This window comes from Budorcas taxicolor, chromosome 18, assembly GCF_023091745.1.
Source record: "Budorcas taxicolor isolate Tak-1 chromosome 18, Takin1.1, whole genome shotgun sequence".
Classification (NCBI taxonomy): domain Eukaryota; kingdom Metazoa; phylum Chordata; class Mammalia; order Artiodactyla; family Bovidae; genus Budorcas; species Budorcas taxicolor.
This window is the reverse complement of record NC_068927.1, coordinates 37042457-37150412: the sequence shown is the minus strand read 5'-3', so window position 1 is coordinate 37150412 and position 107956 is coordinate 37042457. Positions and strand designations below refer to the sequence as shown.

The 107956-nt window shown below is 40.5% G+C and overlaps 2 protein-coding genes and 1 non-coding gene across 5 annotated transcripts; 2 read left to right on the top strand and 1 right to left on the bottom strand.

Annotated features, from left to right (window-relative positions):
- Nucleotides 1–3115: 3115 nt before the first annotated feature.
- ESRP2 (epithelial splicing regulatory protein 2) lies at nt 3116–8639 on the top strand. The gene is made up of 15 exons (XM_052656330.1): nt 3116–3313; nt 3402–3530; nt 5008–5121; nt 5249–5363; nt 5704–5802; nt 6026–6080; nt 6149–6259; nt 6334–6466; nt 6545–6587; nt 6744–7045; nt 7156–7368; nt 7464–7662; nt 7813–7999; nt 8309–8474; nt 8550–8639. The coding sequence occupies exons 1-15, from the start codon at nt 3116–3118 to the stop codon at nt 8637–8639; spliced, it is 2154 nt and encodes a 717-aa protein (XP_052512290.1).
- A 948-nt stretch (nt 8640–9587) lies between these two features.
- NFATC3 (nuclear factor of activated T cells 3) lies at nt 9588–102485 on the bottom strand. 3 transcript variants are annotated; one of them, XM_052657007.1, is made up of 11 exons: nt 102182–102485; nt 70859–71993; nt 68930–69092; nt 52016–52215; nt 45489–45661; nt 42799–42939; nt 40204–40259; nt 38968–39094; nt 33181–33350; nt 22861–22964; nt 9588–12449 (listed from the first exon to the last, which is right to left on the bottom strand). In XM_052657007.1, exons 1-11 carry the CDS (start codon nt 102282–102284, stop codon nt 12131–12133), a joined length of 2691 nt encoding a protein of 896 aa, XP_052512967.1. In that variant the 5' UTR covers nt 102285–102485; the 3' UTR covers nt 9588–12130. The 3 variants fall into 3 exon arrangements, with proteins under 3 accessions (XP_052512967.1, XP_052512965.1, XP_052512966.1); XM_052657006.1 differs by having other exon boundaries at nt 12321–12449; nt 32349–33350; XM_052657005.1 differs by lacking the exon at nt 22861–22964 and having other exon boundaries at nt 12204–12449; nt 32349–33350.
- On the top strand, nt 24990–25097 carry LOC128064261 (U6 spliceosomal RNA). Its single transcript, XR_008200977.1, has one exon. It is a non-coding gene; the product is annotated as a U6 spliceosomal RNA (small nuclear RNA).
- Nucleotides 102486–107956: the final 5471 nt, after the last annotated feature.

The window sequence follows — 107956 nt, the reverse complement described above, 5'->3', positions numbered from 1 at the left end:
GGGGGAGCCGTCCCACGCTTGGGTTTACTACTCGGCAAGGACCTGTACACTCATGAACGCGTCTCCAATGGAAATGCGCTCAGGACGGCTAGGGTACCAAGGGGTTACCTCGAGCTGGAGGATTCCCTGGGAACCTGATGTTGAGACCTACCTGTGCTGAATGATGAATAAAAAAGGACCTAGCGCGAAGGGAATACCAGACCACCTAACCTGCCTCTTGAGAAACCTATATGCAGGTCAGGAAGCAACAGTTAGAACTGGACATGGAACAACAGACTGGTTCCAAATAGGAAAAGGAGGACGTCAAGGCTGTATATTGTCACCCTGCTTATTTAACTTATATGCAGAATACATCATGAGAAACTCTGGGCTGGAAGAAGCACAAGCTGGAATCAAGATTGCCAGGAGAAATATCAATAAGCTCAGATATGCAGATGACACCACCCTTATGGCAGAAAGTGAGGAGGAACTAAAAAGTCTCTTGATGAACGTGAAAGAGGAGAGTGAAAAAGTTGGCTTAAAGCTCAACATTCAGAAAATGAAGATCATGGCATCTGGTCCCATCACTTCATGGCAAATAGATAGGGAATCAGTGGAAACAGTGTCAGACTTTATTTTGGGGGGGGCTCCAAAATCACTGCAGATGGTGATTGCAGCCATGAAATTAAAAGACGCTTACTCATTGGAAGGAAAGTTATGACCAACCTAGACAGCATATTCAAAAGCAGAGTCATTACTTTGCCAACAAAGGTCCGTCTAGTCAAGGCTATGGTTTTTCCAGTAGTCACGTATGGATGTGAGAGTTGGACTGTGAAGAAAGCTGAGCGCTGAAGAATTGATGCTTTTGAACTGTGGTGTTGGAGAAGACTCTTGAGAGTCCCTTGGACTGCAAGGAGATCCAACCAGTCCATTCTAAAGATCAGTCCTGGGTGTTTGGAAGGAATGATGCTAAAGCTAAAACTCCAGTACTTTGGCCACCTCATGCGAAGAGCTGACTCATTGGAAAAGACTCTGATGCTGGGAGGGATTGGGGGCAGGAGGAAAAGGGGGCGACAGAGGATGAGATGGCTGGATGACATCACCGACTCGATGGACGTGAGTCTGAGTGAACTCCGGGAGTTGGTGATGGACAGGGAGGCCTGGCGTGCTGCGATTCATGGGGTCGCAAAGAGTCGGACACGACTGAGCGACTGAACTGAACTGAGCGTGAAGGTCTAGTGGTTGAATGGATGGGGATGCCAGGAAGGGTGAGACTTAGATCAGGTAGCCGCCCGGATGGCCCGGGGCTCTGTTGTCTAGGAGTAGAGCCCAGACTGGAGCCTGGCGAGGGGCGATACACGCCAGCGAAGTTTTAGCAGAGGATGGAGTGCTGTTGGGGTGAACTGCAATCAGCTGCAAGGGCGTGGCCGGGAGGAAGACTGGACTCCGCCTGCGCATGCGCTCTCCTTGTCGGGCGAGGGAGGGCCTTTACCTCCCTGTTGCGTCCCGCCCACCGGACAAATATTTGACATTCCAGGCTTATCTAGAGGAGGGTGGTGCCCGAAGAGCGCTTTTCCTCCTCCCCCGGGGCCTAACTGGCTCAGTGAGTCCAGGGGTGGGGTCAGCGGGCTGGCAGTTGGGTGACGGTCTAACCTAGGACAGCGAAGCGCGGACACTCGCCTGCAATCAAAGAGAAAGCGCGGGTCGCCAGCAGCCGCTGGAAGGCCAGTGTGCTTTCCCTTTGCTTCCCAGCCGCCGTGTCCCGGGCGCCTCAGTCTCTTCATCCGCCTAGTGGGGACGCAGTGCAGCGTATATTAGAGGGTAAGGCCTGGGAGGCGCCTCCTCTACGCCGGGCTCTTTAGCTCTCATTCGTCCGAAAGTCAGAACGCAGCGCCCAGCTTCTCTGAAAGCGTGAAATGCGGCTCGCGCCCCAGTTCCAGATCGGGCTTCGCAACCCGGTGTGTCTGCTCTCTCTGGGCTGGAGTCCCTTCTCACCGGATTCTTCTTCAGTTTCTCAGTCACATAAACGGGAGAATTTGGGGGAAGTCCGGGACGGCCTGGAAACTCACCATAAAGGATCTTCACCAAGCCCGACGGGACGAAAGGGTGCTGGGAGCCCTCCACGAGAGACTGTCCAAAGAGAAGAGATGGAGGATCTGCGGCCCCCTTGAGCACCTTGCACTTTCGCCGCTAGCCCTCATCGGGTAGCGCGCTCTCAACTCAGCAACAGGCCTGTTATCCAGGCGGAAGGACGAAAGCATACCGCAGCTCTAACATCGGGTTGGGGCGAGGCTCCTTGCTGGGGCAGTCCGGCTCAGCGCCGTCTAGAGGCCCGATCTCGGGAGCTGGGGCGGGGGATGTGGGAGACGCGCTTCTTCCTTCCCTAGAAACGAGGCCTGCGCACGTCCGACCGCGCTTTGGCATCGCAGGCACTTCCAGGAGACCGGCTAAGGCCCAGCCTTCGCACCTGTGTTCACAAACCCTGCCCACTGACCTCTGGTGAATCCCCCAGTGGTTCTAATGCTCTCTTGTGCTTCCGGCCACTCTCCTCCCACCCCAGTAGACCTCTGGCAATCACCCTACAAGCCTTGGGGTGATACCTGGTAACTCTTACCGCCCCTTTGACTTTACCCTTCCAGACCGGCCGTCGTGACCCCCCACAGCCTCTGGGCTGCCGCTTACGGACTGAAGAAGACCCCCAGTTTTGCACTTTCCTTGGTAGAGCGCTGGTGGGAGAGGGGAGTGGGAGGGGATGGGGGGTCGCCCCAGAAGTCAGGCAGGGTCGGCTGCGGGAGTGGAGTCTGGGTCTTGAGCGCGACCCCAGGCCGGGAGAGCGAGTGTGAGCGTCCAGGGCTGGATTCTAGCGGCCCTCCCCCAGCGTTCCCGGGCCCTCGATCACGTGGCCGGCGGGGCCGACAGGTAACTCGCCCGGAGAGGGCGGGGGCCGGTAGCCGCCCCGCCCCGCGGGGCGCCGCGGGCGGGTCTCAGCAGCGCCCACTGCGCCAGCCGGGCCGCAGGTGCCGCCCCCAACACACGGTGTCCCGCCCCAGCCGGGCCGCGTCTGCCATCGGTCGGTGCGTGCGTGCGCTTCGTCGATCCGCGTGTGTCTGGCCGAGCGCCCCTCTCCTCTGCGGCCATGACTCCACCGCCACCCCAGCCGCCGCCCCCAGGCCCGAACCCCACTGCAGACTCCGCTGCCGACCCCCGACCGGGGCCTGGACCCCTGGTCGTACTGTTCGGGGCCACGGCCGGTGCGTTGGGGCCGGACCTGGGTTCCGACGAGACCGACTTAATCCTCCTAGTCTGGCAAGTGGTGGAGCCGCGGAGCCGCCAGGTAGGGTGGGAAGGGGGCGCTGAGATCTCTTGAGAGCTTCGGGATCCCAGGAGCGCAGTGGCTGATCGGTTTTCCCCGCCGTTCGCAGGTGGGGACATTGCATAAGTCACTGGTTCGCGCCGAGGCGGCCGCGCTGAGCCCGCAGTGCCGCGAGGCAAGCGGCCTGAGCTCCGACAGCCTGGCGCGGGCCGAGCCGCTGGACAAAGTGCTGCAGCAGGTAAGCGCTGGGGCCGGGGTGAATGGAGGCACGGCCGGGCTGCAGGGACATTTCTCGGCGGGAGAGGCGGCAGGAGGCGAGGCCTGGCGCACCACAGCCAAGTGGCCAGGGTGGTAGGACGGGTTCCTGTTGTTTGAAACTTTCAGCGACTCCCTAATGTGCGTGTGTCCGCGTGTGTCGGCCCTTCCATGGGGGGCGTCTTTTCAGACTTTACAGTGATCCACTCCTGCTGAGGGGGTGGAGATGGAGGCTGCGAGACCCCTCCCAGAGTCCCAGGCCTGCGGGGGGAGGTAGGTGAGACGCCTTTGGGAACCTGCCTGGCCAGGTCGTCCGAAACAGCAGCCGGAAGCTGAAAGGGCCCAGGGGCCCAGACTTGGCCACAGGTCACGGTCCGTGCCACTTGTGTCCTCGGCCCACCCACCCGCCTGGGAGACGCTGCAGCGGGGCGTAGGGCGGTGTCTGCCCCGGAGGTAGACGCCGCCAGGTGTAAGCTGCTCGTCCAGGCCTGTCTCGGTCGCCTGGCCAGGCATGGGCGCTGTCCGGACCCCGCCTGGGGGGCTACCTGGCTCCTGAGTGCAAAGGCCTGGCTGAAGTGGAAGGCGGTTCCCTTTGCTGTTTTTCTTGTCTTCTTCACTGCGCTCACCCCTGTGCCTGACTCTTGGGTGAAATGACTGAAAATGCTTTACTAGCACAAATTCTTTTATCTTCCGACAACTTTGGTGGTTCCTGATGAGGAAACAGGCACAATGATGTGAAACATGAGTCTGTTCCAGGACTGCCAAACTAGCCCCCACTTGGGATGCGTGGGCTGGGTCGCCTTGCTCTGCTAGCCTCAGATGGGAAAGCTCGGGCTAGGGAAGGCTCTTGGGCCTGTGGTTTGTGCTCATACGTGTTCGCCGGCGGGGATGAGAATGGGGGAGGGGCTGGGCCGCTTCCCGCCCCCTCTATGAGCAAACACCTCAGTGCCAGCTGGTCGATCGGGTCTGGGTCAAAGCTCATGCTGCCCCTGGCGTTCAGGTGTGGAGCTCTGTCCTTGAAGTTTTTCAGCCCCCGGGTTGGTCAGACCTAGGGGCGGGGCTGCCATTGACCATGAGCAGGCTGGGCCTCCCACAGGACTGGGCCTCCCTCACCTGTCTGAGGGTGGTGCCTGGTCTGGGACAGGTTTAACCTGCTTTGTCCCGCCCCTCCCCACCTGCTTGTCCCACTCCACCAGGTGTTTGCTCTGGCCCCATTCCAGACTCCTGGAGTGTGTGTGATGGGGGCTCGGGTGATCTGTGACTACTCCCATTTGGCCTGGAGGTGACAGTGGAGGGAGCGGGTGGGACACAGAGCCAGGCCCAGCAGGCGTGGCAGCCTCCTCCCCAGGCAGGGAAGGGCTGAACATCTGGCTGAACCAGCTTTGCAAGCCTGCACCCTCCCTCCCCCTGCCCACCTGGCTGTTAGTCCCTCTGTCTCTCTCTTCACTCCCTATTCCCAGTTCTCACAGCTGGTGAGCGGGGATGTGGCTCTGCTGGGCGGGGGCCCCTACATGCTCTGCACTGATGGGCAGCAACTGCTGCGACAGGTCCTGCACCCTGAGGCCTCCAGGAAGGTATGCCACCACTGAGGGTGCAACAGGGGGCACAGTTCCCAGAATGCCCACTCTCACAGGGCGGGCGGCGGCGGGAGGCCAGGGCAGCTCAGTTCCCTCATTCATCCCCATTCCCATGTGTCCCCAGAACCTGGTGCTCCCCGACACCTTCTTCTCCTTCTACGACCTCCGCAGAGAGTTCCACGTGCAGCACCCGAGTGCCCGCTCTGCCAGGGACCTCACCGTGGCCACCATGGCACAGGGTATCTGTGGCCCAGCAGAGTGAGGGTGGAAGGGTGGCTGCAGGCTGGATGTGTCTTGAGTATGCGCATGCTGGCAGGTTGGATGGACACATGTAGGTTTACATGAACTGCTCAGCCCCCGACTGCAAGTCTGTGTGTCTGTGCTGGGGCACATTTGGAATGTGGGCATATGTCTCCATTTATCTAGGCTGCGGGTCTGTCATGGCACAGATGAGCCAAGCCAAAACAAACGTGTTTGCTGGGATTCTGCATGTGTTTATGTAGGGGCTGTGAGCTTCAGTGGGACATGTCAGTTGCCCTCTTGTGCTGGGATTTCCTCATTGTTATTCTCTGCTCATAGACTTGGGGCTGGAGACAGATGCCACAGAGGATGATTTTGGGGTGTGGGAAGTGAAGACAATGGTAGCCATCATCCTCCACCTGCTTGAAAGTCCCAGCGGTAAGGTTCCCCTCACCACCTTTCACCTGTTCTCACGGCTGGGTGAATGCCTGCCTCTTACTTCCTCCAAGTTCCCCTCCCCACGTGTCACCTTTTCTGAGAGGCCACAGGTGAAAGCCCCTTTGTTGCCTCCTCATCCCACTCAAAACTGTCCTTTTTGCAGAGCTTGGTGGGGACACCCCTCCCACCAGACCCTGCTGACCCACATGCCATCTCCTCTCAGGTCAGCTGTTTTTGAAGCCTGAAGTGGTGAAGCAGAAATATGAGACAGGGCCTTGGTGAGTGAGGGGGGCAGGGTTGGGGGTGACAGCAGCTGGACAGCTCTGATTGTGCCTTGCCCCCACAGCAGCAAGGCCGACGTGGTGGACAGCGAGACTGTGGTTCGGGCTCGTGGGCTGCCATGGCAGTCATCAGACCAGGACGTGGCTCGATTCTTCAAAGGGCTCAACATTGCCAGGTGGATACAGCAGGGTGGGTGGCACCGGAGGGCAGGCCCACCCAGGAGGGACTAATGCAGTGCTGGCTCTGCAGGGGTGGTGTAGCACTGTGCCTCAACGCCCAGGGCCGCAGAAATGGTGAGGCCCTCATCCGTTTTGTGGACAGCGAACAGCGGGACCTAGCGCTGCAGAGACACAAGCACCACATGGGCGTCCGCTATATCGAGGTGGGGCTCTAGGGCTGGGAGCAGAGCAGGGCAGAGCTGAGGCTGGGCAGGCATGAGACCCATGAGCTGTCCCCACAGGTGTATAAAGCAACAGGAGAGGAGTTTGTGAAGATCGCAGGGGGTGAGTGTGCTCCCAACGGTGCCTAGTGCCCCCGGCTCTTGACACGTCCTGTTTTCTCAGGCCTCTTGCCTTCCTGTTCCCCTGGGTGCCGGTGTGGGTGGGTATTGGGAAGGGCACAGATGAAGTCAGTAGGTGACTCCCACGGCCTCCCCCAAGGCACATCACTAGAGGTGGCACGTTTCCTGTCACGGGAAGACCAAGTGATCCTGCGGCTGCGGGGACTGCCCTTCTCGGCTGGGCCAGCAGATGTGCTAGGCTTCCTGGGGCCAGAGTGCCCCGTAACAGGGGGCGCTGATGGGCTGCTCTTTGTGCGCCATCCTGATGGCCGGCCCACGGGTGATGCCTTTGCCCTCTTCGCCTGTGAGGAGCTGGCACAGGCTGCGTTACGCAGGCATAAAGGCATGCTGGGTAAGCGATACATTGAACTCTTCCGGAGCACTGCAGCTGAGGTGCAGCAGGTGAGCCCCCCAGGCCCCACCCCCCACGCCCATGTACCTCTCCAGGGTGCCCCTTCTCTCTGGCCTTGCCCTCCTTGGCATAATCAGCCTGCTGCTTCCTTTCCTTCTAGGTCCTGAACCGCTATGCCTCCAGCCCACTCCTTCCCACCCTGACTGCTCCACTGCTGCCCATCCCCTTCCCACTGGCAGCTGGGAGTGGGAGAGACTGTGTACGCCTGCGAGGCCTGCCCTACACAGCCACCATTGAAGACATCCTTAGCTTTCTGGGGGAGGCAGCGGCTGACATTCGGCCTCATGGTGTGCACATGGTACTCAACCAGCAGGTAAAGCTGCTGCCCAGGGGGACCAGGGGAGCCAGCATGGTTAGGAGTAAGGGATTCTCGCACATGACGCACAGCTCACAAGGTGGTGTGCACAGGGCCGGCCGTCAGGTGATGCCTTCATCCAGATGACATCAGCAGAGCGGGCCCTAGCTGCTGCTCAGCGCTGCCATAAGAAAGCAATGAAGGAACGCTATGTGGAGGTGGTCCCCTGCTCCACAGAGGAGATGAGCCGTGTCCTGATGGGGGGCACCTTGGGCCGCAGTGGCATGTCCCCTCCACCCTGCAAGCTGCCCTGTGAGTGTCCCAGGGGCTGGGGAAGGAAGTGGCATGTGGGAGCCAGGCTGTTATCACCCTCACTTTCTATGTGGGGGGACTCCTCTCTGGCTGCCCCACCCAGGGCAGTGCTGGGCTCCCTGCAGATACACTCTCTGCTTCTGCCTCTAGGCCTCTCACCACCCGCCTACGCCACCTTCCAGGCCACCCCGACCCTCATTCCCACTGAGACAGCAGCTCTGTATCCCTCTTCAGCACTGCTCCCAGCTGCCAGGGTGCCTGCTGCTCCTACCCCAGTCACCTACTACCCAGGGCCAGCCACTCAACTCTACATGAACTACACAGCGTACTACCCCAGGTACGCTCAAAGAACTTCAGTCTTGCCGTCTTGTCTTGGTTTGTGGGAGGCTCATGATCCATGATCCCCTTCCTGGGCCACATCACTAAAGGTCTCTTGGAGCTCCCTTATTCTGAGACAGTGTGGGAGTGACAACTGTGGGCTGATTGATGCCACCTACATACTGGAATAGAGAGGACTCTGGAGGCAGGGGTTTCAGGGAGGAAGAAATGAACCAAGCACAAGGCAGAGGCAAGGGAGGAGGTGGGTAGGGCTCGGTCTAGGCCATAACGGGGACTACGCTACTAAATCCCTGCCTTTTCCCCCCAGCCCCCCCGTTTCCCCCACCACTGTGGGCTACCTCACCACACCCCCTGCAGCCCTGGCCTCTGCTCCCACCTCTGTGTTGTCCCAGCCAGGAGCCCTGGTCCGTATGCAGGGTGTCCCATACACAGCTGGTATGAAGGATCTGCTCAGTGTCTTCCAGGCCTACCAGGTGAGGTGTGACTGGAGTGCTGGGGAAGCTGGCTGAGCCTGGGGCTCCCTGCCTAAACCTCTGTCCCTCCTACAGCTAGCCCCTGATGACTACACCAGCCTGATGCCTGTTGGTGACCCAGCTCGCACTGTGCTACAGGCCCCCAAAGAATGGGTGTGTTTGTAGGTGAGGGAGCTAGGAGGTAAGAGCTGACTGATGTCCTCAGCTAATGGGACTCTCCTGTCTCCAGAGAACCAGCGCCCTCAACCTGGTGGCTTCTTTCTGGCTTTTCAAAATCCTCAGAAGGCCCCCAGAGGAGATCAAGCTCCAGCTCCATCCCCCAACTTATTGCTCTGCCTGTCCACCTCAGAGATGATGGCTGGACCCTGCATGCAGGGCTGGGGGTGGAATGGCACTACCCTGCTCCCAGTGGTCGGATCTGGGCTGCTTAAGTAGCACCCAGAGAGCCTTTGTTCTGTTCTGGCTATGGCCTGTGCCTACAGATTCTGGGGGGCTGATGTCCACAGCAGGCTTGGTTTCTTTTTAAAAAATGTAAGCCCTGGTGCTTTCAGCGTATGACTCCAGGGAGCTTCTTTCTGAGTAAAGATACCAGTGTCCTACCTTCCCGTCCCTTCTGACGGGGTGCAGGGGCAGCAGAGTGTGCTGGTCCCACTCCCCAGGATACTTGGACCTCTGTGACTACACTGTGCAGGGGTGGTCCCACCTAAGGATGCTGGCCTCCCTGGAGCTTGGCACAAGAATAGCAGATGGCAAAAATCACAAGCGGTTTTGATGGACTCTACTGCAGTATCCCCAGAGGACACTAGGGGGCAGGAGGCCCCCACAGAAAAACTCAGGCTTGACTTACAAAGGGACTTCTGCCTACTTTTCATGCACATCTTGGGCAGGTCAGTTTTCCTGAACTCAACAGACACCTTGGAATGTCCTTTGCACCCACTGCAGGGTGCCCAACTGAAGCTTCAGAAGGAATTTGGAATTCTACCCTCTCCTCTGTAAAATAAAGGTTCCTAGCCAAATGGACTTTTTAAAAGCCCAAGTGCCTTTCCCTTTGGCACACAGTGAGGGGCTCCACACCAGCCCCATGCAGAGGAACACTCAGGCAGATTTCAAGGAGACCGTTGACCTGTCACCGTTTTATTATTTCAGCACTGTAACTGAGGAGCCTGAATTGCTGGCTTCTTCCCTTTGTATTTGTGTAAGGAGCACTGTACTCCTATAAAAGGTTTTAAAATACAAAATGTACAAGAAAACACAATCTCAAGCGCTGTAAACATAACTGAGAACCAGTTCCTTAACTGAACATCATCCATTTTATAAAATACAAGGTTTAACTTGAACCCACCTGAGCCATACAGATGACCGACCATCTGTTCTGAGTATCAACAACAGGGCTTTACAGCCGGACTCAGCAGAGCTCTGTTGATAGGGGCTAGCCCTGGGGAGGGGTGGGATGCACCCTGGGCAGCAGCACCACATTCGAACTCGAAGACATCTGTTCCTCTAAAAGCTGTTTTCAGCCAAGCTTCTTAGTGCATCTCCAGTAAGCAGAAGGCTGCTCATCCCCTTCCTCAACCCAAGGCCTAGCAGGGCTGGAGAGGAAAGGGGTGGGCGCTAGCGCATGCCCAGCTGCTCAGTGCTGTTACTGGAATTCAATTTGCATAGGCCAGTGGATCACCCCTAGGTTGCACAAAAAGTAAGGTCTCTGTCTACAAAGCCAAAAAATACTGTCTTTTACACCAAAGCTTTTACAAAGCTGATACAAAACTGCTTATGTAGTATACAAAGCTCTATTTTAAAATTTAACTTTTATTTTACATAGGAAAGCATTTCTAGTGCTACAGGCATCAAGGTATTTAAAAGGCATCAAATTCTGGTGCATAGCAACTCTGGATCATAGAGGCTTTTATTCTTGAGGGCAACAGAGCAACCCCCAAAGGGTCTTCCAAGGGAAGCTCTTGTAAGGACCCCACGTGAGGTGGCTACACCAGGGGCATGAGGGCGGAGGAAAGTCTGGCCATCTCAAGAGGGTCAGCCCCCAAAACCCTCCAGAGGAAGCTCTGGGCTTCCAACCACAGGCCCCGAAGCAAATCTTACTATCTACACTCCGTGACACAAAACTCACTTTCAAAGAAAATGTGAAAACACTGGGCTCCAAGAAGGACTAGAGTGATTTGCTGAAAGATAGACATTCTTTTCTAACTAACTTTAGGGAGAAACTGAAAACATTGTGGCTTAAAGGGAAAAAAAAAAAGACCATACTTCCTCATTGTAGGTCAACAGTTCCCATCTGGCTAAGAGATGGTGGACATTGAGCTGGCTCCCTCCACCCAGGCCTCACTTGGCCTCACTACAGAGTCCTGGCATCTGGGACCTACAATCCCCTGGAGTAACAGCAATGGAGCCTGTGACCAGCCCACCACACTGTCTCTCCTATGCAGGCACTCAGAAAATTTGCTTCCTGAATAGAAGTACAACATTTCATTTGAAAACGTACTGCAAGCTTCACGGGCCTTGAAATAGGCCCAAGCCTTGGAACAGGAAACTAACCCCACTAAGGGGATGGGTAAGGGCAGGGTTTGAAGAGAACCCAGGTTGGGCACCTCCTTTGGTAGACAGCAGGCTGGAGTTTCTTGCTGGCCCTTACCAGCAGCAGCACCAGGGCATCTTTGGTGTGGAGGGTCAGGTTTACAGTGGTATCTCATTTTTGGATCTGCCTCAAAGCCTTTTAGGGAAAGGTTGCTTTGTAGGCCATGTGGATGGGGCAGGATAGGCCAGGATCATTTTAGGCTGTAAACAATGAGGGAAAAGCCTCCCATGCCAGTGCAGATCTTAAGAGCTTCCCATCTGGAATCCTGCAGGTCCTCTGCCCTGGTGTTGAAGCATAGCTCATTTGTGCTTGGCTTCTGACACAGCCTGGCCTCTAGAGATGAGCTAGAAGCAATAAAGTTGCCTAAACAAACCATCAAGAGACTGTGGCAGCCAAATGCTAATGCTTCCATGTGGAAAAGGTCTGGGACCAGAGGACACAAAAAGGAAAAATACTCCACAGCCTACCTGTTAGTAGGATGGCAGGAATTAAAGATAGCAAGCTAAAAACCCATCATTCAAAGCTCCCTTACATGTAGTTAATTTACCCAAGGCCCTGAGGGGAAAAAAAGCAATTTCAACATGGAGATGGTATGGAGAGACAGCAGGAAGATTACCTAAAAAGTTGCAAAAATGCTATGCTCTGGAATGTCATTTTGTATTCCAACACTTCAGTGATTGGAATGGTCTCTTCTCATTTTACCTAAGAGTTTACTTTTATAAAGAAGTATGAGCTACATTTGGCTTTACTTCCTATGAATCTATGAAAGGCTTCCAGGACACATGCTGAGTTTCTGAGGCATAGGTGTGGGCTTGGGGTAATTTTTTTTTTTTTTCTTTTACCTCTGGAAAGTTTTATCAAAAGTTTTCTACTTTAAAAATATCATCAAAGCTAAAGAGTCCTTCAATTGACCTAAAGCAGTACAAATCACCAATCCTAGCTAAGCAATCAGGTCACCTGCAGAAGCAGCACCTCTGAAATGGACAGACTGCTGCATTCACACTCAAAGCACCCATCATATAAAAGTATCCTATTTAAATATAAAAAGCAAAGCTCATTTCTCCAAAGATCAAACAGCCTGTACTGCTCCTGTTCTCTTACAAAATCTTCCCAAGGCCTGAGTTGGAGGAATGCTGCTTTCCCCACATTCGGTGATCCCAACTCCTGGCTCCATCCTGAAGGTTGCAGAGTTGGAAACCCAAGGTCCAAGGAGAGAAACATGCTGAGAAGTACATGATGGTGGACACAAGGCTGTAGTGAGCAATGTCAGAGCCCGTCGGATCTTCCTAAATCCAGGGAACTGGGACCCGGGAGGGGAGTCTGCCTGCTCGCCCCTGTCCCTTGGGAAACGGAAATCTGGGACATGTCTCTCCCAATTACCTCGTTCACTGAAAAACAAGAAAGGGAAGAGTAATTAGTGACCTCTGTGTGACTAACCATATGATGCTCGAAGCCGAGCTCTATTTCAAAGATGTTTTTTCCCTTTCTGTGGCTTTCTAAAAAAGTGAAGGCAGTGCTTGAAGCCTACTCTTGAACTGGATGGAAACATCGTTCCCAAAGTTCTTCCAGGCCCCTCTTTATCTTTCAGGTCAGTTTTATTGGGAAGGGAAATGGATCAGAGAAAAGGGAAATGTTCATACCCTCACTGTGAAGGCTCAGGCTGCAGAGCAGAAGACAGGATTCTTATTCACCTTAACCTAACTTTTCCTTAATCTGCATCCCTTTAGGAGAGTTTTCCTTTTCTGATTCCTGCAGTGCACCTTGGATATAAAGTGAATGAAAATAAATACTTTGATAAGAGTTGAGATCTGGGGATTACTTTGTTACCCTATGCTAATAGAAACATCCTTTATTATATAGGGGCATTTATATTATTGCTGATCCTTTCAGAAAAGGCTCTTGATTTTGTTGATTTATAGTCTTCTGTGAGGTTCAGTGCAAAGAATTTTAATCTTAGGAATCAATACAGAAGGAAACATCCCAAATAAGAACTTTTAGTTCTCTCACCATTAGAATTCTTTGCTTTGAAATGAAAATTCTTTTGCTTCATCAACTAAAAATTCTATACTAAGACCACTACTAAGCATATACTCAAGGGATCTGAAAACTACTTCCACATAAAAACCTGTACTCAAATGTTCATACCAGCATTATTCTTAATAGCCCCAAAGTGGAAACAACTCAGTTGTCTACCACTGATGAGTGGATAAACAAAATGTGGTCTGTTCCATACAATGAAATATTATTCAGCCTTAGAAAAGAATGAGGTTCTAAATACATGTTGCAACATGGATTGAACTTTGGGAACATTATACTAAGTGAAAGAAGTCAAACACAAAAGGTCCTATCTTGTCTGATTCTATTTATATAAAATGGTCAGAACTAACAGAAAATAAACAGGTGGTTGCCAGGTGTTACAGGGACGAAGAAACGGAGCGACTGCAAAGTGGTATGGGGTTTCTTTCTGGAGTAATGAAAATGTTTTAAAATTAGATACTGATGATGGTTGTACAACTTTATGAATATGCTAAAAACCACTGAACTGTATTATTTTCAAAGATGAATTTTAAAGTAATGAATGAATAATGAATCTCAGTACAGCTTTTATAAATAAAAACAGACCAAGAGAAAAAAAACTTTCCATAATTAGCATCTGAAGTGATCATAGAGCAAAGGAGACACTATTGATCATTAAAAAAAACTTCAAGTATTAGTATCTAATCTATTGTTTAGGTAGTTAAGAAAAAAATTTTTCAAACTCATATACTCATTATGGCTATAAGGAAAAGGGAAGTAACATTCACTTCACAAATATTTATTAAGCATCTACGGGTTAAACTTTATAACTGAAAATTTGTATCTTGTTTCAGCTAATCTTGACTAACAATTTAGGATCAGTATTATCCCACTTTACATATAGATAACAGAGGTTGTGTCACACAGTTTGCTTAGTAAATGGTAGAATCAGTTTCAAAACACCCTTTCAACTTTTTGAAAGCCAAAAGAATAAGAGAAGGTGGAAATCATTTAGACAAAGAAAATGCAAAGGTCTTGGACAAAAATAATTCTAGGAGTGAGTGTGGTGACTGTAAGAAGAGGAAAGGATTGATTCGTTACCACCACCAAGGCTCTAAGTCTAGGAAGAATAGTGCTGTCACTACTGGAGATAAGCTGAGGAGGCATTTAGAGGAGGAAGGTGGTAGGTCAGCTCTGGAACTGAATTTGGAAATTAGAACATCCAAAAGGAAAAGTCCTATGGGTAAGAAACTATAGTGAACAATCGAGGAGATTTATGCACCTTCTTACTAGAGACTTGAAGTATGGGAGCAGTTTCACAGTCCCACTGAAGAGCAAAAGACTGAGAAAAAAATGAGTGGGAGTAGCCTTGTGACCTGAGGAGAAAATAAGACCTGGGAAAGCAAAATATGTAACCAAAGGAATGGCCTGGAAATTCGGTTTGGTTTGAATGAAGGCTTTGCCACTAATTCCAGTGTATCCTTGACAAATTATTTCACATATCCAAGATTCCCATTTCCTTGGCTAATGGTGTTATAAACTAATAAGGTCTCTTTAACCATAGAAGTCTGTGATTCTCAACAAATAAATTTTCAAATAGCATTCAGAAAGGTAAAGAAGAGAAGGATGAAAATTTGGCTTGACTGGCATTAGTAATCACACTGACTGTAATTAGTTCAACAGTACGTGAACCGTGAATTTCCAGATGTTCAAGCTGGATTTAGAAAAGGCACAGGAACCAGAGATCAAATTGCCAGCATTCGTTGCATCTTTGAAAAAGCAACAGAGTTACAGAAAAACATCTACTTCTGCCTTATCACTAAGCCAAAGCCTTTGACTGTGTGGATCACAACAAACTGTGGAACATTCTTAAAGAGATACAAATACCAGACCACCTTACCTGCCTCCTGAGAAATCTGTATGTTGGTCAAGAAGCAACAGTTAGAACCGGACATGAAACAACAGATTGGTTCCAAATTGGGAATGGAGTACATCAAGGCTGTATATTCTCACCCTGCTTATTTAACTTATATGCAGAGTATATCATGCGAAATAATGGAATGGATGAAGCACAACCTGGAATCAAGACTGCAAGGAGAAATATCGATAACCTCAGATACGCAGATGATACCACCCTTACGGCACAAAGTGAAGAGGAACTAAAAGCCTCTTGATGAAAGTGAAAGAGGAGAGTGAAAAAGTTGGCTTAAAACTCAAAAAACTAAGATCACGGCATCTGCTCCCATCACTCCATGGCAAAGAGATGCAAAAACAATGGAAACAGTAACAGACTTTCTTTTCTTGGGCTCCAGTATCACTGCAGATGGTGACTGCAGCCATGAACTTGAAAAATGCTTGCTCCCTGGAAGAAAAGCTATGACCAACCTAGACAGCATATTAAAAATCAGAGACATTACTTTGCCAACAAAGGTCCATTTAGTCAAAGCTATGGTTTTTCCAGTAGTCATGTATGGATGTGAGAGCTGGACCATAAAGAAAGCTGAGAGCTGAAGAATTGAAGCTTTTGAACGGTGCTGTTGGAGAAGACTCTTTAGTCTCTTGGACTGCGAGGAGACCCAACCAGTCTATCCTAAAGGAAATCAGTCCTGAATGTTCATTGGAAGGACTGATGCTGAAGCTGAAACTCGTAATACTTTGCCCACCTGATGGGAAGAACTGACTCATTGGAAAAGACCCTGATGCTGGGAAAGACTGAAGCCAAGAGAAGGGGATGACAGAGGATGAGATGGTTGGATGGCATCACCGACTTGATGGACATGGGTTTGAACAAGCTCCAGGAGTTGGTGATGGACAGGGAGGCCTGGCATGCTGCAGTTCATGGGGTCACAAAGAGTCAGAAATGACTAAGCAACTGAACTAAACTGTGATTAGTATTTAATGCAGAATAGTAAAGAAATAGAACTGTAAGCTAAAGGAATTAAGTACAAAAGGGTGAAGATTAAGTAGTGCTGGCTAGCTCCAATAATCATTAATTGAGATCAATTTTTGAAGGTCATTGATATACAGACTTATGAAGGCCTGTGCCAAATAGATGGTGCTTTTTAAATAAATTTTCCAGGCTAGGACTTATTGACCATTCTTGATGGTCTGCATAGAACGATGGAATTAATCTAAACTGACTTTTGACTGCTAGAAATAACTCATTGAAAGAGTATGTAAACGAAGTTATGGGGATGTATGTCAGTACATTTTCTCTTCAGTTTCCTCGTAAGTATAATGATTTTTAAAAAATCTTATATAGTATATATATGTATGTATATGTATATATATATATATATATATGGGATTCCCTGGTGGCTCAGCTGGTAAAGAAATCGCCTGCAATGGGAGAGACCTGGGTTCGATCCCTGGGTTGGGAAGTTCCCCTGGAGAAGGGAACGGCTACCCACTCCAGTATTCTGGCCTGGAGAATTCCATGGACTGTATATTGTCCATATATATAGTAAATAAAGGGATATAAATAGACAAGGCAGCCTTTGGCACCTCTGTCATAACAACAGAGAACAGTGTTTTCGGTGTGGATTCTACACGTGGTTCTATGGGTTAGTTTTGTGCCAAGAGAGAGCCCAAGGATGGCTGTGATCTCTGTGCATGGCCTCTAATGTTATTCACCTCATTAGACTATCAGTAGGTATCAGTATTATCTGTCACTCAAATAGCTTATGAGCTCCCAAAGGACAAGGACCTTACTACCAAGGAAACATCAATTTCTGATAACTGAATAAATGGATCCTAATCGACTATGCCAGGACTTCCCTGGTGGCTCAGATGGTAAAGCGTCTGTCTACAATGCGGGAGACCTGGGTTCGATCCCTGGGTCGGGAAGATTCCCTGGAGAAGGAAATGGCAACCCACTCCAGTACTCTTGCCTGAAAAATCCCATGGACGGTGGAGCTTGGTGCAGGCCACTGTCCATGGGGTCGCAAAGAGTCGGGCACGACTGAGCGACTTCACTTTCATTGACTATGCCAAAGCTTTTGACTGTGTGGATCACAATAAACTGTGGAAAATTCTGAAAGAGATGGGAATACCAGACCACCTGACCTGCCTCTTGAGAAACCTGTATGCAGGTCAGGAAGCAACAGTTAGAACTGGACATGGAACAACAGACTGGTTCCAAATAGGAAAAGGAGGACGTCAAGGCTGTGTATTATCACCCTGCTTATTTAACTTCTATGCAGAGTACATCATGAGAAACGCTGGGATGGAAGAAGCACAAGCTGGAATCAAGATTGCCAGGAGAAATATCAATAACCTCAGATATGCAGATGACACCACCCTTATGGCAGAAAGTGAAGAGGAGCTAAAAAGTCTCTTGATGAGAGTGAAAGAGGAGAGTGAAAAGGTTGGCTTAAAGCTCAACATTCAGAAAACTAAGATCATGGCATCTGGTCCCATCACTTCATGGCAAATAGATGGGGAAACAGTGGAAACAGTATCAGACTTTATTTTTGGGGGGCTCCAAAATCACTACAGATGGTGATTGCAGCCATGAAATTAAAAAACGCTTACTCCTTGGAAGGAAAGTTATGACCAACCTAGATAGCATATTCAAAAGCAGAGACATTTACTTTGCCAACAAAGGTCCGTCTAGTCAAGGCTATGGTTTTTCCTGTGGTCATGTATGGATGTGAGAGTTGGACTGTGAAGAAGGCTGAGTACTGAAGAATTGATGCTTTTGAACTGTGGTGTTGGAGAAGACTCTTGAGAGTTCCCTGGACTGCAAGGAGCTCCAACCAGTCCATTCTAAAGGAGATCAGTCCTGGGTGTTCATTGGAAGGACTGATGCTAAAGCTGAAACTCCAATACTTTGGCCACCTCATGTGAAGAGTTGACTCATTGGAAAAGACTCTGATGCTGGGAGGGATTGGGGGCAGGAGGAGAAGGGGACGACAGAGGATAAGATGTCTGGATGGTATCACCGACTCAATGGACATGAGTGGGTGAACTCCGGGAGTTGGTGATGGACAGGGAGGCCTGGCGTCCTGCAATTCATGGGGTCGCAAAGAGTTGGACACAACTGAGCGACTGAACTGAATTCAATACAATTACTTGGAAGCTATTTGGACTTGTACCCTGAAAGTTCATTAGGTGGTATGGTAGGAAAGGGACCAGAGAATGTTATTGAAATTCACACACGGCATCTGATTTTGACTTTGACAGTGTCTATTTTAAACAGGTCTCACAGCAGTGGCGAAAAGCCAAATATAGAATCAAGTACTCAGCTCACAGTCATCTTTTCTGTTGCTTATTCCTTCCAAAGATGATAACTTCAGAGATATTATAGGCTGCCATAAAACCACAGCTTTTTCAACTCTTATCTCTCTGTTCAAGTTTTAAAACAAGATGATTAAAAATGGTGCTCTATCATCATAAAAAACCACATAATACAGTTTTCGTGTGTCTTTATGAGGAAGTCAATGCTTACATCTTGAGGATGACAGTCTATAACCAGCACTATCCACCCACTCACCAAGTACATTTTAATGATAAACCCATGATTTCCTGAAAAAGTCAGGTGATAACCTTTATAGCAAAAGCCTGATCCAAGCTGTGTTATTTCTGCTCCCCTTCACCAAAGTTCTGCTCTCCTTTTGCCTAGTGTGCTCAACTTCATTTTGCTAAAACAACCTGGAAGGTTCTTGACAGTTCAGGATTTTAAGACTAGGATAAATCCAAGATTTTTCACAAAGAAGCATTCAACCTGACTATACACAAAAATACTTTGATATATAATATTAATACATAATAATTAGCTAGTAGATTTAATTTCCAGTGGAGCAAAGAACTTGTCTATTTTGGTCTCCACTGACTCCTTTAGTTCATTTCAGTTCTGTCGCTCAGTCGTGTCCAACTCTTTTGTGACCCCATGAATCGCAGGACGCCAGGCCTCCCTGTCCATCACCAACTCCTGGAGTTCACTCAGACTCACGTCCATTGAGTCCGTGATGCCATCCAGCCATCTCATCCTCTGTCGTCCCCTTCTCCTCCTGCCCCCAATCCCTCCCAGCATCAGAGTCTTTTCCAATGAGTCAACTCTTCGCATGAGGTGGCCAAAGTACTGGAGTTTCAGCTTCAGCATCATTCCTTCCAAAGAAATCCCACGGCTGATCTCCTTTAGAATGGACTGGTTGGATCTCCTTGCAGTCCAAGGGACTCTCAAGAGTCTTCTCCAACACCACAGTTCAAAAGCATCAATTCTTTGGCGCTCAGCCTTCTTCACAGTCCAACTCTCACATCCATACATGACCACTGGAAAAACCATAGCCTTGACTCCTCAGTGCTTGGTAAATACTGAGTGCCGGAGAAAACTACATCCCACTGAATCTTTAATGGCATGCTGGCAAAACAACAACAAAAATTATGCTCAAATAATAGCTACTGAATGTAAATTTTAGGCCAGGGAGTCAGTACTCCAACAAAGCAGTCTTTTCACCATTCTTCAGCAAGAACTTGAGAGCAGTGTGGTATACAAGTCCACTGCTGTCCCTTGCCCCTCACTTCTCCCTCAGATTGGGAGCTCTAGGCTCTGGCTCCCTGAGATAGCCTTCTAATGTGGCCAAAATTTGTCAACTTAAGCAAATCAAAATTATTACTGATAAACAAATCTATAATGTAAGTTATAGGTAAATCATTAGCAATCTTGATAAATACAGTACTTCTTAAAAACATTAATGCTTACAATTTCATTTTTACTTCCTTTTGAATGTACATATGCATGTGTTTACTGATTTAAATCCTACTCCATAAAGCATGTGAGTTGGCTTTATATTTTTCACCAATTTAAGGTAAAAACAAAGAGCTATTTATACCCCTCCTATACAACATTCTCACTTTCTCTCTATAAAGAGTAAAGTGCATTAAAAGCCTAGAACAACAGTCAACAGCCCTCAACACCCGTGCTAACAGGTTATGTAGGTCACAGCATTTGGCCCACTTGTGGCATCCACCGTCCTTGACTCCCATTACCACAACACCTGGATTGCCTGTGTCACCACAACAGAAGTAGTCAGAGCCATCAGCAATATTTGCTATAAGAAAAAACGTTTTTTTTAAATCCAGGAAATGTTCAAATTGTAGTCCACTGAAATGCTATCTACACACAAGAATGAGGTGTCTGAGTAACAACAGGTCTCTTCTTTAGAGCTATTTCCAATGCTTACGAATTCAGAGTTAGAGCTGGCAAGCATGGTATGGTATGAAATCTCACCACCAGGTGGAGGGGCAGGGTAACCTAGAGCCCTGCCTCTGAAGTAGGCACACACACATTGTCAAACACACAACAGTTTAAAGGGTCTTCATAACCAGCATTTGAGCATCTTGATCATTTTTGTAAACTATTTTTAGGTCTAATTAGTCTCCATTTATGTATACTATTTCATTTTATGCTCCAATCAATGAACATTCATAAAAGTTTGGCAAGTTCATCTTTTCGTTCTTTCCTTACACCCCAAGATTAAAGGTACAGTTCATTCTCTGGCTGAACAATTTTATGGAGATATTATTTTTTATAAAATGAAGGTACAATCATTTTCTAGATTTCCGTTGAAGAACCAAGAGATATTTGGAAGTAAAAGAATAGAAATTATTTTAAATGGATGAGAAACTAGTACTACTTTATGGTTTATTACTCTAAAGCAGAGTTTTCCTAAGATTTACTTTCAGGTTATTAGGTAAGTTATAAGAATAATCTCTAAATGAAATACATAAAATACTGAACTCAACTATTAATTATTTTGCATTTATCAAAATCAGACTAATTTGCCTTTTCAAGCTAAAGACAGAAAAACATTCCTGAAAATTTAGAAGTCAACCTATGGTAGACTGCTACTGTCCTAATTCATTCTTCTCTAGTAACTGAGCTCACACTGAACTCTAGATAGTTTCCAGCTCTAGGACAGATTCAATTTATAGGCACAATGATCAGAGATATCCTTCACTTTTAACATTAGGTTAACACTATTAGTAAAGGGAAATTATGACACTTTTTGTTTTCAGACTGACTGAGGGGGAGGTCAGTCCTGCTATTACAGGTCCCAAGAAACCTTTTATATATGTGATACTATACTGTCATACAGACCTTTCCTGTAGAAGAAGTTGTGACTCAAAACATTCTACAAAGACAAACACGGAGTCTCCAGCTAAGTAAGTACTTTCAAGTACAGAGTTACTTGAAAGTATATTCAAGTAACAGCACGTATGTTTTTGTATCAGCAAAAAAATGAAATGTAGGGGGAGGATCCAAAGACAAAAAACTTCTTTTCAATTTGGGTTAAGATGTGGGATTCTGAATTCTAGGCTTATCAGAAGATTGTCCTTTTCCTTTTTTAAAATTTGAACATTTTCTCTGAGTAATCTTGTTCATTTCTATATACTGTTGACTCCTAAATCTACTGTCTCCAGATCCCAAACCTGAGCTCCAGAGTTGTAAACCCACACAACTTATTCCACACCTATGCTATGAATCTCACACGCTTGCCTCTTCAAGACCTTGCTCCATCAAATTTCCTCACTCTTCCATCTCTTTAATCAAGCTACCCACCCACCCTCTAAGATTCTTCTCATCATTACTTAAATATGGGTAAGTCTCCATCTCAAGCCAGCTAGCAAATAAAAACCCTAGACCCACATGGCCCTCTATCTCTAATTTTTTTTTTCATTGTTTAATATCTTAAAGGAGTTATCTACCCTGCCTGCTATTTCTCTGTTCTTACCTCCTGCTCATTCCTTAGCCATCCCTTCACTCCACAGAAACACTTCTTAAGATCACAAGTGACCAACCTGTTGGCTTCATACATGGGAAGGACAATGGGGTAAACACTGGAAGAAAAAAGCTTTAATTTTGGTTCAGCTGTGATGTGACTAGGGCAACCTAAACTTTCTTCAACTGATTTTTCTCCACTATAATACTAGGAAATTCATTTAAATCCTAGTTATAACTCTCCTGAGAGTTTTAATTGTTCTTTTTTACTATTTTTTAAATATTTATTTATTTTTTGACCATGCTGTGTGCTGTATGGGATCTTAAGTTTCCCAACCAGAGGTCAAACCCTCCGCCCTTTTATTGGGAGCAGAGTCTTAACCACTGGACCACGAGGGAAGTCCCTATAATTTCTATCACAGACTTTCTCAGACGGCTTTGAGAGTCTTTGAAGAAAGGAGCTGTATGAGGGAAAGGGAGGGTTATGACTGCTTGCTGAGGTAGAAAAGGCTTGAGGCCCAGCCGGCTCCCTCAAAAGCACAGACTCCTCCCAACTAGAGTCCCAAAAGAAACTACCAGAAATGGAAAGATGGGCCTAAAGGGCAGGTTCGAGGGTAAATGATCCAAGTTGCCTCTGGCAAATGGCTAACATTTCCTGCTTCATTTCCATTCCATGCTGCCTTACGTCAAAACTTAAAACGGTACTTGATCAGAAATGAGTAGGCTTATACGCCTGATCAGCAACTACATTTATTCAGCACGCAAGCCAAAGAATTCATATAGATAGGCCTCCCTCTGCTTTGGTTTAATAAATCCAATCAAACACTCATTTTCCTTTTATTCAAATCTAGACTAAAATTGTTAAGTACAAGTGTGAGAGCCTGAGTATGGTTAAATTTACAAAGCGGAGTATTAAAGTTTAGCTCCAAAGATGACGAGTGGGCCCCTACCAGAAGATGCCCATGGATACCCCCTCCTCTGTAGCACATGCAAATCCTGCCACTGCATGCAAAAATCAGACTCGGGCACAAAAACAATCGAACATTTCAATCAACACTCACCCTCTAGATTCTCCAGAAAGGAGGTGGACATGAGAGCTCACTGTGGTTAGGCCATTTCTCTGCTGAACCTGATGGCTGGTGTTCCAAGTCAGACATAAACTGGTCTGTGTCAAAGAAGACAACATCACTACTGAATGGAACAAACCAGAGGGTAACAATCTACTACATGCCCAGCTTGTTTTTTTCTATAATCAAGAGGAATTTAGTTTCCCTTTACCTGCCAGTCATGGCATAAAATAGCTCCCCACATTTTACTGGATAATTTAAATACTGGAGTCCAGAGAGTTTAGGTAATGTTGATTTATTTTCTAAATTTAAAAGGGCAGTAATTTTTAACAGTTACAGTGATGGTTTTCAGTGATTGTCAAGGATAGATTTAATTTTCAATAAACTAGTTTCCAAATACTTGTCTGTTGCTATATCTTTTTTTTGGCCGAGATGCATGTCATGCAGAACCTTAGTTCCCCGACCAGGGATCGAACCTGTGGCTCCTGCAGCAGAAGCACTGGAAGCATGAAGTCTTAACCACTGAACCACCAGGGATGTCCCTCTGTGGCCACATCAGAGTTATTTGGGCACTTAATAAAAAATAAACTTCTGGACTCTAGAGCACAGAATCAAAATGTCTAAGGGTAGGGGCCCAGAACACTATAGGGCCCCTATAGACAAATTTGCAGGTCATGAAGGAATGTTTTTTAAACTAAAGTTCACATCTATTAGCACGTTATGAAATCAAGAGTAAGCTGAAATCAATATTAAAAAAATAGAACAAAATAGAAGATGGGCTACATTTTCTTTAATAAAGGTTAAGAATTAATTGGCTTGTCAGACTTTCACATTAGTTGTATGTTTTTTGTTATGTAATGGATCCATGCTATAAAACTTACTTATTGTTAGAAGTAGTCAAAATGTTTGAAAGTCACTGTACTCAAGAAGAGTCACTATTGTCAGTTTTGTGCTAATGGATAACACACTCAGATGCCCAGCTAAAGAGTCCACTATACAATGAGGCAGCCTCCTCCTTTGGCCTATAAAAAATTATTTTTGGCCTTTGCTGTATGAATTCAAATAAACGGACATAACCTTCTATTAGATTCTAGGAGAATGCTTATTTTATCACGGAAGAGAAGAAACTGTACATCATCTCTGTGAACTAGCTGATACCATACCCTCCTCTTAGGCAGATAAAAGAGGGAAAACCAAGGAGCAACCAATCTCCTTGCATTGTAGTGAGTGCAAAATGCAGCCTCACTAAATGGGTCAAAACAAAACACAAAAGCCAGGAACTCTTCATGCTTAGGCAAAATTTTTCTGCCTGAAGCTTTTTTATTACTAAATTTGAGATCACTCACCTAGCTTCAGGGGTGACTTAAGCATTATAGTACCTTCAAAGGTCTCCTTTATGAGGCTGCCCAATCTTCACAACTGAATCCTTCAAAACAGACTCTATGGTACAGAACATGGGATTCCAGGTAAATCAGCACATAAGTTAGAAGAAAGAAAAGTCCAGGCCAAGATACACTGGGGGCTTTTGTGAGTTGGCTGATGCAGTGGCAATTTCAGATTGCACTTATGGAAACTTGCAGCCCTCAAGACACTCTTCTAGTTCCCTGAAACTCTGCTGCCAGCTCCAAAGAACAACTGATTTATCTCTTTCACAAAAACTTTGGCCAGACATTTAAAGAATTAATACGAATCCTTAAATTCTTCCAGAAGACTGAAGAGAAGGGGACACTTCCTCTCATTCTAAGGCCAGTATTACCCTGATTATCAAGGCCAGAGAGACACTACAAGAAAAGAAAACTACAGAATATAAATGGGAAAACATCCCATGTTCAAGAGCTGCAAGACTTATATTGTGAAAATGATACTACTACTTAGAGCAATGTATAGATGCAATGCAATCAAAATCCCAACAGTGTTTTTGCAGAAACAGGAAAACCCATTCTGAAATTCATATGGAGTCTCCAAGGACCCTCAAGAGCCAGAACAGTCTTGAGAAAGAATAAAGATGGAAGACCAACACTTCCTGATTTCAAAAGTTACTACAAAGCTACAGTAATCAAAACAGTATTACACTGGCCTCAGGACAGACATACAGACCAAAGGAATAAAACAGCCCAGAAACAGTGCTCACTTCAGCAGCACGTATACTAAAACTGGAATGATTACAGAGGAGATTAACATGGCCCCTGTGCAAGTATGACACACAAATTTGTGAAGCATTCTGTATTTCTAAATAATTTTAAAAGAGTGGATTATATATACACGTATAACTGGTTCACTGTGTTGTACAGCAGAAACTGACACAACACTGTAAACCAACTACACCCCAATTAAAAAAACAGCCCAGAAACAAACCCTCACAATACATGGTCAATTAATTTTCACTTTCAAACAAGGGTTCTGTTGGATATACACAGGCAAAAGAATGAAAGCTGGACTCATCCCTCACGCAAAATTAATACAAAATTAACTCAAAACAGATCAAAGGCCTAAAAATAAGAGCTAAAATTGTAAAACTCTTAGAAGAAGAAAACATAGGGCAAATCTTTATGATCATGGATTGGGCAATGATTCCTTAGGTATGACACTAAAAACACAGGCAATAAAAGAAAAAAATAGATAAACTGTACTTCATCAAAATTAAAAACATCAAAGAATCATATCAAGAAAGTAAAAAGACAATCCACAGAATGGGAGAAAATATACGCAAATAATTTATCTGATAAGAATTTTTTAAACTAATTTGTTTTTAACTGAAGGATAACTGCTTTACAATACTGCATCGGCTTCTGCCATACATCAACATGATGGTATGGATTTAATATGTGAAATACATAAAGAACTCCCATAACTTAACAACAACAACAAAAATCTAAACAACTCAACCAAAAAAAATAGGTGAAAGATCTGACTAGCCAGGTCTCCAGAAAAGATAAACAAATAACCAATTAGCTCATGAAAATGATATGCAACATCATTAGTCACTACGGAAATGCAAATTAAAACTGCCATGATACCACTTCACACCCATTTAGGATGCCTACTTTTTTTTTTTTTTAATAACTGTTGGCAAGAATGTGGAGATACTGGAGCCCTCATGCACTATAAATGTAAAATGTTACAGGCACTGTGAGAAAAATACTAGTTTGGCAGTTCCTCAAAAAGTTGAACAAACAATTCTACATAATCTAACAATTCTACTCCTAGAAAACCCAATGGAATTGAAAATAAAGACTCAGCTACCTATACTCCAATATTTATAGCATCATTATTCACAACAGCCAAAAGGTGAAAACAAACCAAGTATCTTTCAACAGATATATGGACCAAAAAAATACGGCATACACATACAATGTAATATTATTCAACCATAAAAAGGAATGAAGTTCTGATATATGCTTTTAACATGCTGAACCTTGGAACCATTACACTATGTGAAATAAGCCAGACACAAGAGGATAACTGTCATATTCTACTTGCATGAGGTATCTTGAGTAAGGAAAGTTATAGAAATAGAAAGCTGAACAGAGGTGACCACAGGCTGGACTAGGATGAGATAATGAGGAATTATTGCTTAATGCCTATAGAGCTGTTGCTTAGGGTGATGAAAAAGTTCTCTAAATAGACAGCAGTGATGACTATACCCTACTGTGAATGTACTTAATGTCACTGGACTGTACGCTTAAAATAGTTAAGCTTTATGTTATACATGTTTTACTGAATTCTTAAAATTTCAAAAACAAACTGGGTTTTCTCATGGGAAAACACTGTATGAAGTGACTGAATGAGTTTTTCACAGCTCTATCATTAACTCAAAAGCAACACCCAGAGGATTTTTAGTGTCAAGTTGTTCAAACAGTAGCTACATGGTGGGTATTATTTATGGGAACTTTCTGCCTCTGGAATTATTCATCATAAATGTTTAAGGCTGGATGGCACATACACACCTCCCAGCAGAGTATTCATGAGAATCGTTGAATCCTAGTTAAAAAAGAACATTCAGTATTATCTACCTTCCTCCACTTCTGAGTCCCTAAGTGACTAAACACTTCATTTGTGACCCATCCTCATCATTGGCGATGCGTTTATTTATTTAAATACAACAAACACCAGTAAAATGAGCATCCAACAGGTGGACTAGAATACTGACAATATTAGCTGTGCTGCTCCTCCATACCAGCATCCTGATTCTCCCATCCAAGTTAATCACCTGAATCTTGCACTTATCTTTCCCTACGAACTTGAAAGCAGGTTCATCTGCTTGTCACCTATACCGAACCACAACAGCTGAGGTCACATTAGAGTCCCTGTTTACAGTCAACTTAGCAATTGCCCTACATTCAAGATCAGCATGTTACTGCAGAGCCTGCAAGTGGCGGTGTCAGTTTTCACCACAACAGCAGGTCAGGCTATATTTAAAGTCTACCCTCTTCTCTGCTGAAGAGCTGCAGCTGCGATTCTGTTAGTTTGTGAACAGAGGAGGACAAGAGGGAACTGAGGGATTCTAATGGAAAGTTCTCACTGGTTTCAGCTCAATCACAAATTAGAAGAACCTGCATTTAAAGGTCTAAGACTAGTTTAACAATATTATAATCTTAATTAAAAATGCTTAAAACACAGCTGTGACAATTTCTACATTTTTGTACTGTTTTAATGTATATCACTTGGTCCAAATCTGGGACATACACATGATAAAGCACAGAAATGTTTAGGAAAAATCACAGTTCCAGGCACACAAACACTGGAGTAAAAACTCAAATGTAACTCATGCTTGTCAAGCAGGGACAATAGTATTAATACATCTAGGTAGCAAGGAAAAAAGAAAGTAGCAAAGGAGTTTTGAACAATAGTCTAACTGGCTGAATAAGTATATATTACAAGGCTTCCAAGGAGACTGCTTGAAAGAGAACATCAATTAGTAAAGGTTGGTATTCTGCTGTTGCTATTATCACAAGGAATAAACCCCTCTGAGGAGGGAGCCACATTACTCTGAAAATGTTTCTGAGACTCACCTGAGCCTGGAAGATCGATGTGAGGAGCCCAAACTCACCTCAATGAAACCAAACAAGGATAACTGCAAAGTTTAGTCTTGGATTCCAAAAACAATACATGTAAAAATCCACGGAGGTGGGGCAGGGGGTGGGGATACAAAATGGACATGATTCAGTTATGACTATCAGTTATGACTAATGACTAGTACTTATGATTCACTAAATTAACAGCAAGATGGAACTAAGAAAATCCCCTGACCTAACACCAAACTGATAAAAGTTTTCTGAACAAGGAAGGTGACAGCCCCAACCCACTTCTGAGCTGGCCAGAGTGTTGCCTTCTGGATACAGCACTATGAAAAGGAACTAAACCCCAGGGTTCAAACAGAAGGGAATAAGCATGTTAGCGAGGCTGAGGGAAGGATGAAATTGCTCGAGTGTTTTTAACACTTAGGAAAGAGATAAAGATTTCACACACATGAAGGATTATTACAGAAGAATGATTAGATTTGTTCTGCATGATTTCAGACACATCAGAGTCCACACAAAACAAGGGCAGCTGGAACTTAAAAGGCCCTGAGATGTTCCAAAGAGCTGGAGAGAAGAGACTAACAGGAATATAATATTACTAGGGACACCAGATAGTGAATTCCAGTGTGAAAAAGGAGGATGGAATAGAGAGGCTTTAAGACTTCATCTCTAATGAGAATCTAAAATTTTAAGATTGCCCTGGTCCCTCTCACAAACCAAAGCTCTGCTGAGAAAACAGCATTTTCTCTCATCTATTCTGCTGAACAGATGCTACTCTGCGGATGCTCTACATCCACAGTTTCAGACTACAGACTGATGAGAAACATGACTGCAAATACTGAAAAAACTCCTAGAGTCCTGAATCAGGTGCTCGGATTTGTTTTTCCTTTATTTATTTTTCTGACTTGGGTTTTACTCTGCTATTAAATCAGTGTTAACCTGGATGAATACCTTAAGCTCTGTAAAACTCAGATCCTCTACCTATAAAACAAAGGAGCTGTTTTCAGTTCTGTAAGTCTTGAATTTCCAAGCTGAGGTGCACTGATATCTTCTCTATTAAATGTCACTGAATTTATAATAAAAAATTAATGTGTTAATGGCTGCATATCTAAAGGTAACAGACAAGTATGAAGGAGTCTTGACAAATTCTATTTTAATTAGAAATCTCAAAAATATAAAGGACATTTTATTTGCTTTTATCTTTGATTAAAAGTTCAATCCCTGGGTCGGGAAGATTCCTTGGAGAAGGAAATGGCAACCCACTCCAGTATTCTTACCTGGAGAATCCCATAGACGGAGGAGCCTGGTAGGCTACAGTCCACGGGGTCGCAAAGAGTCGGACACGACTGAGCAACTTCATTTATTTCACTATTTAACTAGTATAACACAAATTTTTAAAAAATTACTCATGTTCTCTAGTTGTAGAGTGGAAAATTACTTTGTACTTAATGCTTAGCACAATATAGAAAAGTTCACTTTAAGTAGTATACTTCCAATCATTTTTGGTATGTTTCATGGCTTACTTTTTTAAAATTACTCTATTTTATTAACAGTTATTGTTAATCTCCTACTGTACCTAATTTATAAATTAAATTTTATCATATGTATGTATACGTGTATAGGATGCTCAGGAGCTCAGTCATGTCTGTTTACAACTCCATGGATTGTAGCACACCAGGCTCCTCTGTCCATGGGATTTCCCAGGCAAGAATACTGGGTGGGTTTTTATGACTTACTTTTAAAGCTTATCAGAAACTGGACATTCAAGTACTACAGAGTTCAAAGACTATGAAATACATAACTGTCATTTTTTAATGAATTTATATTAAAACTGCAGAACCGTAGGATTTTCTAAGCATCTAGAAGTTTACCTTCAATGGCAAATCTAAATAACGTAATCCATGAGTCAGCTGGCAAATATCAAAAATTCATTTTAGAGCTCATGTTAAGCACCAAAATGCAAAAATTATACATCTAAGATGTATAATCCAAGATATACAACCCATCCAAGATATACAATCCAAGATGCGCAGGAGTGTATTTTAATCCCCCAAATCCCTTTGATTATGGCTAGCGCCACTGAGCTCCTGTCAAGTCTCCTGACGGGTGGGAATGAGGGAATTCTGCAGCCAGTCCTTGTCCTCTGTGGGGCTGCAATCTGGGAACTTTGCTTGATTGTGAATGGGACAAAATGGAAACTGCTTTTTTACTTGCCCTCATTTTTCCAGATTCTCTGTTTCTGCAATACATTTTCACATATTCAAAAGATGAAATAAAATCTTCATAAAACCTTTCTAAAAGTTCCAATTTGCTGTGCCCCCAAATCACTCAGTCTGTAGTAAATTATAGAGAGTAAACTCCAGTTTTGGTGTGTTTTTAGAAGAAAAAAAGTCTTCACTTGGAAAGAAAATGAGCTGGAATATCCCATGAGACCTGCTTAATAAATCTTCTATCTTCAGTGCCATTACTGAAGAGGTAGGTCATCATACTCCAGGTCTCACCCTATGTTTCAGGGACTAAAATTTTAAACACGAACCCTGAAAACAATACTAGTGTGACGAGTCAGATGCAGTTGTGTACACACGTTCATGCAGTGAAATTCTATACATGCATTCTGGATAATGTTCCACTATTCTCGAGGAATGAAAAAAAGCATGAGGGATCCCATTAAGCACTCAGTTAGTTCTAACCATCATGGCCTGCTACTGGACGGGGCAGCTGCAGTGCTGCAAAAGAAAAAAAAAAAAGACTAGACTGAAAAGATCTGATTCCAGTCTCAGCTCTACAACTTACCAGCTATGTGACCTTCAGAAAGCCTAATTCTCTAAATGAAGCTATCTAGAGGATTCAGACAGAGCATGAGGTGACGGAATGGCATCACCAGCTCAATGGACATGAGTTTGAGCAAGCTCCGGAGTTGGTGATGGGCAGGGAAGCCTGGCATGCTGCAGTCCATAGCGCTGCAAAGAGTTGGACATGCCTGAGCAACTGAACTGAACTGAGAGGATTTAGTAAGAGTTTAATTAGAAAACAATGCTATGAAATTGTAGGTTTTGCTTTAGTTTATTATACCTTTTGTTTACACACAAATGACCTGGCCAATCCCCCTGGCTCTTTGAAAGCCATCCTCTACTTGCCATCTGCCCTCCAGCCACAGATAATCATGCTTTCCTAGACACAGCTTTATGTTTCTGCTTCGGTTGTCTGATTTTCCCTCTGATTCTCATTTACTGATACTACACTTGATCTTAGCCAAAAGGTTAAGAAGTGATCGATCCTCATTTACTGAAAAATATACTCATCCTCCAAGACTGGCTTAAATGTCATCTCCTCAAGGAAGCCTCTCTGAATCCTTCCTGTAGAATCTTTCACATCTTTTTGCTGATCTCCTAATGTGCTTCTTTTATATCTTGGTTGTAAGTGACTAAGACCTACTGTATCATTGTATCCTCATGTACTAATATGACAGTAAAGCCATGGTGTCAAGTTGAGGATGGGGGTAGGGGCTCCCACATTTTATCATTTTATTTATCTTCCTTTTCTCTTTTGCTTAGAATTTGGAATTTAACACCAGCTTTGCAAACAAGGAGTAAATAGCCTCTCCAGATGTATAAAGGAGAAGACTGACCTAGAGTTAACTTTTCAATAGATTACAGAATGAGAAATAAAATTCTATTTCCGTATTTCATACTGAAAAAATGTTATAGCTAGCTTTCACTGCACTCCTATTTAGACAGTTTTTCACTACCATATAAATGACAAAGCCAAGAATAAACTCTAAAATTATTACCTGAAAATTCTATCTTGGGGGAATTTTCAACTATTAATACCACAGAATCTGCTGTCCAATTTATGATTTCATAAAAACAGAGGTCTACATACCAACTTGTTACATTTATATAAATAGCTTCTTTTTATCATGGTGCCAACAGTTGTACCAGCAGCAGCAAACCAGTCTGGACTTGCACCATCATCACTATCTGACTCAGCAAGCTGGCAGGGCCACAGAGAAACAGGTTCTTTACTTGTGAAGAATCTCAAGGACAGGAACTCTACCCTGATACATTTCTAGTATTTCTAGCATCTAACTCTGTGTCTTGCAAAGGGATGGGATTCTGCAATGTTTGCTGAATTAACATTTCTGAATTCCATTCTCTAGATGCTGCGACCTCACTACATGTTCTGGAAGAAAAACTGCCCAATAAAGCTCACATCTTCAGTTCCATCACAAATAGGTGGTAGGTTATTACTCAAGGTCTTAGCCTTCACAACAGATATAAGTGGTAAAATAGACTTTAAAGCATGTATGTTCATGCTTATCTCTCCAGAGTCATATATTAACATATTTCTAGTAACAGCCCAACCATATGCAAAAAACAATCGATGGTAACTTTCTCAAGACTCTTAAGAGAACGAAGTTCCTGAATCATCACTGCTTCAAGAACATAAAGATGAACTTACCATCATCTAAAGTGATGTCCTGCAGACCAATTGTAGAAAAATTAGGTTCCTGCTCTTCAGGTTCAGGTTTAATGTTCACAGTTGCCTCATCAGGTGGAAATGAAGCTGGATCACACAAACTGTGACATAATAAGGATGAAGGTGCAGAAATACCTCCCTGGCCTGTACTTTGTGCTTGAGCTGAGTGCTGTCCAGAATGCATTCTGGTGGCTAGAGACGGTGACGAGGCAGTTCCTGAGCTAGGAGACTGGTAAGGCATAGGCTGCAGCTGAGGAGATGGTGGCCCAGAAAGTGGCGAACTGGCCAGGGGATGAGAGGCTGCTGGGGAAGCGGTTATAGCAGTCCCTGAATGTGAAGGACCATACGTAATGGTTTGTAACTGAGAGGAAGGCTGACCTGTGACCTGATCGGCCACTGGAGAAGAAAGAGATCTTTGTCCTGTGTTTGAACAATGGTATCCCATTGTCTGCAGATGAGGCAGGGTCTGCACAGAATGAGGTGTGTGGGCTAAGAGATGTCCTGTTGAGCCTGAATTTGAAGAATTAAAAGGTATGGATGATGGTGTTTGACAGCCAAGATTTATTAAATTAGGAAGAGCTGCATCCTGTTGAAACAAAACTGGATCAAATTCTTGACTAGAGGCAGCATTAATAGGAAGACACGTTGGTCCATTGAATACAACATTAGTTTGCATAGGCTGATAGGAAGACCCCATAGGAGGTGTTGGTGTGACTTGAAAAGGCTGGTGCACGACTGAAGAAGATATCATATGCTGTTCTTTACCAGCACTCTCATCCCTACACTGCAGCTGTGGCAGATGGGATGCGGTTACCATGGATGCATATGTTTGCTGGATGGGACAAACCAAGCTTCTCTGTGCAGACAGTACGCTGTCATGCAGGTGTCCTGTATCTGAAGAAGTCCTCTGAGTCTGGGCAGGATGAGGCAACGATGGAACTGAAGACAAGTCAATCTCTTCTCTGTGTTCTTGCTTCATCAAAACTGAAAAGAGAGTAAAGCAAATGTTATTACATAATACATAAAATAATTATGAATAGCCTTCATTCTAGGCTATACAACTATATCATACATTCAAGTCAGGGGTTAAAAACTCAAAAGGCTTCAGGGAAGCCAGATAATTGAACCATATGTTTTTGCTTATACATATATGGATGTCTCTGGAAAGATGCACAAGAAACTGATAACTGTTGGGTTTACTACTGGGAAGGGAAATTAGGTGAACAGGAGAAGACTTACTTTTTACTGTAAAAAGTTTTGGGGCCTTTTGAATGTTTCTCACCATGTGTATATATATATTATCTATTTAAAAATAAATAATTTTTTAAAAACCTGAAGATCTTTATAAGGTAGAGATTATTATTACCCTGCCTCACAGATGGCTATACTGAAGAGGAGATTAAAGACACTAAGATCTCACAGCAGCTAAGTGATATCATAAGGTCTTGAACACAGGTTTTTCTGCCTTCTGCTTCTTGTTCAGGTATTTCAAGTTTGGTTCACTGTGTCTACTGGCTCCTGACCTCTTTAATGTCTTTTTTCTTCTCCCCTTAATGTCTTGATATACTTACTTTTCTTCTGACTTTGGCAGTACTAGAACTCTGTCCCTGGACTACTGGATTTTTTTCATCTTTTACTTTGCCTCCAACTCTGGTCTCAGGAAAGCCACAGTGAATCCTACACCCATATTTCTACATAAGGAGGGAGAATATCCAAGAAAGCCTATTCTCATCCTTTAATCCTGAATGGAACAGCTGGCATCCTTGGTTACATAAATGGTTGGTTATCATGTACTAAAAAGGACACAGAGGGACTGAAAACTACAGCATAACATCCACCTTTTTTGTGTGTGATCTTAATCCTTATTTCTACATTCCTGACCAATATCTGGGTATCCAGTCTGAGAACTCTGCTTCACTAAATCAAGTGCATGTTCACTCTGCCACATCAAGAATTATTCTTTTGGTCTATAAGGAATTCAGACTCCGACATGACGTCCTCAACACTGGTCTATGGTAATTTATTCTTGTTTGGAGAGATATACAGTTAAAGATATCTTACAATATCTACAATGAGATGAGTTTTGGAAACAGATTAATTCTACCTTTTGTATTATACAATCTATTTCTCAAATTTAGGATGCTGAAGAACAGAGGAATCCAGGGGAAAAAAAAAGATCAACTGGTCTAGTGGTTTTCAAACTATGAGAAATCTCACACTCTTCAAGTGATAGATATAGAATAAGATCCAAACAGTAAAAGCTCTGGACTTCCCTTTCCAGTGCTAAAAGAGCAACCAAGCCAGCTTTATTCTCATAAAATTGCTTTTTGCATAAGATTTTATTTGAAGAATGTGTGCTGTGCTCAGTCGCACCTGACTCTTTGTGACCCCCATGGTCTGTAGCCTGCCAGGCTTCTCTGTCCATGGGATTTCCCAGGCAAGAATACTGGAGTGGGTTGCCATTTCCTCCTCTAGGGTATCTTCCCAACAATCAAGGCATCAAACCCGAGTCTCCTACATTGGCAGACAGATTCTTTACCACTGAGCCTCCTGGGAAGCCCTTATTTGAAGAATAAAACAATCTAAACAATTTGAAAATCACTATTTAGTATTATACTGTCTTTTACAGAGGTTAGCCAGTAGATACAGTCTGTGGCAGAACTGAGATTTGATCTTCTGACTGTAAGGCATGCTTTTCCTCCTAATCAAAACCACCACAATATAAAAGTCAGTTTACCCAGTCAACTATTTAGAATACAGACTATACCCTCCCATGAGCAAAATATTATATATCAGAGTTTGGCTCTAACGCTGTCTGAAAAATCCCCATGATTCCAAAAACCAGAGCTCAGATGGTATCCCCATGTACAAATAACTTCTGCTGGACTTCAGAGGGAGATACACTTTCTCTGGGGTGGGGGTAGGGTCCCCCACTTTGGAAGTTCTGAAGCTATTGACTACAACCTGGGCAGAAGTTCAAGTAGCTGAACCCCAGGGAAGGGCTGTGTGCTCTATTACTGCCTGTGATAAGGTTAATGTGTAAATCATACACATATGCTGCGAACTGTCTTCATTCTAGAAAGCAAATGAATTGTGGGACAAATAATACTAAAAATAATCCCTAATTAAAAACAATTTGTTTTTAAATTAGCCACTTGTAGTTAATGGTTATTCCCCCACTGGATACTGATACTGGTCAGATCCCTACTGTGAGCAAGTTGCCAAAAAGGAAGCAAATGAACAAATCCTTTAATTAAAAATAAGCAACTTACAAATATATAAAGTTTTTATAAGTAAAAATTTTAAAGGAATTATTGTTACACATAAAATGGCTAAAATCTCTACTATAAATTAATAAGACAAACATAATAACTCTACCATAACAAAGGGTCATACAGTAGAATACTAGAAACTATTAAGATTCTGTAAAATTATCTGCTGTTAAGAAAAAATAAAAATGTTCAGGTTATAAAATTAGTATATATAAGATAGTATGGTCTCATTTCTATTTTTAAAATTATATAGTTATATATGGAATTAAAGGATCTAAAGAAGACAATGATAGAGTGAAAGAGAATATGGATGCTTTAAAAAATTTTTTCAACTTGTCCTTTAAAAACGTTCACAGTAACATATTCGCCTTTATAAAAACTTTATTCAAAACTTCATTTTAGGAAAAAAGTGAAAAAAGTCAAATGTGACAGACAAAAGGTAATAATCAAGCAGAATAAGGACTGTCCAAACACTTGTGTGTCCACTCTTCCTTCACTAGTGTGTGCCACCTGATTTGTATTCTGTCAACCACAAGGCCAGTGATGACAGCTCCAGTCCAATCCAATGTTCTCTCTGCACTCCAGGGCCCCACTGATTTCCATTCTCATACGTAATGCCCTCTAGGACTCTGCTTTTATACTGTCCTCTCAATTCAAGAGTTGATAATGTAGAGGCATGATATTTGCTCCTTTCTGTCTGCCTGCCACCACCACTGTGACGGTAGTAATCAACACCTCTAACATGCTGACACTATTGCCTTTTTCTCCCAACCCCAGAAGCTCTCTTCCTTCTTATCAGGTTAGATTCTATAGTTCCTCATCTCAAAAGAATTTAGTAACATTCTTGGACCCCGGATGAGCCCTATTATTCATATTTCACCACCTGCCCTGAAGAATCTGAGTGCTGCTTAAGAAATTTACACAGGAGAGCTAATTCGTATCCATAAATTCACCAATAACAACATCAAAGGTGTCCTTTGATTATCCTATTAGGTTTTGGTGGTAACTTACTCTCCCCTCTCTTTACAATAACTTTTTCATATTTTTCCACACCATTAAACTGCCAAATCATCCCATTCTCCCCTCTCTGATCACAGAAGGAGGCCGTATGTCATTCGTTATAGAAACAAAACTGAAGCTATCATTTGGAAACACCCTAAACTCTCCACTACTAAGTCTGTAAACGTTCCTAATGTGCATCCATCTTGTTTATCTCCTTTACCTTCCCTCCTTTTCTTTTCCCGTTTAATGTCCATGCCAATTGGGATATTTTAAATCCTATCCTTTCCCACTCTTCTTAGAAACCTGATATTCTTTATCATCACTGATGCTCTCACCTTTGTATACTCAAAATACGCTAGCCATTTGAATCATGTTTTATTCTTCCTGGGTCTCTCCTATATAAATTTCACACTCTACTTTGTTAGTTAATTTGAAGAAAGACTAAACTGGTCATTGACATCTTATAAACTGACAGAACCACCATGGGAAAAAGTCACAGATCTGATCATGTCACCTACCTGTTAAAGTTCACTTCTTACAACTCTTTTAATACTCTCTGATCCAATCAACCGTAAGGCCTTTGCATATGCTACAGCCTTTATGTGGAATGTTCTCCCACTCTTATCTAATAGTAATTAACAGTATAGACTATTCAGCCATACTGCAAAGAGTCATATCTCACGTTTGCCTTTATTAGCTATAGGATCTCAGTTCACTCACTTGCCAAATGGGGAGGGCAACACTATCTACCTTATAGCGTTATGGGAGAATAAATGAGTTTGTATGTATAAACTGCTTAAAATAGCACCTGGCACAGAAAAAATGCTCTGTCTGCTAAATAAATGAACAAATGGATGTAGTCTAGGTTAAGTTAGGAGCCCAGACTCTGGAACCTGACTATATATGATGTTTGGCTCTAGAATATATGCTGTGGGACCTTGGGCACATTACTTAGCCACTCAGCGTCCTCATTTGTAACAGAAGGCAACAATCTACCAAACTGGTTTATTAAGAGGATTAAATGAATACAGAAAGGGCTGAGAACAGTACTAAAACATAGTAAATGTTACATAATTATAAACTACTACTGTTATTTTTCAGTTATTAACTCAAGCATCACTTCACAACCAGTTAGCCTAGCAAGAGTCCCTCTGTTATTTCCACCCACAACATTGCTTCCCTTTCCTTAACAGTTCTTATATGTTTCTAACTACAAATTTATAAATTATTTATTTAGAGATTTATTAGCTTCTGTTTGTTCCACTAGATTATAAGCTCCATGAGAGAGAAGCTAAGAAAGGTTTTGCTCACTTAGTGTGCACCCTTAAATACTCACTGAATTAATGAATAAATGAAATGGCTAACCAAAATCCTTAGTTTTCAAAGGTTTGAAAATTATCAGAAATATTTTATTTCCAAGTAATGCATTAACATGATCATATAATAATAATTTTCAGATTCTGGAATATAAGCAGTCTTCAGAGGCTATAAATGAAATACAGCCAGGCTTTAAAAAGAATATGGTGACAAATGAATGACTAATAACCAGAACCCTCTCAAACTCAGTGTTTGTTCTTTTCATTTACAATAAACCCTTTAAAAGTTTTTACAAGAGTAAGTTTTGGAGAATAAGCTTCATTATAATTTTTTATCATATGTTCTGATGACTAATAGCATCTAGCACAGAGAAGACCTCTATAAATGTTTGTTCTCTAAGAATGTAAACATCAGTATGAATTACTGCATATAGTATTTATGTGTCACAATCCAGACCTGGAAAATTATAGTGCTTAAGCTGCTGCAGAAAGAGGTGTGGAAGTCTTCTCTGTTACGGTGTCTCTATAAAATCAGGAATTCTGCCATCAATGTTATATCCCCCCAAAGCCAACACATGCTATAGTTGCTGCTTGCCAAATGAAAAAATTAAGGAGAAATTTTCCATTTTGATTGGAAATGGTTGAGATGAATACACTACAAAACAGGCACACTGCTTTTTTGCAGTGTGAAGGGCAGAAGGAAAGTTCACACGTATTCAGACATTTATCCTTCCAACAGTGCTGGTGACCTTTGGTAACTCCTGAAAAATGGACTTCAAATCTACATTCAACCTTCTAATTTCCTTATGACAAATGACAACAAAAAATAATTGTTATCGGATCTAACATTTTAAGTAAATACAAACTTTACAGATAAGGCGTATGTTGGGATTTTTATTCATTATAAGCACCCTATCTTAAACATACTAACTAATACAGGATTCACTGAATAACTTTTTATGCATTATGAAAGAAAGCTCTATAGCAAAGCATCACAGTAACTCCTCGTACCTGGTGTGTAAGTAAAACGTTGAGACTGGCTTTTTTTCCTCTTGCCATTGCAAAGATAAAAGTGCACCTGCACTGCAGCTGTAACTGCTGGGTTATGATATGGAGGGACTTCAAGGACAATGTGAGCCTAAGGAGCATGGAAAGCACGGAAAGCAAGATTGCGTTACACTCAGAACTAAAAATGAAATGCACCTGCTAAACTCAACACATCTCATGCGCCTTAACTACTCGGGCTCATTATGCGCATTAACTGGTCATATACGTCATCTGGAGATTTACTCTAAGGATACTTCAGTCTTAACAGAAAAGCTCTTTCAAGTAAACCATTAAAGGAGAAATTGCTTTTCACTCGCCTACTTGGGTTTCTAGTTGTAGCAGAAATCAAGTCTTATTATTTACTATGTAGTCAGATATTTTGCTCTAATAAATATTATATGTTACTACACATCTTAAGTGAAAGTTTGTTCTAATTTTTAATCAACGTTTAATAGCTCCCACACTGTGTTATAGATTTCTTATCATTTTTTTTTTCCGGCCTCACTGCTTGGCCTGAGGGATCTCAGTTCCCTCACCAGGGATTGAACCTGGGCTACAGCAGGAAAAGCGTCAAATCCTAACCACTAGGGAACTCCTTTATCTTAAATTTTACATTGAAAATGTTCTAAATGGCAAAACACAAAATCTGTGTCTATATCAAGAATAATCTTACATATGCATAGAGAAAATTTTTAGTCCCGTCAACCACAATCTTTAATCTAACTTCTCTAGGTCTTTGGAGAGCACTGTGGGAAGTGGTATTGTCTACCCCAGAGAAAATTCTGTCTCCATTCCAACCAGGATGAAGGGATCACAGCTTTCAGTGTTGAATCCTGGAAGGCTTAATGTGGTGGAGTTGGAAAGAGTGTGCTAAATACAAAACCCCTGAGGGGTTGTCCTCCTATTTTTTTGCCCATTGTTTAAAGTTCTTCACTGAATTTGATCTCTTCACTGAATTCAGAGAAGTAAATCAATGATAACTTCAGTAAGAACTTCTAATAATCTTTCATTTCTAATTTCTCCTTCCCTATACATAAAAAAGGGGACACCAACAGTTTATCTTTCCTAAACTTTAATACCAGGAAAGCAGTCTATCTCATGTCCAAACTTGTAAAAGACTCCTCATCTATACCACAAAGCAACATTATCTAATTTTCACATTAAGCATCTCAAATATTTCCAAAGAAATAAACTTCTTACCCCTTGACATTTTTCCTTGATTATTTTCCCTTCTACTTCCCACTGAGGTCGTCCATCTATTGAAAGAAACAATTTACAGTTAAAAAGAAGTCAAAAAGCATGCAAACAAAATCTAACTTATTTAGTATCACAAGTTTATTAGCAAAAGGAATCTTTATCTCACTGACTTCTGTTATGAAAATGTCTACCCATGGGGAAAAAAATGTGAAGAAAGATCTTAGGCTACCTGAATTTTCAGGGCCTGCAGACTTTATTCTACTAAGTGATGTATGAAAATCTTCTAGAACACCTGTACAAGGTGGCGGCCAACTTCTTTCTGCTTGTGTGCATAAAGTAATGAGAAACTCATTTCCTAACCAAGTAACCTATTTCATCTTTGGATAATAACTGCTGCTAGAAAACTGCTCTGTCTTCATGATAGATAACATGTCTCCTTCGAGTACCCAACCTCTGGCCTAAGCACTACTCCTTGTAGCCACCCCCTAAAAATCTTGAGTGTCTCTGTGAGACAGTATTTCATATGTTTAAAAGCATCTGTGTTTTCCTGTGTCTCCTTTTCTGCTGCCCAGCACCTCTAGTTCCGCATCTATTCCCTAAACGATATTTTAGCCCTCCTGGTCACTCTCCTTTGAGCAGTCTTCCAGTGTGACCATCTCCCTCCAAATGCATCAGGCTGAGGACTGAATAGACCAGGTGAGAAATGATTCGACATGACAGAGAGTGACTGAGGCTCTTGTCGTCTTACATGGAGATGCTATGTCTCTGTGAATAAAAGTTATCCGAGGCAGCTACACTATAAAGTGTCTGACACACATAAAGAAAGTGTCTGACACTTCGCATGTGGCCAGCAAGTGTCTCTTAGTCTGCCCCATTTCCTACTGCCAAGCTCAAGCTCCCACACTGTGTACTCATGCAGCTGGTTTTTTGTTTTTTTTCTTTTAACCTCCAGCCCTTGCTATGTTAGTTTCCCCCTACCAGACTTCATTTTCTAGGATTGCCTGGCTTGTCAAGATCTTCTTAGAAACAGACGGTCTTGTGAATAATTTGCTAGGCTTTCCAGATCTGGGTCACCAGAGATCTTTATTATCTGGCCAGCACATTTTGTGTCTCTTCATCACAAGTGACTTTTTTACCTGGGAAGCGCCCCATCTGCTACTAGTGCTCGCATTCCAGTCTAATGTGCAGCTATTCTAAAGCATTCTTTCTATGTCATGGGCATTCACCCAGTGACAAAACCAAAGAAGTATCTTCACTGCTAGCATGACTTCATCTGGTCTGTGAAGACTCAGTGAAATGCCTTCCAGACTGTGACTATCACTTTCTACTCCAACAACTAAGTATGAGCTACCCTTGTGCACAAATGCTATGCCTACTCAGAATTACAGCTCAGTTCAGCCATCATCTGCTGGGTCTCAACTTGCCAGGCACTTTGGGTCGCTGAAGAAAGAGACAGGATACCCTACCTTCTGTCTGTGGATGAAAGGCAAATATAAACAGTTTACTATAATGAGATGTGGTGGTTACAATAATTAATAAAGATGCATTCTGGATATACTAAGAGCACAGATGTCAGGGTCCTTATAACCAAGTCTTGGCTACTGTAAACACTGTGCAATGAACATGGGAGTGTGTATGTCTTTTTGAGATAGTATGTCTATTTTCTTCAGATAAATACCCAAAAGTGGAACTGCTGGATCATATGGTAATTCTACTTTAAATTTTTTGAGGAACCTCCGAAATATTTTCTGTAGTGACTGCATCAGTTCACATTCCCACAAACAGTATACAATTCCCTTTTGTTCACAAACTTGCCAGCACTTGTTTTTTCTAGCTTTTTTTTTTTTAATAGCCATTCTAAGAGGTGTGAGGTGGTATCTATGGTTTTGTGTTTTTCTTTTTTTGGGGGGCTTTGCCGGTCTTCACTGCGGCATGTGGGATCTAGTTCCCTGACCAGGGAAAGAACCCGAGACTCCTGCAATGAGAGAATGGAATCTTAGCCACTGGACTACCAGGGAAGTCCCTCTCTATGGTTTTGACTTGCATTTCACTGATGATTAACAATGTAGAGAAAGAATCTTCGTATCTGTTGGCTCTCTATGTTCTTCTTTGGAAAAATGTCTACTGGGATCTTCTGCTTATTTCTTAATTGGGATTGTCTAATTTTTTACTATTGAGCAGTATGAGCTCTTTATGTGCTTTGAGGATGTTTTCTCTCATTCAGTAGGCTGCTTTCTCACTTTGTGGATAGTTTGTTTTGTTGTGCGGCTTTTTAAGTTTGATGTAGTCCGTTTTATTTCTGCTGTTGCTGCTTTTGGTGTCAGATTCAAAAATTCACTGTCAAGACCTATGCCATGGCTTACTACCTAAGTTTTCTTCCAGTTTTACTGTTTCAGGTTTTACATTTAAGTCTTTAATCTATTTTGAGTTCATTTTTGTGTATGGTTTAAGAGAGTGGCCCAGTTCATCTATTTTATATAGAGTAGTTTGTATCTTCTTATCCCAAACTCCTAATTTATCCCTTCTCTCTCCTATCCCCTTTGGTAACCAAAAGTTTGTTTTTTATGTCTGTGTCAACTCAAATCTTTTATTATTTACCTTGTCCTTTTTCAAGAAAGATGATTTTGGATTCTGGAAGAAAATTAGATCCCGTAACAATCATTTCATGACCTCCATTTACAGAACAACTGTTGATACTGTACTTCTCAATATGAGGAAGTTCTTGGGCAGACCTCTGAGCTGTTTTTTAAGAGTGGAGAAAAATAAATACTAGTTTAGTCTTTCACATGTAAATGACAAATTCTAGCTATAAAAGAAGAAAATTCTGAGCTTTCATAAAAGGCAGGACAATAGTAACCATATCTACTAAATAACTATGCTATTTAGAAAACAAAATACTTATTAGTCATGTGATTTCTACATTATCATTAGACTGTGACTATAGAGAAACTAATAAAGAGAAATTAATCAATGCCCACAACTTATGTTGACTTCAACACATTTACCTCATCCACTTTTCTCTTTTTAGTTTAATACATATCTTCCCTACAATTTGCCTTTTAAAGTTGGCAAATTTAATATAAGAAGAAAACTAAGTCCAAAGATGCATAATTATATTACATACAATTAAAAGAAGACAAGTTTCTAAAGGACAAACACCAAGTAAACCTTTCATCAAGAAAATAGCCAGATCATCAAGACATCAGGATTACATTTTGGACGATCTTCTGAATAACTAAACAAAGTATACATGTACACATTTCAACACAGAATTTTTAAAAATGAACATCAATATTTCTTAGTGTACTCTACCCTTCCTTCCCAGGATATGTGAACACAATTTATCTTAAAGCCTATAAGTCCTTGGTGAAATCGTTTTCTGATATCAACTGATTTCAATTGTTGTATTTTCTGGAGATCCTATTTTTAGCCTTTCTTTTCTTTTTTTAAAAAATGCTTGAGTTTCAAGCTATACTTCTTTTGACTGCTTAGGTTCTCTAAGGGTTTATTCCCGTCAAAGGACTCAATAACTACGTTTCTTTCTGGATTAAAATAAAGTGTGGACTATACTTTCTTCTTCATGTTTTGGAAACAGGTCTACTTTTAGTCCTACTACTTGGGTGGAAAATTGGTGGCTTTGAGGGTCAGCTGTGTTTTGTTTGGCCAAAACATTTTACAGAAATTTAAACAATTTGACTGCCTTTATGATGCATGCAGTCCCAGTTCACTATGTCTCTTCCAAGTATTTCATAGCAAGCCACAAAAGGTCTATGAACTGGGATCCTGGTCCCATTCAAAGAGAATGTGTCATAAGGGATGGGTCTGGTTAGGATGAGCTACAACTTGGAAAGTACCAAGTACAAACCTAGATCTCAGAAAACATTTATGTCCCTATTTATGTTCTAAATGGCCCAACAGAGAAAGAGCATAAAAACAAGCACCCTCCACCCTAGGGAGTAAGACTAATTATTTATAGTGGAAACTAACCATCACAAGTACATCTGCTGAACACATCAAACTGTATTCAGCAAATGGTATAGCCATAATAAAACTTTATGCATGTGCCAAAAGTATTTTTGAATAATATTTAACAATATGAAAAAATGCCCATTATAAGTGAAAATACCAAATACTCTGTGTGTGCATGCGCGCACACACACGCACACCCCCCCAAAAAAACCCAAAAAATGGTTAATAGTGACTATCTCAGAGAAGTGACATTACAAAAGATTTTAATGCTACTCTTTATACCATTCTGTCAACAGTCACACATTAAGTTAATAAACTAAAAGAGAAAACAAAATAATTTTAGCATAAATTCATCTCAAAAACTCAAGCTACTCTATGAACTTAAAATTATTTAAATTATGTTGCTAAAAATTAGAGAAATATATACTTATATGGGCACTTGTCCGGCAGAGTAACAAAAACTGTGGCAACAAAAGCTGTTTCCAAGAAGAGGAATTAGCTGACTTCAAAATTTACTTTTCACTCTATACTTTTTTTTTAGGTAAGTAGTGGATTTATTCAGATTCAGAGAGACGCACACTCCACAGATAGCATGGGCCACCACAGAGGGCAAATGCAGGGGCCTCACTCTATACTTTCATTCATTTTAAATTCTGTACCATATATCTGTATTATCTACTAAAAGTTAATACAAAAATTATGCCCTAAAGGATCTAAACCACAATCTCAGTATTTCAGTACTAACAGCTAACCTGCCTAAGGTCCACAGTTCTCAATCCACAGCTTGAGTAGATATTGGGTTCTAGGGCCTTTTTCAATTTCTTGGCCTTGAAAATCTGGGTAAATGATACTCACTTTCTCAAGCTGGTGTAAATAAATTTACGATTAAAAGCCAAAAGCCTGTGAGTCCATAGTTAGGTGAAGTGTCAGCTCGTAAAGATAGGCATCTTCCAACATTTTAATAAAACAAAGGTGACCAAGTAATAGTGACACTTAGCGTCAGACTCATAGCTTCATGATTTGGTCCTCAGGTGTCATCAAGCCCCCTTCCTCATTTACAGGTAAGAAAACTGTAGTCAAGGGAATAATGTCTATAGCCACCCAGGCTACCTAGAGTCAGATTATAATGCAAAGCCATTTCCTAACTCCAAGATCAGTACTTACTCCCACTACACATGTAGTTTATTTCTATATAATAAAATCACACCAGCTATCCAGACCCTGGGTTTCAGTTTACTTTTGATCTCAACATAATAAATAAAACAGAAAATGACCTTTTATAAACAAAATTTAAAAAACAGCATCACAAGCTGACTTACAGCATTCAACAGGTATAGAAGCTGTTTGCAGAGAAAGGACTTTTCCATTGGGCTGTGGGATGTGTACACGAAATACAAGTCGAACTCTAGTATTCTTTCTGCCAATATCAGTTTCTCCTTTTCGAAGTTCTATATCTGAATTTCGGAGTTTCAAAATACCGGCACAGTCAATACTAGCGGAAAAAAATATACAAGTATTATTGGCTTACTGAAATTAGTGGTTCCAAAAAACTCAGCTAAACAGTTATTGTTAACTTGCCAGGCACAACCTAAAATCAGGTCAGAAAAGAAAGATATGACTGCTATTTTCTGCTATTTAAATTAGAATAGGATTAAAAATATTTTGGATGACAAATAATACTAAGTGTAGCAACTGACTGTCAAGAGGGCTGTCAATAATTCCTCCCCATGCTTGTATTCCCCACTCTTCCCATTAAGAGGTAGAGTAACTATGTCCCCTCTCCTTGATAGTGGGCCTTATGACACTTTCCTTTGACAAACAGAATGTGGCCAAGTGATGCTTTGTAAGTTACAAGTCTAGCCCTGAAGAAGCTCTGGAGCTTCCACTTTTGTTCTTTTGGAGCCCTGAGCCACAATGAAGAAGTCCAACTAGTATGCTGGAGAGAAAGGCCCAGATAATCCTCAACTACTCTGCACTACTCCAGCTGAAATCAGGTACACGAGTGATTCCAGCTAACACCACATGAATGGACCAGCTGAGTCCAGCCAACGAAAAGAATCATGAAAAATAATAAACAGTTACTACTTTAAGCCACTAAATTTTGAGGTGGTTTGTTATAGAACTAGATAAGTGAAATATAAAGTGAAAGGCTCTAATTCTATACATATAACTTAGCCCAGAAAAGATTAATTTATAGGACCACAAGTAAGTCATTAATAATATATTAAAACTTTTATATATGTTTATTAATAAAAACAACTCATCAGGCTTGAACCAGTAAAGCTCAAGAAGAATCTGAAAAATATATTTTCACCTTCAGAAAGGCAAAGAAATTTCTAAAAAAGTAATATTTTAAAAAATAAACATTTTTATTTATAAATAAACTGTATTTAGCTAATATTGAAAAACTGTACCTTAGCTCAAAACAGTACTGATCAAATTTTATCAAGGTAGTATTCATGCTAATATGCCAAATGAGTATTTGGTGGGAAATACCAGAGATAATCCATTTTTACTGAGTTTCAAGGGAAGGTATTTTAGCAGAGAGTTAAGTTTCTAGCAGATGATGTGGAGTATCAGAAATGACCATCTTAAACTCTGACTAAGCAATGCGAAAAAAGAAAAAAGCAATCAAACCAACAAAACCTAAATTTATAGGAATGAAAGTGACTATTAATTTCTGCTTACAACACAATTATATTCTAGATCAGAATATAACACTGCCACATCCATATTCATCAAGTTCTAAATCAAGGAGGAGTTATGAGTGGGGTAAGGCAATGAATAATAGCATACTATATTTAAAGCATCTTGTTGAGTGGTTCTATGGTTTATGGGTTGAATATCAGTCTTAATTAAAGGATATTACCCATACAAGACAGATTAGGTTTGAAATGACCAAATTTATGGGAAAGCAGGCAGAACAAAGGGGCTATTTCCCAATCTTCCCCCACGCTACTGCTCTGAGAGAACAGTAGAGCTTTTTCTTTCTTTTGGCCGCATCACACAGGATACTAGATCCGTGACTAGGGATAAAACCGGCACACCCTGCAGTGGAAGTTGCTGTTCAGTCGCACAGTCGTATCAAACTGCGACACCATGGACTGCAGCACGCTAGGCTTCCCTGTCCTTCACCATTTCCCAGAGCTTGCTCAAACTCATGTCCACTGAGTTGGTGATGCCATCCAACCATCTCATCCTCCGTCGTCCCCTTCTCTTGCCTTCAATCTTTCCCAGAATTAAGGTCTTTCCTAATAAGTTGGCTCTTCACATCGGATGGCCAAAGTATTGGAACTTCAGCATTAGTCCTTCTAATGAATATTCAAGATTGATCTCCTTTAGAATGGACTGGTTTGATCTCCTTGCTGTCCAAGAGACTCTCAAGAGTCTTCTCCAACACCACAGCTCAAAAGCATCAATTCTTTGGCACTCAGCCTTCTTTATGGTCCAACTCTCACATCCACACATGACTAATGGAAAAACCACAGCTTTGACTAGATGGACCTTTGTTGGCAATAACGTCTCTGCTTTTTAATATGCTGTCTAGGTTTGTCACAGCTTTTCTTCCAAGGAGCAAGGGTCTTTTAACTTCATGGCTGCAGTCACCATCTGCAGTGATACTGGAGCCCAAGAAAACAAAGTCTGTCACTGTTTCCGTTATTTCCCCATCTATTTGCCATGAAGTGATGGGACTGGACGCCATGAGCTCCATTTTTTAATGCTGAGTTTTAAGCTAACTTTTTCACTCTCCTCTTTCACTTTCATCAAGAGGTTCCTCAGTTTCTCTTTGCTTTCTGCCATAAGGGTGGTGTGTCATCTGTGTATCTGAGGTTATTGATATTTCTCCCAGCAATCTTGATTCCAGCCTGTGCTTCATCCAGCCCTGCATTTCACATGATACACTCTGCATATAACTTAAATAAGCAGAGTGACAATATACAGCCTTGACACACTCCTTTCCCAATTTGGAACCAGTCTGTTGTTCCATGTCCTGTTCTAATTGTTGCTTCTTGACCTACATACAGGTTTCCCAGGAGGCAGGTAAGGTAGTCTGGTATTCCCATCTCTTTAAGAATGTTTCACAGTTTGTTGTGACCCACACAGTCAAAGGCTTTGATTCCACTAGCTTTGTTCATAATAATGCTTCCTAAGGCCCACTTGACTTCACAATGCAGGATATCTGGCTCTAGATACGTTATCACACCATGGGTCATTAAGATCTTTCATGTATAGTTCTTCTGTGTATTCTTGCCATTTCTTCTTAATATCCTCTGCTTCTGTTAGGTCCATACTGTTTCTGTCCTTTACTGTTCCCATCTTTGCATGAAATGGTCCCTTGGTATCGCTAATTTTCTTGAAGAGATCTCTAGCCTTTCCCATTCTACTGTTTTCCTCTATTTCTTGCATTGTTCACTTAGGAGAGCTTTCTTATTTTTCCTTGCTATTCTTTGGAACTCTGGATTCAGATGGGTATACCTTTCCTTTTCACCTTTGCCTTTCACTTCTCTTCTTTTCTCAACTATTTGTAAGGCCTCCTCAGACAACCATTTTGCCTTTGTGCTTTTCTTTTTCTTGGGGATGGTTTTGATCACTGCTCCTATACAATGACATGAACCTCTGTCCACAGTTCTTCAGGCACTCTCTACCAGATCTAATCCATTGAATCTATTTGTCACTTCCACTGTATAATCATGAGGGATCTGATTTAGGTCATACTTGAATGGCTTAGTGGTTTTCCCTACTTTCTTCAATTTAAGTCTGAATTTGTTCCTTCTGATCTATTCCAGGCAGGTAGAGTCTGTCACCTATGGTTGGGGAAGGGAACAAGAATCTTGACTACCACCTCTATTTCATGTTTGGATCCTACAGTTCTGATAATTTCACATTACTTGGTACATAAGGCTTTCTTAAATTCCTGAAAATCTGTCTTAGAAACTCATGTACTCTGTTTTATTTATACATTATTTAAAAAAATGATTTGAGGCATTTTACAACATACAAATAACGTCAAGAAGAAAGAAATAGAAAATTTAAATAGAAGAAACAGGAAATAAATATATCCCAAATCTAATGTTACATGAATTACTATAATTACTATAATTGAGCTTGATCATGAACTTCCAGGAAGCTGAGGCAAAAAATAATGATGATAAAGTTTTTGTAGGTCTCTCCTTGTCTGGTAAAGTCTACTGCTTAAAATACCCAGAGGAATGAATGGAAACATGGCCTGCAAACTGTCACCTAAGAAGCAATTTTATGAATTCTTAGAAAAAGATAGTTCAAAGTTGATTTTCAAATTCCCCTCTGCATCTGAATAATAGTATTTTCATGTGTTTTTGATGCTAAATGAGAAAGATCCTAGGGAATTCCCTGGTCATCCTGTGGTTAGAATTCTGTGCTTCCACTGCCAAGGACCTGGGTTTTATCCCTGGTTGGGGAACTAAGATCCCGTAAGTCTCATGGTGCAGCTAAGAAAAATTTTTAAAGTAAGATCCAAGAGTAAAAGGGAGGAAGGGAGGAAGCCTTCTTGCATTCTCATTAGAGACTGGCCACCTCACCTTACTTGAAAATGGGTCAAATAGGATGCCTGGAAACAGAGTCAACAAAGAGTTTTGCTCATGTACCTGAATAAGGATCAGCTGAGAATACGAAGTTCTTTTTATATACCGCAGAACACAAAAACATAAGAGTAGAGACTATCATCTAACAGTGCCCCAGCCATGAAAAAACTCCTATTTTACCCATGAAGTGACTTAGTAGGACTGAGTTCTCAAGTACTATTGACTTGAACAAAGCAGGCAAAGATAAGGTTTTATTTAAATCTATATTGTCTTTTCCGCTAGTAAGTAGATAAAAAGCAATTCTTATTTTATAATTGTACAGTTATATCATAAATTACCATGTCTTCAGGGGTATATTCAATTAAATAAAAATATAAATTTAAAAGAGGAGAGCCTGAGACTGAAATCTGATTTAAATAGGACTATTCTTCCAATAGCCTGGGACAGATATCAATGCCATCTTAAGAAAGACCTATATTATAGTTTGAAACAATTTCTCTAAAAAAGTCACTGTAAGTTTCACATACCTGGTTGTGGCAAAGTAATAGTTGCCTACTAAATATCCTTTTTCTGTTTTTCTTAGTAACAGACCCCTATCTTTTTAGGGGTGGCAATGTACTCAGGTTAAAACAAAAGAAAACATATCCAGGTCTTCCCTATATACAAGCATGATCAATGAGATGCAATAAAAGTGTTGGGTAACTTTCTGGGAAAAGCTCTTTAAAGAGGCCTGACTCAGATGAAAATTCTCTCCCACCCTTCCTCCTACCCCTTCTTCCTATTCCTTCTAGGATTACAGTTATGATGGTAAGAGCTCCAGCCGCCACTGTGGATCATGAGATAATCTTGAGGATGAAAACTACACCCTAAAAATAGCAAAGAAAAAACAGAAGGAGCTTGGGGCCCCAATGACTTATGGAGCCACTATGCCAGCCCTAAAATGCCTGTCTGTATATTTCTTTTCCAGAAAGAAAAATTAAACCTCTCGCTGTTTAAGCCACTGCACTTCAGGTTTCTATTACAGGTACTATACATTCCTAACTAATCCACTTGAACAAAACTCTATTGCATTCTCATTCAGAATTTGGCAAAACCTCATTTTATTTGGATATGGATAAAATGGGACATCTGAAAGCAGTCAAAAGTTTTTTTTAAGGAAACTTATCAATCACAATTGTACTGTAATTATTTACTGCCGGCACCCCACTCCAGTACTCTTGCCTGGAAAATCCCATGGACGGAGGAGCCTGGTAGGCTGCAGTCCATGGGGTCGCGAAGAGTTGGACACGACTGAGCGACTTCACTTTGACTTTTCACTTTCATGCATTGGAGAAGGAAATGGCAACCCTTTCCAGTGTTCTTGCCTAGAGAATCCCAGGGATGGGGGAGCCTGGTGGGCTGCCATCTATGGGGTCGCACAGGGTTGGACACGATTGAAGCGACTTAGCAGCAGCAGCTATGAAATTTAAAGACACTTACTCCTTGGAAGGAAAGTTATGACCAACCTAGATAGCATATTCAAAAGCAGAGACATTACTTTGTTAACTAAGGTCCATCTAGTCAAGGCTATGGTTTTTCTGTTAGTCAGGTATGGATGTGAAAGTTGGACTATAAAGAAAGCTGAGCGCCAAAGAATTGATGTTTTTGAACTGTGGTGTTGAGAAGACTCTTGAAAGTCCTTTGGACTGCAAGGAGATCCAACCAGTCCATCCTTAAGGAGATCAGTCCTGGGTGTTCATTGGAAGGACTGATGTTGAAGCTGAAACTCCAATACTTTGGCCACCTGATGTGAAGAGCTGACATTTGAAAAGACCCTGATGCTGGGAGGGATTGAGGGCAGGAGAAGGGGACGACAGAGGATGAGATGGTTGGATGGCATCACCAACTCAATGGACATGGGTTTGGGTAGACTCCTACAGTTGGTGATGGACAGGGAGGCCTGGTGTGCTGTGGCTCATGGGGTTGCAAAGAGTTGGACATGACTGAGCGACTGAAATGACTAGACTGTGGGCTACTGAAAAAAGTTCACATATTTGCGTCTCTATCAACTAGCATGATGCTTGGCTGGTAAATACATGGTCATAAACTTTTGCTGAATTGAATTTTCTTTATGGAAATATGATACCAACCTTAGCAAATATACTCTATTTATAAAATGTTATTCAGTTAATTCAGAATAGTGACTATTTTATTTTTGTGCCATAAATATAAAAATAAATATATTTTCTTCTGAAAGTTATTTCAGGAAAAGAAAAAACAGTCCATTTCAGGATGTTTCAAGATACCTGGCTGACATATTGTTTTCAGGAAGAAGTGGAATTTCCAGAACCTTTGTGCTGGCAATTATTATCTCTTGGCTTGCAGTAGCAACTGTCTTCCCAGTGATTCGATGCACCTGGTAAAATGCATGAGGCCGTAAATATCGGTCGTCTGCTGTTCCAATAAACATCTGTAGATTTACTGGCTTTTCACTGTAGCCCAGGAGCTAATTTGGAAGAGCAAACACAGAAAAATAACAACTTATTATCCATGCATTTTACAGTAAGTTTACAACAATAAGTCTTGTATCATATACTATTGATACATAAAATGTTATCTCAACAGTCAAAACAATAGGTGAACAACCCTCTAAACTACAGAAATATTTTAAGAGTTATAAAATGCTGGGATATATTACAAAGGGATGAGGGGGTTTCAGGGGATTAAAAGTTACATCAACCTAAATTCTGAAAAGCCTTAATAAAGTGCTATGTAGAATATAAAAGAAATGTTGATTCTGTGCTCTAGGCAACATTAACCATTCAGATCGGACTTAAACATCAGCGTATGCGGGAAGGTCCCCTATCAGGCTATTAAAATCAGAGACACTTTTAGTAGAAATGACCTAAAAAGTCCTTTTCCATGTTTCCAACTTAAGAATTTCAACTGACTTTAAAAGCTAGGCTACTTGACTTTCTTTGGTACTCTTTGGCTATTGCCTGGGTTAAAACAGCTACACAGGACGAAGAAGGGTGATGGCCAGGAGGTACTGGAGGTAAAAATCGTGACCACAGGAAAAGAGGCAGTTAAAAGAAATAGCCTAAAGCACTCAGGGTGACTCCTGTGTTCAGTCTGATGGCTGAGTAGCACCCATTGGACCTGCCGTCGTGCAGACAGCAACTATGGTGCTATGCTGTGCTGAGTCACTCAGTCGTGTCCGACTCTTTGCAACCCCACGGACTGTAGCCCACCAGGCACCTCTGTCCATGAGGATTCTCCAGGCAAGAATACTGGAGAGGATTGCCATGCCCTCCTCCAGGGGATCTTCGCAACCCAGGGGTCGAACCCAGGTCTCCCACATTGCAGGCAGATTCTTTACCTTCTGAGCCACCAGAGAAGCCCAACAGCAACTATACACTGCAACAAATATAAAGAATGACTTTGAAAGGAAGGAAAGTTCAAAGTAAAGATACTAGAAACAAATTGGCACATGTAAAAAGAAAATAAGGGAAGGTGTGTTTCCTGTTTTTAAGGCTTTAATCTGAGGGAAAGCCACAGTCCATGCTTCAGTATGGCTGAAACTACCAAAGAAATCTACAGTCTGAAGGGCTTGAAGAAACAAGGACAGAGCCTGTCATAACCTCTAGAAAGTAGAGGCAAATCCCAGAAAAGAGAGCCAGAGAGGGGGTGCTCCAAGTTTTATATATATATATAAATATATATTTATAAATATATATACACACACACACACACACACTCCGCCCAGTTCTTTGACTGACCTGTAAACCATCCATAACAGGACAGACTCAAGCAGCCTAAGGCTAAAATAACTGAAATGAGATAATGAGCTACCACCAAGCACAGGGAGACAGGTTTTACAGGTTGACTCCAACCAAGTTAAGTGCCTGCTTCAACAAAAATATCCAACATTTGTTGGGAGTACATATGGGTGTGCATTTATATTTGATTTGCTGTTTTTCATCAAAGTTGTATGAGTTCTTCACATAATCTGAATATTAATCCCTTGCAGATAAGTGATCTACAAATACTATCTCCCATTCTGCAGGGCATTTTTTTCACTTTCTTGGTTGTGTCCTTTGACACACAGAAGTTTTTTAAATTTTGCCTTTTGCCTTTGTGCATGCTCAGTCATGTCCAACTCTGCATACCTGGACTGTAGCCCACCAGGCTCCTCTGCCCCTGATTTTCCCAGGCAAGAATACTAGACAGGGTTACCATTTCCTACTCCAGGGGATCTTCCCGATCAACGGATTGAACCCACGTCTCTTGTGTCTCCTGCATTGGCAGGTGGATTTTTAACCAACTGCACTACCTGGAAAGACCCTTTTTAATTTGGATGGAGTCTAATTTGTTTCTTTTGTTGCTTGTGCTTTAGCTATCATACTTAAGAAACCACTACCAAGTCCAATGTTGAGAAGATTTTCCTCAAGTTTTCTTCCAAGATTTTATAGTTTTAGGTCTTACATTAGGTCTCTGATCCACTGAGTTAATTTTTGTATATCATAAAAGGCAAGGATTCAACTACATTGTCTTGCTTGTGGATATCTAATTTTTCCAGCGCCATCTGTTGAAAAGACTCATTTCTCCCACTGAATGGTCTTGGAACCCCACCAAAAATTAATTCATCATATATGTTAGAACTTATTTCTGGGCTTTCTATTCTACTTCATTGGTCTTTATGCCAGCACCATACTGCTTAAAATACTGTAGTTTTGTAGTATGTTACAAGTCAGGGAGAGGAAACCCTCCAACTTTATTCTTCTTTTTCAGGATTGTTTCAGCTACTTGAGGCCCCTTGCAATTCGACATGAATTTGAGAATATACTTTTCCATTCTGCAGAAAGGACTGCTGGAATCTGGCTAAGTACTGCATTAAATCTGTAGATTTCTTTGGGGAGCACTGGTATCTTAATTAAGTCTCCTTCCCATGAAAATGGGATATCTATTTTTGTTCCAAGTATACTTAGATTTTATTTTTACTTTATATTTTGTAAACAATATTGTTTAAGTAGACCATTTTTTAAAGTCTTTATTGAATGTGTTGTAATATTGCTTTCTATCTTATGTTTTGTTTTTTTTTGCCTGGAGACACATGGGATCTTAGCTCCTCAACCAGGGACTGAACTTGCACCCTCTGCACTGGAAAACAAAGTCTTAACCACTCAATTGCCAGGCAAGTCCCTATTTTTACTTTATATATGTATTTTAAATTACTTCATATATTTCCATTTAGTTTTCTTTCAGCAATATTTTATAATTTTCAGCATACAAGTCTTATATATTTCTCCTTGGTTAAATTAATTCCTAACTATTTCTTTTAGATGCTATTGTAAGTGAAACCGCTTTCTTAATGTCCTCTTTGGGTTGTCTATCACCTATATGTGCTTCCCTGGTGGTTTATATAGTAAAGAATCTGCCTGCAATGTGGGGACCTGGGTTCGATCCCTGAGTTGGGAAGATCCCCTGGAGAAGGGAACTAGCTACCCACCCCAGTATTCTGGCCTGAAGAATTCCATGGACTGAAAACAGTCCATGGGGTCGCCAAGAGTCAGATACGACTGAGCAACTTTCACATAGAAATACACAGAAACACAGCTGCTTAAGTATGCGTTGATCTCCTGCCCAGAAACTTCCCTGAACTAATTTATTAGCTCTAGCAGCTTTCCTGGGGATTATTCAGGATTTTTAAAGTAGAAGAGCATGTCATCTGTTAATAGAGACAATTTTACCTTTTCCTCTCCAATCTGGATGTCTTTTATTTTTCTTGCCTAATAACTCTGGCTAGAACTTCCAGCACAAATACTGCATTAGCAGTGACAAAAGCAAGCAACCTTGTCTTGTTCCTGATCTTCGGGGAAAAGCTGGCAGTCTTTTACCAGGATGATGTCAGCTGTGGGCTTTTCATAAATGACCCTGATCATGTTAAGGACTTCCCCACTTTTCCTAGTTTGCTTGGGTGTTTTTGTTTTTTTATTGAAAGCTGTTGAATTTTATCAAATGCCTTTTCTGTGTCAACTGAGATGATCATGTGGTTTTTATGCCTTCATTCTATTAATATAACAACTGATTTTCATATGTTGAATCACCTTCTGCATTCTTGAGGTAAATCCCACTTGGTCATGCTGTATAATCCTTTATAAAAAAAAATTTATTCATTTGGCTGCATTGGGTCTTAGTGGTGGCTTGCAGGTGTACTTCCCCTGTAGTATGTGGGATCTCTGTTCTCTGGCCAGAGATCAAAAACACTCCCCTACATTACAAGGATTCTTAACCACTGCACCACCAGGGAAGTCCCTGTATAATCCTTTTAACGTGTTGTTGGATTCGGTTTGCTAGTTTTTTTGTTGAGAATTTTTGTCTTATATTTTAGGGATATTGTTCTTGTAGTTTTCTTGTATCTTTGTCCTTACTATCCTTTCAATTAAAAGATTTTTTCCACATCTCTACTGGAATTCCTTCATCCCTTCACATATTTAGCCCACCTTTTCTACTAGCTAATTTAGCATTTTTATCACTGTTATGTCAAAGTCTCTTTCTGATAAGTCCAACCCAGATGTAGGGCCAGATTTGGGCCACCTCTGGGTCTGCTTCTACTGACTGTTTTCTCTTCACTGTAGTTCAGTTTTTTTTTTTTTAATATATAATTATGTATTTATTGAGTTTTGGCTTTGCTGGGTCTCTGTTGCTACACTGGCTGTTCTCTGGATGCAGTGAGTGGGGGCTACTTTCTAGTTGCAGCGCGCAGGCTTCTTACTACAGTGGCTTCTCGCGGCAGAGCACAGCTCTAGGGAGTGCAGGCTTCAGTAACTGTGGCACACGGGCTCAGGAGCTGCAGCTCCCGGGCTCCAGAGCACAGGCTCAACAGCTGTGGCACACAGGCCTAGTTGCTCTGCAGCATGTGGGATCATCCCAGATCAGGTGCTGAACCCGTGTCTTCTGCATTGGCAGGCAGATTCTTTTTTTTTTTTTTTGGCAGGCAGATTCTTTACCACTAAACCACCAGGGAAGCCCTGGTTCACACTTTCTCATGTGTGTATGCATTGTTTAACATATACTAGACATTTTGTATAAAAGAACTCTAGGAATTGAAGTAGAAAATATTTATCTCCAGAAAGAGGCATGCTATTTTAAAAATTTTTTTTATTTGATCAGGTCACAGTTCTTAAGCTGTCTCAGCTCTACTACCACAGCTTTAGTCAGATTCCTTTGCTTTGGAGTGGTGGTTTACATGGCACCTGGTGGGGAGGTCCATGCAATCTTCACTTCTACTTCTGGACCTAAGTGCCCCGGGAAGAAAATTTGCCAAGGGCACAGTATGATAACATGGACTCCATAAAGTTTATTTTTCAATAAGCACAGTGGAGAAGCTCTTCAAGGCAGTGGAGTTTCTGATGCCCTGACCCCAAGCACTGTCTCTACAAGCTGTGAATGCTGAGTCAGAGTCAGTCATGTTTTCACTAGAGCAAAACTGAGAAGGGTGGCTGGACACTGTTTCAGGCCACATAGCTTTCAAACCTGAGATTTTACGAGCTACTTAATAACATTAAAAGAAATTCTCTTCTATTTGTATATTATGGTTTCGTAAAGTATCCTGACATATGATATCAACAGAGTGCCCAGTACAGTGCTTGGCATGTAGCCAACAAATGTTAGCTATCAGTGTGCATCTGGAGTTTAAGTATGGAATCTAGTCAGAGTTTCAAATTTATTTGATTACTATGTTGTCCTTCAGGTGAGTGTTTTACTCCCTCAGGCTTGCCTATCCCTGGCTTTACACTAGAGTCTGTAACCAAGCAACATGATAATTTATTGATTATCCTCCTCTACCCAGGAAAGGACATGAACTTTTTTGCCTTTTATCAGAAAAAAAAGGATTTGCTCAAGATGGTTTTCAGTCCTGTAACATTTAGAGAAGCAAATAAAGCCTGGACCATTGCAACAGCCTTATAACTGCTCTCCCTGTTCTTACTCTTGCTTGATAGCCTGTTTTCTGTCAAGGAGCCAGAATAAACTTGTAACATTAACCGGATAACTTTACCTCCCTGCTCAGAACTCTCTAGTGGCTTCCTTCCACACTGAGAACTAAATTCAAATGCCCTACAAATATTTACAAGTCCTATGTGATCTGGGCCCTAGATAATCTGCTGCCTTACCTTCTCCTACTCTCTCCCTTCCACAGTCTGTTCTGATCATCCTGGCCTTATTGCATGAACCACTTAAGCTCATTCGGACCCTCAGGAGCTTCACACTTAATATTTATCCCTTTGGAATATTCTTCCCTCTGATCGTCACATTACCTCATTGCTTCAGCTTGCACTCAAAGGTCAGCTCCTCAGAGAAAACCACCCTATCTGAAACATCGTGTTTCACCCCTTTATCCTGTTTTATTATTTTTCATAGTATTTATTACGATTAAAAGTATTTTATATATTTGTTTATATCTGTTTGCCTCAGTACCACATAAGTTTCAAAAAGGCAAAAACTCTGTCTTGTTTACCACTCTATCTTTTCCTCTTTTTATTGAGGATGTGTTATGAAAATATCTATATCAAATGTCACTGCTTCAGCCAGTATTATATAGCTAACACTAAAATAAAGAACAAAGTGGCATGCATTAAATTTTAAGGAATTAGTGAAGACATTTAAAGGCAGAAATTTATTAATCATAATAATATAGGAAATAGGGAACTACATGATAACAAGCAATTAAGGCTCTGTTTAGGAAAGAAAAGACAAAATCATGGAAACCAGCTAAGAGGCTAAAGCACTAAAATCATGTGTACTCAAAATTTAAACAAGGATAGAAGGGAGAACATGAATAGAAAATAGGAATGAAGATGGATTAATGCAATAAATCTTTCTTATGAGACCCTGAAGAGATTTTTATAACTGACTACATATAGAACAATAAAGAGAAGGGAACAAAGAAATTAGAAGTTCTGAGCTTCAGTACGCAGGAGAATGATGGTATCCCTAGCAAATAAAGAAATAAAGAAGTCACTTATTTAGAATAGGTTTGGAGAAAGATAAGGTCATGTCTTCAGTGTTAGTCATGTTGCAGTCAAGGTAATGGTGAGATATCTAGATGGAAATATGAGGCTATGTAACACATACATTCTTTTAGCCTAGCCATAGCGCTACTGCACAGTCACAAAATTATATACTCTACTGTGCTTTAAAAGGATGACTGAAATGCTTTCTGTTTCTTATTCTGACATGATGAGTAGAACGATGACATCATGACAACATGAGTATACACTGTGCAAGTTTCAGTACTCGCAGATCCTGAAACACTACTCAGTTTTAACTCTATCACTGATTTGTACCTCCCTGAGCAGCAGTATCAAATGATCAGAGTGCCAGTATACTCTCTATCTTAACTACTCTGCCACTGTTGCACAAAAAATAGCCACAGACGACTGAGGTGCACTACAGGTATTTAATGCAAAGGGGCCAGAAATCCAAATTCCTATCACTTCATGAGATACTCACTGTTCTTCAAATACCTATCAATGCATGAGATAATCATTGTTTTTCAAAGAGCAGAACTAGCCTGTTCTGTTGCACAGAACTTCAGAATGTCCCATCATGTATATATATTTATACAGAAAAGTTTGTGAACTTGGAACTCAACTCCTTAGAATATATAAATATCACCCAAATCACAGGTTTAACACATAAGAATTTCTCATGAATATAACTGCTATGTAAATTGAAGAAACTTAAGCAAGAGTTGATCATTTCAGAAAATCATGTCATTGTCAGTAATGCCACTCACTTGTGGCATTCAGGCTGCTGATCAACACATCTGCCTTTGTGCCTGCAACACTGTAGTGATGCTGTAGGTACAAATATCTAGCTACTTTATTATGTTTTATACAGTTGTTACCGCTTCCTTTATGGCTCAGCTGGCAAAGAATCTGCCTGCAATGTGGGAATCCAGGGTTCGATCCCTGGTTTGGGAAGATACCCTAGAGAAGGGAAAGGCTACCCACTCCAGTATTCTGGCCTGGAGAAGTCCATGGACTGTATAGTCCACGGGGGTGCAAGCTGACCACTGAAGAATTGATGCTTTTGAACTGCAGTGTTGGAGAAGACTCTTGAGAGTCCCTTGAACTGCAAGGAGATCAAACCAGTCAATCCTACAGGAAATCAGTCCTGAATATTCACTGGAAGGACTGATGCTGAAGCTTCAATACTTTGGCCACCTGATGTGAAGAAATGACTCTTTGGTAAAGACCCTGATACTGGGAAAGATTGAAGGCAGGAGAAAAAGGGGACAACAGAGGATGAGATGGTTGGATGGCATCACCAACTCAATGGACATGAGTTTGAGTAGACTCCGGGAGTTGGTGATGGACAGGGAGGCCTGGCATGCTGCAGTCCATGGGGTTGCAGAGTCGGACACAACTGAGAGATTGAACAGTTGTTACCAAGCCTTTTCATTTTGAAACATAACTTTCTGCTATAATTTAGTTTTCTAAATTTATTTCTTCAATATTAAAGCATTATATTGATATTTCTAAAATTATATTATGTAGGCTGATTATATTATCTTTGCATTTCCATTTCAGATAAATAAAGTAGCATTATAAAATATTTGTTTAAAATTTTGAGAGTGAGGTTGGGTCTGATAAGAGTTGAGAACCACTGGTCTAGAATATTTGCAAGTCAAGAGGCACAAAGGTATTTTATCTTGGACCAGTTTGCCTAAAAGCAAATCCTCCAGTCTCCTGTCTAGGGAACATAAACCTTTAGAAGTCAAGAGGAGTTAGAAGTCTCTCTATTCAAGACACAGACTTTCATCGTGCCTCCTCTTTCAGCCCCATACCACTTTCTGTATAAAACCCCAAACCCTGCCTTCAGTTATTCTACAACCTAGAACTTCTATTTCACGCTCTCTAAAGAATAAATTTCCAAAATTCTCCCAAGGTAAGCCAGTGGTTATTGCTTGGTTATATACCACATAAGAAAGGAAAAACTGTGACGTTTGCTTGTTTTGTAAATCTTCAACTAATTCTTCTGTTTTCAGCCTCACCTCACACTCCACTTTCAGAGATATCAGTGCTTCAACCCCTTGAGCCTTCCCAAAGTTCTTTAGTGTAAAATGATTTCTGGTTCTTATGTAAAATGATTTCTCCAACCAACAAGCTTAAGCTTTAACTGCTTAATGTCTCATGAAGGTAAATACATGTGTTTAATCCAGTATATTGAACTAAAAATTGCAGTTTCCTGTAAATACTTAAATATTGTATATTTAAGAAATCTATTAATAGTAGCTGTGGTATCTTTTTACATCTTGGTATAAACAAGTTAATAAATTTTAAAGCTTTAAATGAATGGAAAATATTCCATAAAATGATAAAATGTCAGTATGATTACAGTAGGAAAAAAAGCCTAAATAAATCACTAACTAAAGAAGAAATAGTAAAAATGAGGGCATAGATGTACGTATGCACACAAATAAAGTTCGATCATTTTTCCCTTTCGGTTTGTACGGAGGCAGATGGGTTAAGTGACGATGCAGAAACAGATTCTTTCACATTTTGACCCAGAGGTGGAAAAATAAAGATAGAGTGTGCAGATACACTTTAACTAAATTAGTTCATTTAATTCTAAACCTCCCATGGAATTTTTGCCATTTTCTTTATAGATGAAGAATCTGAAGCTAAGAAAGGTTAAGGAACTTCCCCCAAATTCATGGTTAACCATCCTCTCTGCTATACTTACTGCTTTTTCATGTTTAATCCTACATTGAACAAATTACTCTATGGAACCAAGTGTTCACATAGTGGAAGAAAAAGTAACAACTTTACCACTTGCCCCAAAGTACTGTGAAGAGGACAGCATCCATTTTGTCATCTCCAGAGCCTAGTATAGCACCTAGCATGTTACAGGCATCTAATCATTGCTGAATGAATGTATTTTGGAATGAGAGAGTACAATTTGGTGGAACAAAATGACACCAGGTTAGTCAACAGAATTATTTAAATAAGAATTACAGCCACTAAAGTGATTACTTTAAATGAAGTAGTAAAATCTAAAATAGAAAATATAAATTAAAAATTTTATTACTAACTATAAAGTTACCCAAATATCACATAACATACCAGTAAGTACTATTCAACATATTCCAAAGTATGCCAGTCGTATTAGATGACTCATATTAATACCAGTTTGGCAAAGACATAAGCCACCTGTCCTTTATATTTGATAGTAAAATGAGCCAGTGATGGAGGAAGGTAATCAGGCATATAAAATTTCAAAGGGAACATATTTCATAATACATAGTTCAGCCAACATCTGCTCCAAGCATATATACTACAGCATAGGAAAAACAGGGCATCTTGTTTGCATTTTAAGGATTTTAAAAGAACATCAAATTAATTAGACTATTATCTGATCCCATCCCATTTGTTACAGGAAACAAATTATTGTTACTGTTAACACTACTCTAAAATCTTTCTTTTAGTATCAGGACACTTCTCTTCAGATCACCTTCTGGGCTGTAGAAGAAAGTAAGCTGTCTGTTATGATTCTGTACGTTTCCATAGCAAAGGTCTGTGTGTGCTTAATTTAACTAAAGCTGGAGGGTTAAAGCCTGAAGGTCACTACAGGACAGACTAGAGCAGCTTCAAAAAGAGGAGTTCTATTATCAGTTCTGCTACATTACTTGGAGGGAGGGGATCTGAATATATTAATATTAGAAACATGATATACAATGTAGAGATGCTAAAAATTCAAAACTTCCATAATATCAACTGCTTAAAACTGTAAATGTGCATATACCAATATCATATAAAAAGTCATTACCTGGAAACGAATCTTAGTATCTAAGATGAGTACAAAGTCTAGTTATGGAAAAAAATACTATAATCTCCATCTTAAATTTCAGTAACATTTAGGGTAAGACTCAAAATATTTACTCCTTTATAAAATTTATCACTGTATAACAAAGTATGTGTCTAGTTTTAAGCAATTTTATCCCATATGTAGATTCAAGTAACCACTGTAACAGTCAGGATCCAGAACTCCTCATTACCACAAAGGAATGCTCTTGTGCTACCCCTTTATATTCATAATCTTCAACCAGTTCCTGTTCCCTGGCAACCACTAATCTAGTCTCCATTTCTACTAACAGTGTCACATATACAAATGGAATCACAATATTGTAACCATTTGAGACTGCAGCCTGGCTTGCTGCAGTCCATGGAGTTGCAGAAAGTCAGACACAAATAAGTGACTAAACAACAACAAATACTTACTGAGCATTTATTATGTTCTTTACATGCAACATTTCATTTGATCCCCCTTAACTCTTAACTAGGTGTATTATTATCCTCATTTTAAGAAAAAGGAACCAGAGGTAAGGTTCCATCCATAATTAACCTCTATCACATCACAGATTAATCTTATCTACAGAAAGTGTCAGGCGCTCAGTCATGTCCGATTCTTTGTAACCCTATAGAGTGTAGCCTGCCAGGCTTCTCTGTCCATGGGATTCTCCAGGCAAGAATACTGGAGTGGAAAGCCATTCCCTTCTCCAGGGGATCTTCCCGACCCAGGGATTGAACCCAGGTCTCCCACACTGCAGGCAGATTCTTTACCATCTGAACCACTAGGGAAGCCCCTTCTCTACAGAAAACTAACAATTCTACCAAAAGAAAACAAAAACTGCTGTAGATAATAAATGAATTCAACAAAGTAGCAGCACATAAAGTCAACACATAAAAATCAGCTGCATTTCTATACACAATGAACAACCTGAAAAGGAAATTACAAAAACAATTCCACTTACAATAGCACCAAAAAGAATAAAATACCCAGGAATTAACACAATGAAAACTATAAAACATTGCTGAAAAAAATTAAAGACATGAATAAATAGAAAAAAAATCCTATGCTCAAGAACTGGAACAATACTACCTAAAGCAATCGACAGATTCAATGCAAGCTGCATAAAAATCTCAAAGTTATTTTTACAGAAATAGAAAAATCCATCCCAGAAGTCATACGGAACTTCAAGGGACCCTGAATAGCCAAAACAATTTTCAAAAACAAAGAACAAAGGTGAATACACCCATTCTTAGATTTCAAAACTTACTATAAAGCTACTGTAATCAAAACACTGTGGGACTAGCAGAAAGACAGACATCAAGACCAATGGGATAGAATAGTGAGCCTAGAAATAATCTCTTGCACATATGGTCAAATGATTTTTTTTCAGTTTTGTTTTTGGCCATGCCACACAGCTTGCAGGATCTTATTTTCTCCAAACAAGGACTGAACCTGGGCCCCAGCAGTGAAAGAGCTGAGCCTTAACCACTGGATCACTAGGTTTTAACATTCAATGAGGAACGAACTCTTTTTCAACAAATAATGCTGAGAAAACTAGGTACCTACATGCAAAACAATATAGATGGATCCACACCTAACACCATATACAACAATTAACTCAAGTTGAGAAAAGACCTAAATATTGTATGAATTAAACTATAAAATTCTTAGGGAATCTTTTTTCTTTCTTGGCTGCTGTCACATGGATTCTGGGATCTTAGCTCCCTGGCCAGGAATTGAACCTGGGGCCCTGGCAATGGAAATACTAAGTCCTAGCCACTAGACTGCCAGGGAATCGCCCCTTCCCTTATTTGGGGGTAGGAAATTCATATAAACACGTGTAAATAATTTTTCTTCTGGTAAGAGAAGTCAATTTCTTGACTTTCTATGATGACCTACAAAGTTCTATGATGACCTATAAGACCTTCTAGAACTAACACCAAAAAGAGATGTCATTTTCATCACAGGAGACCGGGTGGCAAAAGTAGGAAGTCAAGAGATACCTGGAGTAACGGGCAAGTTTGGCCTTGGAGTACAAAATGAAACAGGGCAAAGGCTAACAGAGTTTTGCCAAGAAAACACACTAGTCATAGCAAACATCCTCTTGCAACAACACAAGAGATGACTCTACACATGGACATCACCAGATGGTCAACACCGAAATCAGAGTGAGTATATTCTTTGCAGCGGAAGATGGAGAAGCTCTACACAGACATGAAAAACAAGACCGGGAACTGACAGTGGCTCACATCATCAACTCTTTATTGTAAAATTCAGACTTAACCTGAAGAAAGTAGGGAAAACCATCAGACCATTCAGGTATGACCTAAATCAAATCCCTTACAATTATACAGCAGAAGTGACAAATAGACTCAACGGATTAAATCTGATAAACAGAGTGCTTGAAGAACTATGGATGGAGGTTCATGACACTGTACAGGAGGCTGTGATCAAAACCATCCCCAAGAAAAATAAATGCAAAAAGGCAAAATGGTTGTCTGCAGAGAATTTTCAAACAGCTGAGAAGTGAAAGGCAAAGGCGAAAAGGAAAGATATACCCATCTGAATGCAGAGTTCTAAAGAAGAGCAAGAAGAAATAAGAAAGCCTTCCTAAGTGAACAAGGCAAAAAAAAAAAAGAGGAAAACAATAGAATGGGCAAGACTAGAGATCTCTTTGAGAAAATTAGAAATACCAAGGGAATATTTCATGCAAAGATGGGCACAATAAAAGACAGAAATGGGATGGATCTAACAGAAGCAGAAGATATTAAGAAGAGGTGGTAAGAATATACATTAAGAACTATGCAAAAAAGATCTTAATGACCTAGATATCCATGATGTGATCATTCACATAGAGCCAGACATTCTGAAATGAGAACTCAAGTGGGCCTTAGGAAGCATCACTACGAACAAAGCTAGTGGAGGCGATGAAATTCCAGTTCAGCTATTTCAAATCCTAATAGATGATGCTGTTAATGATGCATTCAGTATGCCAGCAAATATGGAAAACGCAGCAGTGGCCACAGGACTGGAAAAGGTCAGTTTTCATTCCAATCCCAAAGAAAGGCAATGCCAAGGAATGTTCAAGCTACCACACAATTGCACTCATCTCACATGCTAGCGAAGTAATGCTCAAAATTCTCCAAGCCAGACTTCAACAGTATGTGAACCGAGAACTTCCAGATGTTCAAGCTGGATTTAGAAAAGGCAGAGGAACCAGAGATCAAATTGCCAACATCCGCTGGGTCATAGAAAAAGCAAGAGAGTTCCAGAAAAACATCTACTTCTGCTTTACTGACCATGCCAAAGCCTCTGACTGTGTGAATCACAACAAATTGTGGAAAATTCTTCAAGAGATGGGAATACCAGACCACCTGACCTGCCACCTGAGAAATCTGTATGCAGGTCAAGAAGCAACAGTTAGACCTGGACATGGAATAACAGACTGGTTCCAAATTGGGAAAGGAGTACGTCAAAGCTGTATACTGTCACCTTGCTTTTTAACTCATATGCCGAGTACATTGTGCGAAATGTGGGGCAGGATGAAGCACAAGGTGGAATCAAGATTGCTGGGAGAAATGTCAATAACCTCAGATACTCAGATGACACCACCCTTATGGCACAAAACAAAGAGGAACTAAAGGGTCCTTTGATGAAGGTAGAAAAGGAGAGTGAAAAAGCTGGCTTAAAATTCAACATTCAAAGAACAAAGATCATAGTGTCCAGTCCCATCACTTCATGGCAAATAGATAAGGAAATAATGGAGACAGTGACAGACTTTCTTTTCGTGGGCTCTAAAATCACTGCAGATGGTGACTGCAGCCATGAAATTAAAAGATGCTTGCTCCTTGGAAGGAAAGCTATGACCATCCTAGACAGCATATTAAAAAGCAAAGGCATTACTCTGCCAACAAAGGTCCACCTAGTCAAAGCTATGGTTTTTCCAGTAGTCATGTATGGATATGAGAGTTGGACTATAAAGAAAGCTGAGAGCCGAAGAACTGATGCTTTTGAACTGTGGTGTTGGAGAAGACTCTTGAGAGTCCCTTGGACTGCAAGGAGATCCAACCAGTCCATCCTAAAGGAGATCAGTCCTGGGTGTTCATTGGAAGGACTGATGCTAAAGCTGAAACTCCAATACTTTGGCCACCTGATGAGAACTGATTTACTGGAAAAGACCTTGATACTGGGAAAAATTGAAGGTAGGAGAAGGGGACAACAGAGGATGAGATGTTGGATATCATCACCGACTTGATGGATTTGAGTTTGAGCAAGCTCTGGGAGTTGGTGATGGACAGGGAAGCCTGGCGTGCTGCAGTCCATGGGGTCGCAAAGAGTGGGACACAACTGAGTGACTGAACTGAAGAAAAGTCAAAGACACAGAAATGGGGAATTTCCTGGTGGTCTAGTGGCTAAGACTTAGTGTTTTCACTGCCGGGGCCCTGGTTCAATCCCTAGTCAGCGAACTAAGACTCCGAAAGCTGTGTGGTGTGGCTTAAAAAAAAAAAAAAAAAGATAAAAGAATGAACCAAAGACTCCTTCTCCTAAAGTAAGCTCTCATTTAAGAGTAAACTAAAGTTCTAATAACAAATGGTAAAATTCCTATGTTGAGTTTTCCTGAGCTTTCTTTTTCTTTCAGTTTTATTGAGCTATAATTGGCATACAGTACTGAAATTTTAAGGTACACAGCATAATTGCTTGATTTACATGTATTTTTATATATATTGCAAACTTGCTATTATGATAAATTTCATTAATATCCATGACTTCTTATAGTTATATGGGGGTAGGGTGTTTCTCATGATGAGAACCTTAGGATCTACTCCTCTAGCAACTCTCAAACACAGCATACAACAGTGTTAACTACATTCACCATATTGTACATTACATCCCCACTACTAATGTTTTAACTGGCAGTTTGTATCTTTTGACTACCCTCATCCATTCCCCCTCTTCCAACCCCCTGCCTCTGGTAACCATAAATCTGATCTCTTTTTCTAGAACTGACATTTCTTCTTACAAGTCATTTAAAAACCCACCTAAAATGTAAAGGTTTGTTTGTCAAGAACTATAAATCATGTTTAGATAATGAAAATAAATCATAAAATATGGCTAGTATAGGAAAGGATCAGCTATAAACTGTATTTGTTCAATTAATTTCTCCACTACAATACACAATGCCATAAGACAAGCACTAAGGGGAAAAAAATAAGTGACAACATATTACAACTTAGCCGTTCTGATGTTTGAGTATATAAAAGCAGCAAATAATTTCAAATATGAAAGAATCCAGGAAATAAAGAATCCAAAGCCCTCCTTAAACATTTAAACAAAAAAAAGCACTTTAAAAAGAAATAAGAAAGAATTAGTACTAAACCTGGAATCCAACTATATATAGAACTAAGCTAAGCAATAGGAGTGGTGGGACATGAGGCAGAGAGATGACTACAGATCTGAAAAGAAGATTAATTAATATAAGCAACAAAATTCAGGAGGTAGATGGCAATGCCGGGGGAAGAAGTTTAACAGAGACAATTACTTCATTTTTCAGAGTAGGGAGCAATTTGTAACATTTAAATCTAAGACAAAAATTTAATTTCTCAATAATTTATTTAATTTCTTTCGCCTTAGAAAGACTGTTCAGGATCGCTTAAAGTGAAGATCAATATCCAGAATTTAGCAGTTCATATAGTTTTGGTTCATTTTTTTAAATGTTTCATTCAAGTAAAATTAAAGTTAATATTCAACTCTTGAAACTTACATATGTATTGTATTTTATACACTCAGATATTATATAATTTCAATAATTTCACTTTAGTTTTATTTTCTAATAAATTAATTTAATTACAAAGATGTTCAATATATAGTCCTATCATTTTAAAAAAAATCCATTCATTTTTCTAGTCATCCATCTACTCTTCCACTAAACATACAAACAGAATTATCTGGATTGTTTATCAAATGCCAACGACTACTTATTTCTGACGGATTTAGACTAGGTAATTCATTGCTTTATTCTTTTTACTTTTCTGTATTATTTGGACCTTAAACAAACATGCATTGTACTTATAAATAGTCTTTTCTTTTAGTCAGAAAAACAATTATTTGACCATTATGATCTTTCCCTAGAGTTTTACTAGCTGAAGAGTCAGTCCAGTAAGAATATCTTTTAGCCTAGCCAAAAAAAAAAAACCAAACCCAAAATGCAAAAGTGCAACTGTATCAACAAGGACACAAAATCTCAATGGAAGCTTTTTAGGTTTGAAATTTTTCTCTCTTCAGGCTCAGCAGTACCTGACTGAATGGACCCTACCAATAACAGATATATGGTATCTGCAAAACACACCCCTAAAATCTCTTACCTTCACCACAGGATGTCCCCCAGTAGATGCTTTCACTGCTCCTCGGCTACCTTCAGTTTCATAATGGGCTCGGTGATGAGTTTTAGGTTGTACTTCTATTTTCAGTTCACATTGTCCAAAATGAGTTGGTAAAGGCCAGTCTAGTGGAGGTAATGAAGATGTGCTATAAACAAAACACACAAAGACCCATTTCACCATGCTATTATTGCCAGCCAAGCAGTGATTCAAATTATTTCTTTGAAGGCACCAACATTTCTTCCTATGATCTTTGAAGTAAAGTATTTAAAAAATAAAATTTAAACAAAAAGAAAAAAAACACAAAACTTCACTTAGTAAGTTGTAACCTGGATACAGAGGGCGTTTTAGAAATAATTAACCTGATAATAAAATCAATTTTATTTATTTTTGGTTTCTATTTTTTTTTTAAAAGGACAAATTCTGATATTTCATTAAAAATAAAAAATGTCATAAAACTATAACTATTTCTCAACTATGTGTATAACCACAAAAACAATCAAAACAATTTTTAAATAGCTTAAAGGGGACAGGTTCATTTAGATATGTTAACAATGAAAATATGAAATTAGAAAAGAAACAACTTCTAAGTCTATAGGTCAAATATTAATGGACCCAAAACTAGAATGATTTGTATTAAAAAGTAATACCTTCTATTTTAAAAAAATCTTAATAATTGGTGAAATGAGACTTTAGACGTCTTTTCTACCTTTGAATGATACCATGCCTAGAGTAAATTTCTAAGTTATTTCATTGCTTCCCTTAATATCCTTGGCTTAGCATTACCAGCTACTCTGAAGCTCAAAGGCAGTAATTTTTATTAGTCTGAAACAAAAAGTCAACTTCATCAACTCTCAGCAAATGTCTGTACTTGTTTAAGCAAATCTCTAAAAAGACTAAGATAATTTTCAGAAGCAAAGTGATGGGTTCAAAGGAGTCGTCAATACCATAATTCCACATTATAATTTTCTAAATATCTAGATTCAGAAATAAACATTTGTACCAATAACAAAGCAAAATTTTTTTTAAAAAGTAAACAGACCCACATCTGTGTGACGATTAACACACGATAACTTATATTCCCTAATCAATTACAGATTAGATTGATTCTAAAAATGGCACTGTGATAACTGATAAGCCATTTAGAAAACAGTCATTACAACAGTCTTTAGTCCGTAGCTGGATTCAAGATTCGAAAAATATATATATATATGTACAAATACAAACAGTATATAAGTTACATACATATATTATAAAAATTATACATAAAAATTAGAAATGTGAAAGTTAGGTTTTCCCTTTATTTGTAGTTATTTTAGAGTGGGATAGGCTTTCAAATATAACATAAAATCTAAAAGCTGTGAAGGAAAAGACAAATTTGAATATATAAAATTTAAAAATTCCTCTAAACCAACAACAAAAATCACAAACTTATATGAAGTCTAGAGATAAATTATGGAAAAAAAAACACTTGTCACAAATATAAAAAAGCCAAATTTCACTTGTATATTATTGAGTTCTTAAAAATATAAAAATTCAAAAATATATATAATATAAACCTTATCCCTAAGTGGACATAATCAGTAATTTATACTATTATCTTTTACAAGAAGCTTTTGTGGATAAGAAAATTCATTCTGAAAAAAGAAAATTCATTCTAGGGCTTCTAATGCAATTTGTTATTATTTACAATTCATTATACACTTTTAAAATGATAACTTTAGCCTATTTAAAGACACTTTTAAGACTAAAAGGAAAATAAATGTGGTCTTTTTTAAGTTGTCTGGAAGAAACTAAAGAACAAAAAGGAGGAGGAAAGATGGTCAAATTATTCTACATAGATAATGTAGTAATTACATGCCACCAATAAACATAAACATGAAAAATGACCATTAGTCATTTCCATCAACTCACCGAAATATAGGGGTGTGACCAGGCTTTGGTTTGCTCCAGGTAAAGGGTGAAGGAACTGAAAGAAATTGGTCACCAGATGAATCTTTCTTTAAAGGATACTGAGATCCAAGGCCATCATCTATTGAAGTTTCCCGCGACGGTGAAAGATTCCCTTGGTCATCTGAACAGAGTTCTAATTTTCCTGGTAGTATGAGAGCTTGATCTTCAGAAGTCTTCCTTGTTTTCAGAGGAATATCAGTTTCTGCACAGTACTGAAATGGAAAAATCGCAGAGCCAAGGCCTGATCCACCCTGGACAGAAGCATTGAGCCAGGTATCTTCTGTTACACTTCCCCTGGGGGAGTGACCAGGAGAAGGAACAGGCGAATGATGCGGTGAAAGGGACCCAGGGTAACAAACCTCAGCACTAGAGTGCCGCCGTTTCCCACAAGGGGAAGTAGGCCTTGATGAGGGTCCTGAGGCTGGCCTGGGGCTCAGCCAATTCTCATCAGTGATACTAGATCTAGGAGAGTGGCAAGGAGATTGCCTAGGTGACAAGGAATGTCCAAGTCCATACTGTTGATGCCAGGACTCTTCTCCAGCGCAGCCTCCTGGAGAGCCACCAGGAGAAGTCAGAGGGGATCCGAGAGTAAATCGGGCAGCAGCTTCATTCAACTCCGAATCCACATCATCATAAATATGTGAAAGAGATTCACAAGAAGACGCATCTGAGAACCAGCTCCTAGAAGAGATGCTACTGGCAGGACTAGGACTAAGGGAAGATTCCCAGTAGGATGGCTCAAGAGGAAGATAGAGATGATCTCTAGAAGGCCTTTCCAAATATTCCCTTTCTGGGTCATTTATGTGTAGGTCATCTTCATGAGCATCAATTTCTTGATGACAGTTAGGAGAGATGGATGTAATTTGAATACTCGGGCACTCAAAGGGTTTGGGACCACTTAATGGGCTGTATTTAGATTCAGGAATTTCACAAGTTCCTTCATAGTTTTTGTGACCTTGGAGCTGAAACGATGGTGACAAAACAGAAGAGTGAGACGGTAATCCATGATGTGGTAAGCAAAGTGGTGAGTTTAAAGTAGATGGAGGTGGATCTACATTAAAGATGTAAATGGATGCACAATCATCTGGCTCAAGATCTATGGGGGTTGGGGGGAGCAAAAAAGAAAAATAATTAACAAAACAAGAAATTAGAAATTTTAGATGTATAAATTACTAGATGAGAACGTAAATAATAATCTTGAGAGAAGAGAGTGGAACAAAAAATGTACATCATTAGCTCCACTAAAGAGTGGCATGTCTGTGTGTTTTAATGTATCTGTGGATACATGTAATTATCATTTTTTATGCAATTTTTTCTTTTTATTTCCACATTTTTCTAAAATTGAGAATCTGAAAACAATAAATGCTTTTATAAAAGAAATAATCACATCCATAATTCTAAAAATATCCACAAAACTATATAAGGATACAATCATATAAATTCAGCCTCATCTGGAGTCAGCAGGTTAAAATGAAGTAAATAAAGGATAAAGCAGAGTTTTTGAAAAGTTTTTAATTGCAAGTATACACACTAGTTTATTAATGGAAAGGATCTATTATTGTTGTTTGGTCGCCAAGTCATGTCTGACTCCTTGTGACCCCCTGGACTGCAACACAGCAGGCTTCCCTGTCTTTCACTATTTTCTGGAGTTTACTCAAATTCATGCCTATTGAATAGGTGATGCTATCTAACCATCTCATCCTCTGCCACCCTCTTCTCCTTTTGCCTACAATTTTTCCCAGCATCAGGGTCTTTTCCAATGAGTCACCTCTGGGTATCAGGTGGCCAAAGTACTAAAGCTTCAGCTTCACCATCAGCCCTTTCAATGAATATTCAAGGTTGATTTCCTTAAGGACTGACTGGTTTAATCTCCTTACAGACCATGGGACTCTCAAGAGTCTTCTCAAGCACTACAGTTCACAAGCAGCAATTCTTTGGCGCTCAGCCTCTCTTATGGTCCAACTCTCACATCCATACATGACTACTGGCAAAACCAGTAGCTTTGACTATATGGACCTTTGCGGGCAAAGCAATGTCTTCGGTTTTTAATACAATGTCTAGGTTTGTCATAGTTTTCCTTCCAAGGAGCAAGCGTCTTTTAATTTCATGACTGCAGTCACCATCCACAGTGATTTTGGAGCACAAGAGAATAAAATCTGTCACTGCCTCCACTTTTGCCCTTCTATTCACCATGAAGTGATGGGACCGGATGCCATGATCTCAGTTTTTTGATTGCTGAGTTTTAAGCCAATTTTTTCACTCTCCTCTTTCACCTTCATCAACAGGCTCTTTAGTTTCTCTTTGCTTTCTGCCATTACAGTGGTATAATCTGCATATCTGAGGTTTTTGACACTTTTCCCAGCATTCCTGATTCCAGCTTGTGATTTATCCAGCCTGGCATTTCGTATCATGTATTTCACATGTAAGTTAAATAAGCAGGGTGATAATATACAGCCTTGACATATTCCTTTCCCAATGTCAAACCAGTCAGCTGTCCCATGTAAGGTTCCAACTGCTGCTCTGTACCCACATACAGGTTTCTCAGGAGACTGGTAAGGTAGTCTGGTGTTTCCATCCCTTCAAGAATATTCCAGTTTGTTGTGATCCACACAGTCAAAGGCTTTCTCGTAGTCAATGAAGCAGATGTTTTTATGGAATTCCCTTGCTTTCTCTATGATCTAATGAATGTTGGCAATTTGCAACACTGGAGGGACAGAAGAATCAGTTTCTTCAATCAAGATGTTATTTTTAAATTCAGTGTAATTTAGGGACTTCCCTGGAGGTCCAGGGTTAAAACTCTATACTTCCAATGCAGGGAGTATGGGTTCCATCTCTGGTTGGCTGCAAGGTGTGGACAATAAATATAGTTTTTTTTTTAACTTAGTGCTATTTAGGATTGAAATGATTCTGTATGAAATATGATGTCTGCAGGCTGCAAAGGACAGAAAACTGAACTCAAAAATAGCTGAAGGGGACGTGATATTTATCATTCAACAATAACACAAAATCCAAAGGTAGAACAGCTCCAGTATTGGTTATTTCTTCAGTTCAACAAGTTTCTTTCCATATTCCCATTTTGCCAGTCCTAACTTTGTTGTATTCACTTTTCAATCATATATGTGTATTTTGCCCTAAAGCCAAAAATAATGTGATCATTCAGTTAAATATTTTTTGAGTAGGTACTATATAGCAGACATGTTGTAGACACTGAAAACATGAGTAAACAAAACAAAGTCCCCATCCTCTTAGAACTTACATTCTAGTAAAATGTCAGATGGCTATATTTGCTATAAGGAAAAATTAAAAAGAGTAAGGAGAATGGAGTTAAGTAGGAGGGGAAGTTAATTTGGATAGGTTAGGAAATTGACAAAAACAAAAACTTTACGTATTACTAAGTAGGGGGAAACAGTCTAAAGAAGGAACCTATTTTACAGAGAGTACTGGGATGGCCTTTCTGAGAAGAGAGCACAGGAACCAGCAAGCAAAGAAAAGGGAGGTGGTGGTGGTGGGGAGGCCTGGGTATACAAGCTTCAACACCGGGGCAGCTCCAGCACGATGGGGCAGACAAGAAAACGGTGAGTCAGATAAGACCTTGGCTTCTCTGAGGAAATGAAAGGCCCAACTATGCCAGAGCCAGCTAACAGCTGAAAGGGGAAAACCGAAAGAGGCAAAGCCTGGAAGGATCAGGTAAAGAGCTTAAATATTATTCTAAGGGTGATATAAACCAGCGAAGCTTTACAAAGGCAATGACATGATCTCTACTATATTTGAGGATAATTTCATTCCTAGTTACTACAGTAAACCTAGGATTGACCAGAACAGGAGGGTTTCATTTTTTTGGATCAAGAGTTTAAAATGGCAGATTAAAAATACTCACCCCTGTAGTTGTACAAAAATGGGACTATACTTAATGCTACTACACTATATACTTATAAACGGATAAGATGGTAGATTTTATGCTATGTATAGTTTACTAAAATTTAAAAAACAAAAATACAAAAAACTGCTGGTACCCTACTTCAAAGCAAGATAGCAGCACCCAACTATACAAAATCACTGAATTCTTTACTATCATACTCTCATAGTTAAAACCCAGTTTTACTTAGAAATGTACTTAATAAAGTAGCAAAAATTATCAATACATTAAACTTGAAGCCTTTGAGTGAGAAAAAAAGGGTGGGTGAAAAGAGAATAAAGTTACCCTTGGAAGATATGGGTTCATTCAAATGTAATTACTGTACCAGTGCCATTTTGTGTTGAATAATGCTGAAATTCACAACCTTCACACAAATGAATTGCAGATGAAGAGACATATTTTATATCAGAATGATGTCTTAAAGCACTGTTGAGATTTGCATACAAAATTTCGGGCAGTGCTGTTTAATCTTTCTTCCTAAGTGTCACCAAAGCCCACATTCTGGAAATGATGAGTGGCCACTACAATCTCCCTATGATAGATAGTCCTACATCTAGATTTCCAATTGTAGTATTCTCAGATTCATGGTGCTTCAGAAATTTGACCATCTCAAGACTTATTTACTCCCTTCAGCCACCAGGGGGCCCCAGGCAAGCATGCAGTAATCTGGGCAACACAGGCTGCCTTACCAATGTATTTAAATTGTAAAGCAGGCACTGGCAGAATACAGCCCACAGGCCAAACCTGGCCTACCACCTGTTTCTGCACGGGCTACAAGCTAAGAATGGCTTTCAAATGGTTGGAAGAAAATCAAAATAATACTGTTTAATGACACAAAATAATATGAAATTTGAATTCTGGTATCCACAAATAAAGTTTTATTGGAATATAACCATGCTCATTCATTTATGTACAGCCTATGGTTAATCTCACAGAACAACGGTAGAGTCGAGGAGCTGTGAGAGATGTTTCCCACTGTTACTTGGTGCACTAACAAATTGCAGTGACAAACTGGACAGTATTCTGAGTACAATGCATACTGATGTTAACATTGCAACATTTTAAAAAACGTACCAGTGCAAGGACATCCTGGTGGTCCAAAGGTTAAGAAACCACCTTTTAATGCAGGGGATACAGGTTTGATCCCTGGTGAGGGAACTGAGATTCCACCTGCTGTAGAGCGACTAAGCATGAACGGGTCACAACTACTGAGCCTGAGCTCTCTGGAGCCCGTGCACCACAACTAGAGAGTCAGTGCCCCACAACGAAAGATCCTGCATGTCATAACTAAGACCCAACACAGCCAAATAAATAAATACTAAAAAAAAAAAAAATTCAGGTGGGTGGACGGGAAGTAAAAAAGAAACAAAAAACTTGTCAGTGCATAGATATCACTAAAAAAGAGGAAAGACAAGAGTGGACTTCAAATTGAATGCCATGCTTCTAAGACACAATGGAGTGTGGGCTATCTTCTTATCAAATTAGAGGGCAAAGCATTATGTTTATTGTGCAACAACATTATGGCTGTGCTGTAAGAATACCTTATACATCAGCATTACCAGTAACATTCATCACAACACCTCCAACTTACAGGAAAACAAAAGGAAAAACAAATCAGAAAAACACAGAATATCTTATCACAGCAAGATTTCTTCACAAGAAGAAAAGGTTAAAATGAGGCTGTAACCAAAGAAAGTTTCTGAATGGTTCACTTGTCAGGTAAGCAAAGAAAGCCATTTACTAATGGTGAAACTTAAACTGTGTCTGATTGCTGTGACTAAAGAAATGTCAGAGAAAATAAACTGGTAAAGACCATCAGCAAGAATGACTGAAAGACTGAAAACACTGGTAGCAACAAGAAGCAATTATAAAACAAGGCAAAAAGTTTCAAGGTTTTCCTTGGCTCCTGATGTGTAACCAAATGTTACTGATTCTACTTATTTATTATTTACTTGAAGACTCAATGCAGAGTTTATTGAAGAATTATTAGCCTCCTATGAATAGTTTGCATAAGCTTCCCAGGTAGCTCAGTGGAAAGCATCTGCCTGTCAATGCAAGGAGATGTTGGAGACACAGGTTATATTCCCTGGGTCAGGAAGATCCCTTGGAGAAGCAAATGGCAACCCATGCCAGTAATTCTTGCCTGCAAAGTCCCATGGACACAGGAGCCTAGTGGGCTAGAGTCCATGGGGTCGCAAAGAGTTGGACATAACTTAGTGACTGAACATGCATGCATGAATAGTTTGCATGGAACAACTTCAAGCAACAATGTTTTCAAAATTGAGAAAATAGTTTAGTACCGCCTAAGTGGACTCTGTTAGGATGTTATTATAACTGGTACTGGTAGAAATATATGTGAGAATACTATGATAACAAGAATACTGCGAACAACTGCACACCAGCAACTTAGGCAATATACAAGAAACAGGCAAATTCTTACAAGCACACAAATTACCGAAAGTGACTCAGAAGAAACAAAAATTCTCAAGAGACTGATATCAAGTAAAGAGATTGAATCACTAGCGAAAAAATTTCCCAACAAAATTAGTCCAAGACAACGTGGTTTCATTGATAAATTCTACCAAACATTTAGAGGAGAGTTAACAGCAATCCTTTTCAAACTCTTCCAAAATATAGATGAGTAGATATCACTTCCTAAACATTCTATGAGGCCAGTTTTACCCCGATGCCAAAGCAAGACAAAAATACCACAAGAAAACTACAGGCCAATATCCCTTATAAATATAGAAGGAAAAATTCTCAACAAAACACTAAACAAATCCCACATCACATTAAAAGGATCGAGTGGAATTTATCCCAAGAACGTAAGGATAGTTCAACATACAAAAATCATTTGCCTCATTACCAGAATGAAAGAAAAAAAACACATGATCATCTGAATTGACACAGAAAATATATGTGACAGATTTCAATAACCAATCATGATGGCAGGGGAGGGGGAGGGAATATTCAGCAAACTACGAACAGAAATAAAGTCCTTAAAATGAACAGCGGTGTTTACAAAAAACCCACAGGTAGTATCATACTTAACAGTGAAAAACTGGAGGCTTTCTCCCCCAAATCAGGAACAAGACAAAGGCACCAGCTTTCACCCACTGCTATTCAACATTGTACTAGAAGTCCTAGTCAACAATTAGGCAATAAAAGAAAATAGAAAGCATCCAATTTGGAAAGGAAGAAGTAAAACTATCTCTATTTGCCAATGACATGATTCTACATATAGAAACTCTCACAGAATCCACAAAACACAACTAAAGCTAATAAACAAATTCAGGGAAGCTGCCGGTTAAAATATCAACACCTACAATTCAGCTGTCCTTCTACATGCTGCAATGAACAATCCAAAAAGGAAATTAAGAGAATTCTATGTACAACAACCTCCAAAATTAATATTTAGGAATAAATTTAACTAAAAAGATGATACTTGCACACTAAAAACAACAAAATATTGCTGAAAGAAATGAAGGAAAACCTAAATAAATGGTAAGAGACTTCCTTGTTCATGAACTGGAAGACTTTTAAATCAAAGCAGGAGAACTCAAATGTCACATTTCAAAACTTACTACAAACAGTGCACAAGGAAAGACACACAAACTAATGGAACAAACAGAATGAGAGTGGGATATGGGATATAGTTCTCTGTGTTATATAGTAGGTCCTTGTTTATTTTTTTATATAGTAGTGTCTGTCTGTTAATCCCAAACTCCTAACATATCCCTCCCTCCCCACTCCTTCCCCTTTGGTAACCATAAATTTGTTTTCATGTCCTTGAGTCTACTTCAGAAATCAGTTGATTTCTCTAATTTTTTTAGATTCCACATATAAGTGATATCATATTGTACTCTGTGTCTGACTTAGTTCATTATACATGATTATCTCTAGGTCCATCCACGTTGCTGCAAATGGCATTATTTCCTTCTTTTTTATAGCTGAGTAACATTCCATTATTTAAACATACTCCATCTTCTTTATCCACACATCTGTTGATGGACATTTCTATTGCTTCCATGTCTTGACTATTGTAAATAGAACTACTATGAACGTACGGGTGCATATACCTTTTTGAATGTGAGCTTCCATCTTTTCTGGATGTATGTCCAGTAGTCGGATTGCTAGATCATATGGTAACTCTGTTTTTAGTTCTTTAAAGAATCTTCATACTGTTCTCCATAGTGGCTGCACCAATCTACATGCCCACAAACGGTATAGTATGCTTCCCTTTTTCCCGTACCATTTTCAGTATTTGTTATCTGTAGACTTTTTGATGATGGCCATTCTAACTGGTGTGAAGTGATATCTCACTATAATTTTGATTTGCATTTCTCTAATAATTAGCAATGCTGATAATCTGACCAAATGAATTTTTAAAACTTTCTTTATTTTTGGCTGTACTGGGTCTTCACTGCTGCATGTGAGCTTTCTCCAGTTGTGGCAAGTGGGGGCTACTCTCTAACTGCAGTGTGCAGGCTTCTCACTGCAGTGGCTCCTCTTGCTGTAGAGCATGGCCTCTAGGGTGAGCGGGCTTCCACAGTTGTGGCATGAGGCCTTAGTTGTCCCACAGCTTATCGAATCCTCCCAGACCAGGGATTGAACCTGTGTCCCCTGCATTGGGAGGCAGCTTCTTAACCACTGAACCACCAGAAGACGTTCTGGCCAATTAATTTTTGACAAGGGTCCTAAGACAATTCAATGGGGAAAGAACAGCCCTTCAACAAATGGTGCTGGGACAACTAAATAATCACATACAAAAGAATGAAGTTGAACCCCACCTCACATCATACACAAAAATTAATTCAAAATGGATCAATGACCTAACTATAACAGCTAAACCCATTAAACGCTTAGAAGAAAACACAGGTGCATACTTTCATGACCTCAGATTTGGCATGGATTCTTAGATTTTACACTAAAAGCATGAACAACAAAAGAAAAACTAGATGAAATGGATTTCATAAAAATTAAAAACTTTTGTTCTTCAAAAGATACTATCAATAAAGTGAAGAAAATCCAGAGTATGGAAGAAAATATCTGCAAATCATATCTCTAATAAGGGTTTAGTATCCAGAAGATATAAATAACTCTTTACAACTCAACAACCAAAAGACAACCAATTTTTTAAATGGGCAAAGCACCTGAACAGACATTTCTCCAAATAAGATACATAAATTGTCAACAAGCATGTGAAAAGATGTTCAACATCACTGGTCAGTAAGAAATGCAAATAAAAACCACGATACCACTTCAGACCCACTGGAATGGTTTTAATTTTAAAAGAAAAGACAAACAGAAAAACCCTAGAAAATAATAAGTGTTGTATTGTTGCAGATGTGGAAAAATAGGAATCATTATACATTAATGGTGGCCAAGTAAAATGGTGCAGAGGCTATTGAAAACAATCTGACATTCAGATTGCTTCAAAAAGGTAAACATAAAATTACCACAGGATCCAACAATTCTATCTCTAGGTATATACCCTAGAGAATGCAAACATATGTCTTGAAAGAAGCTTATACACAAATATTTATAGCAACATTACTCATAACAGTCGCTAAGTTGTGTCTGACTCTTCTCGACCCCCATGGACTGCAGCACACCAGGCTCCTCTGTCCTCCACTATCTCCCAGAGTTTGCTCAAATTCATGTCCACTTAGTAGATGAGGCTAACCATCTCATCATCTGCCACCCCTTTGTCCTCTTGCCTTCAATCTTTCCCAGTGTCATGAAAAAAACTGCCAACATTCATTGGATCATGGAGAAACCCAGGGAATTCCAGAAAAATATCTACTTCTGCTTCATTGACTACAGTAAAGCCTTTGACAGTGCGGATCACAACAAACTGTGGAAAATTCTTCAGGAGATGGGAATACCAGGTCACCTTACTGGTCTCCTGAGAAACTTGTATGTGGGTCAAGAAGCAACAACAACTAACTGGATCAGTGAATGAATAGGGCAGCAAATTATGGTGTATACATACAATGGAATACTATTCAACCATTAAAAGAGGCAAAATATTAACAGATGCCGCAACCTAGATGAACCTGAGAAACATTATAGCAAGGAAAAAAAGTCAGACTAAAAAGGTCACAAATTGTATGATGCCTTTTATATGATAGTTTCAGAATATGCAAAAGAGGATTACAGGTTACTGAGGCTGGGGGAGGAGAGGAAATGGGGAGTGATTACTTAATGGTATGGGGTGTTTTCAAGAGGTGATGAAAAAGTTTTGAAACTAGAGAACTGATAGTTGCACAACACTGTGAATACACCAACCACCACTTGACTGTAATCTTCAAAATGTTTAACTGTGTGTTATATAAATTTACCTCAATAAAAAAACAAAAACAATCGAAAGAACTTTCACAGAGAACTGAAAACACAAGTTCACCCATTCCTTACTGAAACTCCGTTAAATGATAGTAAAAGGATTTTTTTAAAGGGTGTAAACTCACAAGAGAAACAACAACAAAACAGGACATGAAACCATGGCAACAAAACTTTTAGAAGCTGGAATGCAAGACACATGGTAACTGATTTAGCACCTGAAAAAGCGAAATCTTAAGCCAACAGTGAAAAGAAAACTTATTTCCAATAAAGAAATCCAAACATTCAGGAAATACACTACCAGGTACATTTGGAAGTAGACATGAAGGCAAAGTTGAAAACATGATTGACACAAAGCTAACTTATTTCCTGAGTCACTAATCACCTCCCCAGTTTCACATACCTCCTAACTCTGCACTACTGGACAACTATCCCTCTAGGCAGAAGGCTAGAGATTTTCTGAAGAAGTAAAACAAGATAACTGAGAGCCAGTTATCATACCGAAAACAGACTGATAAACTAAAAAGTCTCTCTAAAAACATGTATACTGAAATGCCCAGGACTTTTTCCTCCCTTGTCATAGTCCAATGGACTTATACTCTGTAGGCAACGCACTGACAGCACAGGAGACCTAGCAAAAATCCTATAATGAGGCCTGCAGTTAGCAAGTGCCACTTGTGATCATGGAACTGCCATTAAGATTTTGGTGTCCCATTAAAAAAAATAATAACAAGCAAATAGCCAAAGATCATCAAAGATCCAAGAAAAGCTTCAACATTAAAGACAGAGGCAAGTAGAGAAGAAAAGAAATATGGGGGGAAAAGACTATGCAGTAAGATAGAAATCTCAACAACAAAACGCATCTCAACAACCTCGGAGAAAAAAGAAGATATTGCAACCCCAAAACAAGAACATATGCTTACTTAAAAAGATGAAAGAAAGAGCCCCTAGAAATTAAAAGTAACAAATAAAAGGCTCAAAGAAAAACTGGAAGATCAAGTTGAAGAAATTCACCCAAAGAGTTCAGCAAAAAGACAAATAGGAAATGGGAGAGAATATCACAACTGGTCCAGGAGTTCCAGCTAAAACTTTTTTAAGTTCCAGAAGAAGAAAACAGAAAAATGAAGAGGAATAAAGATCACTGAAGAGTCCAGCACAATGGGTGAAAAACAGATCCTGACTGATACACATCATCATTAAATTTCAGAATATAAGGAACTAAGAGGAAAAACTCTAAAAATGGAAGGTGAGAAACAGGTTACACATGAAGAACACAGAAATCAGAATGTCATCAGACTTCTCAAAAGCAACTCTGGAAGCTAGAAGAAAAATGGAGAGCTGTACCTTCAAAAACTTGAGAAAAAATTATATCTAATCTAGATATCTAAAACCAGGAATAATGAGGTGTGAGGAGAGAATATAGACATTTAAAAACATTGGGTTGGCCAGAAAGTTCCATAGCATCGTACAGAAAAACCCAAACAAACTTTCTGGCCAACCCATATGTAAGCTCTTGAATATTTACCTCCCATTACCTCTCATATGCTCCTGGAGTAAATACTGCACCAAAATGAGTGTGAAGTAACCAAGCAAAAGGAGGATATATGATATATAGCCAAGAAACATGCAAGAAGCAGGTGATGCAACAAAAGGCAAAGGGACTCCTTAATTGATGGAGAAGAGAGATCTCAGAATGACAGACGTACAACTGCCTAAGCTGTACAACCAGTCCAGGTTTGAGAAATTTAGAAGGCTCTAAGAGAGAAATTTCCAAGAAAATAAAATTGATAGACCAACTAATGTGTCTGAAAGTGTTGAGAAGAGATTCAGGCACTTGGAGGAGACCTGAGGAATGAATTAGTTAAAGTACACAGAACAGTACTTGAACCGTGAACTTCCAGATGTTCAAACTGGATTTAGAAAAGGCAAAGGAACCAGAGATCAAATTGCCAACATCCGCTGGATCATGGAAAAAGCAAGAGAGTTCCAGAAAAACATCTACTCCAGCTTTACTGACTATGCCAAAGCCTTTGACTGTGTGGATCACAACAAACTGTGGAAAATTCTGAAAGAGATGGGAATACCAGACCACCTGACCTGCCTCTTGAGAAATCTGTATGCAGGTCAAGAAGCAACAGTTAGAACTGGACATGGAACAATGGCCTGGTTCCAAATTGGGAAAGGAGTACGTCAAAGCTGTATATTGTCACCCTGCTTATTTAACTTATATGCAGAGGAAATCATGAGAAACGCTGACTGGATGAAGCACAAGCTGGAATCAAGATTGCCGAGAGAAGTATCAATAACCTCAGATATGCAGATAACACCACACTTTTTGCAGAAAGCGAAGAAGAACTAAAGAGCCTCTTGATGAAAATGAAAGAGGAGAGTGAAAAAGTTGGCTTAAAACTCAACAATCAGAAAACAAAGATCATGGCATCTGGTCCCATCACTTCATGGCAAATAAATGGGGAAACAGTGGAAACAGTGACAGACTATTTTTCAGGCTCCAAAATCACTGCAGATGGTGACTACAGCCATGAAATTAAAAGACGCTTGCTCCTTGGAAGGAAAGCTGTGACCAATCTAGACAGCATATTAAAAAGCAGAGACGTTACGTTGCCAACAAAGGTCTATCTACTCAAAGCTTTGGTTTTTCCAGTAGTCACGTATGGATGTGAGAATTGGACAATAAATAAAGAAAGCTGAGCGTCAAAGAATTGATCCTTTTGAACTGTGGTGTTGGAGAAGACTCCTGAGAGTCCCTTGAACACCAGGGAGAACCAACCAGTCCATCCTAAAGGAAATCAGTCCTGAATATTCACTGGAAGGACCGATGCTGAAGCTGAAACTCCAATACTTTAGCCACCTGATGCAAAGGACTGACTCACTGGAAAAGACCCTGATGATGGGAAAGATTGAAGGCAGGAGGAGAAGGGGACGACAGAGGATGAGATGGTCGGATGGCATCACCGACTCAATGGACATGAGTTTGGGTAAGCACTGGGAGCTGGTGATAGACAAGGAAGCCTGGCGTACTGCAGTCCATGGGGTTGCAGAGAGTCGGACACGACTGGGCAACTGAACTAAAGTATGTAGAACAGTAATGACAACAGGGCTTCCCTGGTGGTCCAGTGGTTAAGAGTCTGCCTACCAATACAGGGGGCAACGGGCTTAATCCCTGGTCCGAGAGGATGTCACATACCATGAAGTAACTAGGCCCATTACCACAACTACTCAGCCACGGCTCTACAGCTGCAACTACTGAAGCCTGCATGCCCTAGAGCTGCCGCTCTGCAACAAGAAGAAGCCATCACAATGAGAAGCCCACGCACCTAAGCTAGAGAAAACCCGAGTGCAGCAATGAAGATCCAGCAAAGCCAAAAACTAATAATTTTAAAAAAGCCTAAATGGGGGACTTAAAGGAGAAAACGACAACGGAGAACACTGCCTTAAAGTCAAATCTACCACTTACTAGCTGTCTTATCTTCATCAGTTTTTTTCTGCTCAGCTCCCTTCCTTATTTTCCATATCCCAAACCTCTCATCTCTTCAGTCATCTTCTCCATAGTGACACCTCATTTAGCAAGGGATCTTGACCCTACTTGACAAAGGCAGCAGAAAGCGAGTATCTTCCGTATCACCCTCAAAAAAATATGTACCTATACAAATTCTACGATCACCTTCTCATTTCCTTCCTCATTAAAAAAGTGCCTTGTCTCAGATAGAAACCTACTCTCTCCACCTCTGATCTAAACTCCTACCTAAGTTCCATTAGCTATCTTCTCTTTTATAACTTCAACCTTCTCCTTCTCTTTTTCTTACTCGCTACTTCCCTCAATCTCTCACTTCCTTTAAAAAGCTTCTCTAAGGGCTTCCCTGATGGCTCAGTGGTAAAGAATCCTCCTGCTAATGTAGCAGAGGTAGGTTTGATCCCTGGTCCAGGAGGATCCCACATGCCGAGGAGCAACTAACCTCTCGAGTCACAACTACTAAGCCTGTGCTCTAGAGTCCAGAAACCACAACTACTGAGCCCATGCGCCGCAATTATTGAAAACTGTGTGCCCTAGAGCCCATGCTCCACAACAAGAAGCCACCACAATGAGACACCTGTGCAATGCAACTAGAAAGTAGCCCTCATTCTCCACAACTAGAGAAAAGCTGGAGCAGCCATGAAGACCCAGCACAGCTAAATAAAAATAATAAATAAGTAATTTTTTTTAAAAAGCTTCCTTGATATGAGTTCTTCTTTAGGGTCTTCTCTCTCCTCCTTTCTCTAAAACAACAGTTTCTCATAATGAGCATAATGCCCTCCTGGAACATTTGATAATGTCTAGAATCATTTTTGATTGTCACAACTAGACGGCTACAACTTGCATACAGGGACCAAAGATGCTACTAAAGAACTTACAATACACAACTCGGCACCTCTACTTATTATTTTGGCTGCACCATGCAACTCATGGGATGTTAGTTCCCCAACCAGGGATCGAACCCGGGCCTCCTGCAATGGAAGCATAAGTACCAAACACTGGACCACCAGGGAATTTTCTCAGCCCCCTTTAAAACAAAGAATTATCTAGTCCAAAATGTCAGTAATGCCAAAGCTGAAAGACTTTGATCCAGAAACTAAGTTTTTAAAAAGAGTAATGTACCATCACTGTCACCACTTCTTCACTCTTCAGCGTCATCTGGCTTCAAGTCTCATCCATTCACTGCACCTATATTGATCTCCTTGAAGAAACAGATACATCAACCACTTCTCTTTCTTAAAATTCTGTCTGAAAAGCAATGATGAAGATGAAAGCAGAGAATAGAGAAAAATTAATGAAACCGAAACATGACTGTAAGAGAAGACCAAGTGAATTAAAACTTACGGTCACACAAAATCCTGTATGTGACTCTTTACAGAAGATTTATTCATAACTGCCAAACATCAAGAAGAACCAAAACATCTTTCAACAGGTAAGTGGATAAACTAACTGTGATACATCCATACAGTGGAATACTTTACAGTGATAAAAAGGAACTAGATATTTCTTCATACAATGACATGAATGAATCTTAAATGCATTTTGCAAAGTGAATGAAACCAGACACAAAGGAAAGAAGGAGTGGGTGAATTTTTAAAATAACGCATCTGTTCTTTATGGTATTCAGGTAAGGAATAAGTAACTCTATGCATTTGCCAAACCCCAAAGAACTGTACATCACAAAGAATGAAACTTTAACCTATGCAAATTTTTAAAAATCAACAAGGAGTTTGGGGAATTCCAGGATGGAATGCACACAATGCAAAAAGAATGTACTGCTTTATAAGCATATGATATAATCGCAAAAAGTATCCAGAATACATAAAGAATTCTTAAGACTCAATGACAAGTAGGCAAACAACCCTATTTAAAAATGGAAATGTATTTAGGACTTGAATATACATTTCAGCAAAGAAAATGTAAAAGTAGCCAGTAAACACATGAAAAGATGCTCAACATAATTAGTAATCAGAGAAATGAAGATCAAAAGCACATTGAGAAAACACAATGGAAAAATAACAAGTATTAGCAAGGATGTAGAGAAACTGGAACTCTCATACACTGCTAACAGGAATATAAAATGGTGCAGCTCTTTTAGAAAGTAGTTTGGTGTTCCTCAAAAGGTTAAACATAGAATTAATTTATGATCCAGCAATTCCACTCTCAGGTATATGCCCAAGAGAAATGAAAACAAAGGTCTCACACAAACTCTGTACATGAATATTCATAAAAACACTTACAATAGCATCAAAAAATATTAACTACATAAGGATAAATCAGACAAAAGATGTATAAGCTTGCACATGAGAAACTCCAGACTATTGCTGAAATTAAGTAATAATAGCAATATAATAAAATAATAAAGATATTTAATAAAATAAATGAAGAGAGACATTTCTGGATTTAAAGACTCAATACTGATATTTGTTCTCCTGAAACTGGTCTATATATTCAACACAATCCTAGTTGAAATTTTACTAGGCATTTTTGTAGAAGACGGCAAACAGATTCTAAAATTTATACGGACAGGTAGAAGATTTAGAATAGCCAAAACAATCTGGAAAAGAACAAATTTGGAAAAAATGACACTATCTGATTTCAAGAGTATTATAAAGGTACAGATGACAGTATAGTAATGGTAAAGGACAGACACACAGCTTAACACAGAACAGAGTCCAAAAATAAGCTCATACATATATGGTCAATTGAGTTTTCAAAAAAGTTCAAAGGCAATGCAGTGGGGAAAAGGATAGCTTTATCAAGAAATAGGGCTGGAAGAACTGGACATCCACATGTAAAAACAGTGAGCTTCGGTCCATACCTCACACCATACACACAAAAAATTAATAGATAGATCAAAATAGATCACAGACCTCAATACGATAACTACAAAACTTCCAAAAGAAAACCTTGGAGAGAATCTTTGTGAACTCAGGTTAGGCAAAGATTTCTTTTTTTCCTTGCAATTTATTTCAAGATTGAACTTAATTTATAGTTGTTATAAAATGTAGGCTACAGTCCCCATGTTGTACAATATGTAATTGTAGCTTATTTTCTATCTAATATTTTTTACCTCTCAATGCTCTACCCTTCTATTGCCCCTCTTCCTTTCCCTCTCTCCACTGTTAACTACTAGTTTCTTCTCTATGAAGTCTGCTTCTTTTTTGTTATATAGGTTGGCACAATTTCTCAGCTATAATATCAATAGCATAATCCATCAAGGAACAAACGTCATCAAAACTAAAAACCTCTGCAAAGGACAGTTAATGAAAAGACAAGCCATAGATTAGGAGAAACTCCTGTAAAACATACATCTGATAAAGACTTGTGTTTAAAAAAAGACTTCTCAAAACTCAACAATAAAAAACAATTTAAAGGATGCAAAGACTTGAACAGACTCTTGACCAAAAAATTATACATGGATGATTTAAAAAGATGCTTAATAGAGTAGTCCTTTAGGGGAATATCAATTAAAACCACAATGAGATGTCATTACACATACATCAGAATGGCTCGAAAGGTTAAACACTGTATGACTCAATTTATATAACATTTTATACACACATACACACACAGACAGTGTGCGTAAAAATGGGAACAAGTGAATAAGTCTGGTGGATTGCAGCAATGTCATTTTCCTGGTCTTGATATTAAACTATAGTTTTGCAAGTTTATCATTAGAAGAAACTAAGTAAAGGATACTCAGAAACTCCCTCTCTATATTTTTTGCAACACTCTGTGAATCTACAATTATTTTGAAATAAAAAGCTTTTTTAAATATGCAAAAGATTTAAATGACACTTCACCAAAAAAGACATACAGATGGCGAAAAAGCACATAAAAAGATGTTCAACAGCATTAGTCATTAGGGAAATATAAAACGACAAGGAAATACTACTATGCACCTATTAGAACTAAAACTACAATTCAAACACTGGTGAAAATGTGGAAATGTACATTTCCACTGCTAGTAAGGTATGTGAAATGATACATCCACTTTGGAAAACAGTTTATCAGTTTCTCAAAAAGTTAAACTTACACCTACGATATGACCAACCACAGATTTAAGGGTAAAGGAAATAAGTGCCCACACAAAGACTTACACATAATGTTCATAACAGTTTTATTTGTAAGCCAAAACAATCCAGAAGTCCATCAAGAGGTGAATGGATAAACAAATTGTGGGATATGCATACAATGGAAACTATTCTTCAGTAAGAATGAATGACCTATTGATATACTCACTAACATGTATGAATCTCAACAATGCCAAATGAAAGAAACTATAACAACAACAAAAAAGACCAAAACTACATACTTCATGATTCCATTTATATGTTTTCTATAGTGATTTCAGTGGCTGTCTGGGAAAAGGGGAAAGGTAAACGTGTGGGAATGATGACAAAGCATACAAGGAAATTTTCGGAAGTGACGGATATGTTCACCATCTTTAATGTGATGAAATTTTCATAGATACACATGTGTCAAAACTTATCAAACAGCACAATTCAAATAAATAGTTTATTATTGAAGGAGATCAGAATATGCTATTCCAAAATATGCTACTATGGCATAAGGATTATTTGAGCTGAAGTCAACTGAAAAACAGCAAACAGGAAAACCTCTCTATCCTCTCTCTCCAATTCTGCCCAAAAGCTGGGCATAAATTTCCCTTTGTAGGTGTTCCCCTCTCCCATACCAGGAAGAGAACTACTCTTAACTGCATAACAAATCTTACAAAAACAACCTTTATTTATAATACATTTCCTAGTCACCTTCCCACAATGTAAACCCCACCAAAAGCCCAAACCCCCTTTTTACTTTGTCTAGTCTCTTCTCCATATTTTTCCACTCTTTGATAAGACTTTTCACAGTGCCTGTTACATTTTATTAAAATAAATCACTTTCCCCCTTCCTACTTCCAAATCTGCTTCTCCTATTACAACTGACCCAAATTAGAAAAAAAGAAATAATCCTAGTCTCTTTCCTCTCTTTACTCAGCTGATACCAGGTCCTTTTGATTGCTTTCCCCTAAATCTATCTCAGCATCATTCCCAACTTGCCATCTCTACACCTCTGCCCATTATCATTTCTCAGACACAACACTGCTTTTGCCTCCATTCCTGCCTTACTCAGTCCATTATCCGCAGTGTAGCAGAGAGATCTAAGTCATAAATCTGACATTCTTGTCCAGCTTGGAATTCTTTGACAGTTCCCTGTCTTCAGTCTAAAATCCAACTCCTTAATACAGCACAACAGGCTCTCCTTTTCCAGTCACATCTGGATACTACAGCCTCGTCTTCCAACAAGAAAAGGACTACACTAACTTGTGTTTTTGAAAGTCGGCCTGAAATGTATTTCCTACCCTATCTAGGCAAATAATCCTATTGGATCCAGCTCAAATATAACTTCTGTGACCTCTCGAAGTTAAACTGTCATTTATGCTCTCAGAGGGCCTTCTCTATACCTGTATTACTACTGTATTTAGTATACATCCACTCCAATTAACTGAATCATACTCATATGTAATAATGTTGACACAGTAAGCTATATTAAAAGACTGAACATTTTAGTATATTCACTCAGCTAATGATCTAGAGGTCCCTTCCCACTCAGTTACTCGGAGCTCTTACACAACGTCCCTGTCTGGTTTCTACTTTCTCTTCCCCATGCATATCCTTCTGTTTTATCTTTTAACAAGTGTTAGTTATTTTTAGACTAGCTTTAAAGATAAAGGATGAAATAAAATACTTTAAAAAGCATTTACGAAGAATTCCCTTGGGCTCCAGTGGTTAGGACTCCGCACTTTCACTGCCAAGGACCAAGGTTCAATCCCTGGTCAAGGAGCTAAGATCCTGCAAGTCACAAGGCAAGACCAAAAGATAGTCAGACAGCTAGACAGATATCTACACAGATAGTTAGGTAAATACATAAAGCATGTAAAAAATACTTTACTATGTCTATTTTTAAAAATTGGGATTGGTTTAGAAAGACAGTTCTGATGAATTTATTTGCAAGGCAGCAATGGAGAAACAGACAGACAGAACAGACTTATAGACATGAGGAGAGGAGAGGGTGAGATGTATGGAGAGAGTAACATGAAAATTTACACTTATCATAAGTAAAATAGATAGCCAATGGGAATTTGCTGTATGTCTCAGGAAACTCAAACAGGGGCTCTGTATCAACCTAAAGGGGTGGGATGGGAAGGGAGCCTCAAGAGAGGGGGGACATACGTACATCTATAGCTGATTCATGCTGATGTTTGACAGAAAACAACAAAATTTTGTAAGGCAATTATCCTTCAATTTAAAAATAAATAAATTTTTACACTGGGATTGGTTTAATTAGAAGGTTCTTTCCTTATGTTTCTGTATGTCTGCAAGACCATCTGATTCCATTTGAACCATACAAGGAACATGATTTGGTGCCTCATATACGCCATCTACCAAGCCCACTAGAAACCTACTAACCATACTTCATCCTCTTTCCCTGCACTTCTATAGGCTCCCCTGTCTACCCGAAGAACTTTGACAAAGCAAGAAACTCAAGTGCCAGTAAAAGTAACTGCAAAGGAAAAGTCACATCTACATTTTAAAGTTCCTCAACTGCTAGCATACTGTGGATAGAAAAAACAGATAATTATTTTGGAGGATCTCAAACCTCCTGCCCGCAGCATCCGTTTCCACAGGTTTTCTCTTCTGTGCAGCCTTGTACCTCAGGGAAAGCCAATCACCTCCTCAGACCAAGGGATGGGCCTGGTTGGCTAAGAATAATTCCATTTGTCTTTACTAGTTACTAATTTAGGAAAGGGAATGTAACCCAATTTTGGTCAATGAAATGAGAGGTTATATTTGCTTTAGGCTTCTGGAAAAACCCGTCCTCATGCTTAAAAAGAAGCGAGTGAAGTCAGTATTTGTGTCTCTTCCCCTGCCCTCACCAAATGCCAACCCCAAACATACCTACTTTGCATATGTTTAAACTAGAAAATAAAAAGCACTACTATTTCCTTTAAACAGTCATCAGATGATAAAAAGTCAAAGCAAGTTTCAAAACAATGATCAGTCAACATGCACCAGGTAACATAACAAAAGAACCTTCCTGCTTTTGCTCTGAAAAGAGAGTTCTGGTTAGAGCCATAAGAGTGTATGTAAAAAGAAATAGGTAGTAGACAAAGAGAAGCCCAAAGGCAGTGCTGATCTTGGGAGATAAGAACAAGTGGCAGATGGCATACGATCAAAATATCAAGGAAAAAAATGTGTGTCAGCACTGGCGGCTATAGAAGGTAGAGCAGTTTTACTTCAGTTCTAAATTGAACCAAAGAAATAAGTAGTACTTATGTATCTGCTGAAGCATTTGAAAGCAAAATGTTTAAATTAAAAAAAAAAAAAAACTATCTTAACTAGTAATTTAGCATTTTTTAAATTTTGAACTTTTGCCTTATTTAGGTTTAGGATAATTTTCATGACAAATCTAAAAGTGCTTTAAATTTTAAGAAGTGCATAATTGGCCTGCAAAGGCCACAAGCCAGACCCTAATTAGGACAACTTGGGAGAGAGTTACCAAAGAGAAAGACGAAATCCTCACTACTTAAAACCTAGAAAGTATGACTTCTCGACCTCCAGATCCATAAGAAAGCAAAGAAATCCAAAAGAGCCAAATTTTGGCCGAGCATGGTTAGCTGCATGGTACCCTTTATTGGTCTGGCTGTACTACAGCTACCATTTAAAAATGTCTAGAGCAGGCAGGAGTAAGAGGCATTCCTCAAGCGGCCACTCTGAGCCCAAAGCAGAAAGTCTAGTCATAGGAACACGCGTAACTGCCTCAGGTATGTTTGATTCCATGTGCTCATCATGAGTCTTGGTTTTACCAAAGGAAAAACTATTTCTGTACTTGATCTCTTTCTGGGAGTAGAGAGACAAGAGGAATACCAGAAAGAGCCAAAGTCAGAAAACCAGGATTCAAATCCCAACCCTTCTATTTTCTAGATGATCAAATCTACCTTCGTTTATGCTTCCTCGGGCAAAATGGAAATAGTACCTACCTCTTCAGGTTATCATAAGACTTAGAAATAATATATATATAAATAATTTGCATATAATAGTACTCAATAATGTTGGGTTAAGTATTTACTTAACACCATACACACAAAAACAGAAGTTACAAAATTGATGAAAATTACAGGCTAGGCAAAAAAAGTTCAGGATTTTCAAGTAGAAATTAAGCAATTTACTAACGAAAAACAAAAACTAGGAGCCAGAGATCCCGGGCCTCTGTTTTGTAACTAACTAGTTAAATGACCCTGGGCAAGCCAACTTGAACCTACGTTTCCTCTCTTATAAAACGAAAGAATAAAATGAGCCTGAAATTATTCTGTGCTTTTTGGCAGTGTCACTCAACTAGCAATGGATATGAATTTAGGACCCAGACCTAGTTCAATACTACCTCAAAATAATGTTTCTAAACTGTCTCAGGAAAGAGACTATGAAACAATATGTGGCTGGCAGAGGCAGTTCAGATAAATGGGTAGAAAGATTTCATACTGGTCCTGAAACGAGATGATATAATTTTTAAAATTAGTATTAATAAAGAAAATGTTATATTAATGTATAGAGTAAGGGATATAAAAAAGGTAAAAGCACAATGAGGAAAACCAGTTTAGAGGCAAGTTATAGACAGAAGGGAGCAGGAATCAAAGTAGGGAATAAAATATGAAGAGAAAACTACATAAATCCAAACAGAAGCTGACCAAGACTTGAGTTAGAACAAAGAGTGAAGAGAAAGGGGGAGATATAACTCATTTTCAAGAAGTGGCAAAATTCAGCAGTAAAAATACAGCAATATGCTGTATAAAAGACAGCAATAAAAAGGCAGCAATATGCTAATTCAACAAAAAATAATGTAAATCAGTAGAGCTGATGTACAATGCTGTGCCAATCTTACACCAAAATGACTCAGTGTTACATACATATACATTCTTTTTTAAATGTTCTTTTCCATTATGATTGTTCCGAGGAGACTGGATATAGTTATATAGTACAGCCTTGTAGTTTATCCATTCTAAATATAATAGTTTGCATCTACCAATCCCAAATCCCCAGTCCATCCTTCTCCCTCCTCTCCCCCCTTGACAACCATGACAACCACAATAAAAAATATTTTTTGTATTGTATTAAAGAACTACAGACACAGGAAATATGGCTTGAATAACAACAACTTGTCAATGACCTACCAGTTTTAATATCATCAGAAATATGAAACCATCTTTTAGAGCTCCGTTTTTCAAACTGAAGGTAGTTATCTATTAGTGAGACATGACCAACAATGTTTTAAAATAATGAAAAAGAAAATATGAAAGTAATGCCAGAATAAAGGTAAATGCTACTTTATTAACACTTCTATCTCAGTTTTCTCTGTTTAAACATGTACCTGTTTGCTGGCTCAAAACAAAATTTCTTACTCTGCATCATGGCCTAAAGGTTTTGAAACTCTCTATTATAGAAAATTTCAAACATAAAGTAATGAATACAGTAATTAGTCCCCATACCTTTATCATGTAACTTCAACAATTTCTGAACATCATTCTTCACTGAACCTTTACTGAAAGGAAGTGAAAACTATAAGGAAATGTTGCTGGCAGAGGAAAATATCAAGTTTCCTTAAAATGCTTATACAACAATAAAAAATTAAAAAGTAACTTTTAAAAAATAATTTATTTACTTAAGTTACGCTGGGTCTTCACTATGGTGTGCAGAGCACGCATGGGCTTCCGTAGTTGTGGTGCACAGGCTTAGTTGCCCAGTGGCATGTGGAATCTTCCTGGACCAGGGATTGAACCTGTGTCCCCTGCATCGGCAGGTGGATTGTTAACCACTGGATTACCAGGGAAGTCCCTAAAAAGTAACATTTAGATACAACTTTCTGTATTTTCCCCAAAGACTTTCCTTATATAAAGGACAAGGTTAAAACTTATATTCCTTTAGAATTCAGTATGATTCATAAACGGCAAAACATAAGATATAAATTTCAAATCTTCTTTGCTTTGAAAGGTACACAATCAAAAGAATTTATATGTGCATTATTTTTGTGAATTAATCTCCACTAATGACATATAGGGCTTCCCTTGTGGCTCAGATGGTAAAGAATCGCCTGCAATGTGGGTGACCTGGGTTCAATCCCTGGGTTGGGAAGATCCCCTGGAGAAGGGGGATACCCACTAAGATTTAAAATCTAGTCTTAAAATTAAGATCAAGTTCTCTAGTTTCATTTCATAATAAATTTAAAACTTTAAGAGATTAACAATACTAAATAAATATTAGACTGATGGATATAAGCAACATGGTCAAACATTAAAACTTTTCAAACATTAAAAAATTTTTAAATAATTTCAAGCTATTAAATCATTAAACAGTAAGTGAATTTTTCTGATCTCATGTAGTTACTTAGAAAATATTTTAGAAAAACTAAAAAATACCTACTCAAACGCACATCACAAGATCAGTTTCCTTCCTATTTACGTACACCACCAACATCCCACTGCTAATTCTACCCAAAGAGAGAAATGGGTTTTGGAAATCAGACATACCACAGCTAGCTTTTGCTAAAGCAGTTTTCAAAAAAAGTACATGCCACAGCAAATTCTATCAACTTCACAATGCTACTTTCTAAGTGAATATTTTTCTTATCCTAAGAGAGAGCCTTGAAGAGTTTGTCATTTTAAAACTTTCTATTATGGAAATTTTAAAACATACATAAAAATACAGACTATTACAATGAATTCCCATATATCCATCATCTAGCTTCAACAATTTCTGAATGTCATATTTTTCCTGAATGCTATTTAATTTAAAAATATTTTTAAACTAATATTGAAAAATATTTGCATTTAAGTATGACTCACAAACTGTCCAATAAAAGTGTTCTGGCCAATGATGGAAAAAACGTTTCTAGAAATATTTTTATGTGTGACATAAATCAACATTATTTTAAAAAGTTATAATTTCTAAGCTCACATAATCCTACCTATTTTCTAATTAAACAGCAAAGGTGATACAAATTTAATACAAAATTAAGAAATATAAAAATTTTAAGACACTGAAAATAAGATTTTAAAACAGTAAAAATCTCACCCACTTCTGAAACATAAGATAAACAGAAACTGTACATTTTGTAAGAAAATGAAACCGTCAAGTGACTTTTCCAGTGTACCTGAGATTTTCAGGTTCTCATAAAGATGTATTTCCCTTACACACAGGAATATCAATATGCTAATTAGAACTGTCCCAACAACTAAAGTTCAGCTATCAATTCATAAATTCATAGAATATCCTGCTCAAATCTTACAGATCCAATTGTTCCTGTCTTCTCAAATCCACTGGATTCATGCAAACAGGTGAGACTCATGCTATATAATTTATAAACATTACCAGAAATATTGAAATTTATGCAGACTCATGCTATGTATGAGCTAAAATTATGGCTGTTAAAAAAGCTTGCTACTGCTTGTGACTCTCCTAAGCCTCCCTGAACAAATTCACTCCTCTTAAATTCCACTGTTACTTGAACCTCATATGGCATGCCTGGGCAAATTTGATGACTTGGATTTTGTTTTAGAAGCCAGGCTTACTGCCAAGTCTGCTATGTCTACTCCCCTGACCCACCAGAACAGCTTTAGACAACACCTTCCTTATTTATGTTACTGCTGTGAGCAGTCAAACCACTGCTTTCTATCAAATGAGGCTCAACCAACTCAGGTTTCCTATCTCTTAGGAGTAATGCAATTGACTTCAATGTATTCTGGCTTCCTCAATCCTACCTCTTATTTAACGTAAAACATCACCATACTGAATCACACACTAAGAAGGAAAGTAAAAGATACATTAAACTTCACAATCAATAACCCAACTCATTATCTTCTCTTAAAATGTTTCCATTTCAAATATTAATATTTATCATTTTTTCTAAAGAACAATAAACTCCATCCACATTTTCTTACCAAGAATGTCTTCATGATCACACTTCATTGAAAAAAATAAACACAGAGCAAGACTCAAAAGCAAAGTCTGGGATATAATTCAGTAAAAATATATACAATAATTTTAGGCAAAGTTCACTGGTTGCTACCAAAGGCAAGTCATAATAATAAGTTAATTCTACAACTTGTCTTAATATTTCAAATGCCCTTAAATACTTAAGTTTCAGGCCTTACTAGACCCTCCCCGCAGTGTCTTGGCAATATACATAATACCCAAGTTTTAATTTTTATATCATCTAATAAAATTACTATAGTATTATCTCTGGTAATAGTTTAGAATATATGCCAAAATAACCTTTCTGTACTGGCAAATCCCACTGACAGAGGAACCTGACATACAGTCCATGGGGTAGTAAAAGAGTTGGACACAACTGAGCAACTAAAGACTTTTCAGAGTCCCTTGGACTGCAAGGTGATCTAACCAGTCCATCCTAAAGGAGATCAGTCCTGAGTATTTATTGGAAGGACTGATTTGAAGCTGAAACTCCAATACTTTGGCCATCTGATGTGAAGAGCTGACTCACTGGAAAAGATCCTGATGCTGGGAAAGATTGAAGGCAGGAGGAGAAGCGGACAACAGAGGATGAGATGGTTGGATGGCATCACCGACTCAATGGACATGAGTTTGGGTAAACTCCGGGAGTTGGTGATGGACAGGGAGGCCTAGCGTGCTGCAGTCCATGGGGTCACAAAGAGTCGGATACAACTGAGCAACTGAACTGAGCAACTATGAACAACAACAAAAATAATTAGCAAATGGGAAAATCTAAGAAAGCACAGATATAGCAATGCTCTTACAATGATAAAGTTTTAACAAAACAACTAAAATGTTTTCCTTAATTTTCCCTCATACTCGCTAAAACACAGTTATTCACTAATCTCCATCACAAAATTCTGCTAACACCCTCAGGAGTATTGTCTACGTCTATCAGGAAAAATGTCAAGGAAACAGAATATTATTTTTCCAAGTGAAATGGTGAAACGTTTATCATTGACTCAATCACCAAATATATATTCTCACTGCATTCAAGTCTAAGGAAAAAGCTGACCGATGGTATGAAAGTAAGGTTCAGCAGTAATCAAATCTTCCTTTATAGTATCTAATGTGCTATATAAACACACCATTAATTTCTACAGGAAACCATACATGCAACTTCCCTTTTTCATACTGATTTAAATATCCAATTATACTTAGTATGGTTAGTAAAGCAACCATCCTTCACACCATTCTGAGTTAGTAACAACCTAATTCAAGTAAGTAGAAAAATGTAATTAAAAGCAAGTGACCTTCAGTGCGTATATTTAGAAAGATATGAGAAAGGAGGTAACACTGAAAACTGGAATAGAATTAAAAGGAAAAAACAAAAATATTTAAGACAAATATTCCAACACATTTAGTAAGGTTTAAAAGACTAGATCTCTCATCTGCCCTTATTCTCTCTCTCAATATTTTAGTTTACTATAAAAAAAAGGTCTAGGAAATGGGAGGAAATAAAAAAATAATCAATCATCAATTTTCAAGTGTTTTTTAAAAAATCTTACCATTTTGAAAAAAATTACCACCACTTACTGAGTATCACTGGGCCAAGGACTGTGCTAAGACCTTTAAATACATTATCTCATTTAAAACAAGAGAAACAAAAATAGAGTACAAATTTTAATAAAAACAAAAAAGTGAGAAAATGAAATTATCTAAAAGACAGTAAGTTATAAAGAATACATGAATCAGATGTCCAAGCACTAAACAAAGTCAAACACTACAGATTAAAGATTAGGACAATGATCTAGAAAAAGTTCCTCAAATTCACTGTTTAATTTTTATTTTAAAAAAATTTCCCCTCAACTTTATGTGTGAAAAAGCTGCATATTAAAGTGGTATCTGACAAAACTACACTTATCATAAAGTAAATTTCTAGTAAAAATACATATTCCATCTATTTCTCTCCTTTTAAAAACGAACAACAGATAAAATACAACACACCTACAGCACACCCTCCTCCCAGTGACTCTCCTCCGGGACTAGAAAGTCAAAGTTTAGTAATGAACAAATCCTAAGAATGAAACTTTAAATCTGAAACATAAAGATTATTACAACATCTAACTAATATATATCAATACACTAAAATAGAGCACCAGAAGCTACCCTTCATGGTGGCAAATAATATTAGCAAAATACATTAAACACCAATTTAAAATTCTCTATTTACTCATGAGGTATATCTTCATTTTCAAACTAGGTATTAAGTAAAGAAAATGTAAACATAGTATTTTGATTCACTTTTAACTGGAAAAAATGTCAAAGTTAACACTGTCCTCATATTAAAAAAAAAAAAAAGCTAAAGACTCTAGAATCTTAAATTTTCTTTAATGGAAAAAAAATCTCAAAATACCTTGGTAAGTAATAAACTTAAGTCAGTCACAATGTATTGACTTTCTCAAGTGTCAAATCATCTAATTTGTATTTTATAAGCTTGCTTAGGATATTCACTAAATTCAGCTTCTTGCCTTGTCCTCAGTCTTCATCCACTATCCTCTCCAACTCCAAATATTTTTTAAAATCTGTATGGAAATTTAGATATGACACAAGTACTCTCAAGCGTTTAGAGAAGGAAAACCTGAAACTCAAAATGACTGTCTTATGGTATTGACCAATAAAAGTCAAAGAACTAAGACAAGTCTCATAAACTTCCCTTACGACAAAAAAAAAGAAAAAACAACTGACTCAAAACTTAAGTGGTACTTTTTCATTAACTGAACAAATACTGGGTGCCTACTATGTTAAAGGCACTGTGCTAGGCATCTATAAACAAGATATCTATATTATCCCTGCCCTCGTGGAATGTTCCACTTCACTGAGGAAGAGAACTCAGACCCAAGCAAACTCACTGCTATGACCCAATACTGATCTGAATTCTAGTAAGCAATTTTACTCTCATGGTCCACCTTACTGCATATTATCATCCTAAAAGCATGTTAGTTAATCCACTTAGTCCTTCAAACTACACACTCTTAATTATGCTTAATAAAATGAAAATTTATTTTGAACTTCCCTGGTGCTCCAGTGACTAAGACTGTACTCCCCATGCAGGGGCCTGAGTTAAATCCTGAGTTAAAGAGCTAGAATCCCACATGCATCAACTAACATGCAGCACAGCCTAATAAATAAGTATTTTTGAATGAAAATTAATATGACAAATAACTTTGAAACCTTAATTTTGAACATTTAACACATCATTTTCAAAATAATTTTAAAATTAGCTAGTAGGTGTTCATAGCAGCACTATTTACAACTGCCAAAAGGTAGAAAAAACTCATGTCCATCAATGGATGAATAGGTAAAGAAATCGCAGTAAATATACGACAGAATATAATTCAGTCATAAAAAGGAACAAAATACTGCTATCTTCTATAGCATGGATGAACCACAGAAACACTGCATTAAGTCAAAGAAGCCAGACACTAAAGGTCATATATGTATGAGTCCATTTATATGAAATATCCAGAATAGGTAAATCCATAGAGACAGATCCCAGATTAGAGACTGGGCTGCCAGGGACTGGAAGGGGGCAAGGGAGAAAGAAAAGCAACTGCTTAATGGGTTTGGGGTTTCCTTTTAGGGTGATGAAAATGTTTTGAAACTAGATAGATGTGGTTGCACAATGCTGTGACTGCACTAAATGCCACTGAATCATTCAATTAAAAACGGTTTGTGTCATGTGTATTTTACCCTCAGTTTCTGAGACTTAAATAGCTACTAGACTACTTTAAAAGGGACGTTTCGTCACAAAACTGCTCAAGTTTAACTTTGGGAAAACCAGTTATAAATCAAGTTTCAAATCTTAACTTCTTCTAGACCCATTTTGATTTTGACCCATATCAAAATGTTTTTTAGAGGACTTATGGCAAAAATCATTCCTTAAAAAGCTGTTTTCATAGCTTGTAAATGTTAATGTTTGAGATGTACATACAATTCCAACTACATGATGATTCTCCTTTATTACATGTTTGATTAACATCCTTATGGATCATCTGCTTGGTATATCATGTTCTCAATCAAGTTTGTGTCCAATAAAAGTTTGCTGACATCATTAACTGTTTATCTTCTCTATAATGAAAATACTCATTCAAACGATGTATTTTTTTGTTAAACCCCAATGATCTAAGTACAATTCAATGCAACCCTCCACAAAAGCCACTTTTCCCGTTTCTACCTCTATCATAGCCTGCACCATTCAGTTAGCCTAGTAGCACAGTTATTTGGGTTATGTGCCTCCATCCCATTTCCCAAGTTCCTTGAGGGGCCTCTCAGTTCTTTCTTCGCCCATCATAACACTACCAAACACCATCCTGAGTATAACAAGCGCTCAAACAATGTCAATGGAATTGAAAAAGACATCTAACAAAAAAAAAGCTAAGAGAACTGATAATACAGTACAAATACTTCGCAGAGAATTTTTATATAATACGTTCTGATATGTTTTTCAGTGCAAGCCTACAGAACAGTCTGTTGAACATCATATGAACATTAAGTAATTCACCTAACACCCGGAAAGAATAAAGGGGGGATTGATTTTATCCATTTTCCTTTTGAAGTTCGCTTGCATAAGTAATAGGGAAACTGAACTTAATGAACCACAGTATTCCAAACCAGGTCACAGGAGAGTTCCAAGTCCCCAGCCATCCTGTTTCTATTTCCTGATTGGTCTGACCTCCAAGCATTATGGTGCCCAGCCTTTCATGATCTCCTTTAAACTCAATACAGGATCTCCTTCAAAACATCTTCCGAGGTGAGCTTTTTCTGAAAATAAAAACTGACTTCCAGAACTTTCTAGGAGGATTATGGACAAGGCACCCCACTTTTAAAAATGTTCCGAAACACTCTGCTGCAAAAAAAAAAAAAAGAAAAACCTATTTTTCAGAAAAGTCCCGTTATAGTTACACTTCTAACTAAATGTGAGCCATTAACTTGCACAAGTGGAAATTTAACACTGCAGCATTACTCTCCTAGCGAAGTATATTTAAATAGACATGAGCACGAATTTTAGAGATCTCCTGCACTTCCAGAATGCGCATCTTTCAAATGGCGATTGTTTTTAACACCTAGAATAGATGAAAAACCCTGCTTACACTTTACAGGGACATTTCCTTCACACCACGCTGGCAAAGCAGCGACAACCAGACGCCACTTGGGCAGCGGCCCCGACCCTCGGCCTCCAAACTCCCGGAGTCCAGGTCCCCACTAGTTTGCTTCCAGCCAAGCCCGCAGCCACTTCCAAGTCGCTGCGACTCACACGCCTCCTCAGTGGTTTAAATCCGCTCTTTACTCACCACACACACACACACCCACACACACACACACGACGTTACCAGACTCGGGACGACCAGGGGACCAGGGAGGGGGCGAGCTCGTGCGAGCGAGAAGAGCTGACGCTCCTCATTCCCGCCCCGCCCGGCACCCACCTGCAGGCCGCGAGCCCGGGGGCGGCGGCGCCGGCGCCCCGTCCTCGCCAAAGACGAGTTTAAAGTCGAGCTCGTCGTGGGCGCCACAGTTTGCAGTAGTCATCGGCGTGGCCCGGGGTGCTGCGGCTCCTCCTCAGGCGGCGGCGGCGGCGGCGGCTCCTTAGCGCCGCTTCATGCCGGGCCGCGCCGGCCAGGAGTTCGCGGCTCCGCACCAAACTTTCCGGGCGGGGACCGCGACGCCGAGCTTTTCGTTCCGAACTCGAAAACTGGCCGCGCGCCGAGCCGCACCACGAGCCGCCGCCACTGGCAGTCGTCGGTGCCCAAGCTGCCACGGTCGCCTTAGACGATATTCCCCGCCCCCCAACAGCCGCCGCCACCGGCGCGCTCCCGCGCCGTAACGCGCGCCAGGCCCCGCCCCCTACCGCGCGCCCGTCTGACCCGGCAGCCCATAGGCCACTGGCGCCGCGGGCTAGCCCGACGGCCCCGCCTTCTCAACCGGCCTACCGCGTGACTCCCTCTCCCGGAGAAGGAAGCCATGTGATCATGGAGAGTCGGGTAGCCCTGCTACCTCCTGGGAGTTGTAGTTTCGCCTCTACTCCATCACCTCCAGACCCGGTACCAGTGTGGGGTCCATAGCCTTCTAATTAGATTGAAGGGCCCACTACCGGCCAATCAGAGATTCCCCTTCCTTCTTGGGTGGACCCCTAGCTGGGGAAGGGGAGCTAAGAGCCTTGGGGTTAAGGGTGCGGTGACTGGTGGCTGCAGTTAACTACAGCGCTCGGGAGGGTTATGTGGCTATCACTCACACCCTCATCTCTTCACCCCAACCTTAATGGCGGAGTCTCCAGAGGGCGGGGACTGGGTTGGGCTTCCAGCTAAGCTAGAGGGGAGCGGGAGAAGACCTGGCTTGCGCGACGATCCTCAAGCCTGAGTTACCCGTCGCTGCAGACCCACCCCTGCGGGGCGGAGCCCGCGCTTCGCCGACTGAGCCTTTGTCTACCCCCGCCAGCCCGCCTAGCAGTTGCTCTCTCGAGGACAATCGGCGCATTCGAGACCTTGGCGAAGTCCTAGGAGCAGGGTCTGTCCCCTGCTGTAAGTCAGGCTAACTGAACGGGAAAGCCCATCGTGAACTCACGCCACTGTAAAGGCTCTTGTGACCTCTGCATCCCGATGCACATCCATTAAAGCGGGAGTAACTGTACTACCCAAACTAAGTGGCTGTTAGTGGGAAGGAAGTGACACTGTATCAACAGTTTTCAAACTCTCGGCCCCTCCCCAGCGGGCCAGTCTTCCCCGGAGACAACCTAACATGCCTCCTCCTGGAGCCTGGGGTGGAGGCTGTGCCCAGGGACGCTGAGCCTGGCTTGTTTACTTAGGACTCCTCCAAGGCACAGGTTGAACCAAAATCTGGGAGAGGTAACAGTGACCAACTCTCCTAGTTCCAGGCCCTGAAGGGCATAGCATCCCTAGAAGTGTCTTGCCAGAAGAACCAGGGTCTCAGGCAGATGCAAGAGCCCAGGCATATTCTACACTGTCCACAAAAAAACCCCTAGCTAGAGACTTGAGAATCCCTTGGACTGGAAGGAGATCAAACCAGTCAATCCTAAAGGAAATCAGTTCTTAACATTCATTGGAAGGACTGATGCTGAAGCTGAAGCTCCCATACTTTGGCCACTTGATGCGAAGAACAGACTCATTGGAAAAGACTAAAGGCAGAGGGGATGACAAGAGGATGAGATAGTTGAATGGCATCACCGACTCGATAGACATGAGTTTGAGGATGCTCAGGGAGTTGGTGATAGGGAAGCCTGGGGTGTTGCAGTCCATTAGGTCGCAAAGAGTCAGGCATGACTGACTGACTGACTGAACTGAAGAGGGCAAGGTGGACCACCCTGAAGAAATGTCTCAATATGTGGACTGACAACATGAGCTACCAGGGAACCCTAGGGAGAGCCCAACTAAGCCCTAGGATCAGGAAGACAGGGCACGTCCAGACTAGTGAGACGTCTATCTTGGATTGGTTCATCCCTGAGGTCGGAAAATTTTTCCTGCCCTATGCTCTGTACCCATACCTGTGCTGGACCTAGGGAGGCAGAGATAAATTAATCTCCCTTCAGGCATCAGAGAGAGGCCAACAAATCTAATAATCACTGTGCAAAGAGATTACGGCTCTGCCAACAACTCAGAGGAAACTCATAATCATCCTGGCTGCAGGGCTAAGTAGGAACTGGAGAGATGGGCATGATGGTTCCAGGCAGAGAACAGATTTCCAAAGACTTGGAAACCAGAGAGTACATGCAGTGAATAAAAGCCAAAAATAAGGCCCGATGAATGGGGAGAGTGGTTCATGCCACTGTGAGCTCTCTGGACTTTATCCTGAGTGCAGAAGGGAGCCACGAAAGGGTTTAGAGCAGATTTCCATTTCAGAATCCTGAATGAGTCTCTGGCTTGGAGTGGAGGAGGGGAAGATTCGAGGCAGAAGACAACAGTAGTCAAGGAGAGGGAGCAAACAGCATTAAGTGGGTGAAAGAGCCTTCCAATAAGCAATCCTGCCTTCAGAGGATCTCCAACCTTGAGGGCCTAAGTATGGAATTTAGAGTCCAGACATCACTCTAACTGCAGCCTTCTGCCCCAGGCAGATGTTTGGTCTGCCAATTAGTATTACATGTAACAGGACCCTTAGTATACTAAAAGGCCCCAAAAGTTTAGCCAGCTCACCTCTTCCTCATCATAAAATGATGCAATCTCAGGATGTGTCATCCCTACCGCCCCGCCCTTCCCCTCCCCCCGGCCACACACACATACACCAATACCTCCCAGGTTATCTAGATGAAGAAAATGAACCTTTATCTAACCCCTCTGCCCTCCACACATGACTTTATCTGAACCAGGGGTTCAGCCGGTCAGGCCAGGGAGAAGACAGGAGGGAGATGGTGGGCCCGCCAGCCCCACCACTGGGCAGGGACCGCAGAAGCTATAGACGGTTGCAGAAATTGACCCATTCATCAAATGTTCAGTGATGCATCTGTGTTCACAGCCACTGTGCACCTGGAGAACACTTAAAAAGGCTCATGTCTTGGGGAAGGTTTCTGCTATGGAGGAGACAGAACCTAACCTGGAGTGTGATGAGGGCTGGGGCGGAAGTGAGCACCAACTGCAGGAAGAGTGTTAGCACCTTTGGAATAAAGGCGGCAATGGCTGGGAGCCCTGCAGGCTGTGAGGAATCAACACACATCCATACACAAATTCTCTCTACCCCTTTTCCTTACCCAGGGCCAGGATTCAGGTCAGCTCCCAAAGCTCTTTTAGATGGCAGGTGGCCATCTGACCCACCTCCAGCCTCCTGAGAGCCCTGTGCAAAACCAGGAGACCCAGGGACCCAGTGCAATAGACAGAACCCCAGACTGGGCCAGGCTCATGGACAGGGATGGTGTGGGTCCCTTCTCCCTCCTGTGTGTATGCCAGTCAGGGCTTGAGATGAGGGAAACCATCCCTTTTGTCAGCTGCCACATGCTTGGCCCTGAGCCCTCATCATTGAAGGCTCTCCTGTGGCCTCTGAGCGATGGTACAGCTTACCTCAGTCCAGCGCACCTTGTTTCACATTAGGGACAACAGGAGCCTTGGAGAAAAGTCAGAGTTTAGAAAAGTTCTTCCCCTCCATGGCACACATTCCCCACCCCCACCACAAGCTCTTGTTTGACTTTTCCTCTGTGCCTGCTCCCCACCCCAACACCCAGGCTGGCCAGAGGGGCACAAGGACTGCCCTTGAGCAGCTCCCAATCTGGCGGAGGGGATATGACCAGCCAACTACAATCGAGAAAAGTTAGTTGCTTAAGTCAGCACAGGGTGCTGAGAAGACAGGGTCAGCACTTTGTCCTCAAGCGCTAGGCTGTGGAGTTTGGACTTAATCCAAAGGGCAGCGGAGAGCGCTGGAGGAGTTTCTGAGCAGGAGTGACACCTGGAAGGACCAAGTGTGCAGAACGGCAAGGGCAAGAGATTCCCCACCCATCACTGCATCTAGTCCAGTCTGTCATAGCCTTCATAAGACCTGCCCCCTCTTGCTCCCGTGCTCATATTAAAACCATGTGTGGGACTTCCCTGGTGGTCCAATGGTTAAGTTTTCACCTTCCAGTGCCAGGGGTTCCAGTTAGATCCTTGATCAGGGAGCTAAGATCCCACATGCCTCACGTCAAAAAAACAGAATATATATACCAAAAAAAAAAAAAAAAAACAGAAACAATGCTGTAACAAATTCAATAAACTTTTAAAATGATCCACATCAAAAAAAAAAATCTTAAAAAAAAAAAAAGCATCCCCAAAATATGATGCGTTAAGAGGAAGTCCTCAATCAAGGTGGCTGGAATGGATCAGAGAGCGGTTTGGGTATCTAAGTAGCCTGAATTTAAGGTGAGCATGGTGAGCACAGTGGGTGCAGTTTTCAGATCTGATTGGGCCCTCCCAGTTGGTCCCAGGTCTTACGTCTCTCTGAGACCAGGGCAGGCATCACTGAGGAGTGGTAAAGTGAGACCATTTGAGGGGCAACATATTCAACCAGAATTCTGCTGGACATCCTCAGTCAACGAACACACACTAGCCCCCATACTTGCTCCCCTGTGACTCACCCTCTCCCCGATACTTTTCCTGGCCCCTGAAAGTCCCCACTCTAACCTCTGTCTCATCAGCTGACCTCTACCCCTGCCTTTCCTTGCCCATAGCCCAGAAATAGACCTGACCACTCTAAAGCAGGGACCAACCCCCCTCAAGAAAACCACACTGATGGAAGAAGAGGTCTGAGGACAGAGCCCAACCCCACCAGAGAATTGGATCTCCGGACTTGGTACCTGGACCACCAGGGTCCTCCCACAAGCTCTGACAAGCTCAGGATGCCTGGAGGGTCGATCCACTGGGACCTGTCTGTGCTGTTCCAGTTGGGTATGAGGAAAAGCAAAGGGGGCATTTTGACTGAAAATAGTTTTTTGTAGGAAAAATGAGAAATAAATTATGCTAAAGTTGGATGGCTGAGACTGAACCAAGCCTCAGTCTGTCTTCTGGGTGGGGCCCCTTCTCTGGAGGCTCTGGCCTGGGAAGTTAGGGCAGCCTCACCATAGAGTGACCCTATTAGCTGCACAGTGCCAGGTGAGACTATTTATCCTCTGGCCTCAGGCAGTAGAACAGCCGATCCCACTGGGAGAAGGGCTCTTGGGCCCAGCAAGGACTAGAAGTGACTCGCCCAAGGTCAAAGAGTGATGGGCTCCTGGAGGCCCTGGTTTCGTGGTATCCTTATCTGCAAACAGAAGAGCAAGTGTGGGTACAGGGAGGGGCCGCTCCAGGATTGAGGCAGGGGCCTCACCCGCCCAACCCTTGACTCAGGTCCTCAGGGCCAGGAGAACAGACTGGACATGAGAGGAACAAGGCCTTGACCCAGAGGGGAATCCCCCCTCCACGCAGAGCTCTGAAATGAGGAGAAGCCGCGTGTTTACGGCGGAGGAAGCGGGGGCGGTGCTGGGCAGAGACCTTTGGTCAGAAGGCCCCTCCCAGTTAAGTGGGGGAGGCCCCACAAGACGTGGTAGCCGTTTGTTTGCTTCTCACTGCCAGGAGGAAATTAAAGAGAATCTGCCACTTCCTTCCGGCCCAATGGGATGGGATGGTGGGGGCGGAAGGCGGGGGAGCAGTGGCGTGGGCGGGCAATCACAAGGGCCCCAAATTGCTGTCATCAGCAGTCTCTGGTGTCCTCTGCCCAGAGCGGGTGCCTCATAGGTCTGAACTCCAGCTAGC

What these genes read in the sequence shown, in the direction of transcription:
- NFATC3 (XM_052657005.1), bottom strand. Translation starts at nt 102,284, where the DNA reads ATGACTACTGCAAACTGTGGCGCCCACGACGAGCTCGACTTTAAACTC. An exon ending in GGGGACATCCTGTGGTGAAG is followed by an intron (nt 52,216 to 68,929) that starts GTAAGAGATTTT and finishes CTTCCAAATTAG; the next exon opens with CTCCTGGGCTACAGTGAAAA. An exon ending in CTTTCTTGAAAAAGGACAAG is followed by an intron (nt 40,260 to 42,798) that starts GTAAATAATAAA and finishes TTCTTTCAATAG; the next exon opens with ATGGACGACCTCAGTGGGAA.
- ESRP2 (XM_052656330.1), top strand. Translation starts at nt 3,116, where the DNA reads ATGACTCCACCGCCACCCCAGCCGCCGCCCCCAGGCCCGAACCCCACT. An exon ending in TGGGCGTCCGCTATATCGAG is followed by an intron (nt 6,467 to 6,544) that starts GTGGGGCTCTAG and finishes CTGTCCCCACAG; the next exon opens with GTGTATAAAGCAACAGGAGA. An exon ending in CTGCAGCTGAGGTGCAGCAG is followed by an intron (nt 7,046 to 7,155) that starts GTGAGCCCCCCA and finishes CTTTCCTTCTAG; the next exon opens with GTCCTGAACCGCTATGCCTC.